The sequence below is a fragment of the Protopterus annectens genome, chromosome 2.part1, assembly GCF_019279795.1.
Source record: "Protopterus annectens isolate FY-2018-M chromosome 2.part1, PAN1.0, whole genome shotgun sequence".
In the NCBI taxonomy this organism is placed as follows: domain Eukaryota; kingdom Metazoa; phylum Chordata; order Ceratodontiformes; family Protopteridae; genus Protopterus; species Protopterus annectens.
The window spans coordinates 1051642778-1051786956 of record NC_056729.1 but is presented as its reverse complement, the minus strand read 5'-3'; positions in this window follow the sequence as shown (position 1 = coordinate 1051786956).

Here is a 144179-nt window from a genome sequence, read left to right as displayed (position 1 = left end):
CTGAGGTACTCCACTTGTCACTTGTCTGGAGCTGGATTTGGAGTCGGCTACTTTTACAGTGTGGGTTCTATCAGTAAGCCATTTAGCAACCCATTGGGTGACATAGGGATTAATGCCCAACTTAGTAAGTTTATCTATGATTCCAGAGTGGGGGATGGTGTCAAAGGCCTTGGCAAGGTCTAGATAGGCTGTGTGGACCACCTTACCCTTGTCCATAGCTCTGGAGACTGATTCAAAGAAGTCAATCAGGTTCAGGAGACAAGATCGGCCCTTCACAAACCCAAACTGGGTGGGGTCCAGTGTTTGAAGGTTGCCAATGTCTTTGTTTATAAGTTCCATGATAATACGCTCCATGGCCTTGCAGATAAGGCTTGTCAAACTGATGGGACGGTAGTTTCCAGGATCCAAGGTGGATGCCCCCTTGTGGATTGGGATAACTGTAGCTCTGTGCCACTCAGTGGGCACGAAACCTGAGGTGAGGCTATGATTAAACATGACACAGGTGAGGTGCTAGTTCATATTGTAGTTCATGTAGTACACAGCCCGGGATGTCATCTGGTCCCATGGGTGCTGTATTCTTGGCTTTAGAGAGTGCATTTTGTACCTGTGTGGCCGTTATTACTGGAATTTGGCAATCTTCCAGTATTGAGATGGGCCATTTAGGGGGTGAGAGGGGGGTGAAGTTGGCACTGAATCGATCTGCCAGGATATTGGCAATATCCTTCGGATCAGTATATTTAATGCCATTCTGTTTTAGCTCAGAGCAGATCTGAGCATTGCCATTTAGATTCTTGACATAGTTATAGAATGCTTTGTGGTTGTCTTTGGAATCTTTGGCAATTTTATTTTCGTAACTAGCTTTGGAGGATTTTATGAGGCATCTCAGTTTCTTACTGAGGCTAGTAAGGAGTTTTTGCATCCTGGGATTTTCCTCTTTTCTGCAAAAGTTTCTTCCTTTTGTTGTAAAGTTTGTTTATGGCAGGGGACCACCAGATTGGCTTCCTTTTTTTGGATGAGAGCATTTTGGTTCTATTTGGGATGGCACGATTCACGCATAAGTGGATGTGCTCATACAGTGCCTTAGTGTAGGATTCAGCAGTTGAACTTTCAGTTCCCGTCTGCATGGGTGTCATGAAGTTTGTCACTTCTGACTTGAGTAGCATGAAGTTGGCTTTGGAGAAGTTTTTATGGTGGTTTCTTTACTGGGGGGTGTGGGTGGGATGTGGATGTTAAGGGTGATTAGCTTATGGTCAGACCTGACTAACAAGGGGGTGACCATAGGTATGGAGCATTGATTTCCCATTTTGGTAATGACCAGGTCTAGGATATTGGAGCCCCTGGTGGGACTATGGATTAGTTGATCCAGGGCGTTGGAATTTATGAATTCCAAGAACCGTTGTGCAAAGGTGTTGGGACATGAGTAGTTTTCCCAGTTAATGGCAGGGTAGTTAAAATCATCCAGTATTAGGGTGTTTGGTTCTATCTTAATATTTTTCAGTATGTTTAAAAAGGTGTAGTGAGAATCTTGGGGTATGGTGGGGGATCTGTAGCAAGCTACAATTTGGATTGCAGTCTTACCTAGTGTTAGTTGCACTTGGAGAATTTCAGACACATTGTGTTGGCCAACTAGCCTGGTGGTGTGAATATCCTTGGTGAATATTGACACTCCTCCACCTTTAGTGTTTCGGTCCTGGTTTGGTGGCCGAAAAGTGTGGTAAGAGTTGTAGCCTGGTATTGCAGGGGTGCTCTCTGGAGCCTTGAACCAGGTCTCAGTTACTGCATAGATATCGATGTTCTCCATTTTTAGGAGTGCCTCGAGAGAGTGCATTTTGAGGTTTAGACTTCTAGCATTGAGTAGCATTACCTTCAGATTTTGCATGCTTCTACCTGTTACAGTGGTAGTTTTGTCCTTTGAAGTTTGCCTAAAAAAGGCACTATAGGTGTGGCAAGAGCCTTAGCCAGTAACCTGAATCCCAGGGGCGACAGGTGCAGACCATCTCTGGCAAAGCATCGTGGTCTGTCAATCATGTCATCCCAGGCAGACAGATACTGGATCCCCTTTGAATGACACCATAAGCTTAGCCAATTGTTGAAGTCAATCATTTTATCCTTATATTGTGGTATCATTCTGGGCGAAGGCAGGATGCTACTCAGGGCTAGGGTCATACCTGCCTGGACCACATGATCTGAGAGCTCTTCCATGTCTCTTTTCATGTAGTCCAGGGAGGTACGTCTCAAGTCATTCACTCCAACATGGACAATGACAGAGTCATATTTGTACTTGTTGTGGAGTGACTTGAGTGCATGCGTTATGTGGCGGATCCTGGCACCCGACAGGCAGCTGACTGTAATTTTCTCTTTATTCAACCTGGTGAGAGGGACATCAGTGTGCCGGACTATAGAGTCACCTATGAATAAAGTGTTAGGTACATTGTCTTGCCTTAGGGGCTGTTGCTGGGTGGCACACTGGTGTTGTGAACTATGTGACACATTGGTTGTGATTGGTGTTTGTTTGCGTTTCAGCTTCAGAGGTCTTTGTTGCTTGGGCAGGTTACAGTTAAGGGCCTCTGCATATGTGGATTTAGTGTTGCTATATGCTTTTCTCTCTTCATGTGTGAGGTTAAAGTACCTTTTCTTTGGTGGTTTCTGGAGCAATTTTCTAATGTGTATTTCACATTTTACTTCAAATGCAGTAAGCATTTGGTGCATGGGAGGAAAATAGCTGCTGGATCTCTTTATCGACTCATCATGGGTTTATTTTCACAATTCTTAGACTTGCCATAGAATTGTACTTTTAAGTTCAGTTTTCTCACATAACTCTTGAGGTCTATAAGTACCTGGGCTGTATCGCTTCTACAATTGGGTACAATGGTAAGCCCTTTAGAAAGTACATTTCTTTCATTGTCTGACAGTTCCTTTTTGGAGTAGTTCCAAATTAGCGGATAAGAAAGTGCTGTGGCTGGTTCCTCCATCTGATCCTGGGACCTAGACTGTAGTTGGGATTGCCCAGGTACCTCATTTCCCTTGCCCCAGTCCAGTGTTTGGTCCTCCTGCTGCCTTGGGGGTTCCTGGATGGAGTTTGAGAGCACTGAAATTCCTCTTGTGCCCTCTGGAACCTTGGTGGATTATAGTACTATTCCTCGTGGCTCTGGTAAAAGTGACTGGCCCTTAGGCTCTAGCATTGGCCTTGGCATTGGTACTGGTGTTGGTTCTGGTACTGGTATGGTAGTTGGTGTCTGTTCTACTGAAAAAGTTCTTTCTTATGATGAAGGTCTGAGTAGCGGTGCTGGTGCTGTTTGTGGCAGTGGTGCTGCTGCTATTTGTGGTAGCTGAATTGTTGGTGGTCTCACTTGTCTTTTCAATTCTGCTGTTCTTCCATTATCCTCTGTTGGTGATTCTGGTCCATTCTGTGGCTCTGGTCTCTGTTCTGATCTAAATCCACTTGTTCCATACCAGGTCTCTGAGGTGTGCTGGTGGCTAGGGGTGCTTTTGATGATGGAGGGACTTCCTGTTGTTCTTGTACAACACCCCATCTGGTTTTGTGTGGTGATCTTCAATGCAAAAATCCCATTGAGGTCTGTTGCCATGGTGGTAATTTCTTCTATTAACCCTGTTATAAATCCTGTAATAGTTAGAACCCTGGTGGTTGTTGGTTTTCCTGTTTCTAGGTAAGCCTTTCAGGGTCCTCCTTGTCCTCCTGATCTCTTTTCATCTTAGTGATCTCACGTTCTTTTACTGATTGCTCATATATTTTCACTTTCTCTTTCAGAACTTTGAATTTTGCCTCAAGGTTGTCATGGTTCTCATTCTCAAAAGTTGCTTCCAATTCATTGATTAAAGTTTTAGTTGCTTCCTGTGAAGTCAAGTTGTTTTTCAGAAGTAGATGAATTAGTTTGTAGCTGGGATGTTCCAGGATGCCATTCCATTCCTTTGATAGTGAATCTTTCATATTTTTCCACATGTTTTTTTTTTTTTGGGTCTCAAACCTCTAGGCATCCTTTTCTTATCCAAGCTTTGTTCCAAGTTAATATATTCCCAATAAAGCTCTTTCAGGCATTTTAGCTGCTTCTTTAGTTTTGAGAAAGTCTCTGAATTTTCATTACCTGGGTCAATTCTTCCCTTGCCCCTGTTAGTATCAGCCTGAATCTGATTTGCTTCAGTTTCATCCCAGGATGGTGCCGATAACAAGTCTTTCATCCTACTGTTTCCATGATATGAATGGTGTATGATTTTATAGGTTTCTGACTGTGTTTTACTCTAAAATTCTTTAATAGATTTATCATTTGAGATGAATACTTATGTACACACATATATATATATATATATATATATATATATTTTTTTTTTTAAGTGTTTGGTAGCTTTTCATTTAGGATTTGTTTACTGTACTACATTTTCTTAAATAACATGTATTTTTTTAGGCCAACAAAATTTAGAGTTATATATTTTTTAACTTAATTTTTAGTTGCTTTTCCCACTTGACACACAAACCTAAAGAAGATCTAATAGACAAAAATCTATCTTAAAAATGTTAAAAATGTTTCTGAATGTTAGTAGAAAAGATTTCTAAGGAATTTTGTTGACTTGTGTTACCTTTTTCTTTTTTTAATACTACAATGAAATGCTTTCAGGAAGTTTTAGCAATTATGTAATGTATAATAATTTTTAGTTTAGTTTAGTTTAGTTTAGTTTAGTTTAGTTTAGTTTAGTTTAGTTTAGTTTAGTTTAACATATCCTGGAATCACACAACTTGAAGTAGGGCAGCACTGTGTCGAATATCACACTGGTGTACTGGGGAAGGGGTATTTAGCTAGTAAACATGCTAATTGTATTTTACAACAGAACTACCCTAGTAAACCACTCCCATACTTTTAAACATGCCTTTAAAAAGGTTTAAATCAGGTATATAAATCTTCTTCTTCTTTCGGCTTTTTCCCGGTTAGGGGTCGCCACAGCGGATCACCGTCCGCTCATGATTGGCAGTGGAGTTTTACAGTGTCGAGTTGCCAGCCCGGAGCCCACCCTTCCACAGAAGGCACACACATGCATGCACTCACACCTAGGGCCAATTTAGTGTGTCCAATCCACCTACAGCATGTCTTTGGGATGTGGGAGGAAACTGGAGCACCCGGAGGAAACCCACGTGTATATAAATGAAATAGTGAATTTCTACACTTGTTTTTTCAAGTACTATTTGTATGACTGTTTTTGTGTTTTTAATAAAGAAGATTCAACTTGAACTAGCTGTTGATTCCATACTTTCATTAGTGGATTTATATTTTGGAAAGATTTTAAAGAAAGTATTTCTACCACCTGTTATTATTTGGGATATTCACAATATGGTTTTTATTAGTTGCCTGAACTCTAAGGAACTCTAGGGAATATTATTTCTTGCACACAGAGAAGTTTCCTCATTATTTTTTGTTGGACCCAGTATATTGACATACTGGGTTTGTGACACTTCGAGGGACACCACAGAGACTGTTTTTTTTATTATAGCCTTGCACTGTAGGTGTGCTATCTTTGGCTTTAAACCATGTCTCAGTGACTGCACAGATGTCAGCATTCTCTAGGTGGATAGAGCTTGTGCAGGGCGTGGAGTTTCTTGTTTAGACTCCTAGCATTGAGCAGTAAGACCTTCAGATTTTCTTGGATTTGATTTGCTATGTTGGAAGTGCTTTCAGTTTGGCATTGCATTAAAAAAGGCACTATGGGGAGGGCAATGTTTTAGTTAATATTCAAAAGCCTAGAGGGGAGAGTTGTAGACCACCCCAGGCAAAGCAGCATGTTCTATTGACCATCTCCTTCCATGTTGAAAAATAATGCCACCATTTATAATGAAACCAGAAGCTTAGCCAATTTTTAAAGTCAGTCATCTTCTGCTCATACTGTGCAGGCAAAATTCTGCTCTGTGCTAGGGTCATACTTACCTGGGACACATGATTCCAAGAGCTCCATGATGTATCTCTTCATATAGTCTAGGGGGGTACATCTCAAGTCATTTATACACAGACGGACTATGACTGAGTTATACCTGTACTTATGTTTCAATGGTTGGGAGGCTGGTATAATGGTTAAGCTGTTTACATTCCAAACACAAGGTACATGGCTGGATTCTCACAATGGACCATTGGCTAGGCTGAAAATGGACCACAAGGGCAGTTAGCCTAGTATTAAACTATGAACCTATTGACCTAAGTGCGGGTGTCATGTGGTGGATCCTTGCCTCTGATGAGCAATTGACCTTAAATTTCTTATTATGCAAACTGGTGAGAGGGATTATGTGGTGGCTTATGGTATGGGCTTAGAAACAGGGCCTCCATGAGATATGGCTGTATGTGTTGATGTGGGTGTTGTTTTGAAAGATTGCATTCAGGGCTGATGAGGCTACATATTCTGTGTACTTCATCTAGGAGGTTGTTGGGGTTTAGGAAGGTTACATTTAAGTACTTCAACATACGTGAGTCTTTCTGTCTGTTTTGTACAGCGTGTGATATGTGCAGAGTGTGTAGCACTTTTGACAACCTGATTGACATTAGAAGAGATTTTATGTGAGACCTTTACCTCCAGTGACATTGTGTAAATATATATTTCACATACCTTAACAGTTTGTTTGAGAATTAGCTGGTTGTCAGTGAACATGAAGCTATTTCAATATTGCATGAGAATGCCCATATCCAGAAAGTTGGTTACAGTAGTAGTGGGAAAGTTCATATCCATGTCAACAGGCCCTTTTTTATTGATTAGATGGTTGTGTTGAGATACAAAGTAATGTCAGGAATATTTAGTTTGCAACTCTGAGGCCCTTGTGTGCAACTACGTATTGGTGAAATGTCAAAGGTACTTTTACAAGACAAATGTCAACTTAAGGTGCCTGCATCTATACAGGGCACTTCCAGATACATTAGGGGAAATTACTAAAGTAGTCCCTGATGATTTATGAATAAAGTGTTTAGGGATGTACTCTTAAATTAGGTTAAACTGCGGCTAATCAAGCAGTGCTTACTGAAAAGAAAGAAAGAATTAGCTTTGACAAGAATGATGAAAAGAGGGGATTTACCTGATCATCTACTACCAGGCTACCACTAGTGCTGGTCTCATCACACGTTAATGCTGCTGGGATACAATGCCCCTTTGCTTCTTCCCTTATCAGAAGCAAAACAGTATCACCAGTCCCAAGAAGAGAAGCAGGCCACAGGCTTGGTGGTGAACAATAGTCTGTACCAGATTATGCAGGGGCCTATAGGCTTGTTATAACCTTTCCTGGTAGATGCCTTGAATAGCAACTAGACCAATCATGACAGGAAGGTCCCACACAGACACTCACTGCCCAATCAGAGACAGTCAGGAGTCAATGCCTCACTCCTTCTCTCTTAACAGGAGCAAAACGGAAGCACGAATTCCAACTTGGCACCCATGATGCAGTTATCAGGCTTTATGGTGATCAGCAGTCTCCAGGAAATAATATAACTATTCTCCTTCTCTCACAAAGAAACAGAAGCACTATCCCAATATGACTACCGAGAGGCAGAAAGGGGTATCTTTAATAATCAGTGGTCTTGGACTAGTTGTTGCAGATTTTAATGGTAAGATGGGAAAAAAAATGTGTTACTGTCCTAAGAGATGCAGAGTGCACTAAACATTTAAATATAAAGGGGGGGGGGGGGTAACTCAAGCTTTATCAATCTAAGAGGACAGCCACTAATTTTAAAAGAGCAAGCTAGATTGGAAGGAGGTAGGCACTTAGTAATCTGGCTCTATGCAATACATGGAGAGGGCCAATAAATTTAAATAATTGAAGGGGATTGACTTCATAAAATGATAATTTTGTGCTTACTGATACTTGCCAATGAAAGATGAAAGGGAAGGAAATATACTGTCAAATTAACATAAGGGCAGGTAATTAGAGAGACAGTTGACCTTTAAAGACTTTTGTGTGGCTGTAGTCTTTTAACTTGGTTTAAATATGCAATTGAAAGCAGAAATCAATTTAAACACACTGTAAAGAAAATACACCACAATATACAAAACAGAAGAAGGCAATTAAGCAATACAAATTACAAGAAAGCAAAAACAAGCTAATCTTTCCCTCAATGGAGTCTATGGTTGAGTCTCAGTAAGCTTTTACAATAAAGCCTAGAAATGCTTTATTTTACCCCTAAAATACGAGGTTTAGTTTCTTGCTCCACCCTCAGATCACAAGTAATTAATCATTATTGATCTGTTCTAATTTCTGTGTAATTCACAAGAGAAGCAGCTCTGGTCTCTTTCCTTGTTTAAATGTGCAATTGAACACTGAATGTAATTAAAACACAGTGTAAAAAAATTGCACAATAATATACAAAAGAGAGGAAGGCAATGAAGCAATAAAAAATTACAAGAAAGCAAAAACAAACTAACCTTTCTCACACACCAGTCTATGGCAGAATCTGAATGAACTTTCCCAGTAAAGCCTTTATCAATAAATAAACAAGACTGACTAGAGAGAGAGAGAGAGAGAGAGAGAGAGAGAGAGGTTCCTACATTCACAGCATATGGAATAAGTTACAAGTAAAACAAACCGCTACTTTGAATAACTTTAAGGCTAGTCTTAATGACTGGATAGAAGATGCAGATTTACAGCAGAAGTGTCATGTGCAGACCTACTTGATTAGAAGTGTGTGAAAAAAAGAGTCATGGACTTTTAAGTGTAGGTACTTAAAGATATATATATATATATATATATATATATATATATATAAATATATATATATATATATATATATATATATATATATATATATATATATATATATATATAGAATATATGTGTGAAATGAGAGGGAGTATAGAGGAATGGTGAGGTGGTGAGAATGCAGGGAGTAGAGGTGGAGAAAGTGAATGAGTTTAAATGCTTGTGATCAACAGTTCAGAGTAATGGTGAGTGCAGAAGAGAGGTGAAGAAGAGCGTACAGGCAGGATGGAGTGGGTGGAGAAGAGTGTCAGGAGTGATTTGTGACAGACGAGCACCAGTAAGAGTGAAAGGGAAGGTCTACAAGAGGGTAGTGAGACCAGTTATGTTATATGTGTTGGAGACAGTGGCATTGACAAAAAGGCAGGAGTCAGAGCTGGACATGGCAGAATTAAAGATGTTAAGATTTGCACTGGGTGTGATGAGGGTGGACAGGATTAGGAATAAGTATATTATAGGGTCAGCCCAGGTTGGAAGGTTTGGAGACAAAGCCAGAGAGGCAAGATTACATTGGTTTGGACATGTGCTGAGGAGGGATGCAGTGTATATTGGGAAAAAGATGCAAAGGGTGAAGGTGCCAGGTAACAGGAAAAGAGGAAGGCCTAAGATAAGGTTTATGGATGTGGTGAGAGAGGTCATGCAGGTGGTTGGTGTTAGAGAGCAAGATGCAGAGGACAGGAAGAAATGGAAACAGATGATCCGCTGTGGCTACCCCTAACAGCAGCAGCAGAAAGAAGAAGAATAAGACTTAAAGGTATATATGGCTGGACTTCCTATAGTCCCCATGATAACTTACCTAGTATTTTCATATGTTCCTTTAAATACCTTTAGAAGAACTGGGGGATTTGTTACTTGATGCATAAGTAGTCCTGCATTTTATGACCATAACAGTCTTCTGTTGTTGTGTTACAGATCTGTTCTGCAATTAATATCTTCTACTTAAGCTTTGTTGAGGCTAGCAGATGAGTAAACACACTTGTAAAAAAGCATGAATCAATCATTCTCAGACAAGGGAGGGAATGAGACAGTGGGACAGAGACAGAAAGGGACAGAGAGAAAACAGCTCAGTATGGTATGGAAACTATCATCCCCTGAGGTTATGTTTTATTAAACTGTTTTTTTTTTTTTTTTTTACAAAACAATAGCAACTACAAAGAAACTCATATTCTATTTTGATCACATCATTAAACTATTGCATTCATTTTGGTCTAGTCAATGTTTGTTTAGTTGGAAATTAGAGTGGACTAATAAGCATTCACTTCATCCATTGTCTGAACCATCTACCAATACAATAGTAGCAGTACACAACACATACAGAGATGAATAGAATTCTCTACATCATGAAGAATGTCAGTGCAACTGCACGCATTCAATAAGGAAACAATGCATATGTTACTACTTCATAAGGAAACAATGCATATGTTACTACTTCATAAGGAAACAATGCATATTTTACTACTTCACATTGTCCAGATGTGGTGTGGAATTATGAAGCCACTGAATTACTTGTTTGATGTCTGTTATTGAATACATTTGTTCCCATGTTAAGAAACTTTGAATCACTTAAAAGACACTTTTGTTATATAAGAATAATAAGTCCATGGTCAGCATTTGAATTCAGTTAAGATTCAGCTCTAAATCCTAAAGATGAAAAGCATGCCATGAGGTAATCTTAACAGGAAATAATAAAATAATAAGATAAATTGAAAAAAGAACTATATTTAGGAAAGGATCTGGCAGTTGCAGTACAGGAATGATATTAAATGGTGTTAATTCTGGTTCATTATAATTATTCATAATCTGTCTTAAGACCAGTCATACTGAGCCAGACTTGAGAACATTTAATTATCTTCTCAGTGGGATTCTTTATGCAAAGTACAATAAAGTATAAAAATGTCTCATGCATGACTAATTGTACCTTATATTTTCTTGACTTTATAAAGGTCCACTCATGACCAGTCTATGTATAGATGACCCTGAGCACAGTCATCTATCATTTTAATACTTATCTTCAAGGTCATGCTGGCTACAGCCCTTACTTTTACTGACATCTTTATCACCACAGTCAAGTTATAAACTTCACTGTTGACTGATATGTTCTTGAAGACAAATGATATCATTAGTGTGTGAGTGATTTCCATATTACATACACTTTGCGTATCCTTTACACTCCTCTCATTACTTTAGAGCAAGGTGTATATGTTTCTAGATCTTACCCGAAGCTCTTAAAGTGATCTTCAGTAAGGCAGGCTCATCCCAAACATTGCAGTTGTTTCTGCTGTGGCAGAGTTATAGGAACTGCCTGTATCCATGATATTATTGCCATTCAGTGCTATATTGCTGTGACCATGTTTAATAAAACAAAAAAGAAAAGAAAGAAAGAAATGGTACTTGTCTGCAACTAGAAGCAGCGCTTTGTTTTACCGTATCCATTTTTGTACCAGGACACGGAACAGACCAGTCCATCTGACTTGACTGTATTTGTCTATGTGTAAACATAAGTCCAGCATTCAGAATTGTATATAACTGGGCACACTATCATTTGTGGCATGATGCTTTGATGTATACCTCTAAAGGAAGTTTTACTGTTGGTATGCTTCACTGTTTTGGCTATTACTTTGTCACTGTTGCTATTAATGCTTTCTCTGAGGTCAATTTTCTCAGGAAATAACAAAAAAGGTCAGTTTGTCTTCTTTGTACTTATTCAACTTTGTGGGACCTTGGAATTCGAATATATACAGATCAGGAAGTATTTCAGCACTCCCTTGCTGGGAGATATACAAAAATAATGTAATTTGGATTTTGTGCTGTGCTCTTAATTATTATGCTGGTTAGATATTGTACTTTTGATACTTTGAATCCCAGTAAAGGAAGATTCAGTTTGTTTTTACATATCCATAAAATGTATTTATTTATTTATTTATTACATTTGATAACTGGGTTGGTGAGCTAGTCCTCAGACCCTTTTTAGTTATGACCTGTGAGAAAAGGGCAAGAATTGTAGTAACAATGCAAGACAGAACAGTGGAACAAATAACACGGTATTCAAGAATGTCTAAGATGATAAACAAATGCCAGTTAAAACACGATCTGATATACATGTTGATATTCACATTCTCAAACTTTAGTCTGCAAAATTTCAATAGCAGCAGACTAAACAAACAGAATATGAAACTGTTCTGGAGATGATAGCTATCATATGGTAGCAGAAGGAGAGAGATAGAGAGAGAGAGAGAGAGAGAGAGAGAGAGAGAGAGAGAGAGAGAGAGAGAGACAATGGCAAAATGTTTATTTATACAGTATACCATGATGTGAACAGAGCTTTAGGAGATACTTTGTTTTACTATGACAGCTGCTATCCCTTTGTTTAGTTTCCTATCTGCCTAATGCACTTCTGTTAAAGCAACTCAGCTTGTACTCATTTATGCATGTCATTCGACAAATGCCAGGCAAATGTTCATCCAACGTAGTGACAGCTATTATTTGAAATTCTCCAATGTATATTATTTTGTCGGTTTCTTCTTCCAAAGGTAATTATAGTTACAAAAATATTAGTATATTGTCATTTGTATACCTGCTTTCTGCCACACTTCCATAGGGTGATTTTAATTTAACTATTGTATAACAAAATAGTTTTCAATGTCTATATGTTCATGTTCTATAAAATACTCAGTATATAATTACATGTTCTCATGCATTCATGATACAATTAGCAATTGGGTAATGACGTTTTCTCAATATATGTAAATAACGTATCTTGTTTCCCTTTCTCGTGGCTGAAAAGGGCCCGCCATGTAGATCAGCCCAATCTTTCAATAACAAATGTAACATGAATAAAATTCATTTATCACCAAATTATTTGTAACACAGTTAAAAGCTATGAAAACTAAAAGTAACTAAATGAAAAATAAAAATGCAAACATACTGACACATTACAGCTATATACCTTACAGTACCTGGTGATCCATTTCTACAATGGCTCTTAAAAAGTTGTAATGTATCTATGCTTTTTATGAGACATTCCTAAATCAGACTGGCAAAAAATGTTACTGTAGCAATCCTTGAGTTAGATTGCTACACTGTACTTTTATGTGACATCCCTAAATCAGATTCACAAAAAAATAATATGATAGCAGTCCTTGTCAGATTGCAGTACCATACTTTTGTGTATCATCCCTAAATCAGATTGCTGCAAATATATCTTCTAGAGATACATTTTAGTACTTCATGAGCCTAGAGTACATGGCAGAAGCACAATCTTTTCTGAAGGAGCACGCACATGAAATATACTCTTTCCTAACTATGTAGTACATCACAACAGCTACAAGCAAGCAAACTCTGAGGGTAATGCTACTCAATGCTAGAAGTCTAAACTTCAAAATGCATTCACCCAAGGCACTCTTTAAAATGGAGAACATTGACATCTGTGCAGTGGCAGAGACCTGGTTCAAGGCTCCAGAGACAACCCCTGCATTACCAGGCTATAATTCATACCACACCTTTCGGCCACCTAACCTGAACCGATGCACTAAAGGTGGAGGTATGTCCATATTCATTAAGGATATCCACACCTCTAGGCTAGTTGCTCAACATAATGCATCCGAAATAATCCAAGTGCAACCAACACTGGGTAAGACTGCAATCCAGGTTGTAGCTTGTTACAGATCCCCCACCATGCCCCAGGATTCCCACTCTTCATTTCTTAAGATACTGGAAAATATTAAGGTACAATCCAATACCTTAATTATGGGTGATTTCAACTACCCCAACATCAAATGGGAAAACTACTCATGTACCAAATTATTTGCTCAACATTTTCTGGAATTCATAAATTCCAATGCCTTGGATCAGCTTATCCACACTCTCACCAGGGGCAGCAGTATCCTGGAACTGGTCATTACCAATATGGCTAACCAGTGATCCATGCCAGAGGTCAACTCCTCGCTGGTCAGATCCAACCACAAGCTAATCACCCTAGACATCCATATCCCACCCCCACCTCCCATTAAGGAAACCACCATCAAAAACTACTCCAAAGCCAACTTCATGACTCTTAAGACAGAAGTGTCACACTTCACTACACCCATGCAGACGGAAAATAGAGGTACAACTGCTGAATCTTACACAAATGCACTGTATAAGCATATACACAAGTGCATGGATCGTGCATATGCTTATGCTTCATCCCCAATGGAACCAAGACACTATCCTCCAAGAAAGGAAGCCAATCTGGTGGTCCCCTGCCATAAATAATCTCTACAACAAAGGAAGAAGCTGTTGAAAAAAGAGTAAAAATCCCAAGATTGGAGAAACTCCCTGGTCAGCCTCAGCAAGAAGCTGAGATCTCTCATAAAATCCTCCAAAGCCACTTATAAAATAAAATCGCCACTGATTCCAAAGACAATGACAAAGCATTCTACAGTTATGTCAAGAATCTCAATGGCAACACTCAGATCTGCTCTGAGCTACAGCACAATGACATTAAATATACAGAACCAACCGATATTGCCAACATCCTGGCAGATAGGCTCAGTGCTAACTTTACCCCCCCCCCCCATCCTCCAAAGGGCCCATCTTAATACTGGAAGAATGCAAAGCCCCTGTAATCATGGATAAATAAGTAAAGACCACACTCTCCAAAGCCAGGAACTCAGCATCCATGGGATCAGGCAACTTCCCAGGCTGCGCACTACACGTACTACAGAACGAACTGGCACCCCACCGAAGTACCATGTTCAATCATAGCCTCATCTCAGGCTATGTGCCTACTGAATGGCACACAGCAACGGTTATCCCACTCCATAAAGAGCGTGCCACCATGGACCCCAGAAACTATTGCCCCATTAGCCTGATGAGCCTGGTCTGCAAGGCCATGGAATGTATCATCTTGGAGATTATGAACAAAGACATAGGCAGTCTCCAAACCCTGGACCCCACTCAGTTTGGGTTTGTAAAAGGTAGGTCATTTCTACTAAACCTGATTGACTTCTTTGAAGCAGTCACTAGAGCCATAGATGAGGGCAAGGTAGGGCACAAAGTCTATCGTGATCTCGCCAAGGCTTTCAATACCATCCCCCACTCTGGAATTATAGATAAACTCACTAAACTGGGCATAAATCCCTATGTCGCAAGATGGGTGGCCAACTGGCTCACTGACAGAACCCACACAGAAAAAGTATCCGATTCCAAGTCTGACTTCAGACCAGTGATGAGTGGAGTACCACAGGGTTCAGTCCTGCATTTTCTCCTGTTTGGCATCTACTTTTCTGAAGTACAGGCCAACACAGAAGGTCTTTGGCTAACAAAGTTTGCAGATGACTGCAAACTGGGAACCATAATAAAATCACCCAATGATGTAGACATTCGACAAAAGAGCCTCACAGAGACAGATGCTTGGTGTCAAAGTCATGGCCCCAAGCTCAATGCCAAGAAGTGCATTGTCATCTCCTTTGGGAAAAACTCGGTACCCATGAACTACCACATAGGCAGTAGGTCACTAAACACTAAAAGTGTGATAAGAGACCTCAAGACGCAGGTGGACAGTAGTCTCTTCTTTGATAACCACATTGACACAGTAGTCAGGAAATCCTTCTACATGGCACACCTCATCACAAAAGGATTCCCCTCTAGAAAAAAGGATGTCATTATTCCTCTCTACTCATCCGTCATCAGACCCATTATAGAGTACAATGCCCCGATTGGCATGTGTCTCACAAGACACCTACAACAATTGGAAAGGCCACAGAAATACCTCACTAAGAGGATTAATGGCCTCATACAGATGCCATATGCAGACCGTCTCAAAAAACTCCAGCTCTACTCCATCTCATATCGTCTACTCAGAGGCGATCTCTGTCTAACATACAAAGCTATGTCAAACTCAGAACTGTTGGACATGCTACACTTAAAGAAATGCCAGTCTCTCTGAACCACATACTCCAGGGACCTAAACCTTTTCACCACAATAAGCAGAACATGTGGAGGGATAGATTCCTGTCCCAGAGACTTCCCATGCTCTGGAACAAACTACCCATTCATGTCAAGCAAAGCTCCTCATTGGCCCTCTTTAAGAAAAACCTTGATGACTGGATGGGAAATAGAAAATTCATCCCAGGGATCACTTCTGTGGCATTGCTTGACTGGGGCACAAGAAAATAATTTTCTTTGGTGGCAAAAACCAGGGAACCTTTTTGGCTATGCTTATATAGGCCCCAGGGCAGATAGCCTAGTACCTACCTACCTATGAACCTATTACAACATTAACAAGATGCAACACTGCTATACAAAGGATGCTGGGGAAGAGGATGGTGTTGATGCAATGGGATGCTGCTATCCTTCTGACCCATAAATTTGTCTGGACACAATGCTATTCCAGATAGCTAAAACAACTGCATTATATACAGAAGGCTATTTGCAGTCTAACACCTAATCCATATTTTGTTTTAAGTACCTATGGCTTATAAACGCTTTTCTGCACATCAAGTTGTCCTTCTTGGAGCAGTGTTTAGTACATGGCAAGTGCCTAGAACTTTTAGGGTCCAAGTAACAAAGAATAAATTAGACTATCACATCATTTCTGGCTACAGTTCACCTTCCATGTCTTCTTGCAATAATTACCTAAATGTTTCAGATAAAATTGCTATCTATCCCAACACTTTTATTCTAGATGATTTTACTTATCCATTAACTGGTAAACTTCTGCTGCTAATATAAATATGCCCTGTGCATCCCAGACTTTGTTAATACCAACTAGCTTGAACAATTTTTTAATCTTCCCAATATCATTAATATTGTTCATACAAACATGGCTCCCTACACCCCACCCTGTGTCTTCTCCATCCTAGTGAAATCTGCCCATAAGTCTATTATCTTCTTCTTTAAAACTGGTGGTGCCCACACTGAAAATACCATTGCCTTTAAGGATTTCTCAAAAACAAATCATTACAACCTATACAAGACTTAAAGAAATTTCAAATTAACCCAGTGCATTATTTTGATTTTATGGACTTCTTATAAGTTCATCGGTTCATAGAAGGTTACGAGGCAAACAGCCCTAGAGCCCTTACAAACCTAACCATATTTATCCCAATTTGCCCCAATTGTCGATGGTTAGGTGAGTGAAGTTCCCAGAGGTAAGGGTCTATGGTCAGGAGAGCCTGCAGGATTTTTTACAGGGAGGTGAAAACCCAGAGTCCCCCTGCCCACTCAGCCCCCCTCTCCACGCAGTCATGCCAGTGTCCCATTACTTTGCTGTTTCTCCCCAGTTGCCATAAACACCATTCAAAACTCTCAGTGTGCATACTGTTTTATGCTTTACTTCTACAATGATTACAGATATTTGGATTTAATTTACAAATTATATTTCAAATTTTATAGCACAATCACTGATAGACATTTGCTAAACAAAACAATAGTCTTATAATGAAAACAGACTTGGCACTAAAACCTCTCTACCTTTGAAACTCACATTAATTGAAACAGCATTGAAATGCACATTCAAAGAAAATGCATCTTGCCAGTGGCGGGTTAAGTATGCCTTTGGGCTATTTTCAAATCATAGGCCCCTTGCACACATTTTAGGACCACGCAAAAGTTCTTTAATACAATCAGGAAGGTGAATCAATTATAATATATAACAATTAAATTATATCCCTTCTATAATACAGCACCACTTGATAGTGTGTTTTAAATTTATAGTTTTGAACAAACCAATTGCAATGAAACAAAACATATGAACCAATTATGACAAACTGCCCAAATCAGAACATTTCAACCATAAAAGGCCACTCAAACTTCTGTCATTGCAATCCACCAATATCAGTCAACATGCACAATCTCTGCAGAAGTAAAAGTCATCTGAATAATTCCACATTAAAGAGATCTGAAACTAATAAACAGGTTGTTGCTAGAAAACAACCTTATATTTCACTGCTTCATCAACAAATTCAGTGCCTGCTGTCCTTGAAGAATACATTGCCTATGTTACATTAAAAAAAAAAAACAGTAAGCTGCTATATTGCAATATGGAATGGGTGGGAAGCTGAAGAACTGGTTCATAGTTACTAGCACCTCATGCAAAAGAGGCCATACTCAGGTCTGCAGCATCCCACCCCCTTAAAATACAAATCTACATGCTGTTGGAATAGAACCTATATCCCTCTGCATCAAGATGCAAGTATGCTAACTGCTATGCTACTAACACTGCTTTAAAATTCTATATGACAATAGTGATACCATTTGCTGAACAAAACAGTTATACATTTTAAACAGACTTAGCATGAGCAGCAGTAAACTTCTCTTCCCTTGTTCACAATTCCTTGAAAATGCACTTGAAAATAATTACACCTGCTAACTCTGACTTGAGCATTTCACTGTCACAGAAACACACACACACACACACACACACACACACACACACACACACACACACACACACACACACACACACACACACACACACACACACACACACACACACACACACACACACACACACACAAACCTCAAGCTCTTAATGCAGGAAATCTGGACAAAGCCTAAAATAAATAGGGACAGATTATAAATATTTCTGTCATGAACTTAGAAAATTGCTAGAATAACAGGATTTGAGTTAGTATGCAATTTTCTAAAGGATATGATGTCTAAAACTCAAATTTCTGGTATTATTTAGCAACTTCAATCCTTTTTAGGAGGAATATGGGGCAAAATTCTGGACATTCTGCAAAAACCTGGAAAGCTGAGGGGTATGTTACCTCCCTCTTATACATACACACACACACACACACACACACACACACACACACACACACACACACACACACACACACACACACACACACCTACAAAGGCCCCAGACTAGGGACACATTTAGAAAGTTGCTAAAATGATAGGATTTGTGTTAGAATGCATTTTCTGAAAGATATGAAGTCTAAAGCTCAAATGTCTGCCATTATTTTCTGACTTCATTCCTCAATGATTTGCCAGAAAAACACAGTTGTAGAGAAACCGAAATATGAGGAAAAAATCTTGATAATTGCAAGGCATACCTCTCACCATCTGATAGCAAGAAATCTGGGCAAAGCCATAATTAAAAGTGAGACAAATGCCCAAAAGTAGGACAGTTTTTAAGTATTGCACTTACAAACTTAGAAAGTTGATAGAATAACAGGTTTTGATTAGCATGAATTTTGTGAAGGGTATGAAGTCTGAAACTCCAATGCATATCATTATTATTTAACTTCTGTGTTTAATTATTTGCCATTGTTTTGCCAGAAAAATGCAATTTTATGAAAAACTGACCAAAAATATGAGGCAAAAATCTGGACATTCTGCAAAAATCTGCATAGTTGAGAGGTATGTTGTGTGGTGAACCCTCCCCCTTACTCACAGTCCTACCTCCCTCTTACTTACACATGAACACACACACACACACACACACACACACACACACACACACACACACACACACGCCTACCTATCTACTACTTACAAACACACACACACACACACACACACACACACACACACACACACACACAAGCATGCACGCACGCGCGCACACACACACACACACACACACACACACACACACGCACACACACGCACACACGCAAACACACACACACACACACACACACACACACACACACACACACACACACACACACACACAGAGTCCTACCTTAGCCTACCTACTTTTTACATACATGCATACACACCCCTACCTACCTACTTCTTACAACAACACACCCCTACCTATTTCTTACACACACCTCTTAAATACTTAAAAATACACACACACACACACACACACACACACACACACACACACACACACACACACACACACACACACACACCTACCTCTCAAGTGTACATTTGCCTATAGTCCAAACATCTTCTGGAATTCAAATTCTGCTTGGGCACGGAAGATGAAGATGTAAACCATCAGTCGGACAGATGCAGAAGATGAAAACAGGTCGCAAACACCTGTTCCATCTGTGCAACTGGATGCAATAGGTGTTCTTAAAGAAGAATGCCCTTAAAATATATATATATATATATATATATATATATATATATATATATATATATATATATATATATATTTTTTTTTTTTTTATTAAAATGAATCTCTCGACCAGCCAGTTCCAGGAGGGTGCAAGTGCACTCCCTTACACCTGCCCAGGGCCACCCTTGTTGATGGTAGTTAATACTGACTTCTTCTATCCAGGGAGGGCATAGAACCCACCCCAGGAGTGAATCTGCAGTCATCCATCCATTGATCTGGGTAGCATTCGAAGAGGATCAGGGAGGGGGTCTGTTTCATGTGAATTAGAAGCTTGTTCCAGAGAAATGACAGTCTCTGGGAAATGTTTCTATCTCTCCAGAATAACCTCTTCATGTCAGAATCTAGGTTAAGATCCCTGCACCAAGTGACCCTCCTGCAGCTTGATTTACAAACGTATAGCATTTCTATCAGGCTGAGTCAAAGACTACCCTGTAAGCCAGGCACAGGTCACCTGCAGGAGACAGAATACAGTGACAGGGCTTTCAGTCTTGCTGCATAAGACTTGTTTTGTGCACCCTGTAATTTCTTGGTGAGAAACCTCTGTGGCCGTCTCACAAGCAAACTTCTTAAAACTCATAGATAACCTAAATACATTTCAAATGAACCTTTCCTATACTGACACCATCAATAAAGCTGCCATCTAATTCTCCAGTTTCTGCTTACACCTAAACAGCTGCATTGGGAGGTCCATCCCTATTTGCTCCAAAAACATTGGAAAATTTAAGAGCAAACTATTATGATGGAATATTTGTATCAATGAAGAGATTAAAAGAAAGAAGAAAATAATACATTCATGCATTAAATCTCAATCTCTCTTCCTCCAAGAGCACTGAAACAGGCAAAAAATATCATAAATGTACAATTAAATAAGTGAATGATTAGTATGAAGTCATGGTAGCCACCTCCATCAAAAGTAACTGTACATTTATCTTCATCTATTTCAGGAAGGTAAGAAGTAATACACAGCTCTGATCTGAGCTTGCCTATAATATAATACTACTCAGTCTCATCTAAAAAAATAGCCAGTACTTTAGCAGATACACTTATCTCCATCTTTATTGTGCTCACCCACTCAGTTATTTCTCCTAGCCGCCAAACATCCACCCTATTATTAGGATACAAATAACACTCTTGTGGTTCCTGATAATGTACTTGGCCACCTACTTGTTAGCACTTAATATAGTATGGTAGAGCCTCTCCTTCATTTTATTAAGCTCAATCTGTCCACAGGCTACATGTTGCATAACGGATGTTTGGAGACTTGCCACTTTGATTCTATTACGTAAAGGCTGCCTATGACCAGTCCAGGCAAGTACTGACCTTTTAGTTTTACCAGTCTTATATGTAAGGCAATATAGTACTCTTATCTGAGCTCATTAATACAGATATAGGTGGCCTCCCTGCTCTTCACTAAAATGATTTTGGCTTTGTTAAGGGCAGACTCTATCATCTTAACTCTGTGAATTTCTTCAAAAAGATCACAGAAGCCACAGACAATGTTCACTCTATTTACACCACCTACCTTGACCTTGCCAATGCATTAAATACAATCCCTCTGCTGATATTATTGAGAAAATTGACAAACTTAATGTGAACTCCTACATTGTCAGTCAAGTAGCTGATTGGTTAGCTCACAGAACCTATGCAATGAAAGTTGCAGGAGCTTCCTCTGAATGTAAAATATGTTACCACACCAGTGTACCACAGGCCTCAGTACTGGGCCCTCTCCTTTTCAGCATCCATTTCTCTGATATTGAATCTGTTCAGTCATGGGGTTATTTACATTTGCTGATGACTGCAGACTGGGAACAATTGACAGCTGAACATCTAACAGAGTTACTTCAGCAAGATCTTGAATATGTTATCTCTGGCTATATTAAATGTAATTAATGTTAAAGAAATTTAACGTGGTCTTATTTGGCAACCCAAATGTACCACCTCTTTCTATGTATGTGACATATCCCTCTAAACAGAGAGTATTGTAAAGTACTTGGACACTTTTGTTGAGAACTCACTATCTTTGCGCATTGTGAATCCCCAATAGTTTGACAATCCTTCTGTTTGGCCAAAATAATTTCCAAAAGTCTATCTGTTAGAGCTAAATGACTCTTAGTTCCCCTATACTCATCCCTCATAAGGTCAATCTTTGAATACAATTCCCCATTTGTCATGTAGTTTTTTACATATACTGCTCAACTTGACAGACCGCAGAAGTTTTTAGCTGAAAAAGATCACTGTTTTTAAGTCTCATAGGGAATCAGACAAAATGTCTTCCATCTCTTTGTACTCAGCCTCCTACAAACTACTTCATAGTGGCTTTGGCCCTGCTTTTTAAGCCAGGAGACCATGCCTTATTTGGCCTCCTGTACCTTCACTGAACTAATGGCTCCTCATACACATATGCTAAGGGTTTATACCTGCATGAACCGACAAAGAAGACTCAAAGGCCAGATAAGTACTTAAGTCAATGTTGTCCATGCCTGCGGAACAAGCTCCCCCTACATGTCAAATAAAGCAGCATTCTGGCCGCTTTCAAAATTTATCTTGATAATTGGAAGGACAGTGATAAATTCTGCCCTGCTTTATCCTCTGTAGCACTTCTAGACAAAGGCAGTGGAGACTATTAAATTATATACCATTTCATCTATTGTCTCTTAATGGTCCTAGGGACTGCCTGCCTAATGTCATACCATGACTTTGCAAACTTATTAAATCTATTAATGTTCTTGTTTCTTAACAGACAAAACAGACATTTAATTCTAGTGCCATTGCACTTTCATATACAACATAACCATCTATGTTATCCGAAAATGTATCAGTGAAAAGCACATTGTATATAACACTGATCAAAATAAAAAGCTACAAATCATTAAACACACTAACAAGCATCCTTGTTACATTCTTATCTGATTCTGAGTAACATTCTAACCATTACAGTGAATATCAAATCCAATTAATGCAAATATGTTGTTTTATAACACAATCTAGAAGAATGAGTGCTACCACAAATAAGGTACCAAGGCACAGGGACTGAATTTCTGATTGAAGAATGTGTGAGTGCTTTTGTTTGTGTTTATTTTTTAATAAGATTATATAAGGGAATTAGTTAATATTGAGGGCTACAACTTCGCTCTGAAAATATTTGCAAGAAGCACTTCTCTTTTCAAATGTGAAACTAATATACCCTCTTTTCCTGGCAGATTATAAGGAAAATATAACACTGTTACCATTTCTCACCTGTAGAATATTTACTGTGCTTTAAATACAAGTCTATACTGTCCACTCTTTATGAATAAGCCAACATATTAAAGAAAAGAAGATTGTTTAGTTATCAGTGTACAAGAATCTTTACTATACAAATTATGTGAAGTTTTTGCGTTCTGAATTAAAGCAATTTATTTTACATGTTAATAATTCTCCCCTCTCTAGCAATGAACACTACACAACTCCCATTAAAATGATACAACATAAAACACATTCATCAACTTTCCAAATCTACACACGCAATGCTTCCCTAGACTGAAATCAGTGAACATAAAGGCTGTTAAAACTTTTTTTGTGCTCTATTTAAAATTCATGTTACATACTTTAAGTGATGAAGTTAACATTAGCCAGAGTTAGAGTTAAAATTAAACTACATAAATTCTGGGGTTTATTCATACTCTTTTTTTCCTATATGAGATTATAGTTTTCTTTATGACTTTTTTATTTTTTTCTGTGTTTGAGGTTTTCTTCTTATTAGTTACAAGAACAAAACAAAGGCTAAAAATACGTTCTCTTTTTATGTAAATTTTCTGAGGTGGAAGAAAACAAAGCATTTAAGAAATCATGCACACAAAGAAAGTGAACTAAAGTAAATTTTTTTTCTTCAGAGCTAATTATTTCATTGGCAGTGTTAAACTCCCTATACTTTGTCATCAGCTTAGATGGCATAGGTAACATCTCCATTGACTAAATATTCATCTTACCCCATAGGTTCCTAAGTTGTCTTAGGTTCATAGGTGTTTACTAGGCTAATGAACACAAGGGTCCTTTTAAGCTTAGCCTTGCATCACACATCTTTGACAAGTTCTGATACCCTTGATAAGTGTAAACAAGGTTCTTGGGAGGTGAAACATTTGCAAGCAGGGGCCGGGAGATGGACCATTTACAGGCTGCCTGTGTTCATTAGATATAAGTGCCAAACCAGGGATGAATTTCCTGTTTACAATCCAGTTGTTCAAGTTACACTTGAATTGGGTTAGGGAGGAACTCTGCTTCACATGGATGGGGAACCTGTTCCAGAGAAGGAGTACTCTTTGGGATACATACCTATAAATCTAGCAGACCCTACTTATATGACAGGCAAGTCTTAAGTCTTTAGAATCAGTAATTCTGGTTCTATTTGTTTTGTGGATATGCAGGAGGTCCACCACAGCAGGGTCTGACAATGACTTGTATGACAGGCATAGATTTTCCCTCAACAGCATGTAGGAGACAGAATATGGGAATAGGGCTTTGAGGCAGTCTGGATAGGATATGTTTCTCATGCCCTGTATTCTTAATGAGGAACATCTGTAGACATTTCAATTGTTGGATCTGCCTTGTTAGGTACATACCAAAGGGGGCATTGTACTCAATGACAGCTCTGATGAATGCTGAATACAGTGGAACAATGACTTCCTTGGACCTAAATGTCATGCCTTTGTTTATAAGTTCCACAACATAGAATGATTTTCTCACTACTGTAGACACATGATGGTCAAAGGCTAGATTACTGTCTCTGTGTGTCCCCAAATCCCTGACTATTGGGTCAACTCTTAAAGATGTGCTGTTAATATAATTGTTACCAGGGGTGGATGACTTCCTGAAGGATACTATTATGTATTTCTTGGAATTTAGTTTTGGTCCATGGATGTGACACCAGCTGTTTGTCTGTGTCAACCCTTCCTGAAGAAAATTTGTGTCTTTGGGGAGTTTATGACTGCTCCATATTTGCAATCATCTGCAAATTTAGTCAGCCACAAATCCTTGACATTACACTTGGTTTCAGAAAAGTAAATGCTAAGAAAGAGCTGTCCGAGAACTAATCCCTGAGGGACTCCACTTGTGACTGGCCTCTTTGTAGAGGTAGACTCTCCAGTTCTAACTTCCTGGGTCCTGTCTATGAGCCAGCTATCTACCATGTTGCATTATAGTTTATACCTAACCGCTTGAATATGTCACCAATGCCTAAATGGGGTATTGTGTCAAATGCCTTGGCCAGGTCAAGGTAGCCAGTATGAGACATTTTGCCATAATCCATTGCTTTGGTGAGCTTCTCAAAAAAAGTGCACCAGACTGTAGGCATGACCTGTCCTTGACAAATCCAAATTGAGTTAGGTCCGGTGTCTGGAGGATTATTATACCATTATTGATCATTTCCATGAAAATTCTTTCTGTGGCTTTGCATATAAAACTAATGAGACTTATGGGTCTGTAGTTTCCAGGGTCTGTATAAGGTCCACCTTTGTGCAGAAGGATTACTGTTCTCCAATCATGAGGCATGGAGTCTATTTGGAGGCTACAATTAATTAGCAGTTTCAAAGGGCCCAATAGGTCATGTTTCATCCTATATAGAAGGCATCCTGGAATATTGTTTGGGCCAAGTGATACAGTGTTTTTGGCTTTAGAGATAACATTAAAGATCTGTTCCCTAGTGATAGTGGGTGGTAGTTATAGTTCATGCTATTTGCAAATGAGAAGTTGAGGGATGGGCGGGTAAAGTTGGTGCTGAATTTGTTGTCCAGTAGGTCTGCTATATCTTCTGGCTCAGTATAGATGGCTCCATTAACAAAGAGCTATGCACACAATTAGGTATTTCCTTTGCATTTGTGGACATATCTAAAGAATGCCTTGTGGTTGTCCTTGGCCTGGAAGTCCACATTTACCTCAAATTTGGCTTTGATAGACTTAATTTGTACTCTAAGTTGTTTGTTTAGTTTAATGAGAGTGCTTTTTATCCTCTTGTGTGCTACACCTCCTAATATTTGCCATTGTTTTCTTCATTCTGTTATACAACCTATTGATGTTGTGATTCCACCATGGTGGCCTGTTTTTTGAGTTAGCTCTGTACTTCTTCCTGGAGGGTACAGCTGCCTCTATGCAGCTATTAACATGCTAGTACAGGGTTTCTTTGAACAGTTCCACACAGGCAGCAGTGTCCTCAGGGTTTATGGGGGTTTGAAATTTTGCCAGGTTGTCATTTAGTAGTAGGAAGTTAGCCTTAGAGTATTTCCTGAATATTCCAGGGTTGGCTGGGGTTCCAGGTTTTATTATTTTTTTACTTCAAAGGAGACCATTTTGTGGTCTGCCCTTACCAGAGAAGGCTTTACACAATGGGGTGTACAGCACTTTCACATATTAGTGAGGACCAGATCCAGTATATTTGCACCCCTGGTCAGTATATTGACAATCCGGTCCAGTGAGTTTGTGTTTACAAAATCTAGGAATCTCTGTGCCTTTGTTTGGTGTTATATATAATTCCCAGTTAATACTGGGGTAATTATAGTTAGCCATGAATATGGCATTGGGTTGGATGGTGAGTGTTTCCAATAAGTTTAAGTACATGTTATGGGTTGCCTGAGTCATAGAGAGGGCCTATAGCTTACAAGAAAGTGGTATGGATTTTGTCTATAGTGATTTGAATGTGGAGAACCTCAAGTATATCATCATGTTTGACCAGTCCTGAGCAATATTTATTTCTGATATAAATCCAGGCACCTCCATCTTTAGTCCTTGTCTGCATAGTAGCTGGTCTGAATGTGTAGATGGCATTATAGCCTTGCACTTCAGGTGTACTCTGTGTGTCCTTAAATCATATCTCAGTAACTGCAGAGACATCAGTATTCTCTAGGGTGAGAAGAGCTTGTAGGGAGAGGAGTTTTTTGTTTAGACTCCTAGCATTTCTATTTCTAGCCTTAATTATAAAATTAGTTTTGTCTTCCATTTTCAAGCTAGATGTTTTGGTTTTATTTATACCATTGATTAAGGGAAATGCCTTAACTAGAGTTACAACTTTATTCTCTTTGCTTGACTAAGACCAGTCTGACCTTCATAACCCAGATAACCTTAACCTGACCCCTAAACTTCAACCCAAGACATTAGAAGTATTCCTGAAATAAGCATTGCATGCAGTTGTCTAGGGCTGGTATACATAAAAAAAAACATACCACAGTCCTCAACAGTTCTTGAAAGTGTGTCCTAGTATGGCCCTGTGCAACATTTGCTGTTAACAAATGTGTGAAATGAAAGGTCCAGTCAGCAGATAACTATGTAAAGACTTCCAGGCCTCAGCATAAAGTCACTCCAGGTTAAATAGAAGGAGGGTAACAAGATTTTACAAGTCATGAAGGCTTTTAAATTATATTCATATACTGGATAGAACTGCTGTACAAGACCAAAACACCCTAAAACAGACCAAGGAATGGTTCATCCTAGTGTAATTAAAAGAGGTGGGAAATCAAAATTAAATTCCATTACAGCAAAGATGGCACCTTGGAAAATGGCTTTAGATCACAATCAAATTGCAAAATATTGTCGCATCAGCATTAACATAATACAATGGATCCAAATCACATGCCCTTCAAATTAAAATAAAGCAAGGCAGCAATGACTCAGAGATGTCTAAAGTCACCCCCCAGCCTTTACAAGAAAAAAATCTCCAGGGCTGGAGCATAAACAGAAACAAGACATACCAGCCTAAATAACACAATTTAGCAAGTGCATTAGATAAAAAGCCAGATAAAACAAACTGGTAGAATACACAGATCAATCAAGTTAAGATTTAAGTGTAGATGACTGAAAAGAAATGGACATAACAATGACTTACTTGTCTGAGTGTATTTCAAACTCCAGTAGTGGCAGAAATGAAAAACTGCATGATAGCTCAAGACCAAATGAAACATTGCAATATAACTACAGAAATAAATTTCAAATATCTACAAATGGGTGTACTTTCAAACACTGAAGTATACAAATCTCAAATGGCTAATGATGAATCCCAAAATTTTGAAAGCCAAAACTGAAAGCACAAAACACTTACATTTTTTCTACAGGAGGCCAAGATCCCCTGCATCCCTGCACCCCCTGCTATTTATGCATACCTGCTCTGAGATTGCTCAACAGAGGAGAAAGGGTAACTTCCTCAATCCCCATTGAGCACAATCTTGGCTAGACTTAACATCAGCAGAAGTGATCAAATGAGTTTCAGTCACTTCTGTCGATGTTTGAAATTATGAACATTCAATTGTATGGAGTGTTTCTGTGTAACTATAATGTAAAGTTCCATCATAATTTATGAAATATGATGGTTAAATTCACATTCACATAATTAAAAAACCCATATGGAGTTTTGAAATATAATTTCAAGTATGCAAAAGTAAAAGCTGATAAAACTGAATGAAACACTGTGAAGATCATAGAAACATACAGACTAGTTGACTGCTTTATTAGGGATGTAATTGACTGAGAAAATGCTCAGTTTATTATTACAAATGGTTCTAACGAATATTTTATACTGAGTAAGAGGAGGCTAACAGTCAGTACATATTAACATATTAAAATACATTGTAAGGCTTTAAAGATCTCTGAGGATTTTAAAAATAAATATTTGAATAATGAAAAAAAATAAATAAAACAAAGAAGAAGAAATGAAAAAAAAGGCAAAACATTTATGGATTGGCCAGGTTATTTGATTTACTGATTCCACATCTTTGTTTTGTAGCAGTTTACAATACAAATATAGCTGTTCACATTGGTATCAGAAGTGCTATGTTTCCACACTTTCCCATCATCCTGTGATCCATTTTATCTTCTGAATAATAAACCTGTGTCTCACCATTTCCATTTATATTTTTCAGTATGGAAGTATTTTTCTGCAATACCAATTCAATATGGTTTTCCATTATGGGAGCAATTTTTTGCAATACCAGTTCAATATGATTAAATTGTTCAAGTGCCTTATTCACACAACCCATGCCTTGACATGTACAGAAAGCCCAAGCTACGTTGTCAGTTGTAGGGTTTGTAGTAAATCTGACACTTACTTATGTGTTTTAGTTCATATGTCCACAACTGGCTAGTGGTCAGTTATTAGAGGACTACTATGGTAAGAACAGTAATTATAGCAAGAATAACAAAATGTACATCCTTGAACACATATGGAGACATACAGATTTAGTGGAGTCAAGGGGTCAACATGAATCATTAAATGAACTGGGCCCCCCGGTCATAATTAACAGATTAAGTATGTGCAATAGTAACAGAGTCAAGGGGATCCCATCAGTTATAAAACAGTTATTGAAATCATGAAGTTTAACACCTGAACACCACATGCCTCATAATTACGTTTGCTTCCTTCTGTTCTTTCATTCTGCTTTTCTTTATAGTACAGCCATTGTGAAATGTTTGAATTTGAATGGATTGTTCATCGTATTCAAATAATTATTAATCATTTGCTTTATTAGCTGCATACAGTCATTGCATTAGCTTTTGTTTGTTTGAGAAACGTGCAACAACATTTCAGAATATGATAATTTGCTATGGTCGAGGTGTGTCCAAGGAACATGTCCCCCTATCGACCTCAGGGATTGCTGGTTCCTAACACCAGCTATGCCAGTATGTGAAGGCCATGAGCAAAGAGGTGCAGCCCATCACTGGCAAAAAAGAAGGCTCCGTTGACCATTCTGGTCCCAAACATCTATGAACTGGACCTCCCTAGAATAACACCAATTAACAAGTTAGCTACTGCAGTCAATTATTTTATCTTTCAATTTAGGCATCATTCTTAGAGATGGAAGAATACAGTTCAGCACTTTACCCTCCTTACAGACATGGGTATCAAGATTAGATGAATCTCATTCTTTGCTAGGGTATACTGCCTAATGTTATTCACTCCTACATGGATGACAACAAGGTCATATACATATTTAGGATGGTGAAGGATCCTGAAGCCCTTGTGACAGTCATATTCTTAGTGCCAGAGGGATAACTGACAGTAACTCTCTCATTATCCAGCATGGTAAGTGCTGTTTCAGTAAGTCATAGGACCAGTAGTGTAGAGCTAGAAGCACGCCTATGTGAACATGGGAGGGGGAGGGGCATGGGTCAGTTCTGCAGTCATTGTGACTCCCTGTAGTAGTATATAAGGGTGTAGGTATAGGTGCGTCTCTAAATGTCAGAGGTCTTCCATATAGATGCATGTGAAAGTTAGGTAAGCATTTCTTGACTACTAAAGCATAGGAGGATATAGTGGTATGAAACTGTTTACTTACAGTGGTGGGAGTAGAGAAACATTCAGCCAGAGCTTGTAAATAAATACATCTCTCATAGGTAGATGTGTAAGAATCTAAGAGTAATAGGCTGCAAGTAAATATAAGGCAGTTCCTACAGTACTTCAGAATACTTAGAGTCAACAGTCAGGTGAGAGGTAAGGTCAGCCCACAACTCCATGGTGATAAGTGTCCGGTAGATTTAGTGAAATTAAGGTCATCATAAGTGCAGGGATTTGTACAAGTAGGTTATATTTATACAGCTATGGATAAGGGGTGAGGGAATTGTTATTGGTATGTATTGGCTAGGATAAAATATGTAGTCGGAAGATAAGTGGTTTTGTTAGTTAGCAGTCTTACCCTGATTCTAGCCTTTTGTGAGTCTGACAGCCTCCGACTGCCTGGCACAGTGTTGGGAAAAAAAACATTAATGATCTCTAAGTGTCATCAGTGCTGTGATGTACAGGAAATCAAACAGAGGTTTACAGAATTTACATGTCTTTTAAAAGGGTGAACACACTCAGAAGGAATTGTTTTCCGGCTTTTAGCAATAAGCCCATCTCTGCCATAAGTGCAGACATAAGCATAAATAAATAAATAAATGCGCTCTTTAAAAGCTACGTAAGGAAACCATAGCTATAAATATAGCAAATTCAAAATGTTATCACATCTCCCTGCATGAAAACATAAAATAAATTATTTTATTTATTCATTTGTCATTTGTTAACCGGGTTAGTCCAACTGAGCCAGTGCCCCATTTTCAGTGGAGACCCCAGGATAAAAGCTCCAGATAGTTAATACAAAGTTACGAAAAAAAAAAAACATCTGTCAATGAAGATTTATGCAAATATTACAATAGTGTGCTTTACATGAGCACATTAGAAATTTACAAAAAGCCTGAAAATGAAGTTTACATAAACATTATAATAATGTGCATAGCATGCAGTACAAAAGTTAGATTTTTTTTCAACAAAAAGAGAAAGAGATGCAAATGAGACAGGACACTTACAGTAGGTGGATGTTAAAAGTGTGAAAGGTAGTAAGGCCATATCAAATTATGTTTAAAAAATATCCATTGTAGTATACATGATATGGCTGGCTATCTGATTAACACACAGAAAAGCATAGAAATGAGTTAGAAAGTATCATCCAATGGCTATTTGAATGAGGGTGATAACTTTGCAGACTGAACTACTTGGTAAAATGCTGATGCACTGAATTGTCTCACAATTTCAAGAAATAATACCTTTGCACTTTATTGATTTTTGTTTAACTTCAAACAGCAAGTATGGACAGGTGGTCATTCTAAGAGTCTGTAGATATACCTAATATGGTGAGTTTGAGAAGGGTACACATAAGGACCCAGTGTAGGACTGTTATCCTTATGTTCCATAAGTTGTAGTAGTGAGAGTTTTTATCTGGATGAAACCACAGAGCTGAATGGAAGAATGAATGGACTTGTACATATTTCTAGGCTACGTTCTTTGTAATTTTTGAGACAGTAAACCTTCTATAGCATGAACCTTTCTTGGAGGCAGAGACAATAATCAATTTTCATCTGTTCCTCAAGAGTATTCTGTGTTTTGCCTTCGATCCCACTCTTCTCTGTCACCTCTTCTTTTGTCCTGCATGCTTTTTTGAATGTCTGTGTGAATTCTCTTTCTCTGCCTCTGTCTTTCTCTTATCCTAGTAGTCTATTCCATAGCTTCGCAAACCCCTCCATTGTGAAATTTTGAGGATCAGTCAAAGAAAACTAATATACTCAGTCACATAGGCACAACAAAAGCATTTTGAGTAAGAGATGACTGTTGCCATGTTATAAAAGAGACTGCAAGTGAAATAATATAACATAACAAAACAGCAATTCCAAACTTAGATATGAAAGAAATAATATGTATATTTTCTGCTACTAATACCAATTTATTTTCTTCTTTGTGGTTTCTCAACCAAGAAAGTGAGAGAAGCATGGGGCAGAACAGAATATACCCTATTGTAAAGCAGAAGTGATTACGCACAAGCAATTACACGGAATAGCTTTTTAAATTGCTTAAAATACACATAGGTTCATAGGTTCATAGGTTCATACTAGGCTATCTGCCCGAGGGCATTTACAAGCCTAGCCCATCGTTTTGTGGCTTACGCCACCCCTTAAGTATGGGGAACTATACCCATTATTTTGCTGTGCCTCTGTCGAGCAGTGACACTGAGGTAATCCCTGGGGTATATTTGCGATCTCCCATCCATTGGTCAAGATTTCTCTTGAACAAGGCCAGCGAGGTGCTCTGCCTCACATATACCGGGATTTTGTTCCACAGCATAGGGAGTCTTTGGGTGATGAATCTATCCCTCCAGCACGTCCTACTAATAGCCGTGTCGAGGTTTAAGTCTCCCGCCCTTGTGGCTCTGGTGGATCTAGATTTTTGAGGTGAAGCATATTCATCAAATCTGGGTTTGACATGGCCTTGTATGTTAGGCAAAGGTCACCTCTGAGCAAGCAGTGGCGACTGAATAGAGCTGGAGTTCTTTCAGTCGGGCAGCATAGGACAGATTTTGAGACCCTTTATCCTTTTGGTGAGGAACTTTTGTGGTCTCTCCAGCTGCTGCAAGTGTCGGGTCAGATACATTCGAATTGGGCATTGTACTCAATCATTGGTCTGATGAGTGATGAGTAAAGGGAGACCATGACCTCCCTTGATCTAGATGAGAATCCCTTCATGATAAGGTGGGCAATGTAGAAGGTCTTCCTAACTACTTTAGCTACATGGGTGTCGAATGACAGACTACAATCAACCTGGGTCCCCAAGTCCCTGATAACTTCTTCTGTGCTCAGTGGATTGCCACCTATTTGGTAGCTAGGGGTAACCTTGTTTTTCCCGAAGGGTATGACTATGCATTTTTTGGCATTTAACTTTAGGCCATGGCTCTGGCACCAGTTATCCGTTTCTGTGAGACCCTTCTGAAGGATATCTGTGTCAGATGTGTTTTCTACTATGGCTCCCAGTTTGCAGTCATCTGCAAACTTTGTCAGCCATAACCCTCCTGTGTTTGCTTGTACTTCGGAAAAGTAGATGCCAAACAAGAGTGGGCCCAGGACTGAGCCCTGTGGGACCCCACTTGTGACAGGCTTTGAGTCTGACATGGCGCCAGCAACTCTGACCCTGTGGGTTCTGTCACTCAGCCAGTTTGCAACCCATCTTGTGATGTATGGGTTAACATTTAAGCTGCTGAGTTTTCAATGATACCCGAGTGAGGTATTGTATCGAAGGCCTTTGCCAGATCCAGGTAGGCTGTATGGACTGCCTTTCCCTCATCAATGGCTTTGGTGACTGTTTCGAAAGTCAACCAAGTTTAAAAGGCATGATCTGCCTTTGACAAAGCCAAACTGGGTTGGATCCAAGGTCTGCAAATTCCCTATGTCTTTATTTATGAGGTCCATTATGATCCTCTCCATGGCTTTGCAGATAAGGCTTGTCAAGCTAATAGGCCGGTAATTTCCAGGGTCGGTGGAAGCACCGCCTTTGTGAAGTGGGACCACAGTTGCAGTGCGCCACTCCCTGGGTACATATCCAGAGGTAAGACTTTGATTAAATAGCTGTCCTAGTTGTGGATTTAATTCCTCATTGAGTTCGTGGAGCACACAGCCGGGGACACTGTCGGGTCCCATGGATGCTGTGTTTTTTGCTTTGGAGAGAGCAGTTTTAACTTGGGCGTTGGAAATGTTTGGGGGGCTGCAATCGTTTGGTATAGATATCTCTCCTTTTGGGGGGGAGGGGGGGGAGAAGTTTGCACTGAACCTGTCAGCCAGTATGTTGGCAATGTCTGTAGGATCAGTAATCTTCACGTCATTTTTGACTAGTTCTGAGCATATCTGGGAGTTTCCTCCCAGGTTTCTAACATAGCTAAAGAATGCCTTATGATTGTCTTTTGAGTCTTTAGCTATTTTTCTCTCAAAATTTGCTTTGGATGATTTTATGAGAGCTCTTAGTATTTTACTTATAGTGATCAAGGGTGTCTTACCTTTTAAGGATTTTGCTCTATCTTGTAGTAGCTTTCTCCTTTTGTTGTAGAGTTTGTTTATGGCTGGGGTCCACCAGAGTGGACGCTTGCCTTTGGTACAGAGAGTCTTTGTTTTGCTTGGGATTGCCTTATCCATGCAGTCCTGCAGGTGCTGGTAGAAGGCATTTGTGAGTGATTCAGCGGCTTGAGTACTGTTTTCCGCCGCCTCGGGCCCCTTAACGGAGGCCACACTAGTCTTTAGAAGTGTGAAGTCGGCTTTGAGAAGTTTTTACTGTGGTCTTTTTATTTCAGGTGGGGTGGGATGAGGACCTCCAGCGAGATTAGTTTGTGGTCTGATCTCACCAGTGAGGGGTATACTTCCGGTGTTGAACATTGTGCTCCCATGTTCGTGATGATGAGATCAAGTATGTTATCTCCTCTTGTGGGGATGGTGACTAGTTGTTCCATGGCATTTGAGTTTATGAATTCCAGGAACTTTTGGGCTAGGGTGTTTGGGCTTGAGTAGTGTTCCCAGTCTATATTAGGGTAATTGAAGTCACCTAGTATGATGGTGTTTGGTGATACATTTATCCCCTCTAGTGTTTTCAGGAAAGCCATGTGAGGTTCCTGAGTTTGTGAGGGTGGCCTGTAACATGCTACAATTTGCAGAGCAGTCTTGCCTATGGTTAATTGCACCTGGATGGTCTCCGATGCATCGTGCGTTTCCACCAGTCTTGAGGTGTGGGTGTCCTTGATGAATATGGATACCCCCCCTCCTTTCTTGGTATTGTCCGGATTTTGGGGCCGGAACGCATGATATGAGGCAAAACCTGATAGTGCTGGGGTGCTCTCAGGAGCCTTGAACCAGGTTTCTGTCACAGCACAGACATCGATGTTCTCCATATTGAGAAGGGCCTCGAGTGCGTGCATTTTGAGATTTAGACTTCTGGCATTGAGCAGCATTACCCTTAGTTTTTTTCCTTTTTTGTGTTCTAGGGTGGTAGGTTTAGAATTTGAGCCTTGCCTAAAAAAGGCACTATGGGGGTGGCAAGAGCCTTTGCCAATATCCGAATCCCAGGGTGACAGGTGCAAGCCGTCCCTTGAAGCAGCGTGGCTTGTCCAGCATGTCATCCCAGGCAGACAGACACTGGATCCCCTTTGAATGACACCAGTGGTTAAGCCAATTGTTAAAGCTGATCATCTTATCTCTGTATTGTGGCATCATTCTTGGTGAAGGTAGGATACTGCTCAAGGTCAGGGTCATACCTGCCTGGGCTACATAATCAGAGAGCTCCTCAATGTCTCTTTTCATGTAGTCCAAGGAGGTACATCTCAGGTCGTTCACACCAGCATGGACAATGACTGAGTCATATTTGTACCTGCTGTTGAGAGACCTGAGTGCTTGCGTTATGTGGCGGATTCTAGCGCCCGACAGGCAGCTTACTGTGACCTTCTCCTTACTCAGTCTGGTGAGCGGAACGTCAGTGTGTCTGACTATGGAGTCACCAATGACTAGTGTGTCTGGCATTGTGTTTGGCCTTAAGGGCTGTGACTGTTTGACACTCTGACTGTGAGGTCTATGTGTTGCAGGTGCTGTGTTCTGAGGTGGTGGTTGTTTGGGTGTCTGCTTAGGTGGCCTCTGCTGTTTTGGTAGATTTTTGTTCAGAGCCTCCGAGTATGTCTTTGTGTGTTTATGTGTATGATTTGAGGTTGTGATGGTACTATGTGAGACTGGGTCTATAGTGTGTGTGGTAACCTTCTCCTCCTGACTGGTCTTGCCAGTCCTATGTTGAGAGAGCTCAGCCTCCAGTTTGGCCGTATAGTTGCATCTCTCGCATGTATTTGTGTTTTGTGTAATACAGTTTCATATAACACATCTCCTTAATCACTGTAATAATTTCAAGATAGTCAATAAAGCAAAACATTGAGCATTTATTTTTTTTAAAAAGTCATATATTCCTGAACTGCACATAAACAAAATTTTAATTAAAAGCACTTTCAAAAGAAAAATAGTATTAGGGCCCTAAAGATACCATATATTTTGCTGGAATGTAAGATATACTGAAGTCCCAAACTTTCTAAGTATTGCACTTATGTGAACCTTTAAGAGATATATGACCCTGCACTTAAAGATAATGGATTATCACTGCAAGGACTCTGTGTTTCTTCTCCCAGGCTACCAGTTTATGAATTGTAGTGAGAATATTAGTTGACCCAGAAGTCCAGAAGAGCTCTGCATCATGCCCTGTCCCTGCTACACTGCTATTTAAAGTTTTTGTAGTAATCTGGTTCTGCAGTGATAACAGTGCTACACAGCAGCAATGAAGTTAGGTGACCTTGGATCCCAACAGACGTCTGCTACATCCCACATCCCTACAGAATTGTTATTTTAATTTTTCAGTGACGCAGTTCTGCAGAAAAAAAACAGATGTACATTACTGAGTTGACATAACTTGACTCAAGAGCCATTCAGAGCTCAGATGCATGCTCTACCTAGTGCATCTCAGCCCAGTGGTGCTAACAATGCTGTTCTGCACCAGTGAGGGGTAGTTATCCAAGAGCCTGACAGAATCTGCTATGTGTCTCACAGTTGCTAAACAGATCTCCTAAGTTCATGCACTGACCCTTTTCTATGATGTAACACTGTTATACTGCAGCGGTGAAGTTAGTTGACCCAGGAGTCCAGCAGAACTCTACTATGTGCCCCATCCTTTTTGAAATGTTGTCTTAAGTTTGTGCAATGGCTGAGTTCTGCAGTAGTAAAAGTGTTTTACAGCAGTGGTAAAGTCAGCCCAGCGGAACTCTGTTACATGCGCAGTCTCTGCTGAACTGCTATGTTAAAATTTGTTCACTGGCCCGATTCTGCAGCAGTAACATCTCCATGTATTTATTAACCTGAAACTGTATCCTGGTTAGAAAATGGGAAAACATTTGATAAACATTGCTTGTTTATTTTAAACTGACTAGTTCACCCTGGGTTAAACAGTAGTATAAATGATGCACTGTCCTTAGAGATTTCCCCTTTCGCCATCCTTCCTTTTATTAGGATACACTGAGGATCTCCCTGTACTAGCAATTACTTTGTCTTGTTTGCAGTACTCAGCATTTAAAACTGATTGCAGGAGCTTTTTCAGAGTGCTTTTGAGGTCTATAGATAATATGCAGTGCCATTTCTGATGTTATAATGGTGTCTTACAATAGTGGCCACTTATGTGCCCTGGCACTAGTGTAACATTTGAGTTTTGCTCCGGGATGACTGTCATTTTTCTGCAAAGTGCAGGTTCTCATAATGATCTATAGCAGCTTACTATAATGTAGTTTCCAGTGCTGCTGTTTCATACAGTATTATATTTTATTTGGTATTACCCCATCACTGTTTTTTCTTACATATTCCCTAATGTGATGATTGCGCTTTCCTGTTTTACACAAGCTCAGGTTGACTGTCTCAAGCTATGAGGCAGAGGTGTGACACAGGGTTTCCTTGTTCTGTGCAAGTCCATACCAATGGCTCACATTACGACTTAGGGATGTTCTCACAACACATCCTCAACCACTCACCAACCTGCAGGCCACCTCTAGATACACATTACTCTCTAAGTAAACAACTTTTGCAACTCTCCAATTGCCCTTTAGTGTATAATACCTAACTGCTCACTGATTCAGCCACCACCACTTCCCTCATAAGTTCATGTGTAAATAATAGGCTAACGACCATTGAGGCCTTTCTAAGCCTAGCCGTGCAACACTACCCAATTGCATCCCCATGTATCATGATCATTTATTCAGCAAAGGTATGTTAGGAAGTTTTGAAAGATAATGGGGGGTGTATGTTATTAACAAAGAAAGCTAATCACCACTACTTGCTCTTGCTTTAGATAACTTTCTGACTCTGCATAGCATACCACATCCGCACAACACTCTTGAATTTTTGTGTGTGCTTCTGCTACCTTTATTAATAGCTACACTTACTCATGTATTACCTAATTTTCTACTGCTATACCTAACGTCCTCTCAGTATATTGTAGCAATCAAGTAACACCCTCTGTCACAATGCAGAAAAGTCATGCTACAATAATGTCAAGTTCTAGCAAACTCACACTTAAAATAAATTCCCTTGCATCTCTAGAACACAGGACTACCACTTAGTCAAGCAACAATGCTAAAAGAGTAATTTCAACACTATTCTTGAATTTGCATCAACTACTCACCGTCTGACATGTTGCTACTATAAAGTTTCTATTTCTAGCTCTTGTTATCCTGCCTGTTCTCATCCCTCACCCACATACCTCTTCCTAAAGTGCTCTGCATTTAATCCTGTTCCTCCACCACTCATAACATCACACATTACATTTCATTCCATCAACCTTATTCAAGTCTCACCTTCCTCCATTTATGTAATTCTGGGGCATTTCTAATCGGGCCTCTTCTGAAACTGGGCTCTGTCCCACTTGGACTTTCCAGGTAAACAGATGTTAAATAAATAAATAAAATACAGCTTTCACTGTTCTTCCTTAATCCTCCCTATCTTATCCACTTCCCATTTCTTATAACATATTGTCAAGATCAATGAACGCCAGATTAGCAATTCACACTTCCCTAAATTTCCAGTTAAAGGTGCAGCTCTACAGCACAATATGTTTCTAAGAAGCAAACCAGAACCAAATCCAGGTCTTGGCATCCTATTACTTTCTCATCAGTCACTTTCCTTTACCCATGTCCCTCTTTGTACCAAATAGTTTTACTCTGACTAATGTCAGTAGGGTAAAACCAAACCTGAGCACCTCGATGCATTCCTTGCATCCAGTAGTCCTGGCTTTGTAGCTATAACAGAATATTGGATTAAAAATTTATTCTGGACCCCAGCTATCATTCCCTGGTTTCTCTTATGTCTTCAATTCTCATAGTTAGACATGCAGTGACAAAGAGGTATTGAGTGGACACTTTGAAAGGGGATCCTGACAATGAGACAGTTAGAATCATGGTCATTGAAAAAGGCAGCATGGGGTCTGAGGTTTATTTTACAATTATTTTTATAAATCAGTAAAATGTGTCTGGAGGCATTTTACTGATTTATAAAAATAATTGTAAAATAAACCTCAGACCCCATGCTGCCTTTTTCAATGACCATGATTCTAACTGGCTCATTGTCAGGATCCCCTTTCAAAGTGTCCACTCAATACCTCTTTGTCACTGAATGTCTAACTATGCCATCCTATACAAATTCAAACTTCTATTATAGGCCTCACATCCTTATAAACAAATTCAAATTTGTGGTGACTTTAACACAAACCTTTTCAACCAACAACAGACCTGATACCAATGTACAGCTGATAACAACCTTATGCAAATTCTATATAGCTTTTCTGACCTTCAGAATGAACATCTCCACACTTTTCTACTCTGCAAAAAAAAAAAAAAAAAAAAAAAATCAAACATTTCTCCATTATCTTTACCTTCTACCCTCCTCAAGCTAATCAGATTTCATCCAAAAACACTTCCATTTCCTTCATGTCTACTGTCCTTACTCAACATTCACTGAACAAATTGACCTTTCATCTAAAGATAGTCAAAGAATTCTAGCTGTTAAATCTGATCTATAGTCCACTGAGTGTCTCCCAGTTGTCAACATTTTACAGACCACTCAAAAGCTAAGAAACAAAGTATGCATCCTAGAAGAAAAATAGTTAACTTATTTAAATCAATTTCTAAATCCTGGATCACCAAAGAACTTACAGTGTTATTTAAAGTAAGAAATGTGGTTTGGCTCGGATATGTTTTTTTTATGGACTGTCATATTTTGTAAAGGAATTTTTGTTAGGGAATGCTTGTGTGAAAAAGCTGTCTAAAAGTGCTTTTTAAATTTTTTCCTTCCCTTGTGTGTAAAATATTTTTTTAGGGTCAGGTTATTGTGCTAATACGGACTGTCACTGAAAATTGTACCTCAAAATTAATATTCTGTCAGTAGGTTTACCATATCGTTCTCCCAGGGTCCACTACATGATTTTCAGCCTCTTTTCACAGCTAAACCTTGGAACATATACCAGTCTCATTGATTCTTCTTCCCCCCATCTACAAGAAGAATAACATTTCTAGGGAGTCTTTAGGTGTTAGACCAACTCTCTCACTGCCTTTGCCACTGATGAATGACTCTGTTGTGGCCAGACCAGGTTCCACAGTCCGCTGATCAGTTTTTCTCATTCCTCATGGTGTAGCTTCTAGGAAGGCCAATAAGGACTAGGAGTTAGACATGTCCTCTGTGGATGCAGGGATGTCTATACTAAGCAAGGAAGAACCATTCTTGGTAGGCTCAGTGGAAGCAGCAGAAGAAATCTTATCTCATAACCAAGCTAAGGTGTCCCTGCCATGGGTCTGTATTTTCCTCGGGGGTGGGGGATCTTCCAGGTAAAGAAATAAAAAGATATGACTGTTGACTTTCCTGCTTCTGTTACTATGGACAGGAAAGGCTTGATTGGTTTTGCTAAGGGATTACTTTCTTCCTTTAATGTTTTAAATCTCATTTCCTCACTGACTACATATAGGAAAAGGAAACAAATTTCCTCTCTTCCTGACATTGATTCCCAGTCCAAAGAGAAAGGACTGGAAGGGACATGGTTCTGTTTATTTAAATCTACTCAGCTGAAGATTCTGATTCTGTGGAAAGTGGTTTTTCAGAAAAACAAGATTGTTTTTGACATAATAGGTAAAATTAAATATTTGTTTCACTGGTAACAGAAAGAAATCCCTGTTTCCCAACAGAAGCGCTGTCATTTGTTACAAGTGGATTTTTCATCAGCCTGCAGCAGTTTCACCTGTTTTATTAGCACCCAATAGTCAACCTCCTTCTTATGATCACTAACAAAGTCATTGCAAGCTGTTTTCCTTTTCCAGGTTCAGGACTGCTTTTGCTAGGACCATTCTCCAGAGGTTCCTGGATTCCTAGTTTCTTTCCTCCCAGTATAATTCCAAGCTATATAGCCTTACTGCTTATGCTACTGAAGCAGTGTTCTCATTTTGAACATAGTACACCTTTAATTTCTCCAAGTCTTTTGGGTTTCTAATACTATGATGGGAATGAACCCCTTTCCTAAGTCAAACTACAATTAAAGTTCATATAATTAGCATTGTTTCAATCTTTCATGTTAACCACTTCTGTAAGTAACAATAGATGTTGTAATACATCTTTGTTCCTGTAGTTCACTTATTCTGATTTTGATGTATTGCCGGGGTGTCAGGGTATATTTGCACTGTGTAAATATATACAGCAAGTATATCCATCTAGTTGTTTGTCTATCAATCTATATAGATATACACAGTGTAAATATATACAAGAAGTATGTATATGTATATATTTACAGTGTATTTTTCTTTCATACCATCTACCTCTTGTGGCTCTAGCCTCCCTTCTTGATGCAAGAAATCTCTGAAGTTTTTGGTACCCTAAACTCTTCTTTTATGTGATTTGTGTTAAGCCCACAGTGGAAAGTGCCCTTAAGCTTTAAACCTGTCGGTTAGTCATATCTTTGGCAGGATAGAATACGTGTAACCTGGGATATTATAATAGTGATCTGTTAGATCATCTGCTGTTATGATGCTTACTTACACAACTGTATTTTGCTTGTTCTCCTTGATAAAACAAAACTAAGAATGACAATTGGCACCTTTGGAAAAAAAGGCCCTGGAATGTGCTTTAGCACCTAGAGTGAGATAATGTACATTAATACAATCTCTCTCTATGTGGGAGAGGAATGTGCTCGTCTACCTGAACAGGGATGATGTATTTTGATGCTCTTCCTTTTTTCTTATTTGCCTGTCTGAATCACATTTGTGTAAAGGAGAAATTATGTTCCTGTGACAAATACAAATGTAAGCTGCTTCATCGACTCAGTAATATAGCAACTAGAGCAGCAATTTGGGGGGGGTCTAGGTTCAACTCCTAGGTGAACTATGTACTTTGTTAATGCTGAACTATCTGCTGCATTGCTGCATTTCACTGTTTACAATTTGGAAATGCACTGTTTCAGATTGACTTAGTCTGATTTTGTTAAAAAGCTTACTAGAATACATTGCTGTTACTGCTTTTAAATTGGCACTGAGTGCTCTCATTCAGCTGCTGTGCTGTTTCAACCTGTGTTAGTTAGATTTTACTACTTAGCTTATTTTGAGTGCCTATACTGTTACTGTATCATGTGGAAACTGAAGGATTTTACTGTAATTTATATCCTGCCACCATGTTTCTCATTTCTTTTGGCACACATTACTAAGTAGAAGCAAATAGCTGGAAAAGTGTACTTGCAATGAATTACTCTGCAGTCTGTGAAATTAAGGTGGCAATAGATTGCATTTCATATTACTGAACAGGGTGACTTTTTTTTTTTATTAATTATCACTGCTTGTTCCTTAACTAATTTTACTGTGGTGGTGGTGCTGCGGTAGCGTTGTCGCCTCATAGCAAGACGTTGTCCCATTCAGTTCTCAGCTAGAGCTTCTTCTGTGTGGAGGCATACATGAATGGGGCGTGCCTTCATTGAAGGTTGTGCATCAGGGCTGGTAACCCAGTATGTAAAAATCCACTACCAATCAATAGCGGACAGGAGTTCTGCTGTGTCGACCCCTAACTGGGAAAAGCCAAAAGACACAAACAAAGCTCCTTAACTAATTTATTTGATTAAGTACTGCTTAGCTGAACTACTTAAATTGTGGTATTTCCTTGTCTGTCTCTTATTTCCTTCACCTACCCCTTTTCTGGCTTCATATTAACATCTCTCTCTCTCCTTACAGTCCCTTAAACACATTCAAAGGTCCAAAAAAAAAAAAAAAACAACCTGAAGCAACTGCCTGCATACAAGAACAGAGAGAGCGGAACCCCATACAAACCAGTAAACGTCACCGCAAGTTCTACTTTTATCAACAGACTGTGAGCAGTGTAAGTCTATTATAATCTTCTTTCTGTGATACTCTACTGATTCTTATGTTGTGCACACTACTGGACCCCCCCCCTTTTTCCTCCCATTTACTATAACAAATATATACATTTTTTTCCAAAGCTTTGCATTCATTTTATATTCTTATATTTTATTTATCTTGTATATCACATTTATTTTATATTCTTATATTTTATTCTCCCATTTACTGTAACACATTTATACAGTTTCTCAAAGCTTTGCATTTATTTTATAGTCTACTTCCCTGATGGTCTACTAAATCTGCTTTTGAATTCACACAGATAAACAGACACCTTCAGGTACTGACCTGGGCTAGCTTGTTGATTATTTTTCTCTACTCACAGCTTTCTCTAAGTCCTGGTCCATAGACCCTCCACATTTTCCTGTTCTCCTAACATCATTCTAGTGTAAGTTTCCTAGCCCTGTCAAACCTGTTTTCTCACAGCTTTCTTCAAGCCCTGTCTCTTAGCCCCCCCCCCCCCTTCTCTCGGTCTCCTAACATAATCTTATTGTAAGCTTCCCTGCCCTGTCAATCCTGTCTATTCCCTCCCTCTTCCTCTTGAGAATTTACTTATTCCTCCCATGAGCTGCAGCGCCATCTTTGAATACTAAAAACCTCTGCCTGACTACACTCTGTTTCTGTCTGTCCGCATTCTTCAGTAGTGTGCACAACTGTAAGTACTATTTGTACTTATGATTGTACTTACATATTGAATCAAAAAACCTGATGTAGAAAGGCACCATCTTTGGACTTAACGTTTCTCCCCTTGTTTCATAGGAATCCCCATTAGTGTACTTGCTTATAGCATATTCCATTCTTTTTTAATTAGTATTCTATTGAGTCATAATTTACTGCATGTCCCTTTCTAAACCGCCTGGCACAACTGCATTATTTTCCTACTTCTCAATGAGCTGCAGCTCCCCATTGGTGCATAAATAATAAAAACAAACAGGTAACAGTCAAACCAAAATGATAGGCTGCCCTTTTTCTGTAGTTGCTAACCTTCTCACTGATTGCTTTCTGTCTGGTGACTGCTGCTCCTCCCAGAAGGTGTAACCCACTCCATTCACCCTTCAGGCTCACTCCACTTCCCTACCTAGCCCCCAAATCTCACCCACCTTCACAACCTGTACTTTTATACGTCCCCTGGCTCCTTCCCACCCAACTCCTTTCCAATCACAATACACCTAAGCCAAACCCATCCACCTGTAGATCTACATCACCCCAAACATACACCCCTTCTACAATGCTCTACATAACATCTCTCCCTATAACCCCATTTGCCCTACTGATCTCTCTCTCTTCTCCTACCTATCTCACACTTTTCCCAACTCTTGTCATAACTCTTACACACACTCCACTACATCTTACCATCAACTGCACTTCTCATCCTCCTCATCCATGTCAAATGAACTCTTTACCTCTAACCCAATCTATTTTTTCAAACCAAAACTGCTCCCAACCCAACTCCCCTGTACCCCCTTCTTAAATGTGGCACCAGAAAATCACTTCCCTCACACAACCCAAGCTACCCTTGCCCTCTTCTACTCCATCACATCTCTCTCTCTCACTACACAGTGACATCCACCCCAACCCGGACTCATCCCTAACCTCAATCTCAACAAACCCTCCACTCAACCCACAAACTCAAAGTCCATTCATCTTACAACACTTAATGCACAAAGCCTGAAAAACAAACTCCCTAACCTCCATGCCTAGCTCTGCCATAACCACCCTGACATTATCGCCGTTTCTGAAACCTGGCTGAAAACCTATATAAAAGATAGCAAAATCCTACCACGAGGTTTTCCAATCATTCACAATGACAGAGCCAACAAAAAGGAGGAGGAGTAGCAATAATCTACCCCACCTCCAATACCATAACTCCCAACTCCAATAAAATACCAACCTTTGCCAACATTGAAATTATAATAGGTTTACTAAAAATAAACAACCACAAGTCCATATGTATCGCTGCCCTCTATATTCCCCCCGGTGATAATATCAAAACTCTTGAAAACATCCTGTCCTGGTTCTCCTCCAATATAAAAAATGAAACCTATATACTCGGTGATACCAACATTACCTGGAATACTATTAACTCTGAAGCCCCGTCCCACACAATCAACCTGTACAACTTCTCTCAACTAATACAATCTCCAACCAGACCAAATAAAGATGGTACCTCTGGTACCATCATTGACTGGATCCTAAAAACTCACCCAAACCTTATCACCAAAGCCGGAACATTAACTGATCCTCTCAGCGATCACCTACCAGCCTTTGCCGACTGTCTCCCATCTCCACTGCATAAACAACACCACTACATCCAAACCTGCAACCTCCCCCCTTTCAACCCTTTAACTTTCTCTGAATGCTTGGGGCATATTGACTGGTCCCCTCTAAAAACCCTTCCTCTAGATGATGCAGTTTCTTACTTTAACCACTCATTCTTAATCCTTCTCAATCAGCAAGCCCCCCCCCCCAAACCAAATGCATCAAAACCAATCCCTGCCCATGGTTATAAAAAGATACTAAACTAGCTTTGCAACAAAGGGACAACAAAATGTAAACAATATCAAAAACATAAAAACCTTAACACCCTCCTACAGTATAAGCAACTACAAAACTACACAAAAAATGAATAATTAGAGACTGGAAAGGCCACTACTAAAAAACTCCAGTCCTTGCTCTCAACAAATCCCCAAAAATTCTGGGACTCTATCTCATCCATGCTGCATCCTAGCAACAAAGAAAAGCCCTGCCCAGACCCTAACCTCTTCAACCTTGAAGCAGCCAGCCAGTTCAACTCATTCTTCACAGACTGCATAACTAAACTATCTGCCTCCTTCTCACCCCCTCCTCCACCACCACCCCCTCCTGCCCCAACCACCACCACAGTCATTAACTTTCCTCCACATCCTTTTACCTCAAGCCCATCCTCACAAGCACTACAAAAATACTTCTCCTCAAAGTCAAACCCTGTCGCAATGCACCTGACAACCTTCCACCCACCTTCCTCAAACAATCTGCAGACAGCATTGCCTATCCCATCTCTATTCTTATAAATAGATCCATACAAGAATCATGCGTCCCTTCTATCTGGTGCCATGCTTTCATTATCCCCCTCCACAAAGGTGGCAAAAATACTGATACCATCAACTTCAGCCCTATTGCCATCCTTTCCCCTCTTTCTAAAATAGTAGAGAGAACAATACAAGCACAACTCATGGCGCACCTAACAATAAACAATCTCTTGTCCCCTACTCAACACAGTTTCTGCCCAGGCTACAGCACCATGACTGTCCTTCTTTCCTTTCTTGAAACCATAAACCTCGAACATGACTCAGGCAAGTTCATATCCACACAATTAATCTGTCAAAGGCCTTTAACACCATCTCACATACCCTAATTATATCCTAACTCTCCACCCTAAACATCTCTCCAACCACCATTGCCTGGTTTTCCAGCTACTTGTCCAACAGCCAACAAGCTGTCCAATGGAAAACTTCAACCTTCCCTTTCCTTTCCACACCCATAGGTGTCCCACAATTTTATGCTCTTGGCCCTCTTCTCTTCAACCTATTCATTAACAACTTTCGCCAATCCATCCCAGACTCATCTATCATGCAATATGCAGATGACTCAACAACCATCTGCTCAGCCATCTCCCCCTCCGAGCTCCTAGCAAAAGCCCAACTAGCCTTCTCCAAAACAGAAACCTGGATGCAGTCTAACCATCTGGCACTAAATGCAAATAAAACCGACCTAATGTTTTTTCCCCCACCAAAAACTCCATTGACGAATCCACATTCACCACACAGAGCCAAAACAACACCCTCCTTGAAATCGTTCCTAACACCAAGCTTCTTGGCATCATTATTGATGAAGAACTAAAATCTGACACCCACAACCGCTCTGTAATCAAGAAAACCCACCAAAAGTTAGGTCTCCTCTACAGGCACAACTGCTTCCTAAGCCCCTCTACCCATCAAACTCTTGCATCCACCTTCCTACTCTCCTCCCTTATGTATGGTGCCCCTCTTTTCACCAGTCTCCATCTTGGCCTTTTGTCCAAACTTGAATCCTACTACAACAAGATCTCCAAATTTACAACCAATTCAAAAAACTCATCCCACCACTGCCACTCCCTCCTCACCCTCAACTGGCTTGAACTACCCAACTACCTCAGTTACCTACAACTCACCATTGCCCACAAGCTCATTTTTAAACCTGCCAACTGCCCAGCTCTTGCTACTTCCTTAATACCTTACATTCACAACCGCTCACTCAGATCCAAAAACCAAAATCTCCTTCAGGTCCAGAAACCTGCACTACCTCCTGGCCATCTACTGCTGTCCCACTCCTTAGCTAAAGAGTGGAACTCTCTCCCACACACCTACGCAACCTACCTAACCATACAAATTTCAAATCTCAGCTACTCTCTCATCTTTCTTCCAAATGGGAATGCCCTTAACCACCCATTCCACCTTGCACTGGCTCATCCAACTACCTCTACTATTACTTCATCCCACCCAAAACAATCCCTCCCCTACCAAAAACTAATTTTCTCTCTAATACCTATTGTACTATACTCTCCAATCTCAATTATACTATTACCCTCTCCATGCATAAAATTTTCCTAACCTACTAATAGCTAGTAGCTATATATTTTGAAATGATAAACCTACAATTGAGTTTATAACAAACATATTCACTTTACGTAAATGTTGACATTTCTATATTGAATTATTCTTTTCATTTTTGTAACATTGTGACAAGCCAATTGCAAATATTATAGAGCTTATCTGTAAATGTTTAATTAGCTGTATGAACTATGTCCTTTTGTGACATGTAAAATGTAACTTGCAAATATTGTGGAGCTTTTCTCCCCAGGCCTCCACTGAAAACGGGCTCTTCTTGGCCCAGTGGACTACCCCAGTCATCAAACTTAAATAAAACAAATAAAAATATCAATCTATCTATCTATCTATCTATCTATCTATCTATCTATCTATCTATCTATCTATCTATCTACTTGGTCAAACACTTTAGAGACTTTTTTATGTGATTTCGGTGCAATTAATTTATAGAAAACATGTACAGTGCAGGTTATTTACACTGCCATAATACCGTATCACAATATAAAAGTTAATCACAATAACAAAATGTTTATAAGGAGCAAGTGTCTATTTATGTATATGTTCACCTACAATCTTTTCCCTGGTATAGTCCCTTTCTCACTTGAGATACCATAATTATTAGCTCTCAGTCTCTCTCTGTCTCTCTACACACACACACATATATATATATATATATATATATATATATACATATATAGCCAGCCATAGTTTGTTTGGCTTATAAGCCGTTGTTTTAATGCCAATTTTTATATAAGCCCAGTGAGTCTGTGTTGGCTTTCACACCATCAGTGAATTAATTTTTACAAGTGTAAGTTTTTCGAGAAAAGTTCAACGATCTGCCCTCGATTTAAACAGATTCTGTCAAGTGACTGGGTGAACCGACTCCACATTTGATTTCAGAGTGAAGGGACATCTGCTTTGATGAGGGTCAACTGAGCTTGTCTGTGCCTTAACCAGGACTGGGATTTTATTCCAGAGTGTCAGTGCTTGGGTTGGTGAATCTGTCCCTCCAGCACATCCTATTTGATTCAGATTTTCCATTCAAGTCATGGTTATGCGTAGGGTCGATGGGATTTGGATTAGTGCAGCGTCCACCAGACTCTTGGAGAGCTCTTCACGCCCTAGCCAGACGAGGATATGCAGTGTATTTGATCCTCTTATTGAGGAGTTTTTAGCCTCTTTCATGGTGAGGTCGCTGTACCCCTTTGGCAGGTACTTAGGGGGTTGAGGCTAAGAGGTGTGTCAAGCAAGGGCAGAGGCCATGATGATTGTACCAAGATAGGTAACCTGATCCCTATGTGAAAAGAGTAACGATGACCCTCCCGGTTTCTAGATGTGAATCCTCTCATGTTTGCTTTGGGCCATGGGCCCTGCTTATTGCTTGCTTTCGGCCAATGTACTTTGTCCCCTGTAATAATTACTTCCTGTGTTGGGATTTGCACCACTATGGTTGTAAGGGATGGGTATTTTTTGTTGGATTAGCACCTAAGTACACGAAACGTTGTCTTTTTTAGTCCAAAGGGGATGACTATGTGTCTGTTGTAGGTTTAGCTTGAGCTGTGATGGCTCGTGTGTGGTCGATTATTAGCTGTGTCCTTGGAGGTCCTTCGTGCTCCATTCAAGAGCTCCCTTCCATGTTGGCCCCTCAGCTCATATATTAACTTGGTCAGAAGAGGTCCCAGGACTGAGCCTGTACTTGAGTCACTATTGGAGTCTGGAGAGTCCCACATGTGAGCCTGTGGGAGGTGGCATTAACTGGCTAACCATCTGGACATGGTTCCAGCAATTCTTAACCATGGGTTTATATCTTTGAGCCAGCTTGCAACCTAAAATGCTGGATAGGGGTTTAAATGTAAGCTGGGGAGCTTATCTAAAATAGCATGGTGGGTCCACCCTCAAAGTCTTTCATGTCACCACCCTTTAGGCTGTGTGGAAGGGGGTTGCCCCAGGATCTGCTAGGACTGTTTCCAAAGTAACCCTGTAGGTCCAGTGTCTGTAGATCCCATTGTAACTGTTAATAGGTCCATGATGATCTTATTCATGAGCAATATCTTTATTTTTGAGGTCCACATGATCCTTTCTTCAGCTTTGCACTGTGTACCACCTTTGTGGAGAGCGACACACACCAGGATCTGCCACCTATTGGGCACTTGTACATATTTTCCACTGTTGTTGTAATAAGTAGATTGAATACCTGTAGTAAGGCTGGGTTTGGAGTAGTATGGAGCTCAGGATGGAGCCTCTTCTTGCAGTTCATGTAGGTTTTGATGCTGTGTTTTTTGCTTCCCATTGGGTGGCTGTTTTTGCTTTGGCTGGGATGTTTTAGCAGGAGACTCTTGGATGTGGGGGTTGATACTGCTGGGGGGTTTTTTGCTTCTTGTGATGTCAATGATGTGTGTGCAGCTAGGGATGTTGGTAATGTATTTTTTCATTTTTGACTAATTCAGCATATATCTGAATTCCCATATATTCAATTCCCCATAAAGGTTCTGATGTAACCATTATCCTTAGTGTCCTGTTCCTTTTTTTTTCTCTCTATTTTTCTCTAATTTGGCTTAATGATTTTTTGTGGTTCTTTAGTTTTGAGATGCAGATCCTTTCCTCCTTTTGGATTTTGCTTAGTAGCTTCCTTCCTTCTCCTTCTATTGTGTTTTATGTTTATGGCTAGGGCCCACCCAGACGTTTTTGCCATTTTTGGAGGGTTGGTTTTTATTTTTTATTTAGATTGTGATGATCCCTGAAAGTTGAAGGCTGCGCTTTATAAAGGATTCTTCGATTTCTGGGCCATAAATCTCCCACAGGCAGTTATATATATATATATATATATATATATATATATATATATACATATATAAAATGATGATTCTCTGTAATTCTTTCTCTCTCTGCTGGAGATGTCTGCATTTCTTTTTCTGGTGTCTCTTTTCACCTGACCCTCCCTGTTATTAGGATAGGGAACCTTCCTCCATTCAAGGTACGTGTGATTTCTCCTTCTAGACTAATCCAAAATGGCAACTCCACATATACCACAGCAATCTCTAGAAGACTTTATACCACCTGTCACTTCTTAGATCAAACCTGAGGGGATGAGCATCAATAGTCAACCAGATACCACTTCCACTTGCCCAAAATTGTGGCAATATTTGACAATCTACCCATACTGGGCGCAGCAGAGTGCTGTGATCATTCAACACTATGCACAGTTCTGAATGGCATGACATTTCTGCCCAGACATGTCAGCCTAAGCTCTAAGGTACTTTGTTTTCCTTTTGGTACCAGGACAAACTCTGAGTTAGTGTGTGCCTTTTCCTGAGCTTCACTGTCTCTTTGTTATGCTTTACTATATTCTCTTGACCTTAACTGTACTTGACTTCAGTGTCTCCAACTGTCATTTAAACTCGATTCACTCTGTTATTTAATACATTTTGTATTTTTCATGTGTCTTTGTCTAAAATGTATCTTCTCTGTTTATCCAAAGACCTAAATGTTGAGCCTGACTTAAATTAGCCTTGATCTCATTATGTGTGGATAGAGGCACATTTGTGGTCATTATGAGGTGCTGAAGCATTCATTTTGTGGTGATTTAACTGTAACAAGCTGCCTTTTGCAAATGTATAAAACAATGCAGTACTGTGTTACAGAGCACTGAAGAATGTTTTTTTTTTTTTTTATTCAAGTTTAAATTTAGTTTTGTGGAACTGCACAGAGTGCTGGATGATCCATCTATGTTACTGGTCTCACCCTTTACAATGCCAATCAAAGGAAGTCAAATGTTTTTAAGATAGCAATGGACATGAAAAATATTTCCTTCTTTTCAGTTTTTGAACAATACTGTTTTTTGTTTTAATACTTCAATTATTTTATGCGGTTTAGCAGAGTCTGAGGAGCTGGTTTTGGGTTTGATATATTTTTTAAATACCTGAACAAGGGCTCTAAATCTTCATCAGTCAATAAATAAAATAAGATGGGAAGATATGTTTATTATACACAGTGGCTTACACACCTCTGAAATAGAATCCCACAGAAAATTAAGACGTATAATATGTTATCTTCAAACACAAATAAATAAATAAATGAATAATAAATAAGTGGATGATGGTTGGGCACTCACAAATGTTCCCATGGCTTCACTGGCCTGGACCTCCTTGAGACAGGAGGTTTGGTGTGAAGGTGGGCACCAGTAAGGTTTAAATTGCTTTGTATCAATTTATCCAGGAAGAGAGAAGAGTGACATATTGATCAATAAGTACTGAAAATGGACAAAAGAGCTAATATAAGATTATATGTAATTTTGGACTGCTTGGACTAAAAAACTTTGACGTGTGCAACTAATGTAAGATGAAGATAACAAGGAAAGTTAAGGGAATACTGCATATACAAAAGAATGGGGTAACAGTGAAAGTGTAAATATTGTTTTTGCCTTGATAAGTATTTACTAAGTTGCCGAACTATTTGGCTAGTTTTACAGACACTGGCCCACTAACAGTACAATGCCTGTTTCAAAGCTATAGGAAGAACTAATAAATAAATTAAGTAAGGAAATGTGCCACTCTGAGTAGTGAGACATGTTAAAATTCATAAAAGTCCACTGCTTGGAATTTTGTAAATGTCTCTTTTGTGTCATACCTATCATATACTCTGCAAGATCTTAATGAAGTCCAAATCCTAGACTGAAATATCTCCTTTGTATAAAATACATGTGAGCTGCTGACCTAGGAAACAATAAATAATGTGTGTGTGTGTGTGTGTGTGTGTGTGTGTGTGTGTGTGTGTGTGTGTGTGTGTGTGTGTGTGTGTGTGTGTATGCATCTTTTTTCTTACACTTTCTGCTGAGAAAGCATTAATCCTCCTATGAGTCAGCTGCCTCATTTCATTCTCAGAAGGTGAGTGTCAGTTGCTAGAGGCCATCACCCAGGCAGACAGCAATTATTCTTTCTCCCTTTTTTCCAAATCCCAATGCCACCTCCAGTGGTTTATACACAGACTTGTAGACATGAGGACCTGTTAATATTTCACCTATGGACATGCAGGTTCTCACACATGCAGCATTTAGACTATCAAACCTGTATTGGCATAACCAAGTGCATGACCTTGGACAACAGACTTCTTGGTGGGCACCACTCTCACCACTAGGTGTCAGCATTGCAGTGGGCTGGATTACCTCCCACCTCCCCCAGGATAAGCAAGCAGGTGTTAAATGCTCTCTTTCTTTGGCCACAACCCCAGTGGCTCCTCCTGCACACATTTTGCAAGTCAGCCCTAGGTCATCTGGGTAACCATCATGGGTTTATCCCTGTCAACCAAAGATCCAATGTAGCAATTCAGCAACTTTTGATGTTAAGGAAACTCAAGAATTGGAAAAGTGATCTTCTAATTACCCATTTTGATTCTCTGGGTTATAACAACATACTGGTTATGCTTGTTTTTAAGCCATGAGTGCTATTTATGTGGACCAGGAGTATCATGATGTCTAGGAGAAGCCACAGCCTAAGTCTCATGATGTAAAATTGACATCTTGTTTGTGTTTTGGACAGCAGGAGTGCTAGCATCTTAGATTTAAGGCATCTTCCACATATGTGGTATTAAATTATTTTTTTTAATTGATAGAAATAGAAGTAACTACTGCTTTTCAAATTGTTTGAAAGCAATACTATTTGTCTCTTCCAGTTTTCCTCTTTCTTATTCCATGACACATGAGAAGTTGGGTAATGTAGTCTCAGTAGCTCAAAAGGTAGAACTTTTTTTCTGGTACAGATGCCTGTGAGTAATTCCAGACCGGGTAGTTGGATTAATTTTCTAATACTGACAGCAATGCAGAATAAAGGGGGTGCTGTACCCCTGAGTGCATCATCCTTCTGATGAGACTGTGAAGGCTGCCAGCCTAGCTAGATAGAATTTTGTAAATAATTCTATGTGATTGTAAAAATTAATATAATCCACAGGCTTGTTCTACAAATGTAAAGAGATCTATGTGTTGTGATTAAAGTATATGGTGTACTGAGCTTCAGAAATGTAACCACAGTGCACTCTGCTGTAATAAAGCTGATAAGACAAGCATTGTATGACTGTTTCATCTCAAGCTCAGAGACAGGATGTCTAGGCCAGGAAATGTTTTTTATTGCCTTGATTTAAGAGGTAATTACTAAGGTTTTAAATGTATAATGTATTTTATTGCTGTGGCTTCCTGGCCAGGTGCAGCTTACTAAGAAATGTAAATGTTTAGTTTCTGTGAGCCTGGGAAACAAAATCAGAACTGTTAACAATGATGTAATTTGAAATAACTCAGCAGTACTGTATTATCAATTTAAGACTTTCCCAGAGAGAAAGAGAGAGCATTTTGGATTTTGTCTGAAGAACATCCATTCACCAGCACTTGCTTGCTCTGTAAGTAAGATATTTATTTACAACAGTGATTTCTTTTAGAGATAGATAGAAATAGCCAGATTAGTCTAGCTGTTTTCTATATTCATGTCAGACTATTCTACATTATTATTTTAAAACATCTTCCTGTGATTTCTGAACTCTGTAATGTCAGTGTGTTGAAGTAAATATCATTGTCTTGTGGTTTTATTATTTATTATTAAATATTTTCATCCTTTCAACTGTGGCTGTTTTGTGTAAAGGTAATTTAAGCTCTTAGACTACATTGCATGTACTTGGTTATATTGTCCAATCCACTCCAATAGCGTTAGCCCTCGGTCGCACTTACTATTTAGATAAAAGTAACATTGCACAGTGAAATTGGTCACCTTTTAGGAAGGGCCTTACATTAGCTGATATTAGTGGTTGGTGGCAGTGATTTCTACCTTATAGTCTGGAGAGAAGGGGGCATAGCTGGAGAACCTGTGCCAGCCTTCTCCAGGAGTGTCTGTGCATTTGTATACAACTCATATCTCAAAGTGTGTGCATGTCAGCTACTTGGGCAGGGACACAAAACACTGAGAGGGTGCTGAAGGTTTTAGCTTGACCATTAGGCTGAGATCTGTACCCTATAGCTGTGCCAGTGGGGAGTCTTACTGTGGATCTGGAGAGAAAGGGAGAAACCAGCCCAAGACTGACTGTGATCTCTGTGTGGTCTTAAGAGAAATTGTACTTTACTGTGTGTGCACTTGTTATCCTTCCCAATGTGCACGCCCCTCACTGGTGTTAGTGATGAGGATTGAGGCTCCCTGATTACTGGGACAGTGCATGGGCATCACAGAGACGTTAAATCAAAGCCCCCTTTGCTTGAGTTGGTAGTAGCCCGGGTGGATATACAAGATTCCACAGTACCTATAAAAAATACTAGGGGGAAGATTCCCAGTTCTCTGGCTAAATTTTCCTAAGTAGGCATGAAGATCATCTCAAGTATTCCATGAAATGAGGCTATTAGTCTAGTGAGACTAACCCATTCAATAAAGTGTGAACAAATGAATTCTGCTGTGCAGTATGTAAAACCTGCTTTTTTATTGTGAAGTAATGTAATCTGCTGTTAATCTTTTTATTCAGCTCTGATAAAAATGCTGTTATTAGTGATGATGATAATAATAATAATAATAATAATAATAATAATAATAATAATAATAATAATAATAATAAAATAATAATACAGCTTTTAATATGTGCCAGCAACTGAACTTTGACTACTAACATTTGTGACAGGCAGCTGTTATATCTTTTCCTGTTAGATGTGATTGCTTTTGATTATTTGCTGCTAAAATTTCATGGCTATAGCTTTCAGGGTTTAGCAATCAAAAAATAGTGATAATATACTTCTCTGCATATTTACCTATACCTATCATATTTTTTACATAACAAACAATTTATCAGGTAACAACAAACAACTATATTTCTGAAGATGTCTCCGCATCAGCATTCCGCATGAACAGATATTACTAACATGCTAAATAATGCAGTTGACAAGAGTGTGGCAAATTCAACCAATCCAACTATGCAATGAATGAAATGGAGGAAATATAAAATATGTTCCAGGGTTATGGAGCATCTACAGGTGCAGCAAAAGATAACTTAATAGCAATAAAAACATAACTGTAATTTAAAAAACAAGTATAAGCATACCTAACTGAGACTATTGTGTGACCAATGTGAAGTAGTAAAAGCTTCAGTTTTGTAGAATTTCCCCATTTGCAATTACCCATCACAGTGGGCTTCAGTGCTCTTTTGGCTAACTGCTAAAAGGACCACCACTCTTTAACAACTCTGCCCTAACTGAACAAGATCAGTAATGCTATGAATACTAAATTAAAGGGTCAGAATCATTCTGCAGCTGTCAAATCCTTGAAAAAAAAATGTAGGCGTCAGTATGAGATCATATTTAGAGCATTACATTAAACTTTTTAAAAAATAGATTCCCATGGAACTGACAGTTTGTTTTTTTATATGAGTATTTTTTTATTTCTAAAAATATACAACAGCATTAAGCAACATGGCTAGTTTTCCCCTTTTAAACTTCATGCTTGTGATTCATACATGCTACTTTTCAAGGGAGGTGGTGCACAGATAACGGTACCAACACAGCCACTGTTTTTCAGTCATCTGGTATAGATTACACATCTTACTGTTGGGAAGGTCACTCCTGCCTTCTGAGACATGTATTAAGTATTGAACAGCACCCACAAGCATATTGAAGAGCTGCATAAATAAAGACAAGTGTAGTGTCTCTTTGCTGAATAATATTTAACATGACAATGTTTAGGTAACTTACCATCCAATAGTATAGGTTCATAGTTGTGTACTAGGCTAATGGCCCTGGAGCCTTGACAAGCCTAGCCCATAGGATTACCCTGGCATCTTGCCAGCCAACCTTAGTTCCTAGTGCTGCTGTCGAGTAGAGCCACTGGAGTGATCCCCAGGGTGAATTGTACATTTTCCATCCACACATCAAGATTTCCCTTGAAGAGGGCCAGTGATTTGCTTTGCTTGACATGGATGGGAAGTCTATTCCATAGCATGGGCAGTCTCTGGGTTATGAACCTGTCCCTCCAGCATGTTCTGTTGATTGTGGTAATGAGGCTAAGGTCTCTGGAGCATGTGCGGCAGAGGGATTGGGATTTCTTTAGATGTAGCATTTCTAACAGAGCTGGGTCAGATATGGCTTTGTAATTCAAGCAGAGATCGTCTCTAAGTAGTCGATATGAGACAGAGAATAGTTGGAGCTTTTGAGTATGTCCATATAGACAAGTGTTTAAAGCCTAGTATCCTCTTTGTGAGGTACTTTTGCGGCCTCTCCAGTTGTTGCAGGTGTGCAGTGAGGTACATGCCAAATGGGGCATTGTACTCGATGATTGGCCTAATGAGGGAAGAGTAGAGGGAGACAATGACCTCTTTCTTCCTGGATGCAAAACACTTAATAATGAGATGTGCCACATAGAAGGACTTTCTGACCACAGTGGCAATGTGGTGGTCAAAGAACAGAGGTTGCTGTAAACCTGTGTTCCCAGATCTCTTGTAATGCCTTCTGTGTTCAGTGGACTACCATTGATGTGGTAATTCAAGGGAACCGAGTTTTTCCCAAGGGGGATGATGACACATTTTTTGGCATTGAGCTTAAGGCCATGGTTCTGACACCAGTCATTGGTCTCATTGAGGCCTTTCTGTAGGATGTCAACATCACTTGGGGAGTTAATAATAGCTCCCAACTTGCAATCATCTGTGAACTTTGTCAGCCAGAGTCCCTTTGTGTTGGTCTGGACTTCAGAGAAGTAGATACCAGACAGGAGAGGACCCAGGACCGAACCCTGTGGGACTCCACTCATGACTGGTCGACAGTCTGACTTGGAGTCAGCTACTTTCACACTGTGGGTTCTATCCGTGAGCCAGTTTGTAACCCAACTAGTGATGTAGGGGTTGATGCCTAGCTTAGTGAGTTTTTCTATGATTCCTGAGTTGAGAATGGTATCAAAGGCTTTAGCCAGATCAAGGATAGCTGTAAGAACTACCTTGCCTTCATCCACAGCTCTGGTGACTGACTCAAAGAAGTCAACCAAGTTGAGCAGGCATGATCTACCCTTCACAAAACCAAACTGTGTAGGATCCAGAGTTTGAAGATTCCCTGTATCCTTGTTTATTAGGTCCATAATAATGCATTCCATAGCTTTGCATATCTGACTCATCAGGCTAATGGGCAATAGTTGTCCGGGTCTGTAGTTCCTCCTCCCTTGTGGAGAGGGATGACCATAGCAGTGCACCATTCGGTAGGGACAAAGCCTGAGGTGAGGCTGTAATTGAACAGGGCACACAGGTGAGGTGCCAGTTCACTCTGTAGTTCATGTAGAACACAGCCAGGGATATTGTCAGGCCCCATAGAAGCTGTTTTCTTAGCCTTGAACAATGCTGTTTTAACTTGTGCAGCAGTAGTACTGGGTGCCTGGCAATCTACTGGTATTGTGATTGGTCCTTTGGGGGGGAGGGGTAAAGTTGGCACTGAATCTGTCAACCAGTATATTGGCAATATCTGTTGGCTCAGTATAGGAGGTACCATTGTGCAGTATCTCAGAGCAAATCTTGGTATTGCTGTGGAGATTCTTTACATAACTATAGAAGGTCTTGTGGTTGTTTTTACTATCTGCTGCAGCTCTCTTTTCATAGCTAGCTTTAGAGGATTTGATGAGGGATCTCAACCTTTTGTTGAGGCTGATAAGGGAGTTTTTCCAGTCTTGGGACTTCACCTTATTTTGCATCAGTTTCCTCCTTTTGTTGTAGCATTTGTTTATGGCAGGGGACCACCAGATTGTTTTCCTTTTTTTTTTTTTTGAGGAGAACGTCTTGGTTCTTTTGGGTATGGCGAGATCCATGCATTTGTGTACATGTTCATACAGTGCATTGGTGTATGGTTTGGCATTCATGCAAATATTCTCCATTTGGATGGGTGCTGTGAAGTTAGCCACCTCTGTTTTTAGAAGCCCAAATTTAGCTTTGGAGAAGTTTTTCATGGTGGTTACCTTTGTGAGGGATGGGGTGGGAAGGATGTGGATTTCCAAGGTGATTAGTTTGTGGTTGGATCTAACCAGGGAGGAGTTGACTATTGGTGTAGAGCAACAGTTGCCCATGTTAGTAATGACCAGGTCATGGATGTTCTACCTCTATTAGGGGTAAGAATGAGCTGGTCCAGGGCAGTGGAATTAATGAAACCCAGAAATCACTGGGCAAGTGTCTTGGTGCATGAGTAGTTTTCTCAGTTAATGGAGGGGTAGTTGAAGTAGTCAAGTATGAGAGTGTTAGGTTGGACCCTAATATTCTCCAGGGTGTTTAGGAACATGGAGTGTGAGTCTTGGGACATAGTTGTGGACCTATAACAGGCTATGACCTGAGTCACTGTCTTTTCCAATGTTAGCTGCACCTGAAGTATCTCAGATGCATTATGTTGAGCTACCAGTCTGGAGGTGTGCACATCCTTTATTAATATGGAAACACCGCCGCTTTTGGAGCTTTGGTCCAAGTTCTGGGGCCGAAAGGTGTGGAATGAGTTATAGCCTGGTAATGCAGGGGGTGCTTTCTGCTGCCTTGAAACAGGTCTCTGTTACAGTACAAATATCAATGTTTTCCATTTTAAGGAGTGCTTCGAGTGAGTGCATTTTCAGATTTAGACTTCTAGGATTGAGCAGCATGACCCTCAGATTGCATTTGTTTGTAGCTGTTACAGTGGTAATTTGTTGTTTGGAACCCTGCCTAAAAAGGCACTATAGGGGTGGCAAGAGCCTTTTCCAGTATCCGGAAGCCCAGGGGTGACAGATGCAGGCCATCTCTGGCAAAGCATTGAGGTGTGCCTATCAGGTTATCCCAGGCAGACAGATACTGGATCCCCTTAGAATGACACCAGAAACTTAGCCAACTGTTAAAATCAATCATTTTCTGCTTGTACTGTGCTATCATTCTGGGTGATGGTAGGATGCTGGTCGGGGCTAGGGTCATACCTGCCTGGGCTACATAATCCAAGAGCTCCTCCATGTCTCTTTTCATGTAGTTCAGGGAGGTATGTCTTAGGTCATTCACACCCACATGTACAATGACAGAGTCATATTTGTACCTGTTGTTGAGGGACCTGAGTGTGTGTGTTATGTGGCGGATCCTGGCGCCTGACAGGCAGCTGACTGCTACTTTCTTCTTATTAAACCTAGTCAGTGGGACATCAGTGTGCCTCACTATCGAGTCACCTATGACTAGTGTATTGGGCATGCTATTTTGCCTTAGGGGCTTTGGTTAAGTGGCACACTCTTTAGCAGAATTATGTGTCTCGTGATTAATGTTGTGTTGTGGTGGTCAAGTGCATTTCTGTGTTGGAGGTCTCTGCTGTTTGGGTAGATTTTTATTGAGATCCTCCATGAAGTTGGGTATGTGGTTTGTGTTTTTATGTGAAGACAGTGCTAGTGTGTGTTCTGGAGGGCTATGTGTTCCATGTGGTGTGGTGCAAGTGTTGACCTTCTCCTCTTGACCAGCTATTCTGGTCTTGGCTGGGGAGTGCATGGCTTCCAATTTGGATATATAAGTGCATCTCTTGCAAGTCTGAGTGTTTAGTGGCAAGAGGAGAGGGTTGTCGGTGTACATGAGGCTGTTGCTACATTACCACAGGATGCCCAAGTTCACCAGGTTAATAGGAGAATGCACAGGGAACTGACCTTTAGACATGCCTGGAGGGTTGGGCATTAATAATAATTACTGGAGCTGTTTCCTTGTAGAACATTTAGTGCTGGTAGCACTTTTGTGTGCTACAATAATTGCTACAAGAAGTCTGGTAGAGTGCTAAACTAATAAGCTAGTATAAGTGCAGGAGAGGAGAGAACTAGCAGATTTAAGGGAAAATTTGAAGAGCAGACATTGGCATCGCTCAGAAGCTTACAAACAGTCCTGGATACAGCAAATTTGTATCTGGACTAGACTAGTTACAGGAAAGGCGGGAAAAGCGCAAACATGGGCTTTTAAACTAGAAAGTTGAAAGAGATGGAAAAACTGCCCAAACAGCCAATAAACTACAATTTCTGGGTCAGAAACCACTCCTCTTGTGATAGATAGGCTACCTAGTGCTTACCACTCCCACTGACAAGCTAGAAGGCTTCCCTCCAACACAGAAAGAATAATAATACAATATATTTAATAAACTTTTCTCAGCCTTTTAATGTGGTATCTTATATGCATATATTTCACATGCATATAGGAGTTCATGCATTATATGTATGACTGCACTGCATTTTATGCATATCTTTGCTGCCATATTGTATATAGTTTTTGTTTTCTCAGTGAACTCTGAGTGGATCTTTTAATATCATTCTATTTGCATTCAATCTTACTGCTATGTTCTGAATTTTGTGTTGTACTCATTTTGTATATAATATTGTCAATTGACAAATCATGCTGTATTTTCTGACCTTTGAGCTGAGTTCATGGCTGGTCATTACTCCAGTCCATTTACCCCATGAATAAATAGTAAGTAAGCAGACAGTGCTATTGTTAGAATCAGTAAACAACTGTCTGATGCTAGGCACAGCATAACACACACAGCACTACAACTGAGCATGTGATTGAAATGATGCATGTCACAGCTGCATTTAATGCTCATCTGTCACATGAAGGTCAGGACAGTGAAGTTCAAATAGGCCACTGTGGGGCTGTGCACAGCAAGGTGCCTCCCTGTTCATTATATAAACAGGAAGAAAAGCAGGAGAGGGGAGAACAGCAAGTAGAGGGAAACATTCAGCAGTAGCCTTTGCAGGGAAAGAGCTTTTTCTCATATAATATAAATATATAAATATATAAAATAAGAGTAAATGAGAAAGGTAGTAAGGGAGGACTGTGGATGGCAAAGAGGGAAAATGGCAGGTAGCCAGAGCAGACAGACTTATATAAAACACAAAGTGAGGCAGGACTAGTATATAAACTAAAGGCTAGGAGGGCAGTGGATAGACCAACAGACAGATTTACAGTGGCTGTATCAAGTCCTAGCAGGGCTGGATGTCAGTCTAGCCCAGATGGCAGCAAACCCACGTATTACTCATATGAGTGGCTCATTTTATGGACCATTTACTCTTATAATGGCCTTCCGGTTATGTGACTCTTCATGTCACACTTTAAGACACTTCTGAAGCAGGCATACGGTTTCTTCTGTACATCAGTTCCACTAACCTAGGCAACTGATGATAGCAGACCAGCAGCGACCCCTACATTCTACACTCAAGAAAGGAGCCTTCACCTAGTTTTGAGAAATAGCCAGTGATGGTAATAGTAATCATTCAATGTCACCTCCAGCACAAAAGATCATTGTCTCCTTGCTGATAGGCAGTCGTGGCCACCACCAGAAATTTAGTACCAGAGGTTTCAAATGGTTGAGACAAAGGTGAGTGTGACCTCACTACCTCCTCCTCTTCCACAACTGGACCTGCAAAAGGAGGCTGTAATAGTAAAATGTTATTACACACATACTCTAGCAACACAATCACAGTTTTTCAGTCAAGTGCAAGGCGACTTCCAGCTTGACTGTGTAGTACAAGTTTTTGTAGCAGTGATGCAGAAACAGTGTCACTAAGCAGCTTCATTATTGTAACCACCATGCCAGTTGTGGATGAGTGTGAAAAAAGTAGATCGAGATGAGTGTGCTACCCTGGAAAACAAATGCAAATAAATAAATGAATAAATACCCCCCTTTAGCTTGAAAGAAATCAGCAGTGCCATTTCACACTGTCCCACTCAATAACATACAACTGTGGAAGAGAGGAATCACAATACAGGTTTTCTAAGCCTACAGCTTTAAAGAGTCAATGAAGGATTTACAGACATTAGTGAAGAGTCTTGTCAGTAAAGAACCGTAAAACCCTTTGGTGGGCATCAAAAACACTGTGGTTTCGACATTGTGAATAATATGTAACAGAGGGGTCTATATTATAACATCGAAGTTCAAAAACTTTGAATGTTATAATATAGAACCCAGTAGAGCGAATGCTTGAAATAGCAAAGCTGCAGTGGGCCGTTTCTGCAGCTTCACTATTTCCTCAACTGTGGAGCAAAGGTTATGGACCGGGTTAAGGTAAGTGTGTGAATGAAGGTGAGTGTGCAATTGGGCATGGTTTAGGTGAGTTAGGGTTAGGGCGTGGGTAAGGTAAATGTGCGATTGTGTGGACGTGAGAGTTAGGGTGGGGTAGGTGAGTTAGGGTTAGAGAGCGGGTAAGGTGAGTGTGCAATAGTTAGGGACCTTAGGGTTAGGGTTGGGTTAAGGTAAGTGGGTAGCTAGTGGTGTATGTCTGGTTTAGTGTAGGGTTTATTTTGGTGTGCTTGAGTTGTGTGTATGTTTGTCGGAACAGTAATTTTTTTTCCCTGGGAAAAAATTTGCTATTCTGACTGTTTGGTTTTCTGGTGTTTCAATTGAATGGATTTGATATTATAACATTCAAAGTTTTTAGACTTCGATGTTATAATATAGACCCGTAACAGAGAACCTAGCATACTTGCAATGCACTGCATCATCTCCCTGTAGATTTGTTAAAACAATGTACAATAGAAACATTGTGAAGGTTATGTGACAGGAAAGTTGTGGTTTCAGCATCACATGATGAGACATGGCTGTAGTCAGTAATGGGAGGAAGCATGTGGATAACACTATGTATGGTCCATAACCAGGTGCAAGGAGGTGTACTGACCCACATGTTTTGTACACAAGTGTACATGCACCACATGGTCAAGCAAGATAGGCAGTGGTTGAACATGTTCACTGCATAGGAAGTGCAAAATGCTATTGAGAGATTCAGGATGCATAGAGGTCAGACAATGTTGTTTACTAGACTATACCTCCAATATCAGATACAGCATCCCTGTCATTTCCCAACATTCAGCATGTCACTTTGCTAATTATGCTTGATGACCATATTCTATGCACTGAGATTCAGCAGGATCAGCTCACGATATAGCTCATCTGGGTGACTGCTCACAGCTCTGTGTCTCTACACCTTATCTGTCACAGACCTCATCAAACACCAACATTGTAATCCAGAACAGTGGACAATGCAAATAGTCATACCCTGGCAGGGTGATCTCACCACTTAAGTGTGTGATTTTTGACTCCCTACAGCCTGTTGGAGTACACAGACATCACATGCAACTCTTATGATCCTACTCCACTGCACAAGTTTGCAGTCACCTGTCTCTGTGTATCTGTAACTCTGCAAGAGAGGATGACTCTGCCCTGCCATGCTTGTGACATATCCATGTATGATGATGATGATGTCTGATGCACAACATGATCAGCCCATGCATTTGTTTAATAGCTTGCATGATAATGTATTCTTCATGTTATTTTGGGATGTAAATTTCATGTCCAATGTTCGTGGACCACACAGCACCTTTTTGCAATTGCTGCAACATATTCTGCCAATCAATGCCTTAGTTGTGGAACAGTTGCTATATGTTCCTTACATCACTCTTCACCATGTCCTTCTTCTGCTGCTACTACTGGCATGGGAGGTCTTGGTAAGTTGGTATCCTGCTGCTCCCACTGTTTGTGTTATGACTTACCATGCAGCATTACATGTGTAGCAAAAATCTGGCTGCAGATTTCAGGACTGCATACCTCTCAACAGTCCAGGTTTTTACCTTATATGTTGAATCTATTCCCCATAAAATTTGTGGTTTTCTGGATTTTTGTGGCAATTCAGTAAAGTCTGAATTCACTAAACAATGACAGGCACTTGAGGTTCAAACTTCATATCCTTCAGAAAATGCATGGTGCTGCAGCACCCTTTATTCTAGTAACTTTTTAAGTTTCTAGGAGCAATATTTATAATTTATCCCTATTTTGGGGGCTTTGCCCCCCATCATTTTTGTCTTTGTCCATATTTTTCTGCTTAGATATTGTTTGCTATGCAGGACTGTATTGAAACATCTAGTCTTCCATTTTACCTATGTTGGCAAGTGCTGTGCTGTTAACTATTTCCTGCATTTTCTTGGGTTTCACAGATAAGGACCATCAACCATGGGGTCTATTGTATAGCCAGCATCCTATAAAACACACAATAAACACCATATCATACGTGGTCTGCTCCATGCTTGCATCAGATCTGTGAGTATAAATGTGTAAATCTTGTCTGTGTGTGCTCCTACCAACCAGATGACCATGTGGGAAATCTTCTTAAAAGAGCCTTTCATATAGTTCAATATATGCCAGATATTTATTATTATTTATTTATTTTATTTTACATTTGTTGACTGGGATGGTCCAACTGAGCTGAACAGCCCTTTGTCAGCGGAGTCCCGGGGAGAAAAGCTCCACAGTATACAGGTCATTAAAAGCATTAGAATTTCATAGTAGTTACAATGAAAGTATATTAGTTAAATACAGAGGTAATTAGTTCAGCAGCTTCATTGTTTGAAATGTAAACATTAAACAATATAAGACAATAATTTATAAAAAGCAGCAATAATTATACCGTGGATGTATCTAATAATTAAATGAGATCAGAAAAGGAAATGAGATCTGTAGATGTAAAGGTAAAATAGTATGCAGAGGTTATAATTCATCATTGGAGGTATAAGAGAACATACTGATAGTGAAAAGTTAGGTAGAGTTTAGCAAGTGGACTGAATGTACTTTATGGAGGATGATAACAAGGGCAGGACCAGTGTGCTTTTAGGTATTCTTTGGTTGCAATTTTGAATTGATTAGTTTGTGTAAGAGACCTGCTTTTTAGTGGCAGTTTATTCCATGCTATAGAAGGATTGGAGCAATAGAGATTGGATCCAAATTTATTTTTAGCTTTGTATATTTGTAATAGGTTTTGGTCAGAGCTACGTAAGGACCTGGTAGGGGAGTATTGAGAGATTAAAGAGGATAGGCTAGGACAGAAGGATTGCTGGTAAAGAATTGAACATCTGCAGTTGGGGGTGAAGGAGTGAGTGGAGTAGTTCAAGCCAGTTTAAGTATTTTAGTGAGAGACAATGGTGAGATTTCTGTTTGTTGGGCAGTGAATCTTGCAACCTTGTTATAGGTGGATTCTAGTTTTGCTAGAAGTGTGGAGTTGAGATTAGTGAGAATTTGACAGATGAACCTATGAACCTATACAATGGACTGGGTAGTAGCTATGAATGAGAGAGGGTAACTCTTGGTTTATTTGTAAGAAACCTTTTGTTTTGATAGAGAAGGCCCAGTTTTTGGTGTGTTTTTTAACACAGTTATTTATATGTAAGTCAAATTTTAATTGGTCATCTATTGTTATTCCTAGTAGTTTTGTGCTAGTTTCAGCTATGATGGATGTGTTATTAAGGGAGAGTACTGAAAAGGTGGATTTAAGGTGGGTGAGGTTTTTTGGAAGAAAGAGTAGGATTTCTTTTTTTAGGGTTAGGTATTAGCAGGTTATCACAGAGTCAGGATTCAACTGAGGTGAAAGATGCTTGAGTAGCAGAGATAAGGTCATCAGGAGAATCTGCAGTGGTGATGACTGAATCATCTGCATATTGAATAAGGAATGAGAGAGGACAGGAGGTATGTAGGAGATTAGTGAAGATATTAAAATGTAATGGGCCTAGGATGGATCCTTGGGGGACACCCATTTTCACTGGTAAAGTGGTGGATAAAGCAGAGATCCATTTCACACATTGCAGGAGGTCAGTGAGATATCTGATAAACCAGGTAATAGTAGAGGTACAGAAGTTGAGGTTAGACAGTTTGGATAGAAGGAGAGGGTGAGAGACTGTATCGAAGGCTTTGGAGAGGTCGAGGAATAGGCAAGAAACAAGTTTATTGTTATCCCTGGCTTGTGAGATAGTGTTGGTGAAGGATATTAGAGCAGTCGAAGTGCTTCACCTAGGGTGAAAGCCATGCTGAGTGGGTGTGAGCAAGGATTCCTGTAGTAGGTATTGCATGATCTGCTTATGTATGCATTTTTCCAGTATTTTTGATAGTGGAGAGAGGATAGCGATAGGTCTGAAGTTTGAAATGTCAGTAGAGTTACCTCCCTTGTGTATAGGTAAGGTGTAGAATTTTTTCCAGATAAAAGGGACTTTTGATTCTGAGATAGAGATATGCCAATAATCGGAATTACCCAGGTGGCACATAATCACATTACATATAATGTCTTGGCCATAACTGACCAACTGGCAGTTAACAGAGTGGCAACCCTCCCTTCTGATTTTTTGCATTTCGTCTTGACCATATAAGACCCAGAATGTAATGTGTGCAATTTATGGCCCATGAACATGTTAATTCTCTCTTTTGTAGATTTAGGGAACCAGATATGCTAGTTCTGAAACTGCAGTATAACATCAGGGACCTCTTTAGAGTTTGAGAGCCTGACACCTGTGATATCCCTAATGTATAACCAGTAAGTCAGTGAAAGTCCCTGTAGATAAAGTGATTAAACCTGCTCATACCTTAGCATCTGCAATTACAGCCATAGCATGCATTATCCTTTATTCTGCTTGCAGGTTACATAATGTGAGAAGGTACTTTATAGTCTCCCCGGCAACATGTAAATAGCCAAAATGTGTTGGTTACTCAGCTAGTGGAATTTCAACCACTGTCTGTACCTCCACCATCAGTGCAATGCCAAAACTCATTACACTGGCTCATGGCAGCCATTAACACATGCTGCTGAGTTATAAATGCTGCTAATTCACCATCACCATCTTTATGTAAACCATGAATGTCTGTGTGAAAAATAGGTAAGCACTGCAGCATAGCACTCCTATTATATGTTTCTGAATTGGTCCACCATTTGGGGTGTTTTCACCTGCATATACTATTTGGCTTATTAAAGTGGGGCTCCTCATTTCCATGTTATTATACACTCATTAGCATTGGTCCAAGCCAAGTTATTTTGCCCATCACTAAGCACATCTCTACTAGATGTGCTAATTTGTACCATGCAATATGCTAATTGTCAATAAATACTTGCAGAAGTGAAATACATATTAAGAAGTTCCAGCTCCTCAGCCACTTGAGTTGCAGGGAAAACTACAGATCTGACTACTGGAAGACAAGCCCCAAACATGGGAAAAAATTACCTTTTTCAGACAAACGTTCATCAAGATGTCACTCTAATATCATTGCATTTTTCTCTAATAGTTATACAACTACTAAACAACATTCCATAACAATATCCCACAGACAGTTGCAGGACTACTCTTTTATACAAATATTACAAAATGGACCTTGTGCATGAAAAACAGTAAATGGGCAAGTAGTAATTTATCTAGAATTCACTTCCTGATATAAGGATGCATTCCTTCTGTTTGCACATACATGGATGTTTATTTCTTGCTATATTTCAAGGGCTCTTCCAAAATCAGTCATGTAAATGGATATATAAACTTCATTTTTTAAGAAACATTGTAAACAGTGTCATGCATTATTAAGTAAAATAGCATTAATAACTATGTGTGTGTGCGCGTGTGCGTGTGTGTGTATGTGTGTGTGTGTGTGTGTGTGTGTGTGTGTGTGTGTATGTGTGTGTATGTATATGTATCTTAGTTTTCATCTTTTATAGTTTAGTATTGCCTGCTGCTTATTAAACTGGAAAGCATATCTCTCAACTGTCCAGATTTTTGGCTAATATTTTGGGTCTGTTCCTCATAAAATATGTTGTTTTCTGGGAAATCACTGGGATGGTCTGAGGACTGAAGTCACTAAATAATGGCATACTTCTGAGTTTTAGCATTCATATCCTTCACATAAACAATCCCTGCTACTCTAACAACTTTCTAATTTTATAAGAGCAATGTTTAAAACATGTCCCTATTTTTGTCGGGCTTTGTCCAGATTTCTTGCACTAAGACGTTGAGAAGTATATTGGAAAGCATTAGCTTTCCTGCCTTTTAAAACTATACTTCAGAAAACAATGGGTCAGATTCCATAAAGTCTGGGAAATCCAATGCACTTTCCCAAGTTCCGAACAAAAGTTGCCGATAACCAAGTAAACTGCACATATGCCTCAGTCAGATTTACCCAGCAATGTCTGTGCAGTCTCAAGCTGTCTCATCAAATCTGTATATCAAGAAAAGTTTTCATTACCAATGTACATCTATGTACATCTATGGAAATTATACAAGCTCAATGCAGCTAAGAGAAAATTCATAAAGAAATAGAAATGTTCAATAAACTGTCTAGAAAGTGATAAATATCCACAAGCAATTATGGATATAACTCATACACAGATGTATATAAATACACTCATCAAAATTATGCAATCTGATGGAATACATAAAATGTTACATACAAAATTAATTAAGGCAAAGGGCAAACATGGCCACTTCATCATGTCTTAACATGCTAATAATTGGTGCAGGACACATATAGGGAACACGATGCACAGACAAGGAAAAGGGGTGATAAAAAAGCAGATGTGAGGTGAGGGTGAAGAAGAGGGACACAGAAGAGGTATTAAATGATTAAATAGGAAAGTCTGAGGGATAGTCACAGCATCATTTTTTTTTTAAACAGAAGGAATGGAAAAGACAGGGAAAGAAGGGAAGGAGGGCAAAACAGCAGGTACACATGAATAAGAAACATCACAATACATGACAGACAAGTGTTGGAAATAAACATAAAGGGAGGAATGATACACAGACAGCACACATCCAGACTCTACAACATGGATGAGGTAAATGAGCAAACAGGGTAGGAATGCATATCAGTCATGGTGCAATGCAAAACTACTTATGTACAAATGCACCACTCAGTGCTGAGATGTTGCAAACTGTGTAACAGTCATACCTGAATGTGTATGATCGACGGTAGATTTTTTTGTACAGAAATACATTGAGATTGCATTACAAAGGGGATACTGAATCCAATCATCAAGTAGATGCCAGCACTGCATGTGTAAGCCAAGCAACAGCACAAATGAGCGACTCCTAACCAAGGAAATGCAGGAGAAGACAAGCAGAAGACAGACTAAAACCACCAACCTTGCATGTGAAAGGCAAACAACCACGCATCATGTCAAACAGCAGTACAGTAGCAAAATAAGAATGTGGCTGTTTAACACACAAATAAGTGTATACAACCCAATCATAGGAGAAATGGGATACAAATGTCAGACGTATGCCACGTCAGAAGCAACACAGATGAATTGTCATGTATGTATGATATTCGATGGATTAACATGATCCTATCAGAAAAAAATAGCACATATACACACACTGACATGGAATAGCGTATAATTAGTAAGACATGCATGAATAATGCTATATACGGAATGCCAGCTTGTGCATAGGAAGGAAGAAAACTAATTCCAGGGTAATGCTCAACACAGGAGTGTAACAGGAACAATGATGGACTCCAATCATTTGTCAGCACCTTGTCTGTAAATGCCCTGCATGTGTATAATGGCCAACATGTTGGCACAAGGTAGTATTGTAACAGTGCAACTATATGATAACAACAGTAATGTAGAAGGTTAATGTATGCCATGTATAAGATCAACATATAGGCCAAAGCTTAAAGGAGAAGGGAGATGGACAACACAAGCCCACATCAGTGAGAAAATGCCAGCAACTGAAAGTAGATACAGAACAAAGCAGGGCAATCTTGTCTAGGGAGCTACATTGAATGGGCATGTTTTCACCACAAAGGATGGTATGGAAGTCCACCAAAGTTAAATTAAAGCAAATGGCAAATGTATGTCACATGGGCAAACTGTATATTGCTGATAGCTCTAAACATGTCTGTGTACAAATGACACAAGCACATTACTGTGCTACTGTTAAACAGCAAGGTGCATAAGTACACAAAATAACTTCCAGTATCACAAGCACTTATATACTATCATGTCAGCATAATACAACAGGTGCAACAAACACACTTATTGACATTAATAACCCCATCCAAGTGTAGGACTGATCAAAGAGCAATACTATGAACAACAGTACAACACAGCAAAATGGAATAACTGTATGTACACAGTAACAAATTACAATGCCTTTTGTGTATCAGTTATAAGTGCATACTCATATACATGTGTGTAAATCATTGCACATGTACAAGTGCATAAACATGGCCATGTATGCAAATCTGTTTATCCATGTCCTAACAGATAAGGAGAAACAAGGCATTCAGGAATGATGCTGAATGAAGCATCAACTCTACTTTATATGCACTAACAGACCAGTAACTGTCTATGCAGTTTGAGAAGGATACTTGCTCATATAAAGCAATCACAGCAATTTGATATAACATAATACAATATTTGCCACTACATGCCACACACAAAGCCGTTGTATCAGTGTGACAGCATGGCACAACAATGTTACAGAAATCATATGGGCAAGGACCTGTCATGTTGGTAAACAGACATAGGGCAACAATGACCAACAGGGAAATGGGTGCAATGCATACACATGGATAACATGTTCATAGGTTCATAGGTTGGTACTAGGCTATTGGTCCTAGGGCCTGTACAAGCCTAGCCATAACAATTCCCTGGCTATTTCTTCCTGCAATATCTATGTATATGTAAAAATAAATGAACTGACCTATCTCACTGTGTTATGTGTGAAGTACGGGAATAACAGAGTTTGTAAGTTGCTGTCATCCCACTATGACCAACTGGCAGTTAACAGAGTGGGAACCTTTCCTTTTGATTTATTGCAATTTCTCTTGACCATATGACACCTAGAAAGTAATGTATGCAGTGGAACAATACAGACATAACAACTGTGTCTCATTTGCTTCACATCTGTCACATACATGACCAAGGTGTATTGGACATAAAAATATGATGCACTTCACACAGAGGTCTACACACACACCCACACCCACACACCCACACACACACACACACACACACACACACACACACACACACACACACACACACACACACACACACACACACACCCACACCCACACACACACACACACACACACACACACACACACACACACACACACACACACACACACACACACACACACACACACACACACACACACACACACACACACACACACACACACACACACACACACACACACACACACACACACTCACAAATACAGAAGTAAAGGAGTAGTATCCCCACCTATATTATGGATCAGTGTATGCATTAATTACAGCATATTATGTACATCTAATTGATTACCACGTGTAATGTGGTAATGTGTTTCAAACTAGAACAGCAATATAATGCCACAGATTACATGATACGTGCAGTGTACAGTTAGACATATATAAGAAAAGCATGACAGCAATATCCTATGCCTGCATGATTGTATGTATACAGTACATTTTTGGATATAGCAAACAGAAGTGTAGCTGATCCAATCAGAACTGTGAATCAGCACCCCTCTAAAAAAGCACTTCACTGTAATAAGCCAATCCATATGTTTTAAGCAACTGACTTATTACAGTTAGATCTACAACTGCCCCCCCCCCAGCTCTTTCACTGAAGTCTACCCTACCTCCTGCTCCAGCCATTCTATTTAGATCACACACGGAGTGCTACCGTTTATACCCGGTCTGCACAGAGCATTAAAGTGCTTCTGCTTTAGTTAAAAAAAAAAAAAAAAAAAAATCTCCTTTTTAAACTGTAGCAAACTGCTTGCTACAAATGTAGCAAACAGTTGCTGTAGTTTATACCATGCCTGCACACAGCACTACGGTGCTCAAGATTTAGTTTATAAAAAAAAAAAAAAAACTCACAGTAAGACGTTGTCCCGTTCGATTCTCAGCTAGAGTGTCTTCTGTGTGGAGACATGCGTGAATGAGCGTGCATCAGGGCTGGCAGCTCGGTATGTAAAAATCTACTGCCAATCATTAGCATACCAGAGTTCTGCTGTGGCGACCCCTAACTGGGAAAAGCTGAAAGACACAACAACATTAAACAATAGCAAAGTACTTGCTACAAATATGGCAGTTGTTGCACTTTGCACCCTGCCTGCATGGAGCACTGTAGTGCTTATATTTTAGATAAAACATTTTTTTTTACTTTTAAACTGTAGCAAGCAATTGCTACAATTTAGACCACACATGGAACACTACATTGCTCTGGTTTGATCGCAAATGCAATGCCAGCTTTTAAAAGCTGGTATTGCATTAGCAAAAGATTGGGATCAGCTTGTCGCACCCTGCCCCTACAACATTTTCCCCAGGATTCAATAAAATCCATGTAGTCAGTGTGTAGAGCCTATGCAGATTTATCTGTGTATACAGCCGTGATTCCTCCCTGGCAGAGCACCATACATGCTAATGAAAGCACTCTGCCTAGGGAGATCAGAGGTACATGGATATTGAATCCATTCAAGTAGTATAGAAGCTGTCCCATACTTGTGGGCTGTTCAGAGAATGGTCTGGGCAGGTAGCAAGCACTGGACAGCAATTTTTAAAAACATTTTTAAGTTTAGTGTATGTTTGATCAGTGCTGCATGGTGCTTAGGGATGCTGAGCTGTGCTTATACATGTGCACCTGACATCTTTTACATGTCTAAAAATAGAAACTGGATATATTTAATTATTTTGGTTTTGTGGTGCTTAGCAACACACAAACCCACTCAGTTTCTCTGCACACAGCTAGCAGAGGTCATAGTAGTATGTGTGAGGATATATTGTTTCCCTGCACTATCCAAGTGGCTAGACAGGTTGAGTGATGAGGTATAGTGTAGTAGGTCTTGGGTTCGAGTACTGATATGTTTTATACTTTTTCTTTTGAGAATGAATCAACTGAGTGAAATATCATTGTAATGTAAACTGAAAGATAGTTATATTTAACAAAGCTGTGCAATGCTCAGAATCTCTTAAAAGGTCTCAGTGGGTGTTTGTGGTACTCACCTCCATGCAAACATGCTTAGTGGCCCACCCCATCTGTGCACTGTGAGGCTTCACTTACATTCAGTTAAAAGGGTTTTTGCAAGTTTACGCGAAGCTAAGTAACACAATGTTCTTTTGAAAGTTGCAGTATGATGTGTAAAGGGGGGAATGCATCCCATATTTCACACCATTCACTGGAGCTGTCACTTGGCTGCTGATATGCTTGATGGTGTTGGTGAGTCAACACACTTTCAGGTACCGAGATGGGGTGTGCAGGAGTCCAGAGTATTTGTTGGACTCCTGGTTCTCAACTATAAAGCCAGCTGCTGCAGGACTACTACTAAGGCTCAGAATGTAAGTCTAAGGCCGGGGATCAGCTGGCTAGGGACCTTACCAGTGCTAATGGTATCCCCCGCACTGGTGAGCATTGTCATCACCACTATGATGACCTGAAGCAAAGGAAGAGGGGAACTTTGGACACCTGGGTCCATGAGGCATGGACTGGGTACACCCCACAGATATGTAAGTATCTTTCCCAGTGATTTATAAGTATACAAACTGAATATGTGCAAAAGTGGTATGCGTAATGCTTTCTTTCTCTTACAACACCTGCAGATGAGTGAACTCACAATGTGCAGTCTCATGTAGGGTGTCTGGCCAGGATGATGTGTGAGTGTGGTGAGTAGGAAAAAAGCAAAACAATAACCTAATGTATAATTTACTGTCAAGATTAACAGAGCTTGCAGTTCTAACAGTCAGGTATAACATACTTGGGAACTGTAAAATGTTTAGTAATGTGTCAGTGCCTACCTGAAATGGTAAACCAAGTTAAGTCAAGTAACCATGCATTACTGTGTAGTATAGCTTACAAACATCAGTTGAGGTTGTGGTCTACCCAGATTAACAGTCACTGTTCTGCTGTGCTCATTGTGTGAAATATGCTGTAGATTGCACGCAGGTACTGATGAAGGTAAATAGGTTATTACTTACAGGTGTAACATAACCGTCTGTGCTGTACATGCCAGACTTGAAGCAACAATAGTAAATAAATTATAAAGTGTGATGGTGCTGTGATATGCATTGCTTCAAAGTACGAAGTGCTCACTAGTCTTGTAGTCACTGCATGTGTCTTCTAATCTAACACCAGTCAACTGTACAAAGGAAATGATAAAGACTGTTGAAAAAATGTCTGATAAGTGTAGTGCGATATGTACTGTAAGTTTCACATTTGTGTTCTGCCCAGTTTGTGTCATATAATGCTGTACAGTCCACCCACTCAAAGACAAACGTGTATGGGTAAGGTAGCTGACATTATGGCCAATTATGCATGTGCATAAATGCCGGATTCTAAGGTACATTACCAACAAAAGTGTAAAGCAGGATTGTGCATTGAGAAGTAATCTGTTCAAATAACTATGCAGTACAGCTGTAGTCACTGCATGTGTGTTCCAATCTGACACCAGTGAACTGTAAAACAGAAATGAATAAAGACTGCAGAAAATATTGTCTGCTAAATGCAATGCAATACCTAATACATAAGCTTTAAGCCTCTGTTATGGACATTTCTAGGCAAATAATGCTGTTTATTCCTCCCCACTCCAGGAACAAGGTAAATGGGTAAGGTATCTCAAGTTCTGGGCAGATATCCATGTGTATAAGTGCCTGGTTTTCAGGAGCAGTATCAATAAAGTATATGCACTGTCATGTCTTTCATAATCTGACAGCCGTCAACTGTTAAAATTTAGTGCACATTTCCTTGAGTCACAGCTTGTGGGCTCTAATCCCATGGCAGCTAACTAAGAAATCACTGGCTGTCTACTTCAATTAGTGCACACAAACATACCTCTTAATTGTTACTATTTTTTGGAATGTAATGAGTAATGCCCCATACGTGTGGTCATTGATTAGCAGATAAATAACATTACTTGGAATGCAATTTATTAGCAAATATGTTTGCAGAACACCTTGGTAGTAATCTATGAACACACTATATAAAACAGTTCCCTGTAGTTATGTACCTGCATTTGTTAATGCTTGGCCCATACTGTCCCATGCTAACAGGTTGAGAGCTATGTACATGTAACATCATCTATACACGAATTGGAGTCACTGTACACACAAGTGACACTGCACACTTGTAGAAGTATGTCTTATTAGTCTGTGTAGTACTATCAACTGTGAAGTCAATAATGGTATGTCTTTCTCTCTCTCCTCACCCCTTATCTTCTCTAATTTATTATTATGAAATTTATTAATTTATTACTGTTATTTATTATGGTTTGATATTAATATGGTCTGTTAAAGTAACTGTTACATTGCCCTTATGGGTTATATTATACTGGTTTGCTGTTAACATACTTACCATTATGTTATTTATTGTTGGGTTCCTCATAATATTCCTTAATATATATTTGGTTTAATCAATATTATCTTGCATTATGTTAATACTAACATTGGTTTGGTTATTACTTATCTTACCTTATGTTTATATCTAATTTACTATAGTGCGACAAGGTAGGCCGGTTCCATGAGATCCACCTACCTAGCCTCCACTGGCTGTGGCACCTGGGCATAGCACAACTGGGTCACAGCCGGGTGGTGCCCCCCCCACTGCCCCTGCACTACCTGTGGCGTTGGGTAGTTCTGCCCCACAGGCTGGGGCTAGGCCCCCCTCTGGGAGCAGAGGTGGAGAGGGTGATTTTGTCACTCATCAAGAACTGCTAGGTATGGTGTGTAGGGTGGTTCTACGAACTTTCAGTGTATGCCTGCTCCAGATGGAGGACATGCTCACCATCCTTATGGGGCAGCCTTGCCCTTCATGCCAGCCGCCACCACTGCCACCCCAGGGGCAGTGTAGGAGATGTGCTGACAGTCCCATGGGTGGGGACTTGAATCACTTTGCTACCGTGTGGATGCTTCCAAGACTGCGATTCCACAACACCATCCCCATCCAAGGTGTTCACCCCCCTCTTGTGTCACACACCAACCCTGTCTGCTGTCTTGCCTGTCTTGCTCTGTAAATGCTTCCTCACCTTCCCAACTTACCTCCCCACATGTATCTATGTCCCTTCCACAACATTTCACTCTCACCTTAAAAAAAAAAAATGGGCACCTGTCTGACAAAAAAGTAGCACCCCATAAAAAGCTCTTCATTTCACACATGTGTCTACTGGACACACTTACTTTGGTCCAATTGGCTTGACAGTCCAAATTTAGCTAAACATTCTGTCACAGTGTACAGTTATTGCTGATGAAGAAAAGAATAGCTATGGTTCTTTCCTACACCTATCTTACACATCCCTACCTGTCTTTCACTATGTTTTTCTCCCTGCTTGCACCACTTTTCACCACTGTCCTATCTCCCCATTTTTCATTTCTTTAAAGATTTTTTGCATGATACGGTGAGGAGCGCAGTATCACTTAGCTATGCTAAATAGCTCTACATTGATATATGCTTTTGTAAAAATGTTAATCACGTTCTAAATGTACACCTACACCCTATTTTGAACCCAGGACCATTCCAACACTGGCTCAACCCACCAAGACAAACATCAGCTAATTAACACAGGTGTTTAAATGAAAACATAAGTAATGCTCAAGTTTTCATCATTAAGCGTGTTTAAGCGATGCAGTGCACACCACACTGGGCAAACCAGCTGAAAGAAATATAGAAAAATATTACTGTAATTATTACTCTACTAGGGAAATACATTACTCTAAAGCCATACACAACAATGAACGTAAGTACAGTATGTAATAGCAGGTAGCCATGCAAGTATTATGTACAACATGTAACAATACACTTGCTAAAACATTAATGTAAAAATAAGATTTTAACTGAGACTCGAATAGAGAAATACAGCACTGTAAAGCCATACAGTCTGGACAAATCCATAAATAAAACTGGGACTAAGGCTTAAAAATAGGCACAATTTTCCAATACTGCTCTTACAAACTTAGGATGCTAGACTAACAGGTATTAATTTATCATAAATGTTCTGAAGTACATGGAAGTCTGAAACTCAAATGTATGTCCTTATTTTCTGGCCTCAGTCTTTAATATTTAACATTAATTTGTCAGAAAACTGCAATGTAATGAAAAACAGACATAAAATATGAGGGCAAAATCTGGACATTCTGTAAAAATCTGTACAGATGAGAAGTATGCATGTAAGTGCAGTGTGTAACAGCAGATAACTGTGAAATGATATCTACAACATGTAAAAATACAGTTGTCTCAGTGACACTGCAGCACACATTGTAAAATGCATTGTAAACAATACTATTTGGTACACATGGTCCTGGGTTCAACTACATCTACCTTTACCAATGAAAATACATGTATGCGGACATCAGCATTTATATACTGTCATATGTATGTCTGCCTTATCACCTATATATCCATCTTAACCAGTACAGATGGAATGTCTGCAACTAAGTAATAAAACACAAAGGCCTGCAGTTAGGACCACTCTCAACTACTCCTAGGATAACACTAGAAAGTGCAGAGCATGTCATGTCATGCATTGCATGAATTCCCACAGGATATTGAAATGTGTGCTGAAATAAATTTTGGCCCAGTAATATGATACTGCAGCACACAAGACATGGCACCTCTCCAGCTGTGTGACATAATGGTTAATCCACCCCTTACCTTTCTCTAGGATACACCAACCATTTTGCCTTCGATTGTGGCACTGCTACTGCTGGCTAATATACTTACCTTAAACACATGCCTTAATTTGTAGTGGAATGAGTACCCTGAACCTGGCTCTGCCTCTACAACAAGGCTACCATAGCTCTCACACTTACTCTTACAGCTTGTTGTCCTCCACACTCTCTGCCTATTGCCTACAGCATCAACTCCAGCTTCAGCTTCAGCCAGTACTACACAATGTAAATGTAGCTGTTACAGCATACTCTCTGGGATGACATATCTTTACCCCAGTAATTTCCAGCATAGCATATGAGAAAAGGGTTCTAATCTATGTGGAGACTTTATATCTTGTTCAGCGGTTGCATATCATTGGCTGATTATACTGCAAATCAGCTGTGTTGGCTGCAATTAGCAGTTCAGAAACACAGATTAGTTAAGAGCCAATCACCTGGTAATGACAACCATGTTAAAAGGGCAAACAGTTAGCTAGGGAAACCGATCTGTCTGAGAGTTCCTTCACACAGTAAACACATTGTCACAACCTTCATATATCTACATGTATCAACTGAGGAGTATTGTACTCCGTCAGGTATATAACTCTTGTGTTTACAACAAGATGCATATGTGTGAATATACTTAGGGGGAATGGGAATTACAACATAAGCCTTTCTGAGAACTGTACTGATTACATGTCATTGATCTCCAGATTTGTTACACCTACAGAGGAAGTACAGTACAACAAGGGTGGAATGTTGCTTGTCAATGTAGCACACTGGTCAACTGGGAATGTGCCTTTGTACTAGTTGTAATAGAACACTGCTTTTTGTTTGGCACTGTTATTTTGACATATTATCAGGGAGGTTACCACTACAGGCCACACTACAATGGATTCCTGTATTGTGTGTGGGATCATACAGCAGTATCTCTCGGGTCTATATTATATAGTCAAAGTTTAAAAAATTCGAACCTCACATGAGTGAACTCATGTGAGCGAAATTCTAAATATTGACTATATAATAACAAAAAAAAAAAAAAAAAAAAAAAAAAAAAAAAACTTACCTTACCGCTCTGAGCAGGGGGGCAACCCCCCTGCACCCCCACCCCCCGTACTTAAATATACCAACTCCGAGAACACACTTCAGTGCAGAAAGGGAAAATTTCCTATTCTACGTGTGAAAAGCCGTTGACTTTCACCTTTGACCTTTCCAGCATTGGATCATATGATGTCTACCATCTATGATTCGAACATCGGCACGGTCGCTCATCTAATATAGACCCGTACCTCTCATGGCACAAACAGGAATAACTGACTATTACAAGTATCTTAGTTGCATCCACACCCTTAGTATGTTTGCACACTGTGGAATATGAGATGAGTGATCAAGCAAGGGATACTGCCAGCCATTCTGTTATTCCTGTATCTCTACATAGTGTACTCCCACGTATGTGATCCTGACATGTGTTCCCATTTTGTTGTCTTTCAGGGAAAAATATATGCAAGATGCTGGGGCTCTTTTACATATGCCAAGAATGATATAATCCTCGAAGGCCTCCGTCAACACCATGAACTCCTACTGTCCAGGGGGAGGCATAAACAGGGAATAACGGGCATCACTGTCGGCTGACGGGTATGTGATGTTAATTCCGTCGGTCACCAGAGCAGGACATATGAGCAAGTTTGACACCATACGACTGATATGATAAATGTGGCATGCAAAAGAGCAGCATATTTGGCCAGGGATTGTGGTGTCACCGGTGGAGGGTCTGCAGCAGAACAACCACTCTCAGACACTGAGGAATTTGTGGAAAACCTAGGAACACACAACAGCTCCCAGGCATCCATCACACTGTATATCTTGGATGTGGGTTTCACAGTTTCAGCTCCAGAGGAGCGTCCAGGTAGGCTTAGTTTGACCAGCACTGGAATAATGTAGCATTCAGTGTGTCAGGGTGTACATAGTTTTACGTGGGTGTCAGGTATTTGTTTTTGGCAGTGAGGTTAACTGCAGTTTGAATCTTATGCTCAGATTTTGACCAACATGGTTTAAAGTGCTTTTATTTACAAGTAACTACAGAAGTTTGTTGGAAAATAATGTCCTCATGTCCTACTAGATGAGATCGGGGGTTAACCAGGTCTGTAATAGTGACAACAGTGTATACAGCTTAACATCTATTGTAACATACTACTCCAGAACATAATAGTGCAGGTATTAATGTACTGCTTTTCTCTTTTTTTTAATCACAGGTGACCAGGGGGGTTGATCTCTGTCCCCTTCACAACCTTATGTCAGTGTCTCTTCTGACTCTGATGATGATGGTGGCCAAAGTGAGGCAGAGGTGGTGGATGCAGGGGCTGAATCTGTCCTAGAAGTTTATATCCCTCATTCATCTTCATTATCACCATACACAGTCAGTATGCCTACACGTACCAAGTCTCCAGAGTCCACAGATATTGGACAGTCAGAGGGTGGGAGACATTGAACAGGAAAGTGTGGCAACCATGGCTGCAGGGAGTGTCAGTACTGGCCATAGCCAAATAACTGGCAAGGTTTCACACAGGCAGATTGATAGGGGTGCTTGTAGGAGGCCTGCTCTCCTTCCACCACCTGTTGCAGGTGTTTTATCAAGGGTCACTCAGTGTATGTTTCTGGATATCATGGAGGCACAGGCATGTTCTACAAGAAACTCCAGAAGAATGCTCAGAGTTATTGATGCAGCACAGTCTAACATCCGTGACTGCCTCCACCGTGTTGCTGATACCCTGGATTGGTTGACTGACACAATGGAAAGAAGGTGGTCTAAGACAGATGGCACAATATCTGTCTTGGGATGCTCATTGTCTGTGTTGGAACATCCATCTAGGTGGAGTTGACCATCTGGCCAGTGGATGTAGGTCAGCAACTACATCAGCTGAGCATCCACGTGGCCATGTACAATCATGCTACCATAGTGGCAGTGCATCCAGTATTCCAGAGCGAAGTTTGCTGTCCAAACAAAGATTTGGCAGGCCATGGGCTCGTGGTCCTGTGAATTTCCATGGTCCCAGAAGATAGCAGTCACCGTCAGGTACTTGCACGGCTTCTGACCTTGGGCATGGAGGTGCCAGTACAACTCATAGAAGAGCCAGTTCACATGTTCAGGGATGGAGACGGTGAACTGTCAGCTCTGCCATGCATGGTTCAAAGCTGTCCAACATACACACATGTAGGACTATCACTGTGCTTGACTGTGTTCATGCACACACTCACATACCACTTTCACAATCAGGCAACCTACAGACACACACACGGCACATTTTCACGGCCATCTTGCCTGCTTCCCTTCCTGATTCACACACATGCTTTCAACTTATTGGGTCAGCCCAGGCCTCCTGCACCCCCACACAACACCCTGTGCAAGTGATGATACCTGTGCAACATTCCTGTCATCCTCATCATAAATGCAGGGAAATGGAGCTATGTGTCTTATGCACAGGGTGACTATAGAAATTAATTTTTATTTGTGTAATCCATTGTTGCCTTTGACATGCCACTTGTACTGGTCACTGACAGATACTGTATGCTGACATATGTAATGAGTAAACCACATCATGTTATGTACCTTACCTTGTATGATGTCATAATGGCTGTATACTAACACAATGAAAGGTGTCTCATGGACCTGTTTATGTTTCATTTACAGGATTCTGTGTGAGGCAGCTGTGGATAAACTGTGGCAATAAACCCATAAATGTCACAGTACAAGATGGAATGTCAGCACAGAAAAATATGTCTTCAGGAAGGTACAGCATTATAGGTGCATGGCTCCATAGTTTTCATATGTGTATAACAGTCTGACAAGGACAAATGCTTCATTCAGCCTACTCATGCATCCCTAATCTCTGACAAGGTCAGATACCCTTGATAAGTGTCAGCATGCTTTTGAGAGCAACAAAGGTACATCTGCAAGTTGTAGTGATGAAGATGAACCATCTACAATTTCATTGTGTCCATTACATGCATTTGTCCTACACCAGTTATGATTGTCTTGTTCCACATCTTACTGTGTAACTGGGTGTTACAGTAGTGTGTGGGTTACATATCTTTCTCTCCAGCATGTAGTATTTATACCACAGTGAAGGTGTAGGTGTGTAGAACAGCTAATACATGTGCTAGTCCTGCCTTGGATATGGAGGAGGTTTACAGTGAGATCTCACACCTCCCTGTATGGCAGCCATACACCTCCCCTCCAAAGCATGTAGGAGACAGACTGCACATTCAGGCCTTGACAAGGTCTGCATAGGACATGTTATCTGCACTATGTATTGGTTTGCAATGGAACCTCTGTGAGTCGTACAGTTGTCAGATATGCCTGTGTAGTGGCATAGCAAAGGTGCCATTGCACTCCATGATAGGTGTGATGATTGCCAAATACAGTATAACAATGACAGTCTGGGATTTACATGCCATTCCTTTCTCTGTAGGTTGTACAAAACTGAATTAATCCCCACATCTTAACAACCAGTGTCAGTCAAAGGCTAGACCACTATCTGTGGCCATAAGTCCCTGAATAATGGCTCAACTGTGTGCAGTGTGCAGACAATACTATATTTTTCAAGGGTGGATAACTTCTAAAAGGATAGTATTGTGTATTCCCTGGCATTTACTATTTGTCAGTAGCTGTGACAACAAATGAATGTGTGTCTCAGCCCATCCTGGATAACTGTTGCTTCTGTGTGGGATCAGTGTCATCTCCTAACTCATCTAGAAATGTAGTCAGTCAGAGGTCACTGACAGTGGCCATGACTGCAGAGAAGGGAATAGCTAGCAGGGGTACTCCATGAATGATTTCTTAGGGAAGTCCACTGGTGACTGGCCTCATTACCCAATGCTATCTTCCCGGATAATGAACTATCAGACACTTGCCTATCCTCCAGCTGACATACTACTTTGTAAATAACCTATGTGATTTTTCATCAATACCTGATGTCCTAATATTGTCAAATGCCTTGTCAGGCCATGGTAGGTGGAGTGAGTCATATTCCCCTCATCCACTGCATAGTTTAACAGTCAATGAGGTTCACTGGTCAGGGTAGGCATGATTTGCCCTTGATTAAAACAAACTGTGTTTGGTACAGTGTCTGTAGGTGTACAACATTGTTACTGATCATTTCTATGATAACTCATATCATGGCTTTAAATATCAGACAACTGAGAGATCTAGGGACAATGTGTGGCACTGCATGACAGTTGTCCTCTGTGCAACTAACTATTGCAGGTACTTACATCATGTTCTCCAAGAAAATAGTCATCCAAGGTGCCTGTGTCTTTACTGAGCACAGACAAACAAATGGAGGGAAATGTAATAGGTACATCCTGTGAAGGTAAGGCGGGAGGTTTTACAAACAAATGGAGGGAAATGTAATAGGTACATCCTGTGAAGGTAAGGCGGGATGTTTTACGCAGTTATACTGTAGTTGGACACTACTCAAGCAGTGTGCACTGAAAGGACACAATAACTTTGTGAATAATGCAGAAAGCAGGGGAGTTCATTGAATTGCCAGTGCCTGGCTACTACCAATGCAGCTCTCATCATGACCACTCTCTCATGGGATACCATGTTCCAATACTTTTTCTCTCAGCAGAAACAAAATGTTACTATAAAGCTCATGATGAGAAGAAGGACACATCCTGCTAGTTTTTCCACATAGTTGTCCCATGTCATGCAAGGCTCTGTAGGCATCACATTCCCTTTTCCAGGTGGATGCCTTGACTAGCAACTTGAGCAATCAGTTGACTTTTGCATGTATTATGCCTTCTGTTCCAGAGTTGGTGGTATTTTACTAGGGTACTGACCAGATGGTGACTGGGAGCACAGCTGTAGTGTCATAATATAATGTGCAATGTCTGGTGACATGGATGTCCAAGGTTGCTCAAACAAGAACCACAGTGGCGGTGATCCATGTTATGTGACTTTGTCACAGCAATTCATGCATCTTGACCTTTAACAGCTTAATGGTGGATATCTAAATGACATGGCTTTGAGGCCTACTGCAGAAAAGTGGCCACCTTTTGCCAAAGTGTGTCAACATATGCCGTACCTTACAGTTATGCACCCGAAACATGTCTGTGTTCCCACATCATGTCACACAACATCCATTTTGCTGTCTGGTTGATGACAGGCATTGTAGACTTGCAAGGCAAGTTATGTCTGCCAAGTTCAACAAGTCCTCTGTGCATGCACAGACATCCACATCTTCACTGCAAGGTGTGCCTACAAACACTGTGTTTCAAGTTGTCAATCCCAAGGGTGTAGCAGTATGACCCTAACTTTGCTGGACTTGCACAGTGTCACATTTGTATGTATGGTATTGCGACCAAGCCTAATAACAGGATTATGGCTAATCCAAGGGTCACATGCCTGGCAAAGCATTGTAATCACATAACCATGTTATGGCACACTGTCACGTGCTGTGTTACCTTAGGGGACTGACATAAAAGTGGCAACATATTACATTTCACCATCTGTCATGACCTCCTCATGATGGCCTGTTGTGATGTACACACAAGCATAACTGTATCACTAATGGCATTATCAATGATTGCTGATGAGATGTGGAAAGTTTCGCCACCCCTGTACTCCCATTCCACACAAACACTACATGTGAGATATGTGACTGTATCACAAACTTTGATTCCATAGTGTCTCACACACCAGTCGGTACATATGGCAATGAACAATTTGCCAATGTGCACAGCTCATCTCCTGCCCCACCCACACACACACACAGCAGAAACACCTGCAGGTATGGAGCACCTTTCCAGACACATTCCCAAACAGACACCTCAGAAAACCATATGCAAGCTCAGTACACATAATCACACCTCTGGAGACCCCAGTACAAATAATAGATCATACACCACTGTCTCACCAGTCAATCACCTGAGGCAAACCACAAAATCAAACCTATTGTTCATAGGTGACTACATCGTGAGACACATTGATGTCCATGTCACCAGATTACATATTGGAAAGGTCACAACTAGCTGCCTTTGGGTTGCCACAATACGCCATACCACACATTGACGCAAGTTAATGAATATCAGGTAACGTACTGATGACATCATAGTTCCTGCAGGTGTGTATGACTTGGGACACAAGTCACCGGACTGTATGCAGGCACATGACTGAGTTTAAATGCTCTGTGCCTCTTGGGGGTATGCTCATAGCTTTCAGCTGCACTTGACCCTCACCTAGGATGATGGCTCAATACACATGGAAAATGATGGCTGTCAATAGTTGCCTTAGCATGTGGTGTCATTGTAAGGAGATCCACTACATGTTCATCTGGGATGACTTGCTCAACGCATCTCAGTGCTCTGCCAGAGATGGCTTTCATGTGTCACCCCTGGGATGTTGAGTACTGGCCAAGGATGCTGACACCCCCACAATGCAGCTCATAAGCACTATCTGGAGGGAATAACTGTCCAATGAGAACACCATATTCATACAACATCACGGTTATGCTGCTACACACTAGCAATGGCAACACTAAACCCCACTCTTTGGAAGGTGTCCCCACCTTGAAATATGCAGACATTTGTGCAGTCACAGACACCTGGGTCAAGGCTGTGGACAGCACAACACCCATACCAGACAACATGTCCTTGCACATGTGCAGGCCTTAAACTGACAGTGTGCAAGGTAATGCAGGTGGTACATACATATTCATTAAGGATAGATACACATGCAGATTGGTGAATAGTGTGCTTTCCTGGAGACGCTGCAGGTGCTATTTATGGCTGGAAGGGCACCTAATCAAGCCATTGCTAGCTACAGGAGCAGCTCCATGAATCCAGATACCCATTGTGCTTATTTGAATGTATTCCTGTTTATCAAGATACATCAGTACACCATGGTTTAGGGTTACATTAAGTAACTGACAACTGTGTTGGTTAGTCATGCATAAGCTCACTTGTCCAAAGGTTAGTCCACATCCTTCACTACAATGCCCTGGACCAGTGACGTGACATCCCCACAAGGGGAGCAAATGCACTGCATCAGGTGTTTACCAATGTGAGTGACCACTGCAGCCCCTCCACTGTGAGGTCCTCCCTGTTGAGATCTGACCACATACCAGTCTCATTAAGGCTAAGTTTCACACCTACTCCTCCTCTGCAGATAATACAGTAAAAATGTCAATAAAGCAATTTATTACCTCCTATGGGATAGGGTTGCCAACTTTTCATGTCAAAAATTCTGGACATGTACGTGAAAGCAAAAAAGGCATGTAATTTTGGTACTCAAAATACAAAATTTTGCTTAGTAATGTTTGGAATCATTATTCTCACTCTTGCATTATTTTTATTAACTGTAACTTACATTTCTTACTTTTTTCCGGCTGTAAACTATAAGATTTTGTATTTACACAGCCATGGATCAATGAAACATACCCATGCCCCATGGGTATGTTTCTTTCCTGCAAAATCTCACGTTTCTCTACCAAAAATGTCCAACCTTGGGCATTTGAAAAGGTGGCAAGTGGCAACCCTCTGCTTCCCATTACATTGGACATGTCATATGATCTTTCTTTATGCTTAGTTGAGCTGAAAGTACTTAATACTTTATTCTGCTTAATACTGAAAATGTATTGTCTGCTGACACTGACACTGCCTGTCAATAACTTGATGATGCTTGAATCATCTTGCTGTAGGTAGGATGGGGTAAAAAAATGCAGATAATCTTCATGAAGATGTACAGACAGACTAAACAAAGCTAATTGACAAAATAAATAACTAATGAATGTATTTGAAAAGGATCCCTGGAAAACATAGGCTGGGGTGGACACAATAGAAGTAGCCTAAATTAAAATTGGCATATTTACAGTTACCCAAAAAAGTGGACAATGTAAGGAGACAGTAAAATTACTTTATTTTTAGTATCTTATTTTAGTATTTTAAATTATTAATTTAATGTATTTTAGTATTTTAAATTATTAATTTAATCTTATCTTCCTTCTGTACTGCTGTCATCTCACTGACAACTACACCATTGTGCAGTCTTACAACAACAGACTGGATTGAGCTAGCTAAGTTAGCGACAAACAATGCATAATCCCATTAACAAACCAGAAAACTACTGTAGAAAACTACCCATGCCTTCTAAGACTGTAAATGGCATTATCGAGCACTACTAAGCAAGCAGAATTCTATGTTCCACAAAAGAAAGAAACAGCTATTTGTTATCCAAATCAATGCAGCAGGGAACTCACTATACTATACTAAAAGGCAAGTAGAACACCAACACTCTCTCTCCCTCAAACTGAAAATTAAAACTCCTTCAAATCACAACTAACACACAATGCCTAAATTTGGATTCCTTACTTTGCTCTTGCACTTTTCCCAGGATAAAACTCTACAACTACAAACATATACCAACAATGTTATGCTTTCTTTTACATTTCAGCTAAACTCTAGACCATTCCTCTCAACCTCTTAATGCAAAACATCTGAACAAAGCTTGACAAAATGGGGGTAGAAGAAATAGGGACATATTTTAAATCTTGCTCTTATAAACTTTTAGAAAGTTGCTAGAGTAACAGGATTGGTTTTAATATACATTTTTCTGAAGGATCTGAAGTCTGAAACTCAAATGTATGTCATAATTTAGTGCCATTTAGTGACTACAATCCTGAGAGCATCCCAGTGATTTGCCAGGAAAATAGAGGAATAGGGCAAAAATATGAGGCAAAAATCTGGACATTCTGCAGAAATCTGTACAGTTGAGAGGTATGCTCTAGACAGCCATTACCATATCTTCTTCTCCCTTTTTCCCACTGGTTTTCAATTTTACTATACTTTCCACATTGTTCCACTCTTCCACACTGCTACCAATCTATACATTTAGAATATATCTATAATTAATATATATCTATAAATTCAGAATCTGTCTGTCTCTGTATAGTCACACATTTACTTACTACTACTACTGATACTGACTGTACAATTCAAAGGAAAGTACTATGAAAAAAATGATCACCATTCCATTAATAATGCACTGTGCTGTTGTGTATTATTTATTATGTATTGTTTTTTATACCTTCTGTGCAATGAAAGTTATTCTCTGTCTGTAAATTACACTGTACTTACTTACCTACAATAATTGACTTCTTTACAGTAAGTTCTTCCTTCCCCCGACCCCTTCTAATCTTCTTCCCACTTAAAAGATAATTCCCTTTTGTTGTTTTCCACATAGTCAGTCACCTTCGCTTTTTCTTTGCATAAGGTGAATGTTGGCTGCATCCATGGTGTTTTTATACATGCCTCACTCTTGTGAGATCTCAGGAGCTGTCAAACATGGATTTCTGTTTGCTTTCTTCAATTCTGGAGCGGTGCTGAATCTGTGGTAATTGGTTATCTCAGCTTTCACTTGCAAACTGAGATTAACCAATCATCTTTAGGGGAAATGCTTCAGTTCGGTTACTGCAGGATAAAGGAAGCAAAGAGAAAACAAGAGTTGTTGTTTTCAAGTTGTATGTGGGGCTCGAGATGATCGGATCAACAGCTTTTGTGGACTGAGGACTACTCCACCCTCCTACTTACCTGCTAGCCTAGTACTACGAACGGACCGGTACCAACATTTTGTAAAGCACGGTCGGAATCTCCTCCATGCATTTACTACTGACTTGTAGTCTTGAAGTTGGACAGTTGTACTGAGGTAGCCGGCTGGCCGGGTCTGTCTGTCTTTGTCTGGGTCACAGTCTTGGCAGGTAGCCTGTCCTTTTTCAGTTGTGACTCATGAGCAATCAGCCTCCGTTTAACTTTAACTCTTCAAAAAAAAAAAAAAAAAAAAAAAAAAAACAGAAGGCATAAACTCCTGCCTGATCTACATGTCATTCTGCCTACTACTACCACGTCAAGCAAACAGGAAGCAAATACGAAGAGGAAAGTTTTATTATGTTTAACTAAACTACTCACAGCAACAGCACACTGGCGTCTGGCAGGTGTAGAAAAGGACGAGGTGTTTTCTTGTACACGTAACTTTACTATCAGATTCGTCGGGTCTCTCGACTCCTCCATGGTATCCTAGTAAGTGTAACCAGCTTTTCCAATTCCAGGCGCTCACTGGACACAGAAACAAACAAAGCAGGAACAACAACTGCCAGTTTAGGTTTCTTTTTTGTAGTTGTAGGCATTAGCATTGGCATTGGCAAGCAACGACTGTGGCAATTGGCAGCAGCTGCTGCAGCATAAGCATACATACACACAAAAAGCAGAATCATCCACACCACTAGTCTCACATGTAAAAAAACATTCATGCAGCGGAGCCAGCAACAACATCAAATGCATTGCCTTTTTCCATGATATTTTTGAGGCAGTCCTGCCACAACTGGCAATGCATTTGAGTGTTGCTGCGTGAATGTTTTTTTACATGAGTCATTGAATAACTTGAATCGGAATCGCAACTCAACTCGAGTGGAGTGGACAGTGGAGTGGAGTAACTAGTTAGTTGTCTATAGCTCTATGCTATGCTGCATGGCTTGCATGCGCATATATGCCATATATGGCTGCTTAGCAACCTCAACAATAAGGTTAGGTGACACTGGTGTGTCGGTTGTGAGCGACTAGTGTATAACTCGCTGATGTTTCATCAGCAGTCTGACTCGGCAGGCACCAGTCAAGTTTTTTTTTCAACTGCTGAGCGAGCGGCGAGCCTGCGAAAAATAATTTCTGGATTTACACTGTGAAATCCGGACAACCGGACAACAGCTTTTATTTCCAGACAATCCGGAAAAATTCTGTACAGTTGGCAACCGTACTATGGGATGGTTTACATAGCTTGACTGCACCTGTCCCCTCAAATGTGACAGGCATGTATGCAGAGCTCTACACCAATGCTTTATACAAGCACCAGTACAACTGTATAGAAGTGGCTGTACCTTATGGGGGAAACATGCTCCTCATGGCACAGCAAACCTGCCTGTTGGATAACTGCCATTAGCAGACTGGACAATAACAGATGGACATTGCTGTGTGACAGTTGGAAGGAGGGTGCCCCCCTAAAATGGATGCACAACCTTCTCAGCTAAAACAAGCACATAGTGTTGTTGTGACATTGTGCAGACAGTATGTGACAAAATTAGCCTCCCCCACAAAGGACAACCACAACGCACAGTGTAGCAACATGTGTAACCTCAGAGGAAAGGCCCAGATTGTTGGTGAGCTCATACTTAATGAAAACACATATAACGAGTCTGTATTCATAGCTAACACTTTGTCCCACAGGTTCCGAGTCAACTTCACTTCACTGTCCTCACCACATGTGCCACATGACATCCCTACAACCTGTCCCATGTCATCTATAGCTACAGAGCAGGTTGTAACTGGCCTCTCTATGGAGGAAACACAGCATCTATTGGACATGTTAATGTCCCAGGCTCTGTCCTACATGGGATCCAACAAAGATTACTAACACCATTGGGAACTTCTTGCACTTGTACTGTAACCACTGGCTGCATCCAAGCTGACTGGACAATGGCAAGTGTTATCCCCTTGAACAGAGGTGGTGTATCCACTGACCACCACAACTAAACACTTATTTGCCTGAGTAGCCATATCTGTTAGCCCATGGGGCAGATCATCATGGAGCTGATCAGCGAAGATATATGTAATCTACAAACAGTTGACTGCACACAGTTTAGATGTATGAAAGGAAGCTCATGGCTGTTAAACCTGGTGGACATGTCTGAGGCAGTCACCAAGGATGTGGATGAGGGGACATCAGGGTATACAACCCTCTCAACTTAGCCAAACCATGTGACTGTATCCTTCACTCAGGCATCATTGACAAAATTACCCAATTAGGCATTAATGGTAATCACATTATAGTGGTCACTAAGTGGCTCACTGATGGAACACATTCTCAAAATAGGGGAATCCACCTCTAATGGCTGAGCTGTAAGCAGCAGTGTTCAACAGGGCTCAGTCCTGGGTCCTGTACTGCTTGGAATCCATTTAACCACAGTACAAGCAATACCTGAATATCTGTGGCTGACAACGTAGGCTGATACCTGCAAAATGTGAGCGGTCATACAATCCGTGAGTTATGTCAATATCCTATAAGAGGGTACTGCTGAATAAATGTCTGTTGACATACTAATGGCCGTAAACTCCATGCAGATATCTATGTAGTATCATTTCCATTGGTAACACCTATGTTCCTGGTAAGTAACACATCAGTAACAGCACCTGATGTACATACTTAGGAATGATGGAACTGGGCACACAGGCTTGGCCACACAGGTTTACACCTAATGTACCTTAGATCACCATGTCTCCCCAGTGGTAAGAAGGGAATTGTATGTCATGTCTGATAGCATTGTCACATGAAATTAATGTAGTCATAACCTCCATGTATTCTTCCCTCAGGATGCCAATATTTGAGTACAATGGACATTTTTGTAATGTACCTTTCCAAGCACTACTGGTAATTGCACACAACACAAAGGTCCCTCACAAGGGAACCTCACGTCTTCAGTATCTGTAGAATGGGAATCATCTAAAATCACTGTCATTGTAGCCCGTGGCATACAAAATACTCAGAAGTGATCTATGCCTTGTATACTGGGCAATGTGTGACCCTGCTTGAGTGGAAATGCTGCATATCTGTAGGTGGCATGGTACATGGATTACTCATTCTCAGAACATTAATCTGGTATGTGACATTAGTAAAGTAGAGCTCAGAGCACCTCACTGGGCCTCATCAGATGCCATCTGTATGATTGGCTGGGTGACTGCCATTTCACCACAGGGGTTTTCTGCCTGTGCCCTTGTGGACAGGGGCAATATTTGCTGATAGTGTAAATAAGAGTAAAAACTTGGGTAGGATTGTAAGGGCTCTAAGGTCAATAAACTACTAAAGTTAAAAGATCCTATGATTCCATAAGCTGATGTAAAATGCTCTTAAAGCCACACACATAAACTTGGCTACATTGAGGATAGAAACAATTCCAATTAATGTTTGCAGGACACACACAGTCTACATTGGCTGCAAGGAGATTAGAACACCTATCTAATGAGACACATTACACATCACAGTATATGATGCACACACCACACCTGAAGTCTACTATTACTATATCTTTAAGACATCTTACGCTTGATGTCATCAGCAGGCCTTGTTGTGGTCAGGCATTTGGAGGCCCACATCACTTCCTACACCAAAATACTGCAAAACCCTAACATTTTAAAACTCACTGAGATGATCATATTTATGTTGTATGGAAATACACACACACACACACACACACACACACACACACACACACACACACACACACACACACACACACACACACACACACACACACACACACACACACACACACACACACACACACACACACACACACACACACACACACTCACACACACACACACACACACACACACACACACACACACACACACACACACACACACACACACACACACACACACACACACACTCCAAGTGGCCTGGAGTGAGATTAGAACCCCTACCAATCTAGTCTTGCACACTATAGAGCATATCACTTATCACACACATGTTATGGCTTAAGTCTGACAGTACAATGGCAGTTGGTAGTCTTAAGGCAGATAACATCATCAGGCCTTGTAAAAGAGAACACTTTGGAGGCAGGCATCAACTTACAGGGACAAAAAGAGCAGAACCATTACAGCTGTCACTGAGGGTTTCACAGTCGTTTTACAGGGTGATGCACACAGACACACACACACACCAATTGACCTGGAGTGAAATTAGAACCCCTGCCTATCTAGTCTTACACACAATAGATCACAATACCTATCACACGCGCCATGGCTTAATTCTGACATTACAATGGCAGCTGGTAGTTTTAAGGTATATGACATCAGCAGATCTTGTAGAAGACAAAAGTTTGGAGGCCGGCAGCTGGTGGTCTTAAGGTAGATAACATCAGCAGGCCTTGTAGAATTGGGCAGTTTGGAGGCCGGCATCAATTTATAGGGACAAAAAGTGCAGAACCAATGCAGTTTGGTAGTCACTGAGGGATTCACAGTTCTTTTGAAGGAGGATGCACACACACACACACACACACACACACACACACACACACACACACACACACACACACACATGCGCACACATGCACAAGCATGCACACACACACACGCGCATGCACACACGCACACACGCACACACACGCGTGCGCGTGCGCTCACACACACACACACACACACACACACACACACACACACACACACACACACACACACACACACACACACCAGTTGACCTGGATTGATATAGTACCCCTGCCTATCTAGTCTTTCACACAATAGATTACAGTACTTATCACACTCACCACAGCATTAGTCTGTCATTACAATGGCAGCTGGTAGTCTTAAGGTAGCTGACATCAGCAGGCCTTGTAGAAGATGGCAGTTTGGAGGCTGGCAGCTGGTAGTCTTAAGGTATTCAACAACAGCAGGCTTTGCAGAAGAGGGCAGTTTGGAGGCTGGCATCAACTTACAGGGACAAAAAGTGCAGAACTATTGTAGTTGACAGTCACTGAGGAATACACAGTTGTTTTGCAGGGGGGATGCATACACACACATTAAGTGCCCTGGAGTGAGATTAGAAATTCTACCTATGAAGTCTTACAACTATTGATCACAGTATACACCACAGCTTAAGTCTGATGTTACAATTGCAGCTGATAGTATTAAGGTAGATGACATCAGCAGGCCTTGTAGAAGAGGGCAGTTTGGAGGCTGGCATCAACCTACAGGGACAAAAAATGAAGAACCATTGCAGTTTGGTAGTCAATGAGGACTGCCAGTTGTTTTGCAGGGGGCTGTGCACACATGTGTACACACACACACACACACACACACACACACACACACACACACACACCAATTTACTTGGAGTGAGATTAGAACCCCTACCTATCTAGTCTTAGACACTGTGGATCACAGTACTTATTGCACATGCCACAGCTTAAGTCTGACCGTACAATGACAGCTGGTGGTCTTAAAGTAGATGACATCAGCAGGCCTTGTAGAAAATTGCAGTTTGGAGGTTGGCGTCAACTTACAGGGATAAAAAGCACAGAACCATTGCAGTGTGATAGTCAATGAGTGATTCACAGTTGTTTTTCAAGGTCATTAGAACCGCTACCTATCCAGTCTTACAATTATAGATCACCGTACTTATCGCACACACCACGGCTGATGTCTGTTTTACACATGATTACAAGCAAACTACTTGTGGATTACATAAACTATGCTCATGTTGAACAACTTCTGAGGCCTGCAGAGTGATATTGCTTTGTACTATTACCTGCATCTAGTAGCCTAGCAGTCATATAACTGTTATTTCTCCTAGCTATGTGGCTACAGTTACCAGTTTGGCCATATGTGGCTGTTTGCATTTGGATGGGCATGTCAGTGGGCAGGAACAATGTGCCCTGTTCATGTGTGCGTCAACAACATTATACATTACACCACCTGTTCATAGGTTGTATGAGTGGTGACATCAAGCAGGCACAGGGGTCTGTAGGTAAGTGCATTACATACTATTGAGCCCTCTCTTTGGATCCTTAGAGCAACATTATAGATGTGTCATATTACAGCTTTACTCATCATTATAAGGATATGTAGGATAATACAGGCATACACACACACACACACACACACACACACACACACATACTTACGCATATAACAGGGATTATATATAAATGTAGTTTTGTGTGTGTATGTGTGTGTGTGTGTGTGTGTGTGTGTGTGTGTGTGTGTGTGTGTGTGTGTGTGTGTGTGTGTGTGTGTGTGTGTGTGTGTGTGTGTGTATATATATATATATATATATATATATATATATATATATATATATATATATATATGTATATTTGTGTGTGTGTTTTATGTAGATATATGAGGAGAGATTGAGCTGTATGTTCGACCAAACCCTCTTCAGTTGAAGTACGGAGGCTGAATGGTGACAATGTTGAACCTGACATTGTCAAAGTATGAATATCGCCTCCACCTCGACCCATGTTAAAGCCCATTTCGAGATTTACAGTGAATTGTATTTCGACAATGTCACAATTCGACATTGCCATTTTAGCAGAAGTGGGTCGGTAACTCCATCATTTGATGGAGTCTGGTTCGACCTTCTCATGGTAAACCTATATCATATATGTATGTATATATAGCTATATATCTGTGTATATATATATATATATATATATATATATAGAGAGAGAGAGAGAGAGAGAGAGAGATACCTTATCTATGGGAGACTGAGATCATGGCAGACAGATATCTATACATATATGTATGTATGTATAAACATGTCTATATATAACAGGTCATTTTGAGCAAGGAGCAATAGACTAAGTATATGAGCATGCCCAGTGGGATTTTCACTACTTATAATCTGACTCCAGCCCACACCTACCCGCACTCCAGTCTGGGATTTTGTGTGTTACATACAATGACATCTATCCCTGTTTCTGCAGTATTGCACTTCACTCAAATTGCCCATGGTATTCTTCACCTGTCTGAAGTAGTTAATATGTGACAGAGGATAATAATGTTATACCACACATAGTCTGTAAAAAAACAACATAATAACACCTCACATCCAAAAAATGTGGATATTGCCAGATTAGAATCATCAATGCCATCACATGTGCATCCACTGAACCACACAAGTTGCCAGACAGAGAGGGGTCATTTATCACACACTCAACAGCATAACTATATACGTTGTTATTCCCGCATTAAGTGCGACATGCACTGTATCATCAGTTTCTGTGTTACTGCCCTGAGCCTGCCCAGACTGCTGATATACCATTGATGAGTTACTGTTAAAGCAGTTATATGGGAGCACTGCTGTGTTGGGGGTGGGGAAACAACACTGCATGTTCTGCTGGGATACACAGTAGTCTGAATATCATGTTACCCCACTGTCTAACATCTCCCTTGACTGCTGTACTGTATATTCCATGCATGAGGCCTAATGAATATTAAAGGACGCACAATAGTAGAATGGGTATCTATAGTCCCATGTGGATGTTACTTCTGTCCAAGTAGCGGAGTATATTTACTTGCATAAATGTAGCAGATCCATAGATACAATGCCATATCATAATAATCCTTATAAGTGCAGTGTAGGTTAGAAACTCACCTTGCAAATGCAGCAGTTGACAGAACTGTATTTCAGGGCTGACTCTATCTGATGCAAGCATTACACAGCCAATACATGGATAGGTACAGGTTGTGCGGGTTGCCTGGCATCAATTTTAATTACTGTATGTAAGTTGGAATAAGGTGTCAGTCACTAGGTCCCTAGGTTTTCAGTGAATGTGCTATGTGTTGTCTCTTAGCCAAAGCTAGGACATACTGAGCATGCGTACATCTGCCTACAGGGACATCAGCAGAGGGTTCCTCCTCCGAGTCCTCCTGTGACTGTGGCTGTGGTGACCTAGGCACTGCTGAGGGGCTGTGTATCCCTTCCCTTTGCTGATCCTGCTGCAGCTATTTCTGCAGGATCAGATTGTGTAGCATAGCAAATACTGTGAATATATGTGCACATGTGGCTGGAGAGTACTGCAGGGCTCCACCAGATAGATGTAGGCACCTGAACAATGACTTCAGAAGCCGTAACACATGCTATATGATGTTCCTAGTTTGTGCGTTTGCCTCATTAAGGCATTCTTCTATGGGTGTGTGTGGATTTCTGATGGGTGTCATCATCCATGGTTCCAGGGCATAGCCAGCATCCCCCAGTAAATGGCCGTATGAGATGTCCCCCTAGTAAATATCTGGTACAGCTGTGATGTGAGCTAGATATGGGAGTTGTGATAACCGCAGGGGTGGCTCATGCTATCGGTCTGCAGGACTGCAACCCTCCCACCTAGAAATAAAAGAAATAAAAAACATTAAACATAAACTTTAAAAAAATATATTTTCTGTTTTCACGGAGTACTGGAACTGCCGCGCATGTGTAGATACACTGCCCTGCTCTGCAGATGCCCAGGAATATCTGCAAACTGTGACTGCCACTCAGGCAGTCTAGATGCAAAGAAGGTATTTTCTGCCCTGCAGATGCCCAAGATGCCATGCAGTAGACGACCGCACAGAAGAGGGGAGCTCCGGACTGCTTGAGCCGCAGACAGGACCAATCAGGAGAGAAGTAAGCAGGGATTTGAGTGCAGGACTAATCAGGAGTGAGGTAAGTTCTCCTGCAGGAAAGCATTACGTCGAGCATGGGCTTGCTGTGAGAATGGAGTTGGATATTGCTGCGAGATGGATTACTGCTTTCTGGACCCTTTGCTGAGAGAATGGAGTTGGATTAAGTTGAGCATGGGTTTTCTGAGAGAATGGAGTGCTTTCTGGACCCATTTACAGGTAAGGTGTGTGTGTGTGTGTGTGTGTGTGTGTGTGTGTGTGTGTGTGTGTGTGTGTGTGTGTGTGTGTGTGCGAATGCATATAAAGGTGACAGGAGTTAAGTGCTCACTCATCAGAACTGTGTGTCTCCCTTAAAAGGAGAAAAGCAGACAAGCTGTCTTGGGGTCTAACCTGTAAAAATGTATACAGCACACCTTACAAATGACTAAATGTTATAGGAGTCAGCAGAGCTCCCTACAATGTACTGTTAAAAGGGAAGAAGTGAGTCAATGGTCAAGGCATGTGTAGAAAACCAACCAGTGTTTTGTAATAAGTCAGAACGACTGCTGAAAGGGTCACACACTAAAAGAAAATACGAGTCTGGTAATTTTGAGTGAGCCATTTGTTTCACAGCTGTACATGTGGAAAGTGGAGAATAATAACTTGTATATGTAACCATATATAAACTGATCATGAAGGGAAATACCAACCACTGTCACACAGTAGGTGAAAATACAGCTCACCAAATTACATCTTTTTTTTCATTTAGCTTGTCCAGAAAAGAAGAAAGCAACAGAGTGAGTGAACGCGTCTGTAGTGTTTTATTTGAAAAAAAAAACTACTATTGAATGAAATGCAACATGTAGAGCTCTAAAATCATAAATTACATGTATGTTAAATTTGGAAAAGACTTGCTCGAGGTGTGCAGTTGTAATTCTTCAAAATAAATATACAAATACATACACACACACACACACACACACACAGATATATATATATATATATATATATATATATATATATATATATATATATATATATATATATATATTTATTTATTTAAAATTTAGGTTCATAGATGGGTACTAGGCTATCAGCCCTTGGGCCTATACAAGCCCAGCCAAAAAAGTACCCTGGCTTTTGCCATCCAAGAAAATTATTTTCCTGTGCCATTGTCGAGCAGAGCCACTGAGGTGATCCCCGGGGTGAATTCCTATTTCTCATCCAATCATCAATATTTTTCTTGAAGAGTGCTAATGAGGAGCTTTGTTTGATATAGATAGGTAATGTATTCCAGAGTATGGGAAGTCTCTGGGACCGTGGGATGGATATTTGATGTCCTACTATAGTTTTGGTCAAATTATTGCAACTAAACAGCTTGTACCAACTGATTCTGTAGTATGCACACAGAGGCATTTTTCTGATAAGACCAGACATCCAGGGAAACAAGAACTACATCTAATTTTAAAGACATACTTTTTTTTCTTTCTTTCTTTCTTGTCCTCTCTTTTTCTTCTTTAATTAAGTATTTATTTTTCTCGCAATGCTGACCTTGATTAGTAAAAATTTGTTTGGAGTTATAGACTGTTAAGATAGTAAACACACCCTATACTGCTGCACTTCAGCCAGAATGGCTTTTAAGAACTTTAGCTTTTTATAAATTTGTGTGCATGTGCATGTAATGCCCCAGTTTATATATACTTGTGGCTACAGAGAACTCAGAATACCTGGTGGTGATTAGAAAATACTTCAGGCTTGAACCCTGCACCTTGGGTGCAGGTGGCAAGAGCCTGAATTCCCTACCCACCACCATTTGTGAAAGCTTTGAAGATTTTTGCCTCATATTTTTGTTCTTTTCTGCTCCTCATAAAATCTGTGGTTTCTGGGATTTTAATTCTTTAAATAGTTGATGGTGTAATGGTGCAGTGACAGCACTGTTGCCTCACAGCTAAAGATTCTCTGGTTTGATTCTTGGCTGGCATGCCTTCTATCTGGAATCTGCCTGTCCTCCCTGTGTTTGTGTGGGTTTCTTCTGGGTGCTCTGGTGTTCTCCCATGTTATAAAGACATGCCTGGAGTGTTTCTCCCTGGGCCTCTGCTGAAAATTGACTTTTGTTCCAAGTCAGACTTTCCTGGTTAATTAACAAATGTTAAATAAATAAAAATGACAGGCATTTGAATTTCAGACTTCATATTCTACAGAAAGTACATGGTAGCACAAAACCTTTTGTTCTAGCAATTTTCTAAGTTTATAAGATGAATATTTGAAATTTGTCCCTATTTTTCAGACTGTATTCCCCCATTAATGGCTTCATCCAGGTTTTTTGTGCTAAGAGGTTGAGAGCTATGGTGAAAACCAAAATCACTAAATATGTTTGGGAGCTGTACTCCCCCATTATTGGTTTTGTCCAAGTGTTTTGTGCTGAGGTTGACAGCTATGGTGAGAACTGAATTCACTAAATTGTAGCCATTTAGGTTTCAGTCTTCCTTTCTTTTACAAAACAGCTGGTTTGGCATAGTGGTATGTTGCTCTGGCTGTTTTGCACACTGTCCTGGGTTCAAGGCTTGGCAGTTAAATATATGGTGGTAACAGCATTTTATTCTAGCAACTTTCCAAGATTATACAAGCAATGTTTAAAATGTGTCCCGGGTTTTGGGGCTTTTGTTCCCCCCCAATAAATTTTGGCTTTTTCCAGATTTCTTGTGCTGCAAAGTTGAGAGATACAGCTGAGTGTCGCGTAGATTTTACAAGGAGCTGAGAGCTGCAGGGGAAGAGAAATTTAGTGCTGCTTAAGCTGAGTTTTCTCACATTGTTAATAGCACAACATCTAATGTGCTTGCTTTTGATGCAGAAGGCTGTGGGTTCTACTCCCACAGTATGTAGATGCATTGCTGATACTGTACTGTGCTGTAAAGGGGGTGGATGCTGCAGCCCTTTTTCACAAAGATACCTAGTAACTATGAACCTGCTATCAATTTGCCATCCATTCCCTATTGCAATATTACTAGCTTATCCTTTTTTAATGTAACATGGGCAATTTATTCCTCAAGTGCAACATGCACTTTATTTGTAGATGAAACAATGAAATATAAAGTTGTTTGCTAGCAGCAACCTCTTCGTTAGTTACAGATCTCTTTAATGTGGAATTATTTGGATGACTTTTACTTCTTCAGAGATTGTGCATATTTACTGATACTGGTGGATTGTGGAAGTTTGAATAGACTTTTATGGTGGAAATGTTCTGAATCGGGCAGTTTTGTCATTATTGGTACATGCATTTTGTTTCATTGTTTACTGGAAAAATGTTCAAAACAATAAATTTAAAACACCCTCTAACAACTGTACTGTATTATACAAGGAATATAATTTAATACATTCAGGAAGGTGTATCAAAGAACACATGTATGTTGTGTGTGCAAGGGGCCTATGATTTGATAACAGCCTAAAGTTAATCTTTATCTGCCACTGGCAACATATATTTTCTTTGAATGTGGGCTTCAATGCTGTTTCAATGAGTGTGAGTTTCAAGGGTAGAGAAGTTTTAATGTTAAGTCTATTTTCATTGTGAGACTGCATTGCTTTGTTTAGCAGATGTCTATTAGTGTTTGTGCTGTAAAATGCAAAATAAAACTTTCAAATGAAATCCAAATCATTGCAGAAGTAAAGCAGTATGCACATTACAGTGTTTATGGTAAATGGGGCGAAATAGCCAAGTAATGGGACATTGACCATGATTTTGTGAGGGGGGGAAAGGCGGCAAACTCAAAGACAGCCCCAGCTGAACTATACCTCTCAACTGTCCAGATTTTTGCGGAATGAATAGATTTTTGCTTCTTATTTTTGGTCTGTTCCTCATAAAATTTGTGGTTTTCTGGCAAATCATTTAGGAGTGAAGTCACTAAATAATGACAGACATTGAGTTTCAGGCTTCATAACCTTCAGAAAAATGCATGCTAAAGCAAGACCTGTTATTCTATCAACTGTCTAAGTTTATACATGAGCAATTTTTAGTACTGTTTGTATGTTCCCCCAATACATTTGTCCTTGTCCAGATTCCCTGCATTAAGAGGTTGAGAGGTACATGCAAATACATCAATTCATAGAATTAGGAATCCAAACCTCTCAACTGTCCCCGATTTTGGCTCAAAATGTTGCTCTCCCCATAATAATCCCTCTGCAAAATGGCAATTTTGGAAGAAAACGTGGAGAGTTTACAATTATAAATAACTGTAATGATCAGAGTTATAGATTACTTTATTTCAGAAATGCATGTAGACTCTCTTATTTTGTCAGCTGCTCAAATTAACAGTACTAATATTAAAAAAGTGTCCCTTCTTTGACATGTTCCCAGCTATATTGTATGGCAATTTTATATTTTTGCATCACATTTTGGGTCTGTTTTTCATAAAATTGTGGTTTTCTGGCAAATTAGTGGCAAATCATTAAAGATTAAAGTTAGAAAATAATGACAGACATTTGAGTTTCAGAAATTCATACTAATGCAAGACCTACTACTATTCTATTATCTTTCTAATTTTATAAGAGCAATATTTAAAATTGTCCTTATGTTTGGGCCTTTCTCTCACTTCTATGCATGGCTTTGTCCAGATTTCTTGATCTGAGGTTGAGAGGTATGACAAAAGTGTCAGGGCCATCAATGTCAGCCAGAGACATTTCACATTGTGACATACTTGTTGCACCCCACTCCCCCATGTAGTGACTCTGGATGTGTCCAAGCAAGGCAAGGAGCAGTTATGCAGTGTATCTGTGCAGAGTATTCCCCATCCAAGGTAGACACAAGTACTACAGTGACTTTTCATCTGTCCTTGATTTTGCAGAATGTTCTGGTTTTCTGATATATTTTTATACTGTTGATTTATGCTTCTTATTATTCAGAAAATGCATGCTGTTGCAGTGTCTTGTTACTCTGTGTTTAAGTAGCAGTGCTTTAATGACCATAATGTAAGCTTGTTGGAGATTGTAAGATGCAAGTAAGCTTTAATAAGCATACTGTTAAAGAATTACCGACATTGAAAGCCTTTTTGTTGTTGCCATGCAGAGAATATTTACATAACTAGATAACATATAAGCCTTAGGTATTGACATGCTTATGACAGTATTTGTAATAAAGGATAGGATTACAGTATTTTCAGAAGCTCATTACATTTGTTGGAGACTTGCAGTCATCTTTTCAGGCTTTACCCATAAACTAAACCGAATGCCAATCTATCATGTGTGGTCCATAGCCTGTGCAGTAATCCCTTAAGCAATTTATCTTGAGCTTGTTTCTTGTTTGCTGTTAATTGTTTTACTTTGATCATGTTTTCCCCATGAAACAAGTAGATAGTTGTTGTCAGGCAGCAGGTCTTTTTGGATAAGAAACATTTTTACAAGTGTAAGAAACAGTTTTACAAGAACGGGTATCACAGAGATTGCTACTTTCAGAATGTTACTTGGTACTTTTATAAAGCTGAATATAAATTGTAATTTGAACTGCAGTGCAAGGAGAAGTGGCTTGAGTTGAGTGCTGCTTGTTATTTTTTTATATACTTGATTTTGACTGGCATTCCAGTAATGTATTTAAAAAGTAATTTATTTTTTCATGCCTCACAACCTTTTTGTTACCATCTAGATATTAAGTAAGCTGTCATGATGTAGCCAATGCATTGACATTTTTGTTTTTCTTCTACACTTCATTTTTCCTTGATTGGACTTTGGTAATGATGGTTTGGCACCCAGGGCATCATATTTAATTAAAGTTCCAGTTGTTGTGGTTTTGGGCATAGCCCTGCTCCTTTCTGGTTGGTCACACCCCTTCCCATTAGCTCCACCCATTAATCTGTTTCCTGCAGCCCCCCTTTGATTTGAAGTCACCAGCCATCACTGGATAACTGTCAGGGGGTTAATAGCACACACATTAAGGATAATGTCCTGGGCATTGCACATGACCTGGCAGTTGATGGAATGGTACCCTTTGCAGTTAATGTAAACTATACCCTGCTCACCAGGTGGTGCCTTGATGTGTACATGAGTGCAATCTATCGAACCCAGTACTTCAGGGTAGTGTGCTACATGGTAGAACTGTTGCATATTGGTGGCCCTCACCTCAAAAGAGAGGGGAAAAGATATGTGTTCACTGGCATGTGGTAGCATAGCATCCAGGAACTGGTGGAGTTTCCTGGATGCAGATGCCTGTGAGAGCCCCATCATGTCCCCAGTTGGTCTTTGGACAGTACCTGTAGCTAATATCCTAAGGGCTACACATACCTTAGTTTCCACTGGGGCAGGTTCCCTTCTGTTGGCTCTGGGTCTGAGTTGAGGGCGGTAGATCTCAGTGAGATCTAGTAGTATGTTCCTGTCCACCCTGTAGTGCTGTACAATCTCCAGCTCATGTAGCTCCTGGAAGGTTACGCTGGGCCTGAGCACTCTTTTCTTTCTCTGTCTAGGCCTATTGACAGCAGCACCAGCATCAATGACTTCAGCATCTAGCACATACATATGTAGCAGACCTGCAGCAGCCCTTAGCATTATCTCAGTTAAAATTCCCAAGTTTCTACTCCAATGGTCCAGAGTACTGGGGGAAAAGCAGAATGTATGGTGTATGCATACTTTATACAGGCCTGCTGTAGGTCCAGAATGTGTGATTGGTTAACTGTGATGCATTCCACCTGCCTATAATATAATTAATATTATTTAATGGCCCTATTTTAGTGGATGCTGTGATGTGCACTTGAGCAGATACATGCACTTGAGCTTAAAAAAGCCTAGAACTGGTAGGACGCAACCCTGTGATGTCAGCCACATTCTCTATAAACATCAACATTGTCTAAGAGCCTACATGAAGGGGATATGTGGACATGATTACTCCATTTTGCTGTTCATTAAATACACCTCATTTACATACATGTCCATGCTGACAGCCTGGAAACTACACACTTTATAGCACTATGACCTTAGCAACAGCTGTAATGCCCCATTGTATGGATCTGATACAAGGTCCTGTAATACATTTGTCAAATATTATAAAATCCTTTTTTTTCTTATTGTTTTTTTTTTATTTTTCTATTAAGCATGTTTGCGCACTGCGGCTCATAGTGCAAACATGCTGAGATTATTAAAAAAAATATTAATTTAATATATACCCTTCCTCTTTCTGACATCCACAATAATAATTTTGCTCATATGTGCATGTAGTTGAACATTTTCAGGGGATTTCTGTCCACATTTCTGAAAGTTTTACATCCCATTTTGTCTGTCTAGACTCCTGTATGCAGAATTTTTCCCACGTACACTATGGACACTAGCATGGAGTCTGAACAGAAGCCTTTCTGCTTATTGGACCACTCACCCTGCCTCATTTGCATGACATTCACCTGTCTATGAGGTGACTTGCATGCCACATAATTTCCATGTTTGCACATGCATGCAAGCTGCTTAGCAGTGCTTACTGAATATAAAAATGTTTGTGGCCATGTAGACATTATGGCGCATTGGCTACATGAAAAAAAATGTGTAGGCTTTATTGAATTTCTCACTTTATGCCTGGAACAGTTGCTGAACTTGCCTCACACTAGCTATCCTGCTGAGGGCAAACACCATGGTGGCAGAATTATATAATTGGATAATACAGACAATACTTACAGTCCTGAGGGGCCACCCGAATGGGGTTGAACAGCACACATGATCTCTTCTGCTATGTCTGAGAAGGAGTTGCCCATAGCCCATGTCATGTCCTGGAAAAAAATCCCCATCAGGTTCTTCATCTGCATCTGGAAGATATCTGTCATCAGCTCCTGGATCTGTTCCCATAAATCATCTCCCTGTAGTAATGGTGGATGTCTTCTGTTGCAAGCAGCAGGAATGATGGCATGTGCAGATCTCAGTTTCTCATCATCTTCATCATTGTCCCTGTCATGGTCATCATCCTGGTCTTCAGAGTCCAAGTTGCCTGGCAGTGGTCTGGCATGTCATTGTATCCTGCTTCCGATAGGATAGCTGCTATAGGTCACACACTCTGTAAAGTTTAAACACAGTACTAGAAGTACATACAAAATTCTTGCTCCCCAAAAGCTACTAAGTATATAACATATACAAAATGACATGATCTACAGGTGGAAAATGTTCTGTATGTCATATTGCACTACTGTATCATCTTATGCAACTGTAATGCCATATGTGATAAAAGGCATGATTTCAAACCATAATAATGTACAACATTGTGTCTAACATACATCAAAGTCATGTGCAAAACAGGTCTGTCATAAAACACAATCATATGTGCACCTAAATAATGTTAAAGACAGTACATGGTATGCCATTCATGATCAAAATATATGAGGCAGTAACTGTGTCGTTTGCTCAAGGTATATTACAATACATTGCAGTTGTCATTAAAATGTAATTGTCAGATGGTATGGCCCACAACGATTTATTTATACATTTTATAATAAAGAAATTGAGAATAGCAGGTGCATGATTATGATCATGCAATATTCCCATTGTCCTATTATCCATGCATACTGATGATATGAATAGAAGGCCATGTGTGGGACACTATGTCCATCACAGAGTGTTATTATTTTACTCCAATGCATTATAAGGCATGTAATACACAGTTTATCCCAAAATATGCTGCTATTACTTGTTGAATTATGAACCTGCCATCAGTATGCATGTAAAACCACTCATGTGCACCGCAAAGAGAGGATACATCAAGGCAAGGATACTATGGTATGCAACACTGAAATGATTTTACATTCCAAAAGACTTACTACACTGTAGGCTCCCATTGACACTGACAGCATAACATTTGGAATGGGGCCTCTGGAGTAAATTGCTTAACATATGACTTACATAGGTCATGTCACAGTATGATGGAACAATATGTCCGCAAAGTATGGAGAAACAAGTGGAGCATAAGAAATCTGAAGAAGAAATATGGACATGAAAAGTAAAAGAGATTTAACATGGAATAAGTTTATGCAAAAAAGAAAGCAAACTAGTCAATAAAAAAGCAGCAACAGAGATATTTGAAGAATAATACAGGCAAAGGCATCAGAAAATGGAAAATTTCGCAATACAAAAAATAAGGAAACAAAGGGAAGAAGTAGAAAAGAGGATTAATAATGGAGAAATTAAAGAAACAGAAGCTGAAGTTATGGATTACCTGCAAAGGGAAAGATTTAATATGGAAAATTCAACTCTGGTAACATCACATAATGGAACAATGAGTCCCCAGATTAAGGATAAACTTTACTGAACAGAAACCATCTGATCACTTGCCACATGAACATTCAGCAGGAAACCAGTACAAAAGTTTGCTTGTAGTCGCACAGCAAGAGAAGGAGCAGGAAATAGTGTTAACTCTGACACAGTCAATGTTGTGGAGAGATAGGCCAGTGATTTTCTATATGAAGGAACCGTGGATGACCCAGGAAGCAGTGAAAGAGAATATGTCACTGGAAGATATTTCTGTAAAATGCCAGCAGTAAATGGAAATCCAAGAATATGTCTCAGTTTAGAAGAAATGATCTAATAAAGAGATGCTTGATTTAATAGAGATGGGCAGTTATATTGCGATTGAAGAAAAATGTAGATTGTAGAATGTCAAAAAGACCCAAAACTTTAGAAGTCTGACAAAACAAATGAACCCAGTAATCAAGAGTATTAACAGAAATTCATGTGATATAACAGCACTAGTAGATAGGATATATTACTGTGCAGCTAAATTATTAGATACATTCTTACCACAAAAGCACAGTGGAGTAAAGAAAAGGAAGGTAAGAAATCAAATGCCATCCTGGAAGTATTGAATAGAGAAAACTATAAAGCAATTAAAACAAGAAATGTCACTGTTAGAAGAGTATAGCATAGATGATAAAAGCAACGTGCAATATTAGAACAGCCCAGGATCTATCACACTCTATTGCAAATAATCAACTAAAGATATCAGTACAGGCAGAAAAACTTAGAAGATATGCAGATAATCATAAACGAAAAGTACAAAACCAGCAATTTACTGGTGGCCCAAAAAATCTTCAATAACAAATTGGAAAATAAGGAAAAGGAATGGGAACACCATCAAGCAAAGAAGAAAGAGTCACATTTTGGAAAAATATCAATGAAGACCCAGTGAAACATCAAAGATCTGAATGGACAGAAGTTAAAGAAACCGTAAGAAGTTTAAATGTGCAAGAAACAAAATGGAGTGAAGTAATGGCCAGAGAAATTAAAACAAAATTAGGAAAAGCTCCTCACTAGAAAACCCCAGACCCAGATACAGTACCTAATATCTGGCTAAAAATATTAACATCTTTACACAAAGTTTTATCCCTGAGAAAGATCTTCTTATGTGAGCACCCGATTTGGCTCCCAGAAAACATGCAAGTAAAAAGGCTTATCTTCTTCATAGGTTCATAGGTAGGTACTAGGCTACTGGCCCAAGGGCCTACGTAAGCCTAGCCAACAAGGTTCCCTGGGTTACGCCATCCTAGAAAGTTATTTTCCTGTGCCACTGTTGAGTAGAGACACAGAAGTGACCCCCGGGGTGTATTTCCTATTTCCCATCCACTCATCAAGATTTTTCTTGAAGAGTGCTAATGAAGAACTTTGCTTGACATAGATAGGTAGCCTGTTCCAGAGTATGGGAAGTCTCTGGCACAGGAATCTATCCCTCCAGCATGTCCTGTTTATTGTGGTGACAAGGTTTAGGTCCCTAGAGCATGTAGCTCAGAGGGATTGGGATTTCTTTAGGTGTAGCATGTCCAACAGCTCTGGGTTTGACATAGCTTTATATGTTAGGCAGAGATCACCTCGGAGTAGGCGATATGCTATGGAGTAAATCTGGAGTTTTTTGAGGCGGTCAGTGTAGAGCATTTGTTTGAGGCCAGTAATCCTCTTTTTGAGGTACTTCTGTGGCCTTTCCAGCTGCTGCAGATGTCTTGTGAGGTACATTCCAAAAGGGGCATTGTACTCTATAATGGGTCTAATGAGTATCTAGTAGAGGGGAACAATGACCTCTTTTTTCCTGGATGAGAACCCTTTTATGATGAGATGTGCCATGCAGAAGGACTTCCTGATTACTGTGGTGATGTGACTATCAAAGGAGAGACTACTGTCCACCTGGGTTCCAAGGTTTCTTATCATGCATTCAGTGTTAAGTAGATTGCTGCCTATGTGGTAGTTCATGGGCACAGAGTTTTTATCAAAGGGGATGACACTGCACATTTTGGCATTGAGCTTGAGGCCATGGCTCTGACACCAGGCATCTGTCTCAGTGACGCCCTTCTGTAGGATGTCCACATCATTTGGGGACTTGACTATGGCTCCTAGTTTGCAGTCATCTGTGAACTTCATTAGCCAGAGGCATTCTATGTTAGCCTATCCTTCAGAGAAGTAGATACCAAAGAGGAGAGGTCCCAGGATGGAACCCTGTGGCACTCCACTTGTCACTGCTTTGAGGTCAGATTTTGAGTCTGCAACTTTTACAGTATGGGTTCTGTCAGTGAGCCTGTTGGCAACCCATCTTGTGACATAGGGATTTATACCTAGTTTAGTGAGTTTAGCTATAATTCCAGAATGGTGGATGGTGTCGAAAGCCTTGGCGAGGTCAAGATAGGCTGTGTGAACCACCTTACCCTCATCTACCACTTTGGTGACTGCCTCAAAGAAGTCGATCAGGTTCAGAAGGCATGATCTGCCTTTCACAAACCCAAACTGGGTGGGATCCAAAGTTTGGAGGTTACCAATGTCTTTGTTTATGAGTTCCATGATGATACGTTCTATGGCCTTGCAGACCAGGCTCATCAGACTAATAGGTCGATAGTTCCCGGGATCAGTGGTGGCTCCCCCTTTGTGTAGTGGAATAACTGTTGCTGTTCACCATTCAGTGGGCACAAAGCCTGATGCAAGGCTATTATTGAACATGGTGCTTAAGTGGGGAGCCAGTTCGTTCTGAAGTTCGTGTAAAACGCAGACTGGGATGTTGTCCGGTCCCATGAATGCTGTGTTTTTGGCTTTAGAGAGTACAGATTTTACCTGTGTAGTTGTGATTACAGGGACTCTGCATTCTTCCTGTATAGATATAGGCCCTTTAGGGCATGAGAGGGGGGTAAAGTTAGCACTGAACCTATCTGCCAGGATGTTGGCAATATCAATTGGTTCTGTAATTTTCATCCCTTTGTGCTAACTCAGAGCAGATCTGGGTGTTGCCATGGGGAGTCTTGACATAGCTATAGAATGCTTTGTGGTTGTCCTTGGAAGTAGTGGCGATTTTGTTTTCGTAGCTAGCTTTGGAAGCTCTTATAAGGGATCTCAGCTTTTTACTGAGGCTGACCAGGGAGCTCCTCCACTCATGTTATTTGGTCTTGATAAATGTCCAAAAGCAATATTTAAAGCAGGAAAGTTGCAGCACCAAAAAATATATGTCTGGAACATTAATGTGCTATAAAGCAACTTGTGCAGGTGGGAGTGTATAAATATTTGGGATTTCATGAAGAATAAAACATGAACAAATTCAAACAAAACTCAGTAAGGAATATTTTAGAAAACTAAAACGAATTCTGTAAACGGCCCTGATATCTAGAAACCAAGTCCAAACTATAAACCAAGGGCTCCAAAATGTATTTGATCATTTGGACAGGAAACAAGAAAAATGCGTCATATTTCTCAAATAATATATAAAAATCAGTGTATACCAAGGTTATATATTATTCCCTGTTCTGAAGAAGGTATGGGCCTCCTTGAAACTGATTACATTTATAGATCGGCAATCATAGGACTGCATACATATCTGCTGACCTCACCAGATCCAAACATAGTGAAAGGTTTAAAACATGAGCAGAACAAGTCTAAGATGACTTCTCTGATTAACTTAGCAGAAGCATATTGGTAGAAATCAACAAAGAAGTAGACAAAAATCAGGCAGCAATTGAATGTGCCAAAAAACAAAAGAAAGAATATAAGAAAGATCAGATGACAAAGGAAGAAATGTGGAAAAGCGATAAATATAGTTGCAAGTACATATATCTCCTGGAAAACCTCATGTTAATCAGAATCTGATGCAGAAATAGTTAAGGAGAGGTGAATTTAAACCAAAAGATGAAAGGTTAATATTGGTGTCACAGGATAGTAGACTATGTACACATTGGTTTACAAAGTCCATTGAACAGGGGAGAAACAGACAAATGCAGGTTCTGTAAAACAGAACTGGAAACAGTCTCACATCTTGTTGCTGGGTGTAATACATTAATGACAGAGGGCCTGTATACTGAAAGTCATAATAATGTGGCAAGACTGTTTATTGGGGATTATGCAAACATTGCAATATCGAGGTAGCTGACAAGCACTGGAAACATGAGCCACAAAACATTATAGGGAATGTTGAAGTTTAAAAAACATGGGATTCTCCATTACCAACAGTTGAAAACACACAGGGAAAAAAAACAGATATGGTAACCCATGAAAAGAAGATACAAGTAGCACTGATTATTGAAAACCCAGTGATTACAGTGTCTTATGTACAGAGAGACACAAAGTCATAAAATACCAGGATTTACAGGCAGAAATGAGAGCAATGTGGAAGAAGGACATCCAGAATGTTCTAACAGTATTAGGAGCAATGGGTTTCATAAAACAGAATTTACAGTTGTATTTAGATATGCTACTGATATATTTAGATTAATAGATTGTTACCAGAATAACAACCTGGGGGGACCTTCTAAGCCTAGCCGTGTTTTCCTGAAAGAATAATGATGTCCTGTATTCAAATAGGACATTGAAGGCCAGGCATTTATAAGCTACCTTTTCCATAAGAGACATAAATGTGAGGCCTGGTGTAAATTTTCTGTTCCCCATCCACTAATCTAGGTTTCACTTAAACTGTGTAATAGATCAACTCAGCTTTACATGGATGGGAAGCCTGTTCCATAGGAGGGGCAGACTCTGGGACACATATCTGTTTCTCTGTTTAAGTCACAAAAAAAAATCAGATCCCTAGACCTTGTATTTCTGATGATCTTTAACTTATGAATATGTAGGTGATTCATAAGTGCGGACCCCTCAGCAATCTATATGATACTGAGTAGAGGGAAAGGGCTTTTAGGCATTCTGCATAAGGCAGATTTGTTACGCCTTGCATTCTTTTTCTAAGAAACCTCTGTAGTCACTCTAGTTGCTGCATATGCCAGGTCAGGTACTTACTAAAGGGAACATTGTACTCTATAATTGCTCCGATAAGGCCAGACTACAGTGAGATAATGACCTCTTTGGATTTAGATGCCATGCCCTTAATTAAAAGTTGCACAACATAAAAGGAATTCCTCACCACTGTGGCCCCATGGTGGTCAAAGTTAAACTTACTGTCTATGTGCGTGCACAGATTCCTGACCACGGGGTCGACTATTAGGGTCATATTATCAATATGATAATTATCTCGCATGGTTGACTTCCCAAAGGGTACTATTATGCATTTCTTTGCATTGAGTTTAAGACCATGGCTTTGGCACCATTTGTTAGTCAGAGATAAACCTTCTTGAATAACGCAAGTGTCTGCAGGGGAGTCAATGATAACCCCCCAACTTGCAATTGTCTGCAAACTTAAGTCAGCCATAAGCTTTCAGCATTTGCTTCCATTTCAGAGAAATAGATACCAAAAAGGAGCAGGCCTAGTACCCTGTCCTGGGTGACTCAGTTAGTGACTGGCCTCTTGGTGGAGGTAGCCTAATCAATTTTGACCTCCTTGGTCCTATCAGTGAGCCAGATGGCTATCCAGCTAGCAATAAATGGATTTATACCTAAATCAGTGAGCTTGTCTATAATGCCTGAGTGGGATATTGTATCAAAATGCTTTGGTGACCCTCTCAAAAAATTCCACCAGATTTAATAGGCATGACCTTCCTTTAACAAAGCCAAACGGTGATGGGTCCAGCATTTGCAGGTTACTTATGTCCTCATTTATCATCTCCATGATGATTCTTCCCATGACCTTACATATGAGGCTGGTAAGACTTATGGACCTGCAGTTATCCAGATCAGTGGTTGGACCTCCTTTGTGCAGGGGAATGACTGTAGCCAACTTCCATTTCTTGGGCAGAAAGCCTGACTAAAGGCTCCAGTTGAAAAGTGATCCAAGTGAGCCAGTGAACCAGTGAACCAGAGAGGTCATGTTTCATGCTATTTATTAAACATCCTGAGATGTTATTGGGGCCTATCAATGCAGTGCTTTTGGCCTTGGAAACTGCATTGATGACATGTTCCCTAGTAATGGTTGAGGGGATTGTTTTATGTAGTATTCACCTTGGGCTGTTGGGGGGGAGGATTAGTTGGGGGAGAAATTTCAACTTCACTTATCAGCCAAAAGGTTGGCATCTGGCTCTGGTTCAGTGTGGGTGATGCCATTCACAATACATTCTGGACATTGCTGTGTACTTCCTCTGAGGTTACGCACATAGCTGTAGAAAGCTTTGTGACTGTTCTTTGCCTGAGAAGCTATTTTTTCTTCAAATTTAGCCTTTGAATGATTAATTAACCCTCTTAGATGCATGTTTAGATTGGTCAGTGTGCTTTTAGTATGTATGGTTTTATTCTTCCTATGCTTGGCCAAGATTTTTTTCTTTTATTGTATAAACAATTAATATTGTGATTCCACCAGGGTCGCTTGCCTTTTGAGTTTGTCTTATTCTTAATACAATTGGGTGCAGCTTGCTCTATACATCTATCAATATGGCTGTACAGAGATTTTGTAAATAGCTCAGTGTATGCTATAGTGTTTACTGAGTTTGGGAGTGCTTGGAATTAGCCAAGATGTTGCTTAGTAGAGAGGTTAGCCTTGGAACAGTTCCTGAAGGTTTTCTTCTAAACGTTTTTAATTTCAATGGATGTCTGGATTTAATTTTTATTTCAAGTAATATTGCCTTATGGTCAGATCTGATGAGTGAAGATATTACATTGTACGAGTGAAGATATTACATTGGATGAGGAAAATTGCCCCCCCCCCCGCCATGTTCGTGAGTATAAGGTCAATGATATTTGTACCCCTGGTAGGAGATGTGACCAACTGTTCCAGGATGTTGGTGGTAGCAAATTTTAGGAATCGCCGGGCTTGTGCATTAGAAGTGGTGTAGGATTCCCGATCTGTATAGGGTAGTTAAGATTCCCAATGAAAATTATATTGGGTTGAATGATGAGATACACTGGTATATTGAGATAGGAAGTATGGGTTTCCTGGGACATGGAAGGGAATCTGTAGGTTGTAAGGATATTGTACAGTACCCTGTTTATGGTGAGTTGCACATGTATGAGTTCCAGTGGGTCATTTATTTATTTTATTTTTATTTATTTTACATTTGTTAACCGGGTTAGTCTAGCTGAGCTTTTGGCTCATTTTCAGCAGAGACCCGGGGAGAAAAGCTCCTCAGGACTAGAAAACAATTTATTAAATTTTAGTAACACAGTAGTAACAATTAGCTATAGGATCTTACAAGCAGAGACCTGGCGAGAAAAAAAGCTCCTCAGGCAATTAAATTATACAGAGTATTAACGAATGGCAGACAAGTATGTGAGTTGTTACAAACAAGGTTTTAAACAATTAGCAGAAGAAAATGTGACTAGTTACAATATTATTTATGCTGCTTAGAGTAAAATGAGTTAATAGTTAGGCAGATGCTTATTTCAAGTGGGTAGGATCTAGTTGTATACACTTTAACTCGTCTGAATGTGAGATTGGTTTTAATATAGACTGGAACTCCTGCACGTTTATTTCCCTCCTGTGCAATAGCTGGTCTAAAGGTATGAAAGGCATTATAACCTTGCACTGCTAGGTACTCTCAGTGACTTTAAACCATGTTTCCATTACTAGACAGATATCTATGGTCTCCAGGGAGAGGAAGGCTTGCAGAGAGTGGAGTTTCTTGTTAAGACTTCTAGCATTGAGCAGTACCACATTCCACATATTCCTTCATAGCTTCAATCAGGACAGTAGATTTATAAGTTTGACATTGCTATAAAAGGCACTGTGGTGGTGGGAAAGGTCTTTGCCAATATCCAAAAGCCTAGATGGGATAAGTGCAGACCATCCCTGGCAAAGCAGGGTGATCTGTCAACCAAGTCTTCCCAAGCCAACAAATATAGTCCTCCCCCATAATGATACCAGAAACTAAGCCAATTGTTAAAATCAATCATTTTCTGTTGATAATGTGGCATTATTCTTGGAGAAGGTAGTATGGTGCTCAATGTTAGGCGCATAACTTCCTATAATACATAACCAGTGAGCTTGATCATGTTTTGCTTCATATAGTCAAGAACGGTACAGTTGAGGTGATTAACACCCACAAGGAATATGACAGAGTCATAATGGCTACTGTGGTTCAATGACGTGAGTGCCTGTGTGACTTGGTGGATCCTATCTCCAGAAAAGCAGCTAACCATGATGGTCTCCTTCCTCAGTCTGGTGAGGACAACATTGGTGTGCCTCACTATAGAATCACAGATGACCTGGAAACTTGGCTGTGTGCTGGTTTGCCTTAAGTGAAGGCATTGAATACAGTGCTACTATGGGCAGCTGGGAGTGGTGTTTTAATGTAGTGTTTGCATGATGGCTGAGGATCCTTTCTTTGATTGTACTGTGCAGGAGGTCATAGTGTTTTAGGAAGTGTCTCAGCATAAGTAGTTTTATCTGTAGGGTCTTCACCGTGTGCAGCAGGCATGGTGCATGTGTCAATGATAACCTCTATAGTATTAGTTTTGGTTGTATGAGAGAGTTTTGCCTAAAGTGTTAAAGTGTATTTACACCTCTCACATACTGTATCTGATTTATTAAGAATAAGTAGGTTGTCAGTGTACATGAGGCAATTGCTACAATACCTCATAATACCCATTTCAACCAGACTGGCCACAGAGAGAGTTGGAAGTGCATATCCGTGGCTACTGGAGGACTGAGGAAAACTTAAATATTGAACAAGTTAATTTAACTGGTATGAATTGCACAATGAGTCAGTTCTGGGCACATTACAGGTGCTGCAAAGAGCCCTTTTGGCTAACAACACTTTTGGATAACATCAAAGACTTAAACAATACTCATTTCACAAACTTTAATCATACTTTGACTTAGGAATTGGGCCATTCCCATCATGGTATTAGAAATCCAAAAGAACTGGAGAAATTATAATGAGCAAAATAACATTATAAATGGTGTACACTGAGATTCAATCATGAAAATATGCATAAAACATTCTCATTAGTATATTGCTTAATGTCTTGAACTAACAGAGTGCAAACTTTCGTTAATGTTGTACAAATGCATGGAAGAATGATGAAATCCACCTCATAACAATGGTATGTGTCAGTGTTTAACTGTCTTATAGTTGCATTTTTTTTACAAACTCCAACATATGTCAGCCACGCTGACCAGCATTGGTCTTGCATTCATGAAAGTGAGTACAATAATCATGAATATTACGGTAATGTATTCTCTATATTGTAGAGCTTAATAATGTATGCCTGTATTAGAATTCACACATATGGAAGTGTAGTGTGTGATGCTTCTCAAAATATTATGGATATGGAAAAATGCATACAGCCAAAGCACTGTAGGCATCAGTGAACCATGGCCATGCTAAATGTGTAAAAAGCTGTCCTGTGTAAGTTGCCAAACAAACATAGGTCTTGCACATGGTATGCTCAATATTATCTGCATAACTGCCACTATTTAAAAAAATAACCTACAAAGTGATTTGAACTCACAAATAGGAGATCAGCAATTACTTCAATTCATGCTTAATGGTCTGAGCTAATTGACTTTGCAGTTTGACATTGGTTTTAAAAGGAATAATTATGGCATATCATTCACAGATATGTATATGTGATGTATATATGAATGTACAGTCATAGTCATAGAGTTTATTCTGACTGTGTACCCTGGCCCAGTATAGTTGTGGACAGCCTCAGAAGGTGTTTAAAATGTAATGTTAACTACATTTGCATTACTATTATCCATACAGACACTCATTAAATACGATTGAGTCAGTCTCATAAACAGATATATCTTAACACCTACATATTTTAAGATGTAGCTGTTAAGGTGTACATTATGAAATTTACTGTAGGCACCCACTGGCTGGTGTCTGACCTCTGCGACCTTCCAGTGAAGATCATCTGCATCCATTTTATGCACATCATCATAGCAGTTACAGACTTGCACACCAGTCCAGTAGATCCCAGTCTGTCTGTGGTGCTCACTTGCAATCCGCTTCCATATCTTGATTGTGGTGAAGTTCCTGGGATATGTTCACATCCTCTGCTCATGTCCAGCATAAAGAATGAGGATCTAGGTGGTCTCCTCCTCAGTTCACTTCAATACCTGGACATGCCAAAGTGTCCTCTCAGTCAACATCCTCAGTATTGAAGTTGAAATTTGTTCAGAAAAAGCTTTGACAAAAATACTAACTGTGGTCCCAATCCATTTGCAGGTAGCAGTGGTATGGGCAGAAAATGTGTCAATATCACATTTTAAATTTGGTGCATATAGGATGGTATCAGACCATTAGAGGACATTGGGCACATGTTACAAATATTCCCATTTACTGATATCTATTGGATAGTTGTATGGAGCACCATCCCTTTACACCAAGCTATTGAGGAATGCAGAAAATGTGCAGAACTTACATGGATGTGAGCAAAAGAGATTTAAAACATTGAATGTAAATGAACCTCATTCATTATTTATGGCACACATAATACTCGAAAGTTGTGTGCACATAGCTAGACCCATCTTTTTAATTTATCCAAGATGTTGAATTTCTATTACCATGATGACAATGGACCCCATTCCTAAATCAAAGTATGATTAAAGTTCATAAAATTAGTATTGTTTAATCTTTTATGTTAGCCTAAAGTGCTCTTCACAACACTCACAATGTGCCCAGAACTGACTCCTTCTGCAATTTGTATGGAGTTACATGTATTGATAACATATCATGATGTAAATTATTTTTATGAGATCCTTTGCTCCTACTACTATTGGAACTGTCTGGGTATGTTTCTTCCACATTGCCCTCATTTCTGCCTGAAAATCCTGTTATTTTATGACTTTGTGTCTCTCTGTACATTAGACACTATAATCACTGGGTATAGCTTATTTCAATGATCAACACTACTTTTGTCTTCTTTTTCTGAACTACTATATTTGGTTTTCTCACATCTATTTTTTGAACTGTTGGTATGGGTGATCCCATGTGATATAAACTTCATCATTTTCTGTAATGCTCTGTGGCTCATGTTTCCAATACTTCTCAGCTACTTCAGTGTTATAATGCTTGCACCCAATGCAATGGTCATGCCACATTATTATGCATTTCAGTAATAGGGACTTCGGCTATTAGCATATCACATCCAGCAATAAGATGTGCAACTGTTACAAATTCTGTTTTACAATCCCTGCATTTTTTGGTTTCTCCAGCATGTTCAATGGACTTTGTAAACCAACATTTACATAATCCACTATCTTGGACCACCAATATTAACCTTTTGTCTTTTGGTTTAAATTTACCTCTCCTTAACCATTCCTGCATTAGATCCTGATCAACATGAGGTTGTTCCAGGACTAATTTTAAGGTATAGCTGATGTGCTTCAGTCTTCAAATGTAAGCTGTCACAAGCAAGAAATCTGTACAAAGCCTGACATAATGGGAGACAAAGACCTAAAATAGGAGCAAATTTTAAATAGTACTCTAATAAACTTAATCATTAGCATAAGAGGATTTGTGTTAACATGTATTTTCTGATGGATATGAAGTCAGAAACTCAAATGTATGTCATTATTTAATAACTTCAATCCTCAGATCATCCCAGTGATTTGCCATAAAAAACACAAATTTTATGAGGAAGTGACCGAAAATATGAGGCAAAAATCTCGATACTCTGCAAAAACCTGGAGAGCTGAGAACTATGATTGCCTGTTGGCATTGCTGTGGTAGAATACACTGCTCTTATCATATAACTGTACTAGCAGTAATTTGTATAAATCAAGTTGTTGTCAGTCCTTTTTTTCCTGTCTAAATTGTCTTCAATGCTACCTGTCTGTGGCATAAAGGAGGGGTATAAAATTGAACAATATACATACAGAGGGGTAAATGAGTATCAGTGATGTGGAGATTGTTCACATATGCAGTTGTATTAATAAAAGGAAACATAGCCAGTGAATTGTAGATAAGGATGGAATGAAAATATGTCTGCAGTGATTTATGATGACCCTGCAATGTCTATGTTATGTTTATGGAACCCAATGAGTTCCAAAGTTTTCCATATGTTGTGTGCTCACAGGCTAGTTTATGGATACTCTCTGGTGTTTAGTAATTTAGTAGTAGCTGTCAGCACATTTAATTTGATTAAAACAACATGAGGATGACTTTGAGAATTCACTGTTTATTGTATTGACATGTAGCCAGGTGTCCATAACAGTTCATTTTCAAATGAATGAGTATTTTCTTCACTGTTTCTGTATAACTTCCATTATGTGTCTTGAATAGTATAAAATGACAGTAATATTTGTTATGATGTGTGTCACTGACTGAGGTTGTATATGACAGGCATACAACATTATAAGCTCATTATGTATGTTTGAATGTCAAGTAACTGTGGAAACACCACCACTATAGTAATGGACATGTGGCACAATAGCTGTAGGGTTACCCTTTGCTTGTTGTAATATGCACTGCTATGTATTCAAATCCCATGTATGATCTATGCTACTTTTTAACGTATTGTTACATGTGATTTTGTTACATGCATTACATATTTAGATATTGTTTTCATATCCATTCTGTTCTTCTATACATAACAGTTAAATGCATGAAAATTATTGTTTTGCATAGCTTTTCATTGCAAATAAGAAGTGAGCAAAAAAATTGTCATATGCTTGTTACATCGTCATGTCAATATTTGAGCCCCCATATAAAATATTACATGGGCATATCACACTGTCCTCCCAATGTCAAACACAAGTATGGGAAACAATTTCTCACACAGAGAGAATTAAATTATAATTAAGGCTATGCAACAACATTGTTGCAGCCTTCTTGGATGGACATGAAATACTGTGTGGAGGAAGGAAGTGTAGACAGACCTGACAAACAGGATCAGTGCTGAGGGTGATCACAACAGATCTGGGGAGGTCTGTTGGTGATGTTGGTCTGACATGATCTTCCATGCCTCTTACAGAATACACTGCTATGAGAGGGTAAGGCTTGCCATTGGAGGTGGGCCACACTGCCACCTCCCAATGAGATAACAGTGTCCATGGCATCACATCATACCACCAGTCATTATCATTGGATACCTGGGAAAGGTATTCAAGAAGGTGTTCCAAGATGTACATGTATATCCTATGTTCCAAAACATTACAGCATACACACTATCTCATTAAGGATCTTTTTTTCACAATGATTAATGTATTGTTAGGTTTGTTTTGTAGCTGCATTATTATGCCATTATCATGTAAACACACAATATGTGGCTGCACAACATAAATGTTACAGCATGTTATCTTACCAAAACAGTAAATACATAACGTCCCAGCGATATGTGCGATATTGTGGTTTTTCAGTTGCATGGGTCCATCAACATCCATATACTGTTAGTGTGATCTACAGCTCTCTGTGCCTCTGCCTCCTGTCATGACAGTGGGGTATACTCACATGTTGATCTTTTTCCTGCCACTGTAACCTACAGATATATCATCCCAAAACATGGGCCTTGCAACTGCACATACACACAGACAGACAGACAGACACGGTATGGTTGTCCACCTTGTTAACAGAATGTAGCACTTTCTAGCACACCTGTGATGTACAATATTCATATTGCTGTGTTCCATACACAGGTATATATGAATGACATTTAATGTTTGTCATCTAAGTGTTTCCATATATTGTTGGTGTGTTCCATAGCTTTCTGAGCTTCTGCCATTTGTCATGACAGTGGAGTAAACTCACATGTTGATGTATTCCTGCAACTGTAAGCTACAGGTACATCATCACAAGATCTTGACCTTGCAGCTGCACATACAGACAAGTGTGGTTGTCCACCTTGATTATACGATGCAGCACTTTACAGCATAACTGTGATGTATGATATTCATGTTAGTAGGTTCCATACACAGGTATATATGTATGACATGTGCACCATTTGTCACGAAAGTGTCACCACATCTTGTTAGTATGTGCTATAATTCTACTGTGCCTCTGCCTGCATTTATGACTGTTAAGCATACCCACATGTTGACATTTGTGTGCCTGTTATACTGCAGGATCTACATTGTGACAGATGATACACTCCCCAGACAGGTAGGATAGAAATGGCAAACCATTCCATCTGTGTAATACATGTCAGTATTGATAATCGCATCTGTGCCCTTCATGACTACTGTGTTCTTCTTCATCTGCATGGGAGACCAGCAATCCACACATCAGCCTCAACCATCTGGTATGAGTTTATATTATTTCCTGTGTGTTACACTTCTGTTGGAATGCTACATGATGGCGATGATGCATTGATGCCTATGTTTCCCCATGACAGTTGCATTTCACTCCTCACCTCCAGCTTTTAGCATTTATGTGTTCAATATGTAACATGCATGTCATATATCTGTTATATACAGCCCCTGAACCACACAGAGACACAACGTGCTGGTAAGTCCATATCTCAATTAACATAGTAGACATATAATTGTCCAACAAGTCATTACCAAACTGCATCATTTGATTTGTGTGAATGTATTATACTTATGTTAGCTGTCTCCTCTTGTAGCACATCCACTACCTGCTTCCTCAGTAGCTCATTCTCTGATCCCAAGAAGGGACTTTATGTGTCTCCATGTGATTGCATGGTCCGTGGCACACAGGCCACTGAATTGGTTTTATTGTCTGACCTGGAAGGGGACGGCCATGTAGATCATGCTATAGCTTCAGATATGGAGGAAAATGTGGCTGGCCATTCTGTTGATTTGAAGACATCAGATACTGGATATGATGATGTCCATGACCCACAGTCCCATGTAGAACCTGGTAATGATGGTGACTCCTCCCCTTAATGGACCACTAATATCCATTGCAGTACATATGGAAGTGTAGCTGGTGTGCATTGATGTGTGCTACAGGGTGTCTGCATACTATTACAGGTTAATGAACATTCACAGCAACATTGTGGATCTTCTTGCATCTGTCCATGCTATGACAATGTCAGATATTGCCATCTGTGGCAGGAAAGATAGGGCAGTGCATGGGTAAAATATACCAGTATAGTTAGCTGGAGTTTTGTAAATCATTTTGTATCATTTGACTATCACACTGACTTGTACATAAGCTTTTGTTAAAAATATATCAACAGTGTTATTATAACTGATTAAATATATATTTTTAAACAAAGAATTCTGTAAGGGAAGAGTATGTTCTATAATTTTCAAATACTGCAACAGATCTAAGCAAAGTTCTGAGTGTCTATTGTATCAGAGTCAGGTGATCAAATGTGATGTCATTCTAAAACCAACATGAGAGGATGAAACTCACACTGTAGCTTGTTTTGTTTTGTTTGGAACCTGATATAAAAATCTATGACAGTTATCACAGACAGTGATCTGAGTTCAGTTCAGTTTAGTTAGAAGCTCATCACCTTGCCTTGTAAAAGTAAGCATCTCAGCATCTAATCTTGCCTTCCTGTATTAATTAAGTTATCTAGGGAACAGTTATTCTTTAGACAGTAGAAAATCCAATGATATTAGTTAAATATAGTTTTTTTGCATCTGTTTGAATCTGTCCAACTGTGTTATTTTTATTTCTCCTGTGATTGAAACTCTGGTGTTTATTGCACTTAGATGTTTATTATTCTCATGTTTTTCTATTTTATTTAGTATTAAATATTTGGGTCTATATCAGAACATCGAAAGTTCACATTTTCAAATGCTCTTACATTGACCCCTAATCAGTGAACACTGACAACATTGAACATTCAGAACAGCAATTTTTTTCCTAGGGAAAAAGTTCACTGTTCCAAAACACATACACACAACACAAGCACACCAAACAAACAGCAATCCACACACATACACCCAAAATCTTACAGCTAACAATACACTAAACTGTACAAACACCACTAGCTATCCACTTACCTTAACCCAAACCCTAACCCTATGGTCCATCACTATCGTACACCCAGCTCACCCGTACCCTAACCCTAACTCACCTAACCCGCCCTAACCCTCATGTCCACACAATCGTACACATACCTCCCTTGCGCCCTAACCCTAACTCACCTAACCCACACCCAAACGCACACTTACCTGAACCCGACCCATAACTTTCCACCACAGTGCTGAAAATAGTGAAACGACAGAAACGGACAACCAAATTCTTTCCCTAGGAAAAAATTTGGTTATCTGTCATTTCGCTATTTTCAGTGTTTGCTGAATAGGGGTCGCTGTAAGAACATTAGAAAGTATGAACTTTTGGTATTCTGATATAGACCCAAATATTTTATACCTTTCATTGTGGCTGGTCTTTTAGAGAATACTTTTAAAAAACTGGAGAGTACTTGTGCTTATTTTAGTGATGCTGTTGCCACTCTGAAAAGTCTTGCTGCTTTGTTTGCACTCTACCATTTATATTAGTATTGATTTTACTCAGTATAATTGGATACCCTTGTAAGACCCTGAGAGCGGTTGACTGGTGGCAGCATGGTTACCTTATAATATGGGCAGAAGAGGTACAGCTAGTAAATTTGTACCAGCCTTTCCCAAGAGTGTGTATATGTGTGAAAATCAAATACCTAGGTGTGGGTGTGTCAGCTACTTGGAACTGGGACACAGTGCTTCAAAGTGAGTCTTGTTTGGGATCTAGAGAGACAGATAGTCCAATTCCAGGTCTGAAGCATGTTCCCTGTGTGCTTTGGGGAAACTGTGCTTGATACAGAGAGCCGCATCTGAAAATACTGTGTAAATTCATTCCTGTTTTTAGTGACCATCTCTCATCAGTGACATTGATGAGGATTGAGTCTACTTGATTACTGGCCTGGGGTAGACAAGCCATCACATGTTGGTGGCAGAACAGTGAGATATTAATTGAACTTCAGTAGCCTGTGGTCAGTTGTCACTGAAGGTGTGTGTACTCTCGACAGCCACAAGGTAAACATTCAGAGTTTCATTTTCACAACAGTTTTATTTATTTTTATTAGTTTACTTTAGTCAGAGAAAGCAGACAGAGATGTCAGCACAGCATTATGGTAGGCTGACAAAGAACCAATTGGCCAAGCTGTGTGAAGCCAAAGGACTAAAGAGGAAATTATTTCAGCTTTTATCAGAGCTGCAGCATGGACCAGTGGCCAGGAGGACAGACCAAAAGTTTAGAAAAACTGTGGCATTTGAAGACTGAAAAAAAGGAAAAGCAGCATCAACAGGAGTCCAAACATTTGGAAATAGAATCAGATGAGAAACTGTGACATTTGGAGATTGAGTCTGAAGAGAAACTGTGGCATTTGGAGGTGAAGAAAAGGAAAAGCAGTGTCAGCATGACAGAGAAATGCTGACCCTTCATCAGGGTAATTGAGGTAATGGGTAAGGGAATGACTGGACCCCAGAAACAATAAATGTCAATAAATTTCTTCCACAATTTGCAGAGGGGGATGACTTTGATAGTTTTATTCATATATTTGAAAGAGTATCATACAGTATAATGTTGACCAATAGCTCTGGGTACAGTTCCTGACTCCTTACTCTATGGTAAAGTTCTAACTGTTGTTTCTAAATTGTCTGATATTGATTGTTTAAACTATGAATGAGTAAACCAATATTTATTGAATTGTTATAAGTTAACATCTGAACTTACTGAAAAAAAAGTTTTGTGAGCATAGACGCAAAGCATATGAAAGTGTATATGATTATATTGCTGAGTTAAGCACTTATTTTCGTAGGTAGGTCAGTGGGTGTCAGGTCACCATTTTTGAAAGACTGGCAGACCTTTTGGTAAGGGAACAAGCCCTTAGTAATTTGCCTGAAGACATTAGAATCTCGTTGGCAGACTTGGAGTGTAACTGTACAAATGTGCTGGGGAGAAAACTGGATCTCTACTTACCAAGCAGGGCATCACTGCACAAGAAAGGGATACACAGCACTGCACATGGATATAAGGGAACCCCTGGTGGGCAACCTAAATCACCCCAACAGAGTCTACCAGTAACAAGGGATGCCTCTAGTTCAGGTACATGGCCAGGACTAGGGGTTAGATGTTTTAAATGTAACCAGAGGGGCCATGGCACATGCAAATTTCGACTGAAGCAAGGTGGGAAACAAAAGGTGAGGGAGCCATCTGGTGGAAATAACAGAGTGGCTGTAGTACATTGTCTGGAGATAACAGGGTTACCAAACTATCACTGGAGTCTGTATTATATCACAGTGGATGGCAGACAGGCTACTGCTAAGAGAAACACAGCCTCTGACATAATCATTGTGAAGCCTGTAGTGGTGAACTAACAACAGTACTTGCTTGGGCATTCCACTCCAAGTAGACCTTTAGGAGGAATCCCATTCCAAACACATTTGGCCAGAGTTCACCTTGAAAGGGACGGTGGAAAAGGAAGCAAGCAGGTAGCTGTGTTTGAGGATATTCTTGCAGATGTCTTGATAGGGCATGATTTTGCTAATGCAGTACCTTGTGTGCATGCACTTACGCACAGTCAAGCTTGTAGACAGGCATGTATGTCTGGTAGGGTGGGGGAGATCCAGACAGACCCCATACCTGAAGCTGGGGATGGTGATGTGGCTATTTCAGGGAGGAGGTTACATTGTAGCAGTGAGCCTGAAAGTTAGTTACAACTGCTGGTAGGTACTGATGTTCCTGTGGATAAGGTGACTACAAGGACAGAGTTGATTGCTAGCACCCAGGCTGACAGTAAGGCACTGTTATCAGAAGATACTAGGCTTCCTGTGGAAGGCGACCTGGGAGGGGTCACAAAAGTAGCATTGAGACAGGCTTGGCTTTTGAATCATTCCTTACAAAACTTCAGGGTGGTAGCTAATGAGACACCTGATGTTCAAGGAAAAGGGAATCTGTACACTGAAACAAATGGTTTCTGTATAGAGAGTAGACCCATGAAGGAGGGCTAGAGGGTGAGGTAATACAACAGTTGGTAGTGTCCATAGCCTACCATCTTGCACTTCTAGCCATAGCCCATAACATTTCTTTTGCAGGTCATATGGGCATAAAGCATATCAAGAGACATATTATGCAGAACTGTTATTGGGCTGGGATTGCAAAGGATTTAAGAAAGTACAGCAGGACCTGAGAACAATGCCAAAATGTAGGCGAGGCAGAGGACAAGGTCAAAGCTCTGTTGATGCCTCTGCCTGTGATTGAGGAGCCATTTTGGAAGGTAGGTATGGATATTATGGGGCCTCTAAATGTACCCCGAGTTCCACAGATAAGAAGTATATTGTATATCCTGCCAGTAGTAGATTATGCAACTAGATACACTAAGGTGGTGGCTGTGTCCTCCATTGAGGCAGAGAAGATGGCAAATGCTTTGTTAGAGATTTTCATCAGGGTAGGTTTCCCTAGAGAAATATTAACTGACAGGGGTGCCAATTTCATATCAGACCTGCTGGCTTGTTTGTAGAAGCATTATGTGGTGAAGTACTTAAAGACCATCCCCATCCATCCAAGACTAATGGTCTTATGGAGAAGTTAAACTTACATAAAAAACATGCTATGGGCATTTGCAGACCGGTTTAGGAGAGAGTGAGACAAATATTTGTCTCATCTATTGTTTGCATACATAGAGGTACCCCAGGAATCCATAGGTTTTTTACCCTTTGAGTTGCTGTATGGGCATAATGTGAGTGGGGCCTTTAGATTTTATTCATGATGAGTGGGGTGGTCAGTTTGAATCCCACAATGAGTCTATTGTGTGCATATGTCCTAAACATCAGGACAAGGATTAGGGAGCTCATGGGCTTGGCCCAGGAGAACTTGGCAGGTGCCCAACAGCAGAAAAAGATCTGGTATGACAGGAATGCTCAAGCCCATGAGTATGCTGGGGGACAGCAGGTTCATAGCTTCATAGGTAGGTACTAGGCTATCGGCCCTGGGGCCTATACAAACCCAGCCAAAAAGGTACCCTGGCTTTTGCCACCCAAGAAAATTATTTTCCTGTGCCACTGTCGAGCAGAGCCACAGAGGTGATCCCTGGGGTGAATTTCCTATTTCCCATCCAATCATCAAGATTTTTCTTGAAAAGTGCTAATGAGGAGCTTTGTTTGATATAGATAGGTAGTTTATTCCAGAGTATGGGAAGTCTCTGGGACAGGAATCTATCCCTCCGGCATGTTCTGTTTATTGTGGTGACAAGGTTCAGGTCCCTAGAGCGTGTAGCTCGGAGGGATTGGGATTTCTTTAAGTGGAGCATGTCCAACCACTCTGGGTTTGACATAGCTTTGTATGTTAGGCAGAGATCACCTCTGAGTAGGCGATATGCGACGGAGTAAAGCTGGAGTTTTTTGAGATGGTCTGTGTAGGGCATCTGTTTGAGGCTGGTAATCCTCTTTGTGAGGTATTTCTGTGGCCTTTCCAGTTGTTGTAGATGTCTTGTAAGGTACATACCAAAAGGGGTGTTGTACTCTATAATGGGTCTAATGAGTGATGAGTAGAGGGGAACAATGACATCTTTTTTTCTGGATGAGAAACCTTTTGTGATGAGGTGTGCCACGTAGAAAAAATTCCTGACTACTGTGGCAATGTGATTATCAAAGGAGAGACTACTGTCCACCTGTGTCCCAAGGTCTTGTATCAAACTTTCGGTGTTAAATATACTACCGCCTATGTTGTAGTTCATGGGTACAGAGTTTTTCCAAAGGGGATGACAATGCACTTTTTGGCACTGAGCTTGAGGCCATGGCTTTGACACCAGGCATCTGTCTGGTAATGGTGCTTATTCCTTTCAGACACAATAAGCTGCAGGCAGCTTGTGAAGGACCATTTAAAGTGGTAAGGAAGGTCAATGATGTTAATTACATGGTAAACCTGCTAGGCCGGAGGCAGCGACACAAATTGCACTATGTTAACATGATGAATCCTCAGCATGTCAGGGAGGTCCTGTGCAGAGTGCAAAGGGCAGGGTTGACCATTAAGCCCAGTAAGTGATAGGTGGGTATGGCAGAGGTCTCCCACCTGGGACATAGAGTGGGAAGTGGGAAGATTAAACCAGAACCTACCAAAGTGGAAGTATTCAGGTGTGGTCTGCCTGTTACAAAAAAGCAGGTGAGGGCATTCTTGGGAACAACAGGTTACTATTGAAAGTTTGTTCCCAATGATAGTACAATAGCTGCTTTCCTCACAGACCTGACAAGGAAAAACAGGCCAGATAAGGTAGTGCAGTCCTCAGCCTGTGAGCAGGCATCCCAAAAACTTATAGAGACTTTGGGAGGAGCAGAGGGAGAAGAGCACCCAGTTGTATATCTGAGCCATAGACTCCAACTCAGGGACAAATATTATGCAGTTGTCGAAAAAGAATGTTTAGTAATACTATGGCCACAGCAGAAAGTTCAGCCTTATCTGTATGGAAGGAAATTCACTCTGGTTACAGACCACAATCTCTTAACATGGCTACATAGAGTCAGCCAACGAAATGCCAAGCTATTAAGGTGGAGCCTAGGGTTGCAGGCATATGACATGACAGTACAGCACTTTAGTGGGGTCAGGAATCCCAGTGCAAGTGGACTCTCAAAACAGGGTATAGGTTAATGTGTTCCCAAATAGGGCCATTTCTCTCAATCAATGTTTTTTCAGGGTCACTTGAAAAACTAGCTTGAGTCTTCAAAGGGGGAAGAGATGTGACGATGTGAAGTATTGCCATCTGTGCCAGGAAGGCTAGGGCAGTGAATATGTAACATATACCAGCGTAGTTAGCTGGAGTTTTATAAATAATTTTGTGATATTTGACTATCAAACTGACTTGTACAACTTCTTGTGTTAAAAATGTATCAACAGTGTTATTATAACTGATTAAATGTATATGTTTAAACAAAGAATTCTTGAAGAGAAGAGTAGACGTTTTTGAAATTATTCTATAATTTTTAAATACTGCAACAGATCTAAGCAAAGCTCTGAGTGTGTATTGTACTAGATTCAAGTGATCAAATGTGATGTAATTCTATAACCAGCACTGAGAGGATGGAACTCACACAGCACCTTGTTTTGACCCTGATATAAAAATCTATGACAGTTATCACACACAGTTAGTTGAGTTCAGTTCAGTTTAGTTAGAAGCTCATCACCTTGCCTTGTGGAAGTAAGCATCCTGGCAACTAATCTTGCCTTGCTTTATTAATTAACTTAGCTATGGAACAGTTATTCTTTAGACAGCCAGGAAATCCAGTGAGATTAATTAAGTATTGTTTTTCTGCATCTATTTGAATCTGTCCAACTGTGTTATTTTTATTTCTCCTCTGATTGAAACTCTGGTGTTTATTGTACTTAGAAATTTATTAATCTCATGTTTTCTATTTTACTATTTAGCATTAAATATTTTTATACCTTTCACTGTGGCTGGTCTTTTAGAGAATACTTTTAAGAAATTCAGAGTACTTGTGCTTATTCTAGTGACACCGTGGGCACTCCAAAACGCCTTGCTGCTTTGCTTACTCTCTACCATTTATATTAGAATTGATTTTACTCAGTATAATTGGATACCCTTTTAACAGCCTGAGAGTGGTTGACTGGTGGCAGCATGGTTACCTTACAGTCTGGTCAGAAGGGGTACAGGTAGTAAATCTGTTTCAGCCTTTCCCGCGAGTGTGTGTGTGTGTGTGTGTGTGTGTGTGTGTGTGTGTGTGTGTGTATGTATGTGTGTGTGTGTGTGTGTGTGTGTGTGTGTGTGTGTGTGTGTGTGTGTGTGTGTGTGTGTGTGTGTGTGTGTGTGTGAAAATCAATACCCAGGTGTGGGTGTATCAGCTACTCATAACTAGGACACAGTGTTCCAAAGTGAGTCTTGTTTGGGATTTGGAGAGACAAAGAGTCCAATCCCAGGTCTGGAACATGTTCCCTGTGTGCTCTTGTGGCAAATTGTGCTTAATGCAGAGGGCTGCATCTGAAAATACTGTGTGATTTCATTCCTGTTTTTAGTGACCATATCTCAGCGGTATCATTTAGCACAGCAGCTATGTCTGTTACAGGAAAGTCAGAAATGTAAACATGGAGAGGTCATGGCAACAGTGGCTGCACAACAAGACAACATGTTATCTGCTGCATGCTTCATTTAAATCCTTGTTATAGCTGAGCTAGAGCAGTGCTAGATCAGTGCTATAGTATAACAATTGTTACATGCCCTAACTCTAATCAGATTGCCATCAGTGGGGAGAGGCTGACCCCCTTTCATTAGACACACACTTGGCCATCAGTCATCAATGCTTGTGCTGCAATGTATGCACACATCTGTTGTCGGCCACTCCATTGTGAGCCCAGCAGTCATGTCCAGACAGTCACATTGCAGTCATGTTCCTTCACACAGTGTGTCTTCACATGTTAATTTTACTACATCCAGCTCCTCAGTAGAGCACCAAGGGCCAAGGGTTTCCAGATGTGGTAGGGACTGCCAGGACCATGATTTGTGAGCCATTAGCATGAATGCCTTAGACTGCATTAGAGTAACACTGATAGTTCATTCAGTGTGTGTCCTGTTGTACCATTCTGACCATGTGGCAATAATGACAGCTGTGCATAAAATGTCTGATGCCACATGATTTTCTGATCATTTATCTGACCAAGGTGACTAGTTTCAGTTTGTGATATGCATTACCTCTTCGTCATTGGCAATGTTAGTAATAATTCTGACAATAGTAATGCAATATGTGAGGTCATGCTTTCATGTTTGCATCATTTGATTGTGGACAGATAGGAATGATGTTTACATTGCACTTTTACTTGTCTGCCATTACCACATGCACAACTATGCCTCTGTATGCATAACTGAGTCACTTATGGTATGTTAGTATGGTATTGCACATGTCTCACTCTTAGCACTCACTGCATTTCTGTGTACCTGTTCCCATTTTCAGTCACCATGCTGACTTGCATTTCCCACATGTGCCTTTCCAAATCTGATTGATTGTGCACATACACACACACACACACACACACATATCTATATGTATATATATATATATATATATATATATATATATATATATATATGTGTGTGTGTGTGTGTGTGTGTATATATATATATATATTTATATATATATATATATATATATATATATATATATATATATATATATATATATATATATATATATATATATATATATATATATATATATATATATATATATATATATATATATATACACACACTATACACAAATGAGTTTCGATCAAATGGTCTGTCAATCAAATGAAGTAGATCCATATATATATATATATATATATATATATATATATATATATATATGAGGAAATTACTTGAAATATTTATTTTTCATATATTGCTGGTAATATATACACACTTGGCAATTAAAATATCTTCCCAATTAAAAGTGAGTTAATTAAATGACCTTCCTTAAAAGACAGCTTATATGTTTTCCAAAAAGCACAAGGCACCTTTATCTCATCTATTCTCTTTTCTTATTGTTCTGCACTTATATTTTTACCTCCAAATCTTATACTTAGTACAGATATCACATTCACTGAGAAACATATTCCTTTTGTCTTAAATATATCACCCAATACTTTGCTTTTATCTTTATTTAGAGCCATGCCTATTGCTTTAGACATTTGTAGAAGTAATGTACTACTTCTTTCATCCAAACTTTGTTTTTGTAAATACTATAACATCATCTGTATTAGTCAACATAGCTGGAATTTGTATCTCTGCATTTGTTATATAATCTGCATCTTTCATTTTCATACTTACTTCTCTAACTAAAACATTTATAACTAAACCAGATAAAATGCTACTCATTGGACATCCCTGTCTTATGCCATTCTTTATATGTACTTTGTTATTCAACCACCTGTTTACTAAAATTCTGACTTAATTCTTATCGTATACTGAACAGCATGCATTCATAATGTTTCTACTGATATTACATTCCTTCACAATAACCCACAAATGTTCATGTCACATTGTATCAAAGGCTTAATTTAAGTCTTCTATTATAAGTTTAGCTTCCTCTTTTCTATTTATAATATCATGTACAATTTCCCTTACTATCAATAGTAATTGCTGACATCCTTTTTGTTTTAAATTATTTATGTATACACTATCTTCCAAAATGTTTTTTTCAGTTTACTTTCCATTGCCTTCTGAATTATCTTAATAAAACTCTTATTGTCTGCATTGCTCAATACTATTTTCAGTTTCATTATTTTCTTAATTTTTCAATATAAATTCAAGTATTTTATTAGACAGATCTTTATACATAAAACCATCCTTTAACCATCCATTCAAAACTTTTAAAAAAATACTTTTTTTCTTCCAGTTCTTATACAGTTGATATTCTAGCCCATCTAGTTCTGCAGCTGATTGTATACTAACTTGCCCTAATACTTTATCTAATTCATATAAAACAATCTCCTTTTCTAAATCTTTATTGTCTTATTCTGATATATTTTAACATTCCATATGTTCTCTTGTTCTTTCTTTCTATTTTTTAAACATTCTCTTTATATAATTTATTACAATATTCCCACTATATTCCTAAGATCTTTTTTATTTCTCCTCTGCCATCTTTCATCTCTCCCATTATCTACTATCTTTGTAAACTAACTTACTTAAATAAATGGATTCCTCTTCTCTTTTACCTTGTAAAAATGTCTTTGTTTAAATAATAATAATTTAATTTTCTCTAGATTATGTTTCTTAAATTCACTGGTTTTCCACAAAATACTCCGTCACTTCTTTCTAGATCCTTCAAAGCATCTGTAAACAGTCTACCACAGTTTTCTTTTTCTGCTTTTCTTACACCTGTTTACCATTCTCAAAAAATATTTACAGTTTTCTTAAAAAAAGCCATCACTCATATCAGTTTTATAAAATACCCTTGTGGTAATATGGTATTTACATAATTGTGTTATTATTTTCTTTTTGTTTTCAGCCCATACTCTCTCATTTATCCTTTTTATCCATTTACACATCCTTATATACTCCTTATTCTCCTTTATCTATATCCATATGGCTAATTGATCTGAAAAATCTGTTACAATTGTCTCTCCTTTAGCAATATTCAATTGTTCTGATACAATGAAGTAATGCATTTCAGTGTTATATGCACCCGGACTATATGTCCATGAATTATTGCTCCAAATGTTTAACTTGCCACATGTATTAACTTCTAACATTTTTTTCACACCATCCTCTCTTTTATTATTTTTCCTCTCAAATTAAAACTGACATACCCTGAGAATGTACTATTCATATTTATTACTATATAATCCAATATTTTATGAAATACATTTTTATTTTCTTTACTTGTGATGTAGGCATATAATACTATAATTCTAAATGACTGGTTGTTCCATCTTAGGTCTGCAATATTTAACCTTCCCATCATTACCAATGTTCCCATCATTACCAGTGTTATATTTAATATTTCAACTGACTTCTTACAAAGAATCATTATTTCAGAACATCTTTCATTTCCTGATTGCCATATTGTCTCTCCTCCCAAAGCTTTTCTGTTTGTAGTTTTTCTTCCTTTGTCAGAAATCCTATATCTTCTAATGTTATTACATTCACATCACACTTACCTATGCCAATTTAAAACTCCTATCCTTCTAAATGTATTTTTGATACTATTGATGGTAACCAAAAGTACTTTAAAATTGCCACTATTTCTATGCTCCTATTTCTTAGATATTGCGTTTCTTTAAATAAATTCACCATCTCTCTTATTATCCATTTCCTTTCTTTTTCTCATTTACATTTTTCCCTTTAAGCTTCCTTTTATTCATCTGTTACTGTTTTGCCAATGTAATTCTTTTTTCGTTTACTGTGTTCCAATTTATATCTTCCTCTATGACTTTTTAGCTTTAACTATAATTCTGTCTTTATTTCTATCTTATTCTTTCTTTTCTTTGTTTCCTTTACCTTCTATTCCACTATCTTCTCTTTGTCCATTTTCCTCTCCTTTTTCTTTATCATCTTTTTTTCTCAATTTTACAATCCATCCATAAATGTCCAGTACTTTTTACATTTATAACACTTCAATTCATATATTTTTGTTTTATGATCTGTTACCCAAAATATAACACTTCCTTTTATCACAGGTTTTTATTAATTGATCATCCATCCCAGAGAAAAAAATATGTATTGAGCTGTCTCCAATATTTTACAATACCTTTATTTCCTTCTACATTTATCACACTAAAAATATATATATTTTTCTTTTTCCATTTTCAGAAGAATATGACTAGCCCATCCACCAGTACATAAGCCCTATTATCATAAACTTTAGTAGTGGCCATAACTTCTTTACATAATTTACTTAAATGTCTCTTCAAAGTCTCTTTTTCAACTTCAATTCAAAGTTGCATGTGTATTTTCTTTTTTGTTTCCCTATAAAATGCTTTGACCACATATAGGTTCTACAGATTACAGATCATTTTCTTTTCATACTCTCCCAGAAACCTTTTCTTAGCAGAGCCAATCTCAATTATAATGTCACAAAATTTATCCTTGTGAATAAGAATAAAAGCTTTTACCTCTTTAGCCTTCACACGCAATGGTACCATAACATTTTCCCATATGTCATACCTGTCCATTTCATTTTCTTCTTTAATTTCACTACAAATGTCCTTTTATTTTTACATCACTTTTCTTCTGTTTCACTACTTTCCCTACATGTTCCTTTACTGTTTCTGCATACAATTTCCTCTTCTGATCTCCTTCCTTCAAAATTGATTTGAATTCTTCAGTTTGTATTTTATCTATAATGTCAACCCACGAAACGTCCTTTCCACTCTCAGGCTTGCTGTGCAGCATCATCTCACTCGATGTAGCATCTTGCAATCCTCCCCAACTGGAGGGTTGTAATTATACATCCATTGTTTTTGGATTTTGCTGAAATAATTTCTCCATGTCCTGCATTGACTCCACAATAGCGCTGGAATTCACCTCTGTGCTTTCTGCCATCCTGCTCCACCTTGGGAGTCATTCTCCCACCACCACTGCATTAGGAATGGAATGATCACTCTGCAATGAGTAAGGGAAGGTCTGCCAAATTTCACCTATTGAGTATGAATATAACCTCTGGTTACCACTGAAAAGAGGTCATTGGCTTAGTAAGACTAATCTGGTTGAAAAAGTATAAATAAGTAATATAAATATATAAAAATGGACAGTATTCAGTAACAGCTGTTTACTATCAAAGCCCCCCTGTACTGCCTTGTATAGTGTGCAGGCTTAGTTGATACTAGGCCCCTCTTCTTCTTCTTCTGCTTTCGGCTTTTCCCGGTTAGGGGTTGCCACAGTGGATCACCTCTTTCCATTTCTTCCTGCCTTCTGCATCTTGCTCTGTCACACCAACCACCTGCATGTCCTCTCTAACAACATCCATAAACCTTATCTTAGGCCTTCCTCTTTTCCTCTTACCTGGCAGCTTCATCCTTAGCATCCTTTTCCCAATATACCCAGCATCCCTCCTCAGCACATGTCCAAACCAATGCAATCTTGCCTCTCTGGCTTTGTCTCTAAACTGTCCAACCTGGGCTGACCCTCTAATATATTTATTCCTAATCCTGTCTTCCCTCATCACACCCAGTGCAAATCTTAACATCTTTAACTCTGCCGCATCCAGCTCTGACTCCTGCCATTTTGTCAATGCCACTGTCTCCAACCCATGTAACATAGCTGGTCTCACTACCCTTTTATAGACCTTCCTTTTCACTCTTACTGGTACTCGTCTGTCACAAATCAGTCCTGACACTCTTCTCCACCCACTCCATCCTGCCTGTACTCTCTTCTTCACCTCTCTTCCACACTCGCCATTACTCTGAACTGTTGATCCCAAGTATTTAAACTCATTCACCTTCACCAACACTACTCCCTGCATCCTCACCTTTCCTCTATCCTCCCTTTCATTCACACACATATATTCCATCTTAGTCCAGATGGCCTTCATTCCTCTCCTCTCTAAAGCATATCACCACCTCTCCAGGGTCTCCTCAACCTGTTCCCTACTCTCACTATATATCACAATGTCATCTGCAAACATCATAGTCCACAGGGACTCCTGTCTGGTCTCGTCTGTCAACCTGTCCATCACCAGTGCAAATAAGAATGGGCTCAGACCTGATCCTTGATGTAATCCCACCTCCACCTTAAACGCATCTGTCACTCCCACGGCAGATCTCACCGCTGTCAAACTACCCTTGTACATATCCTGTACCACTCTTACATACTTCTCTGCCACTCCCGAATTCCTCATACAATACCACAACTCCTCTCTAGGCACCCTGTCATATGCTTTCTCTAAGTCCACAAAGACACAATGCAACTCCTTCTGACCTTCTCTGTACTTCTCCATCAACACTCAGAGCAAACATCACATCTGTAGTGCTCTTTCCTGGCATGAAACCATACTGCTAATCACTAATCATCACCTCCCTTCTTAACCTAACTTCCACTACTTTAGGCCCCTCTGTACAGCTTTATATAGTATGCAGACTTAGTTTAATACTAGGCCCTCTTCAATAGTCTTGCATTGTATGCCGGCTTACATTGATACTAGGCCCCCTTGCACAGTCTTACATAGTATGCAAGCTAAGTATGATACTTAAAGCATCACTGCTCAGCTGCACAGTGACTCACAGCTCAGTAGCAGTACTTTTTTCTGAGCTGCCTGTAAATGCAGTCCATCAACATGGCTGGTTTACATCAGACCTCTGTGCATCACACGTCTTCTCTGTTATGGAAGTTTTGTAATGCAATTATTCAGAATGTCATGCTATGTAACTCCATGAAGGTTGTGCATGGCTGTCAGCTGTGTTACACCCATTCATTTCCATGTTGTTTCCCTAATCAATGAAAAGTGTAACTCCCCTGTTCAGTCCTACATTGCTACAGTCTACTGAATAGAATGCCTGTGTACAGTTGGTCTAAATGTGCAGAAGTGATTCACAAAGGTTTGTCAGAGATACTTAATAGTATTTAGAGACATGTTAGTTATGCATTTTGCTGAATCACATTATAGCCAAGCAGGGCAAGTCTGGCAAACAGAGCAGAGTGTTCTATTCTACTGTGGGTAGATATTTATGTGAATAGTATCCCATGTCTAGAGTTTTGTGAAATTGAGGCTTCAGCAACAGCCCACAGTACTCTTAGCAATATAGAGTTTCTGAGAAGCACTCATCTTTAGGCTCTCCATACTCTTAATTCCTTTTATTTTTATTTCATGATTAGATTTGCACCTCTCCCCGTTAAGCATCATATAGAATCTATGGGTGTTGATCAGAATTATACTGTGCAAAAGGAAAAAAAAAAACATAATAAGATTTCCATACAGAATTAGTGATTTAAGAACTGATTTTCAGGGATCACATGCAAGTTCATGTGGTAATGGTAATACAGATATTTCTGGAGGAAAAATTGCAAACTGTGTTAAATATGTTAAGGAGTACTACCTGGCTTTATCTAAACCATTATGCCAGACTCCACTGTAATGCAAGATGGCACATTAGAAACTAAAAAGGTTGATTTCAAAGCATTGACTAAATATCATGCAATAAGAGATGTGTAAAAAAAAGGGTTGGCTATTTTTTTTCAATGTGGAAGCCTAGTAAGGAATAACTGTATTCATTCACCCTAAGGACTATATCTAATACTTTTAGTATCAAGGAGGAACAATATAAAAATGCTATAGAAAAGTAATAAATCTAATCTGCACAGGAACAATTCTTTGCTTTCAATAAGTACTGCTTGATTTCTTTCTAACTTCAGAATATCTGCCTAAGTACTTCATCCTTACATTTTCAGGGTCTACTTATTAGTTTCCCCTCAAGTGCTTGGCAGTGCTATGTACAGACTCCAACACATTGAGTGACATTTTTCCTGTAAAAGCATAATTTAAATTTTTCCAATATCTAGTTGCACACAGGACAACTAGTCTGCAGTGACAAGCACTGTCCACATAGTTGCAAACCAGATACTCCTGACAGTGTCTGATATTCTCACTCCAACAGTCTAATCAACAATAAACAAGGGTCTGTTGCCATGGATATGAACTTTCCTACTGTCTCTGTTACTGACTTGGTGGATATGGGCATCCTGAGGCAATGTAGATATTGCCTCATGTTTACTGACAACCAGTTAATTCTCAAACAAACTGATATGGTAAGTGAGATATGTATTTACACAACGTCACTGGAGACAAAGGTTTCACATAAACGTACTCCTAATGTCAATAAGGTTGTCAGTAGTACACATGGTCCACCCATCACGCACAATTCAAAGCAGACAAATAGACCCATATATACTGAGGCACTTACATGTAGCCTTCCTAAACCACAAAGATGACCTAGACAAAGTAAACATAAGAAATGCCCACAGCAGCGCCAAACACACTCTTTCAAAATAACACCCACATAACACATAGAGCTACATCTCATGGAGCCTCTATCTCTAAGCCCATAAGGCAAGTCACCACACAATCCAACATTCTAGTCATTACAGACTCCATTGTGAGACACACTGATGTCCTTCTCACCAGGCTGAGTAAGGAGAAAGTTACGGTCACTTGCTTATTAGGGGCTAGGATCCACCACATTATGCATGCACTCAGACCACTGGATCACAATTACCAATATGATTCAGTCATAGTCCATGTGGGAGTAAATGACCTGAGATGTACCTCCCTAGACTATATGAAGAGAGACATCATAGAACTTTTGGAATATGTGTCTCAGGCTCGTATGAGCTTAGCATTGAGCAGCAGTTTACCTTCTCTAAGGATGATGCCACAATATGAACAAAAGATGATTGACTTTAATAATTGGCTTAGTTTCTGGTGTCATTCTAAGGGGCTAAGGAGGTGCAATATTTGTCAGCATGGAAGGAGATGGTCAAAAGACCGTGCTGCTTTGCCAGGGCTGGTCTGTTCCTCTTTCCTCTAGGTTTTTGACATTGTCTTCCCTCATAGTGCCCTTTTAAGGCAATGCCAAACTGGAAGTACTTCTGACATAGCAAATCAGATCCAAAAAAATCTAAAGGTATTACTGATCAATGCCAGGATCCTAAACAAAAAAACTCTACTCCATGGAAGCTCTCTTCATCCTAGAGAATGCTGATGTCCGTGCGGTCTCAGAGACATGGTTTAAAGCAGCAGACAGCACACTAACAGTGCAGGGTTATAATCCTTTCCACACATTTAGACCAGCTACTTCACAGGCAGGGACTAAAAGTGGAGGTGTCTCTATTTACATCAAAAATAATTATACTTCAAGGCAGGTTAAACAGGACAATGCACTTGAGCTGCTCCATGTTGAAATCACCACAGGTAAAATCCAATACCACTTCCTTGCAAGCTATAAGTCTCCCTCTATGACCCAGGAAACCCATACCACGTATTTACACTTATTAGAAGCACTAACCATCCAACCTAATACCATATTCATGGATGACTTTAATTACCCACACCATTATCTGGGAATCCTATATGACATCAATTGTACAGGCACAGAAATTCCTGGATTTTGTAAATGCAAACTCCCTGGACCAGATAGTCAATACACCAACCAGGGGTGCAACCATACTGGATCTGGTCCTCACTAATATGGGAGAGTGCTGCACACCCCTAGTGTAATGCCTTCCCTGGTAAGGTTAGACCACAAATTGGTCTCCTTTGAAGTAAAAATAAAACCTGGACGCTCAGCTAAACTAGAAATATTTAGGAATGATTCTAAGGCTAACCTCCTGCTATTAAGTGAGAACCTTAAAATTTCAAGCCTCTATAAACCCTGAGAACACTTCTGCCTATGCAGAACTGTTCATGGAAACTCTGTACAAGCCTGTTAATAGCTGTATAGAGGCAGCTGTACCCAACAGGAAGAAGTACAGAACTAACTAAAAAAACAAGCCACCCTGGTGGAATCACAAAATCAATGGGATGTATAACAGGAGGAAGAAAATCATGGCAAAAATTAGAAGGTGCAGCAACTAGCAGGATAAAAGCACTCTCATTAAACTAAACAAACAACTCAGTGGACAAATAAAGTCTATCAAAGCCAAACTTAAGGTACGTTTGGCCTCCCAGGCCAAGGAAAGCCAGAAAGCATTCTTTAGCTATGCCCTCAACCTCAAAGGCAACACACAATTGTGTGCAGAGATCCTTGCAAATGGAGCCACTTATACTGAGAGAGAAGATATAGCAAACCTGCTGGCTGATAAATTCAGCTCCAACTTTACTCCTCTCTCCCCCTCAACCTTTCATCAGGAAATATCATCAAATATAAGCCCCCCTACTATCACTGGGGAGCATGACCTTAATGATCTCTCTAAGACCAATAACACTGCATTAATGGGCCCAGACTATATCCCAGGATGCCTTCTAAATAGCATGAAACATGACCTATCAGGGCCTCTGGAATTAGTATTTAACTGTAGCCTCCAAACAAGCTTTGTGTCTCATGAATGGAGAAAGGCAACAGTCATCCATCTGCACAAAGGTGGGCCATCTACAGACCCTGGAAACTAGAGACCCATAAGTCTCACTAGTCTTATATGTAAAGCCATGGAAAGAATTATCATGGAGATGATCAACAGAAATATAGTAAACCTCCAGTCACTGGACCCAACCCAATTTGGTTTCGTCAAGGGCAGATCATGCCTACTCAACCTGGTGGACTTCTTTGAGAAGGTCACCAAAGCAATGGATGAAGGCAAAATCGTTCACACTGCCTACCTTGACCTGGCCAAGGCATTTGATACAATATCCCACTTGGGCATTGTTGACAAACTCAAGAGGTTAGGTACAAAGCCGTGTGTCACCAAGTGTATAGCCAACTGGCTCACAGACAGGACCCAGGAAGTTAGAAATGGGGAGTCCACCTCTACAAAGAGGCCAGTCACAAGTGGAGTCCCTCAGGGATCAGTCCTTGGACAGCTATTTTTTGACATTTACTTCTCAGAAGTCAAGGCCAATGTCAGTCATCTCTGGCTAACTAAATTTGAAGATGATTGCAAATTCTGTCATTGAATCTTACACTGACACAAATGTTCTCCGGGAGGGGCTGACACAGACAAACAACTGGTGTCAGAGTCATGAACTAAAACTAAATGCCAAGAAATGCATAATAGTATCCTTTGGGAAGTCATCCATCACTGGTAACTATCATACTGACAACACGCCCCTTAGAGTTGACCCAGTAGTCAGGGACTTAGGGACACACATAGATAGTAATCTAGCCTTTGATCATCATGTGTCTACAGTGGTGAGGAAATCATTCTGTATTGCACAACTTATAAACAAAGGTATGGCATCTAAGTCCAAGGAAGTCATTGTTCCACTGTATTTAGCATTCATCAGGCCTATCATTGAGTACAATGCCCCCTTTGGTATGTACCTAATGAGGCATATCCCACAACTGGAATGTCCACAGAGGTTCCTCATTAAAAGAATACAGGGCATAAGTAGCATGTCCTATTCAGACTGCCTCAAGGCCATATCCCTGTATTCTGTCTCCTACAGGCTTTTGAGGGGACATCTATGCCTGGCATACAGGGCATTGTCAGACCCCACTCTGATGGACCTCCTGCATATTCACAAAACAAACAGTACCAGAATTACCCATTCCAAAGATTTAAACCTTGCCTGTGACATAAATAGGACTTGCTGGAGAGATAGGTATGCATCCCAAAGACTACCCCTTCTATGAAACAGGTTCCCCATCCATGTGAAGCAGAGTTCCTCCCTAATCCAATTCAAGTGCAACTTGGACAATTGGATGGGAAACCAGAAATTCATCCCAGGTTTGGCACCTATGTCTCTGACGCAAACAGGTAACCTGTAAATGGTTCATCTCCCAGGCCCGTGCTTACACTTATCAGGGGTATCAGAACTCATCAGAGATTTGGAATACATGGCTAGGCTTAAAAAGGCCCTTGTGGTCATTAGCCTAGAAAATACCTATGAACCTATGTGTAATCCAGAATAGAAATATATTATTCAAATGTCATAGAAATATATCAGAGGTTCATTATGACTAATCCTGAGTCATTTAGTTCATGCAAGATTAATCACTTCTAACAAATCTAAAGTCTCCAAACATAACAATCCCAAGTAAGCAGCACTACAACGGTTGCAAAGCAATTCCTTTATTTTTTTTTAGCAGGAGCAAGCCCCCATGAACCTCAAAGTGCAGTGGCAAGCTTCCACATCTTTACGTCATATATACCAACTTTGAGGTTGCACAATCTCAGAGAAATGGGAAAATGTGGAAAATAAACTTTAATCCAAATCATGCACAGCACAGCATTTATGATTCAGACAGTTTCAACATTCTGAAACATCAACTACAGTGACCCACCAATCGTTCGGAAGTGACATTCTGAGACTCTCTCATATATTAAATTTCCCAACACTAGCTCTACTGCAGCATATTAATGGACAGCATCTTTGTATGTCTCATGTATCTGCATGAAATGCTCATAATCATGGTACTATATGTTTCAGATTATGTCACTACGGAGTTTGCTTAGGTACTACAGCAACTTATCAGGCAGAAAAGGGATTCATTGTTCATTGAGTACTGGAACATGGCTCTGTTCTATTAGCTTTGCTATATATACTGTAACTGGTGAATATATTACTACAGGGAGCTTGCACTGTCTTTGTTTGGAAGACTAGTAAATAACAATACATTGTAAAGCTATATTGTGCATATTGTGTTTGTTAATCAAGCCCATAAGACTGGTTTAGTATTTCACGGAACCAAGATCAGGGTGAATCGAAAACATGGCCTGGTTAAAAAGACTTGCTCAGATTGGTATATTTAGTATATGGAAACTGTAGGAAACAAACCCAAATTGCATAGTAAAGCTAATTAGAGGATTATAACTTTAAACACTGTGGTACAACTACAGGACTTATGACTACACCCACATGTTATCTTAATGCTGTTCTTAGAGTCATATTGTGTTTTAGCATACTGAAATACATGCCAAGAATCTAATTAATAACTGATTTGATGAAGCCCAGTGGTTAGGACGAAAATGTATGTGGATTTAAGGCATTTATGATAGAGCTTTTATGGTTGTTCATTAATAAAGTCTTTTGGCCTGACGATTCATTTTACTCTCCTAGCTCTTTTTGCCCTCCTTGTGGTTTTACTTAATAACTATACTACCTAACATCACAGCCGGAGTCATCAAAATTATTACCAAGATTCATTGTACCTTCCCTACACCCCAATTCCCTTTAATATCTAATTACACTACATTGAGATTATGCAGCTTAAGGTTAAGCAGAATATATTCTTATCCCCATAATTATGTAATTTTGCACCAAGCAGTGCATGGAGTGCAACTAACAATGGGAGTCAATTTAACAAAATAAAATCTCAGTGTTCACGCCACGTTGTCATGAGCGTAACACATTCAATTTGGTGCAAGACACATATTACATATCGTACAAGAGAGAAGCCATTGCTTTTTGCTTAATATTAGGTACCAAATAAGCAGTGAGATAATGTTTTGTCACACTGACCATGAAGAATAGTACCACATGGAGGATAATGTCCAGTGAACTGTATTGAATATATTGTCTTGGATAATTAATATAAATGACTACATTACTTATGGTACTGAAAGTGATGCAGCATGCAATTATAAAGCACATCTAGAAATCACGAAAACAAAGAAATACTGAATATTGCTTAATTTGTTTTTTCATGACTGGAAATATTGGAGCTTTTGTTTAATGCATATCTATGACAGAATATGAAACAAATATGACAATAAAAAATATATAGGCATTTGAGTAATTGAACTTTTAAGAGGGCTAATAAGTCATCATACTGTTAAAACATACATTTGTATTTGTGCACCATCTAGGATATTGTTGAATGAAAACATTTATTTTTTTATTTTATTTCCAGGGTAGAGCACTGATCTCCATGGGCCTTTTTGCAGACTCATCCCAGGAGCGGTGTGTGGTTAAGTGACTTGCTGAAAGTTACCCAGTTAAGCAATGGAGAATGAGGGAATCAAACCTTGCATCACTGGATGACAAAAAACAGCTCATTAATCCTCTATGCCCACTGCCAGAGTGCCTATATCTGCTATGCAGTGTGAGATAAGGAGGGAATCTGTACTCACATCACCAGCTGCTTGTAATTCCTTTGTTAACTCTGCAAGACATAAAAATAATAAGCTGAGTTTTGGCAAAGATGCAGTATACAGTTTTACAAAGTTCATAGATACATGACAGATAACTAATGTTATGAGGTCAGAGTCTGAATTTAGATGAGTTTAGAGTTACAGTCTCATGAGGTAGTTACATGGGCTAAATAAAAAAAAAGAGTAGCATTGAACATCAGAATAGTTATGCTGCCTACAGGGTTAAATAATTATTACGTATAGATCAAAAATGTATTTGCTCAGATTTAAGTTTTCAGGCCTTTCTTACATTTTTCGTATAACATCAGCTTTGTTAAGATTTCCCACAAATGTGAAGAGTCCATGCAAGGTATTTTTATAATAATAATAATACTTTCATCAACCTGATTCCCCTGAGCATTTTTATGACAGGAAAAGGTGAGAGGAATACAATAAATACTAATCATATTCTTTATGCTTCAAGTAGGATTTCCTGTACTGATGCATAAATACCATCTCATTCAGGGGTGTAGCCAGGATTTTGAAATTTGCACTCACAGCTCCCAGACTGCTGCCCAACAAGTCACACCCACATTAACACTGCAGATCAAG